This window comes from Pongo abelii, chromosome 10 (genome assembly GCF_028885655.2).
Source record: "Pongo abelii isolate AG06213 chromosome 10, NHGRI_mPonAbe1-v2.0_pri, whole genome shotgun sequence".
NCBI lineage: Eukaryota > Metazoa > Chordata > Mammalia > Primates > Hominidae > Pongo > Pongo abelii.
Window position 1 is genome coordinate 9,085,572 of NC_071995.2, and position 144,179 is coordinate 9,229,750.

A 144,179-nucleotide genomic window follows, 5' to 3' on the forward strand; every position below is an offset into this window, starting at 1 on the left:
AACCAATATGTGGGCCCTATGTAAATCAGACACTGCCTCCTCAAGCCTGCCTATAAAATCTGCTGCTGTCCACCACTCTTCCTTTTTTGGACGCCCGTCTCTTACAAGAGAGAGAGCTGCTCTCCTTTCTCCTTTCTTCTGCCTATTGAACTTTCCGCTTCTTAACACACCTACATGTGTTCGTGTCCTTAATCCTCTTGGTGGGAGAGGATGAACCCGGGTATTTACCCCAGACAACGATGCTGCTTCAGTGGCTTTAGTGGTCATGCACTAAAACTCAAAAGGTTCTGATACTGAAAAGAAAAATGGGGTAGAATATATACTGCAGGATAGTTAGCAGTTTCTAGCATTCTTGCCTTGATCTATATGTCACCTGAGCTACAATCCCAATTTTTTGTTCCCTTTTAGAGCAAATCCCTACAAACATATTGTCTATATCCACTGTCTTTCATTCTTTATTTTCCTGATAAAATAACTAGAAATTAATTGAATACTTCTAAAAGATGTTCTGGTATCAAATAGAATAAAGAATAATAAAATATATAAAGACTTGATAAATCTATGGAACTATGATAATGCTTTAATCTGAGTATTCTCATCTATAAGCTTGAAATAAATCATTCGGAGTGTATATAAAACAAAAATTTTCATTCAGCTTTTATATAATTAAAAAACAAAGTTTAATTCAAATAAGTTTCACTGTGGCTGTTCACAAATAGAATAAATCTATGGTAATTTTAAGTTTAATTTTAAAATATAAAAAATGTTAATATATTTAAAAAATATGGAAAAGTATATGATATCTGTGCCTTCCTACACTGACCCAATTTCTACTCCTTCCTTCTACTCCAAACCATCAGTAACTTCTTGCGCAATTTAAGAGTTTCTTTCTAGATGTGAATTAATACAATATATATGTATATGTGTGTATATATATTTATTTTTATTTTTCAATACAAAGGCCAGCATATGATATACATTATTAGACACCTTTTATTTTTAGTTAACTATATATGGGAGAATTTTTAGCCCATAGTTTTCCCATTCTATTTTTGTTTCCTTTTTTTACAGTTGCATATTATTTTATTGCTTTGATAACCCATAATTTAGCTAGTCCCTGACCAACTATAACAAACAATCCTAAAATGAACAATTTTGTTCATATGGCATTTCATTTGTATGCAAGAATGTCTATGGAAAAATTTCACATAAGTGGAATTTCTGAATTAATGAGTATATGCAATTTTTTGAATTTTGATTGACATTGACATATTACTCTCCATAGAAGCTGTACACATTTAGCTTCCTCAGAACTAGCGATGTATGAATGCTGAGTTTACCAATAGCATTGCCTTCAAGATATCACCAGATTTTTGGATTTCTGACAATCAACTATGTGAAAAATAATGTCAGGATTTGACCTTAATTTGTGTATCTCTTGACAAATAAAGGTGAGCATGGTTTCATAACTTAAGGGCCTTTTATATGTTCCCTTCTCTGACTCTATGAGCTGCTTGTTCACATCTTACTAAATTTCTAGATTCTCTCTCTCTTTTATAGGCATTCCAGTGATGTGATTTGTAAACGCAGGTATTTTGTTTCCAAGTTTGCCATTTGTTTTTGAAATTGTGTGTGGTGGGTTTTTTTGATTGTTTGTTTGTTGTTTTTTTTTACTCCACTAAAGATTTTGTTTTAAATATATTGAATATATCAGTCTTTTTTTTCCCTCAAAGGGCATTTTATTTATTTATTTATTTATTATTATTATACTTTAGGTTTTAGGGTACATGTGTGCAATGTGCAGGTTAGTTACATATGTATACATGTGCCATGCTGGTGTGCTGCACCCACTAACTTGTCATCTAGCATTAGGTATATCTCCCAATGCTATCCCTCCCCCCTCCCCCCACCCCACAACAGTCCCCAGAGTGTGATGTTCCCCTTCCTGTGTCCATGTGTTCTCATTGTTCAATTACCACCTATGAGTGAGAATATGCGGTGTTTGATTTTCTGTTCTTGTGATAGTTTACTGAGAATGATGACTTCCAGTTTCATCCATGTCCCTACAAAGGACGTGAACTCATCATTTTTATGGCTGCATAGTATTCCATGGTGTATATGTGCTACATTTTCTTAATCCAGTCTATCATTATTGGACATTTGGGTTGGTTCCAAGTCTTTGCTATTGTGAATAATGCTGCAATAAACATACGTGTGCATGTGTCTTTATAGCAGCATGATTTATAGTCCTTTGGGTACATACCCAGTAATGGGATGGCTGGGTCAAATGGAATTTCTAGTTCTAGATCCCTGAGGAATCGCCACACTGACTTCCACAAGGGTTGAACTAGTTTACAGTCCCACCAACAGTGTAAAAGTATTCCTATTTCTCCACATCCTCTCCAGCACCTGTTGTTTCCTGACTTTCTAATGATTGCCATTCTAGCTGGTGTGAGATGGTATCTCATTGTGGTTTTGATTTGCATTTCTCTGATGGCCAGTGATGGTGAGCAATTTTTCATGTGTTTTTTGGCTGCATAAATGTCTTCTTTTAAGAAGTGTCTGTTCATGCCCTTCGCCCACTTTTTGATGGGGTTGTTTTTTTTTCTTGTAAATGTGTTTGAGTTCATTGTAGATTCTGGATATTAGCCCTTTGTCAGATGAGTAGGTTGCAAAAATTTTCTCCTATTTTGTAGGTTGCCTGTTCACTCTGATGGTAGTTTCTTTTGCTATGCAGAAGCTCTTTAGTTTAATTAGATCCCATTTGTCAATTTTGGCTTTTGTTGCCATTGCTTTTGGTGTTTTAGACATGAAGTCCTTGCCCATGCCTATGTCCTGAATGGTAATGCTTAGGTTTTCTTCTAGGGTTTTTATGGTTTTAGGTCTAACATTTAAGTCTTTAATCCATCTTGAATTGATTTTTGTATAAGGTGTAAGGAAGGGATCCAGTTTCAGCTTTCTCCATATGGCTAGCCAGTTTTCCCAGCACCATTTATTAAATAGGGAATCCTTTCCCCATTGCTTGTTTTTCTCAGGTTTGTCAAAGATCAGATAGTTGTAGATATGTGGCGTTATTTCTGAGGGCTCTGTTCTGTTCCATTGATCTATATCTCTGTTTTGGTACCAGTACCATGCTGTTTTGGTTGCTGTAGCCTTGTAGTATAGTTTGAAGTCAGGTAGCGTGATGCCTCCAGCTTTGTTCTTTTGGCTTAGGATTGACTTGGTGATGCGGGTTCTTTTTTGGTTCCATATGAACTTTAAAGTAGTTTTTTCCAATTCTGTGAAGAAAGTCATTGGTAGCTTGATGGGGATGGCATTGAATCTGTAAATTACCTTGGGCAGTATGGCCATTTTCACGATATTGATTCTTCCTACCCATGAGCATGGAATGTTCTTCCATTTGTTTGTATCCTCTTTTATTTCATTGAGCAGTGGTTTGTAGTTCTCCTTGAAGAGGTCCTTCACATCCCTTGTAAGTTGGATTCCTAGGTATTTTATTCTCTTTGAAGCAATTGTGAATGGGAGTTCACTCATGATTTGGCTCTCTGTTTGTCTGTTGTTGGTGTATAAGAATGCTTGTGATTTTGTATGTTGATTTTGTATCCTGAGACTTTGCTGAAGTTGCTTACCAGCTTAAGGAGATTTTGGGCTGAGACGATGGGGCTTTCTAGATATACAATCATGTCGTCTGCAAACAGGGACAATTTGACTTCCTCTTTTCCTAATTGAATACCCTTGATTTCCTTCTCCTGCCTAATTGCCCTGGCCAAAACTTCCAACACTGTGTTGAATAGGAGTGGTGAGAGAGGGCATCCGTGTCTTGTGCCAGTTTTCAAAGGGAATGCTTCCAGTTTTTGCCCATTCAGTATGATATTGGCTGTGGGTTTGTCATAGATAGCTCTTATTATTTTGAGATACGTCCCATCAATACCTAATTTATTGAGAGTTTTTAGCATGAAGCGTTGTTGAATTTTGTCAAAGGCCTTTTCTGCATCTATTGAGATAATCATGTGGTTTTTGTCTTTGGTTCTGTTTATATGCTGGATTACATTTATTGATTTGCGTATATTGAACCAGCCTTGCATCCCAGGGATGAAGCCCACTTGATTATGGTGGATAAGCTTTTTGATCTGCTGCTGGATTCGGTTTGCCAGAATTTTATTGAGGATTTTTGCATCAATGTTCATCAAGGATATTGGTCTAAAATTCTCTTTTTTTGTCGTGTCTCTGCCCGGCTTTGGTATCAGGATGATGCTGGCCTCATAAAATGAGTTAGGGAGGATTCCCTCTTTTTCTATTGATTGGAATAGTTTCAGAAGGAATGGTACCAGTTCCTCCTTGTACCTCTGGTAGAATTCGGCTGTGAATCCATCTGGTCCTGGACTCTTTTTGGTTGGTAAGCTATTGATTATTGGCACAAATTCAGCTCCTGTTATTGGTCTATTCAGAGATTCAACTTCTTCCTGGTTTAGTCTTAGGAGGGTGTATGTGTCAAGGAATTTATCCATTTCTTCTAGATTTTCTAGTTTATTTGCGTAGAGGTGTTTGTAGTATTCTCTGATGGTAGTTTGTATTTCTGTGGGATCGGTGGTGATATCCCCTTTATCATTTTTTATTGCATGTATTTGATTCTTCTCTTTTTCTTTATTAATCTTGCTAGTGGTCTATTAATTTTGTTAATCCTTTCAGAAAACCAGCTCCTGGATTCATTAATTTTTTGAAGGGTTTTTTGTGTCTCTATTTCCTTCAGTTCTGCTCTGATTTTAGTTATTTCTTGCCTTCTGCTAGCTTTTGAATGTGTTTGCTCTTGCTCTTCTAGTTCTTTTAATTGTGATGTTAGGGTGTCAATTTTGGATCTTTCCTGCTTTCTCTTGTGGGCATTTAGTGCTATAAATTTCCCTCTACACACTGCTTTGAATGCATCCCAGAGATTCTGGTATGTTGTGTCTTTGTTCTCGTTGGTTTCAAAGAACATCTTTATTTCTGACTTCATTTCGTTATGTACCCAGTAGTCATTCAGGAGCAGGTTGTTCAGTTTCCATGTAGTTGAGTGGTTTTGAGTGAGATTATTAATCATGAGTTCTAGCTTGATTGCACTGTGATCTGAGAGATAGTTTGTTATAATTTCTGTTCTTTTAAATTTACTGAGGAGAGCTTTACTTCCAAGTATGTGGTCAATTTTGGAATAGGTGTGGTGTAGTGCTGAAAAAAATGTATATTCTGTTGATTTGGGGTGGAGAGTTCTGTAGATGTCTATTAGGTCCGCTTGGTGCAGAGCTGAGTTCAATTCCTGGGTATCCTTGTTGACCTTCTGTCTCGTTGATCTGTCTAATGTTGAGAGTGGGGTGTTAAATTCTCCCATTATTAATGTGTGGGAGTCTAAGTCTCTTTGTAGGTCACTCAGGACTTGCTTTATGAATCTGGGTGCTCATGTATTGGATGCATATATATTTAGGATAGTTAGCTCTTCTTGTTGAATTGATCCCTTTACCATTATGTAATGGCCTTCTTTGTCTCTTTTGATCTTTGTTGGTTTAAAGCCTGTTTTATCAGAGACTAGGATTGCAACCCCTGCCTTTTTTTGTTTTCCATTTGCTTGGTAGATCTTCCTCCATCCTTTTATTTTGAGCCTATGTGTGTCTCTGCATGTGAGATGGGTTTCCCGAATACAGCACACTGATGGAGCTTGACTCTTTATCCAATTTGCCAGTCTGTGTCTTTTAATTGGAGCATTTAGTCCATTTACATTTAAAGTTAATATTGTTATGTGTGAATTTGATCCTGTCATTATGACGTTAGCTGATTATTTTGCTCGTTAGTTGATGCAGTCTCTTCCTAGTCTTGATAGTCTTTACATTTTGGTATGATTTTGCAGCGGCTGGTACCGGTTGTGCCTTTCCATGTTTAGCGCTTCCTTCAGGAGCTCTTTTAGGGCAGGCCTGGTGGTGACAAAATCTCTCAGCATTTGCTTGTCTGTAAAGTATTTGATTTCTCCTTCACTTATGAAGCTTAGTTTGGCTGGATATGAAATTCTGGGTTGAAAATTCTTTTAAGAATGTTGAATATTGGCCCCCACTCTCTTCTGGCTTGTAGAGTTTCTGCCGAGAGATCTGCTGTTAGTCTGATGGGCTTCCCTTTGTGGGTAACCTGACCTTTCTCTCTGGCTGCTCTTAACATTTTTTCCTTCATTTCAACTTTGGTGAATCTGACAATTATGTGTCTTGGAGTTGCTCTTCTCGAGGAGTATCTTTGTGGCGTTCTCTGTATTTCCTGAATCTGAATGTTGGCCTGCCTTGCTAGATTGGGGAAGTTCTCCTGGATAATATCCTGTAGAGTGTTTTCCAACTTGGTTCCATTCTCCCCGTCACTTTCAGGTACACCAATCAGACGCAGATTTGGTCTTTTCACATAGTCTCATATTTCTTGGAGGCTTTGCTCGTTTCTTTTTACTCTTTTTTCTCTAAACTTCCCTTCTCACTTCATTTCATTCATTTCATCTTCCATTGCTGATACCTTTTCTTCCATTTGATCGCATCGGCTCCTGAGGCTTCTGCATTCTTTACGTAGTTCTTGAGCCTTGGTTTTCAGCTCCATCAGCTCCTTTAAGCACTCCTCTGTATTGGTTATTCTAGTTATACATTCTTCTAAATTTTTTTCAAAGTTTTCAACTTCTTTGCCTTTGGTTTGAATATCCTCCCGTAGCTCGGAGTAAGTTGATCGTCTGAAGCCTTCTCTCAGCTCGTCAAAGTCATTCTCCGTCCAGCTTTGTTCCATTGCTGGTGAGGAACTGCGTTCCTTTGGAGGAGGAGAGGTACTCTGCTTTTTAGAGTTTCCAGTTTTTCTGCTCTGTTTTTTCCCCATCTTTGTGGTTTTATCTACTTTTGGTCTTTGATGATGGTGATGTACAGATGGGTTTTTGGTGTGGATGTCCTTTCTGTTTGTTAGTTTTCCTTCTAACAGACAGGACCCTCAGCTGCAGGTCTGTTGGAGTACCCGGCCGTGTGAGGTGTCAGTCTGCCCCTGCTGGGGGGTGCCTCCCAGTTAGGCTGCTCGGGGGTCGGGGTCAGGGACCCACTTGAGGAGGCAGTCTGCCCGTTCTCAGATCTCCAGCTGCGTGCTGGGAGAACCACTGCTCTCTTCAAAGCTGTCAGACAGGGACATTTAAGTCTGCAGAGGTTACTGCTCTCTTTTTGTTTGTCTGTGCCTTGCCCCCAGAGGTGGAGCCTACAGAGGCAGGCAGGCCTCCTTGAGCTGTGGTGGGCTCCACCCAGTTCAAGCTTCCCGGCTGCTTTGTTTACCTAAGCAAGCCTGGGCAATGGCGGGCGCCCCTCCCCCAGCCTCACTGCTACCTTGCAGTTTGATCTCAGACTGCTGTGCTAGCAGTCAGCGAGACTCCATGGGCGTAGGACCCTCTGAGCCAGGTACAGGATATTAATCTCCTGGTGCGCCATTTTTTAAGCCCGTCAGAAAAGCACAGTATTTAGGTGGGAGTGACCCGATTTTCCAGGTGCCGTCTGTCACCTCTTTCTTTGACTAGGAAAGGGAACTCCCTGACCTCTTGCGCTTCCCGAGTGAGGCAATGATTCGCCCTTCTTTGGCTTGCGCACGGTGCGCACACCCACTGACCTGCGCCCACTGTCTGGCACTCCCTAGTGAGATGAACCCGGTACCTCAGATGGAAATGCAGAAATCACCTGTCTTCTGCATCGCTCACGCTGGGAGCTGTAGACTGGAGCTGTTCCTATTTGGCCATCTTGGCTCCTCCCCCCATATCAGTCTTTTATTTGATGCCTTCTGGATTTTGAATTTTGGTTCAAAAGGTCTTCCCCACTCCAAATTTATAAATCTCTCATGTTTTCTACTTTTATAGCTTCCTTTTTAACATTTAAGTACTTGGTAAATTTTGAATTTTTCTGTAGGGCATGAGGAATGTATCACACTTTATTGTTATATAGATGAATACCTATCTGTACCAACATATTCTTTTCTTTTCGCTTTTTTTGAAGGTCCATACCCTACTAATTGTTTTGGGATGTTAATTTTATCATATACAAAATTATCATATTTATTTACAAGTGTTGTTGGCAGGACAACAGATGTGACCTCCGGATAAGATAAGGTCAAAATTTTGATTGCAACATCCTGCATTAAGATTCAGAACTGTGTAAGGTATGTTTAGCAGGTTTTCTCAGGTAAAAAAAAAAAAGACTTCTAAGAAATTTAAGGGTATGTCTTTTAGACCATATTTGCTAGACAACAGAAATCCTAATAATCCTATTCACAGAAGCCTAACACATGGTCTAAGCTAGAGAAGGGTCTTTGTTGGAGAGATTTGTGGGTGTTGCTTTTGTCTTAGGGAATAAATCTCACTGAGGTTCATAGGAAACTCATGAACTTTTAAGAGAATTGTATTAGTAGAAACATTGCCAGATTGGACTTCAAATTACAGAGACAATTCAAAATGAAAAGAGATTTTAGAGCCCTCAAACTTTATAGACAGGCAAAAGGCCGAGAACCCTTCTCAACTAACACATGTCCATTCTTGTGGAAAAGAAAGCATTGATTAGCATGTACAATAAACCCAGAGCAGCAGAGAACTACTCTGAGGAAGCAGGACTGAGCCCTGGTGAGAGAACTGGTGACTTGTGCCTGGCTATATTTCAGAATGGCTATGGACCAGTAACTGATATGTGCCTCCTGTTCTCTACCCTTTTAAACAGGAATATTTGTTACAGTTATCCTATGACTCCTCCCAGCTGTGTGGTGGCAGATGACTTGTGTTTTTATTCTACAGGTCTTCAGATTGAGAGAAAGTGTGCATCAGAAACTGCACTCAAGGAAGACGAGCTCCAGGGACCTCATCTGTACTTGGACATAATTTAGATGATAAGATCCTAGATTTCAAGCTTGAGAATGGTGCAGTATTGTAATGAGACATCAAATATTAGAAGATATTATGCATGAGCGTATTTTGCACACAGGAGAGCTGCAAATCACTGGGTCCCCAGAGGGAGATTATTGTATCTAGTTGCTAAAGATTGTTCCCCAATGAACCATGCCTCCTAGTATTCATGCCCTTGTGTAGTCTCCTCCCCTTCAATTTGGGCTTGCCCTGTGAATTGCACTAGATAAAAGGTATATGATTGAAGTGATAATGTATGACTTTCAAAGTTAGGCTAAGGGGTATTTTAATTTCTTCCTTGGTCCCCTGCAATGCCTGTACTTCAGACACACCCTCTTGGAATCCTGTCACCATTTTGTGAGAATCTGAATCACAAGGAGAGGCCACTTGTAGGCACCTTTGTTGACATCCCCAGGTGTTGGCTAGCATTGACTGCATGCTGTATGAGGAGCTGTCTTGGACACAGTCAAGTCGAATCTTCAAAGGATTGCAGCCCTAGTCAACATCTAACTGCAACTGTGTGAGAGACCCATGGCAAGCACTTCCCTGGTAGGATTAACCCAGTCAGTCCACAGAACCAAGAAAGGGAAAGATTAAATTTTTGTCTTAAACTATTAACTTGTAGATCGATAAAGGGAGCACATAATTCCATAGACACACATACTCACATACACACTTGGCTTATAGCATAGACTGGCTAGCTCTCCACCAAATCTCTTTTCCTCTTCTCCTGGCTATACATGTAGAGCATGTAATCATTTGACTGTGTTATGGCTAATGGAATATGAGTAAGTATGATATACATCACATCCAGGTTTGGCACATTAAATCCTCCCAAGGGCTTCTTCACACTCTTTCTTTCACTGCCTGCTGGATGAACATGTTTTGGAAGTGACACATTGAAGGTAACAAAGCCTCCATCTGCTTAGGTTACTGTGATGAGTCACTGAGTTTTTGCAGTTTATTGTTATTGCAGCTAAGATAAGATTAAATATGTTGATACACAGTTCAATACACAATTGAAAATAAATTGTCAATATTTTTGGATTGTACCTTTGTGTTCATAAGTGAGATTGATATTATTTTTATTTTCTGTGCTTCTGGTGATAATAAACTCTTAAAACTCTTATTTGTATATGTAATGTTTTTTTATTCACCAAATAGCATATTTCAGATAGGAATTATTACTTTCTTGAAAGCTTGGTAAAGCTTTGTAAAACATTTTTGTGACAGGATCTTTTGCAAATGAAAGAATGCTTATTACTACTGATTCAATTTCTTTATGGTCATTAGTTGACTTAATTTTTCAATATATTTTCAAGTTGATGTGGATCATTTCTATAATTTTTATATTTCTAGAATATCCTTTTCATCTAAGTTTTCAAATTATCTATTAATCTTTATTTTAGTTTTTATTTATTTAATCTTCATTGTTTATTAAACTTTTAGGATATTAACTTTTTGTTTCTTGAGTCTCATTTCTTGACTTCCATTTTTTTGGTTTCTGTTCTTCATAATTTCTTCTTAAACTTTTTTTATATTTAAAAAATTCATTTTCTAGCTTTTTTTAAGCTCATGTCATCTATTTTTATTTTTTTCTTGATGTTCAATACATGTAGTTTAGTTTTAGAAAACAAAATTTTAAGTTTTACTTTAAACAACTTTTTTCTTTTTTTTTTTTCCTTTTTAGAGGCAGGGTCTTGCTCTGTCACCCAGGCTAAAGGGAAGCGGTGTAATTGTAGCTCACTATAACCCCAAGTTCCTGGGCTCAAGCTGTCTTCCCACCTCAGCTTCCTGCGTAGCTGGGATTATGGGCGTGAGCCACCACCTCTGACCCAACCCAGGTACTTTGACATTTATTGTTTTAAGTAGTTTTCAGTCTAAATAGTTTTGTGACTTTCATTATTATTTACTTTTAATTTTAAAGTTTCTATGACAAAGAGTTTCAAACAAAACAAAATTAGACAAGACAATATAATGAATCCAGACATACTCACAATACTATAATACTAAAATATACCCACAATGTGCATCCCCAATATCCATTAACCCATGTACAATTTTGCCCTTCCCACATCCCATCCATATTGCCATCTACATTCCACCACTATACCTCTCCTACTATCATTTGGAAGCAAAATCCTTAAGTATTTGAGTATACGTTTCTAGAAGATAAGGATTTTTTTTCAAACAAAAGCACAATATTATTGTTGTATGTAAACATTTAGTAAAAATGTTTCATATCATAAGTATTCAAATATTTAGCTGCCAGAAATTTCTAATTGCTGATTAAATGTCATAATTTTTTTTATGTTGTTTGAATCAAGATCTAATTTAGGTTCATACTTTGTGGTTGATTAATATCTTTTAAATCTCTTTTTAACTTATAAGTTCTTTCTCTTTCTGAGATAATGTATTTATGGGAGAATTTGCAATGTTTTCCTTCATGTACAAATTTTGCAGATTACATCCCCATTATATAATTTAACATGTTCCTTTGAACTCTGTGTTTTCTGAAAATTAATAGATAAATCTAGGCTTAAGCAGAATTAGCTTTGATTTTTTTTGGCATTTTTTTAACCTCACAGGTAGTATTTTATTCACTTATCAAGATCCCCCGAGTGTCTATTTCACTTTTTGTAATGTTAGAAACTGTTGGTGTGCAAGGCTTAAATCCATTATTTCATTATGAGCTGCAAAATGGTGATCTTGGAGTTCAGCTTCTATGTGGGATATAAAAAGCTGCAATAAAATGTGGCTTTCACTGTAACAAGGAGAAATAAAATGGGATAATATTACAAAACTATAACCTTTCTTGTACTCATCAGTGATCTGAGGTTGCAAGGTAACCAAGTAGAATGGACTGATTATGAAAATGTTCTATAGGATTTAACCATAAATAAAAATTGATCAAGCTTTGCCATTAACATTTGTGTATTTTATGGTATATAAATTATGTCTTAATAAAAGAATTCCATAGCAAATCTTTTTATGTGTAACTAGTTTATATAATAAAATATATATACATTTTTAATAAGAATACAATAAGTGACCTAGAAATAAACTAAATAAGAAATATGTATATATATCCTATATAGAAAAAAACTTTAAAATACTGAAACACACATAAGGAGACTTGAAAAATGACAATTAAAAATAAATAAATACAACCTGTTCTTGGATAACAGAACTCAACCTCAAAAAGCTGACAATGCTCCCTATGTGAATGCACACATTTGATGAGATTCCAACTTTAAAAAAAAAAAGAGTTGATTCTAAAGTTCATATGAGAAAATAAACAAAAGCATAGTTGAGAAAAAAATTAGAAAAATAAGAGCAATGATGAGGAACTACCCCATGAGATAGTAAAACATATCATAAAGTTATGACAATTAAAATAATGTGATATATGAATACACAGAGACAGCAAGGAAACAGACTAGAAATTCATTAAATAACCCCACAAAATGTGTGGGAATTTAGTATAGGATAAAGGCATCCTTTCAAATTACTGCGCTATGGGTGAACTATTTAATAAAAGCTTGTGAGATTAAGTTGTATTTATGTTTCACTCTTGTGTGGAATTGTATGCTTTTTCTTAATTATCTACTGTTGTCCCTGTAAGACAATTATGTATTTCTGCACATTGTCATGTGGCTTGTGTGCCTGCCTGTGAGAAAAGTCACAGCACCCCACCATGAACCTTATTATTAAAGCATTAAAGCCAGGCTTGGTCATATGACTTGCTTTAGCCAATAGAATGTAAGTAAAATTGACATACAGCTCACTGGAGCAGAAGCATTGAGTCATTGCTTGATTCTGTTATTTCTCTTTTCCCTCTTCCAGGAGAGTGGCACATTCACATAAATAGTACTTTGAGCTAGAGTTGAAACCGACTCAATAATCCCATAGACTGTTCTTTTGGATAAACATAGAAATTGACTTTCTGGTCTTAAAACTTGAAACTTATATTTGTTTTATCTGACTTCCTTCCTCAGGAAAGGACCTTTAGGCCTCTCAAAAGAAAGTATAAAAGAACTGAAACTCACCAGATCACCACATCCAGACAATGAGACATTGGATCCCTCATACATCATAATTGCTTCCTTGCCCCTCCCTAGTTCCCGTTCTCTTACACGTTGTTACATTTGTTCCTTGCTATATAAACCCCTGGTTTTAGTTGGTCAGGAAGATGGATTTGGAACTGAACTCCCATCTCCTCAGCTGCAGGACCCAATTAAAACCTTGTTCCTTGTCAATACTTGTCTCAGTGATTGGCTTTCTGTGCAGCAAGCAGCAGGACCTAGACTGGACCCCTGGTATTTCAGTAATAGAATCTGTTGTTATTTTCATTTCTCAATGAGAAAGTCGAAGCAGTGAGGTTAAACAACTGCCCTACAAAGGACATGAACTCAAAAGAAAACATTAATGCGGCCAACAAACATAAGAAAAAAAGCTCAACATCACTGATCATTAGAGAAATGCAAATCAAAACGACAATGAGATACCATCTCATGCCAGTCAGAATGGTGATTATTAAAAAGTCGAGAAACAAGAGATGCTGGTGAAGTTGCAGAGAAAAAGGATTGCTTGTCCTCTGTTGGTGGGAGTGTAAATTAGTTCAACCATTGTGGAAGACAGTGTGTGGCAGTTTCTCAAAGACCTAGAGGCAGAAATACCATTTGACCCAGCAATCCCATTACTGGGTATATACACAAAAGGATATAAATCATTCTACTATAAAGATATAAACATACATGCACATGTATGTTCATTGCAGCACTATTCACAATAGCAAAGGCATGGGATGAACCCAAATGCCCATCAATGATAGACTGTGTAAAGAAAACGTGGTACATATACACCATGGGATATTACGCAGCAATAAAAAGGAATGAAATCATGTCCTTTGCAGGGACATGGATGGAATTGGAAGCCATTATCCTCAGCAGACTAATGCAGGAACAGACAACCAAAAGTCGCGTGTTCTCCCTTATAAGTGGGAGCTGAACAATGAGAACACATGGACATATGATGGGGAACAACACACATTGCCACCTGTAAGGGAGAGTTTGGGGAAGGAGAGCATCAGGAAGAATAGCAAATGGATGCTAGGCTTAATACCTAGGTGGTGGGTTGACCTGTGCAGCAAACCATTATGGCACATGTTTACCTATGTAACAAACCTGCATATTCTGCACATGTACCCCAGAATTTAAAATAAAAGTTGAAGAAAAAAAAAGAAAGAAACCCTCACCGGGGGAAGGGATAGTGGAAAATAAATAAACAAATAAATAACTGCCCTAGTGACTTAATTGGTGAGGCAGGGATGGAATCAAGATTCAAACCTAGGCAGTTTGGCTCTAGTGTCTAGAATTTAACCACTGTACAATACTGCCTCTTTCCAACATATTCTCCATTTACTCCAATCATTTTTGCCTCCTGTCAAATCAATTTTTGATGCTTTTGCTTAGGATATTCCTTCTCAAGAAATATTTATGCCTAATTATTAATCAGTACTACATACTTTTGCCTATAGCTCCTAAGTAAAAGCTTCATAGACCAAAGAACATTTTTTTCTAATGTCTCTTAGAACTTAAGTTATTTAAAATTATCCTTGATTTGACGTTATATCCACATTTGGAATACAAGCAAATATGTTATACAACTGTATTCTTTATATTATTTGAAACAATATAACTCATGATGTGAACATGTTATTAATGTCTGATGAATGAATGATGCAACAAGTGATATTTTGACCAGAAATACATATTTATTCAGCAAATCTTTTTAGTGTCTATTTTATAGAGACAAGTAACTCCATTCCTTCTAAGTAAATGTATAGGACAGATAATCCACCAAAATATACAGCCTGTATGGTCCTCAAACATTTCCATGCTCTGTATCTATGGAGAAAAGAAAAACGTAAGGAGGTTGTAGGGTTTCCTGAGGAGCATTCAGTTGAGTGTGGGCAGCAGAGTGAGCTTATGCAGGGTCAACAAACTTTGTCTGTGAAAGGCCAGATGGCAATTATTTTAGGTTTATATGCCATGCGGTCTGTTATGACTAATCAGCACACAAAGGCAGCCATAGACAATGTTAATAATAAGTGTGGCTATGTGCCAATAAAGCTTCATTTACAAAATTAAGTGTAAGGCTAGATTTGGTTTTAGGCATGTGATTAGTTGACCATTGTGTTGAAGGAAGTCCAATTAGCTGTAAAGTGAAATGTTGCTTTTAGAGATAGCTGTCCTACCAATAAACAAAGCTTATTGACTTTTCTGGGAGTGAATATCTGAAATTGGAGAGTCCACTACAGAATAGGCATGCTACGCCACAGTTTTGTCTTGGTGTGAGGACATGCCATGTGGATTGTCTCAGATGTAGGAAAAGCCTTGTAGAGAATTTAAAATGCAGGGGCGCTTGGAGAGTGGGTTAATGCCATCTAGTACTGGTCATAAGCTGTGAACTCTTACCTGTGCTGCAGGGGGCGATATACTCAGCAACCACAGACTCATCTGAAAGATACATTGGGTGAAGGAAGAAAGGAAAGATCTATGAACTAGGGACCATGGTAAATCTGTCTAGTCACTTTACTACTGGAGAAAAGCACGCCCTATCAGAACTGTCAAAACTTCATGTAAATAGACCAGAATTAGACAGGATCATTAACATATTTATATTCTCTTTCCCTAAGACTGGAGATGGGGATTGAAGCCTGTTCAGATGACAGCTGTTCAAATTTTAAATTCTTGGGAAGATGATCATAATTGCATTAACCTGTAGTTCTCTCTTCAATGACCTCTCTGCTTCTATTCACTTTGTTCAGCTTGCTCCCTTAATTCCTTTTCTAAGATTATTGTTCCAGCTTGAAACACTCCTCCTACTTCTATAGACCCCCAAAATTCCATTCATCCTCCAGGATCCAAATCAGATCTTTCTTCCTGTTTGTTCTTCCTGAGCACCAGCCTTCTGTGCTGTTTTTTGCCTCTCAAACTTATTGCTTAGCTCACTAACACTCATTTGTCACTAATAGTCTTTCCTGTTATGTAATATTTTTATCTGTATTATGTTATCTATGTCTCTAAACTACTTGAAAGCAGTGACTATATATTATCATTCTTTTTAATTCTTAAGTTTCTGACTCAAGAAACACTAACTGATAAATTTGTTCAGTAAGTTGTTTTTTTTGTTTTGTGTTGTTTTTTCTTTATTTTGAGACGGAGTCTCGCACTGTCACCTGGACTGGAGTGCAATGGCGCGATCTCGGCTCACTGCAAACTCTGTCTCTCAGGCTTACACGATTCTCCTGCCTCAGCCTCCAAAGTAGCTGGGATTACAGGCACACACCCCACCACACCCGGCTAATTTTTTGTATTTTTAGTAGAGATGGGGTTTTGCTATGTTGGCCAGACTGTAGTAAGTCGTTTTTACAGTGTACATCTTGGAGGAAAGAAACAAAAGATTATTGTTGACTAAGTGGGCTAAGAACAGGATCAACTGTCACAACAGGATCCATTTCTTGGCTCTGGTTAAGATTGTTTCATTTTTCTTTCACTCACCTGTCTCATAGTAATCATAGACTTTAACAATTGCTGGCTTCAAGTCTCTTACTGGGATGTCTTGCAGAACCGTGAAGGAAAAACTTATCGTCTGATTTGTCACCTGAAAGGAAAAGTGGGAGTAATCAAGAACCTAGAAAGCCTCCTTCTTTCTCCCATGAGCAAAACATATTCTTATTGTTCTTTGACTCTTTTTCACCAGTGTCTTTAGGTGAGCAGACATTTGTGGATGTCGAGACGGGTTTTAGAATGCATCCTTGGGAACTCTATTTACAGTCAACAAACTTTCACAGATTTTCTTCTAAACAACTGAGCCAACCCTATTCTTTTGTAGTCCCTTGTTATGAGATTAACTCTCTGGGCCCATGTGAATGTGTTCTAAGCTGGAGAAACATGGTTTCATACAATCTGTAATTAAAACAATGAAGTATTCTTTCTGTTTGGATACATAAAACATTTTCTTTGTTTTATGGTCATATTTGAAAATTTTCATAAAATCCACATTTTGTTTTATGGTGACATTTTAGAATGTTAACATTATCATTAGGCAACCACTGGGGTCATATTTATTCATTTTGTGGAGGTGGTCTTTAAAATAACAGGAATGCATGATAACCTTTAGTCCTATTGATTTATCACTTCAAATTTAATATTTATTCACATTGTCAGGGAGTGGGGCCTTTAAAACAACAGGAATACACAGTACACCTTCTTTTCTATTGATTTTATGCTTTAAATTTCATGGATATATTCATATTCCAATTTTAACATAATTAAAAATAGAACAGAACACTACATGGAGTTCAAAGGTTTCCCCTCTTATTCTTCTTGGAATAGATAAAACTTTCTGGAAGGGCATTACTAATGATTGTTTTCCTCATATTACTGACTATTTACTATTCTAGTAAAGAGACTCTCTTAGAAAGATGACCCATATGTAGTCTCAGCCAGGATGTCAGAGCCCTCACCTGTTCCACATAAATGAGGACATGGTTGTTGCTCACTTCTGTCCGGCTCACGGAGCTAGATCTTTCAAGCTGGAGAGAATTAGAAAACTTTAGTTAAAGTTAGAGAACAGATGTGAGAATGCTGTGAGATCTAGAGCAGATTGTAATAAAGGACAAATGGTCATTCTCTGAAGAGAAGAAAGCTAATTGTTTTCAGGTCAGGAGTTCCACAATTCTTCAATATCCAAGTAACACATTAGAGCCTCTGGCATCTTTCATAATTTTAGTTCACGTTGATTTTTTCCCTTCCCAAATTTTTAGTGCATATCAGTCAGTTTGGGATTTAAACCATATCCTATCTTTTTTGAGTGGTTTTATTGTTTTGTGCTCATGTGCTTTAAATTCCTAACTAAACTATGAGTGGCCTAAGGATAGGTACTCCTTGTGCATTTCTCTGGTATCACATATGTCCCTTAGCTTACGGCCAAGTAAATAGTTCATTTACTTCCTGGGTTTGGGAAAAATATTTTTTTTGAGGCAGGATGATGTTAACATGGTTTTGATATTGGTATGGTCTTAGTTTGGGGATACAGAACATACTTTTGTATGAAGTCTATTAGGATTAAAATACACCTACCATTTTTACTGTTGGTTTCAGGGGAATAAAACCAGATACCATCTTTACATCAACAATCACCATATTGGAAGCAGGACGGTTTCCTGTGTAACTGTAGTGTCAAAGAAAAAAGAAGTTAGGGTTTTATACGTGAAAGAAAGCCAAATTTCTGCTTTCAAAAACCACTTTAAGCCTGTCTGTCTTCAAGAAGTTGTCCCCAACAATATTCTACAAAGGTCTGTGTTCCCTGGATATGTGCAACATTGACATTGGACACATGAATATACATCAGATCTACCACTTGCTAAAATTACAGATGTTTAAGCATCACCCCAAAACTATCAAATCAAAATCTTTGGTGGTGAATCTTGCTAATTGGCATTTTTAACATATCTATGGTTTTTGCACACCTCATCTATACAGTTCGTTTGTTATTTGGTATATATTACTTTTATATTTTTAGTAGAGAAAGGATCACATCATAATGATAAAAGGCTAAATTCATTTATAGATATATCAATTCTAAATTATATTAATCTAATAACATAGCTTCCAAATGGACTATTAATTTCTGTTAATTCCAAGTTGCTTTTGGGCCAAAGATAGGTGATTAGGTCAGAACGTCTTACCTGATGGTCAGGGAGATCTGGAAGCTGGTGTGGGCTTTGTGTCCATCACAAGTTTGGGGCGCAGTCTGCACTTTTAAAGCAAATGGGGAGTCCTCTTTCTCTGGAAGAATATTGTATTTCATGGATGTCTGTGAAACAGCAAAGACACTATCAGTTTCTCTCTTTTTCTGGGACCCCTCACTTCCTCATTACTTAACGTCTCCAGAGGTGCCCTTTACTTTCCCAGGAAGGAAGGAACAGAGTTTCCATTTCAACTGGCAAGTTTAAAGTTGACTCTCACCCATATAACCTTGGAGCCTCACCTGAAGATACACACATCTTTCCCCCGTTACTGTTATGACATATTCTCCAGGGACCTCTGGCAATGAGACCTGCTGCAGTAACAGGCGGTTGTTGTTGTCTACTTGGAAATTTGTAGAAAAGGTCTGTGAATCCTGAACGGTGACCTGTGCAGTTTTCTCAGTTCTGGTGAAAATGGCTGCTCCATACCTGGACAGGGCATGGAGAGCCACCACTGTGTCCTGGAAGAGATGAGTGGACAACCGCCCCAGAGAGTAAATTTTTGGCATCTGGGATTTTCTCCCAAAGTCTGTGTTAGCCTGCCATGAGGGAAGCTGGCTTTTTACCCCTAAAGTAGATCTTCACTAATTGCCTTTCCTTTTTCTCTGCCTTTCAGGCATTATCAAAATCATTCTGTAGTTTCTCCAAATGAAATAAAAGGCTAATAATGTTTATTAATTTCACAGTTTATTTTCATCAACAGTCCTTTTGGATATGTCCTTCAAAGAATAGGTCTAAAACTAAGAAGTTAAGACAAAAATAGTGACCATTTTTAAGTAGATGATTGACCAGTTAGATGGAAGAGTGATAAAAATTTACTGTACATGAAAATGGTATGAGACAAGTTGCACTTTCTTGAGTTTCTTTTTACCTTCCTCTAGCTTGTTTTTATTTCCCCCACCTAATCTCTCTGAAAAACAAAAGTTTCACTATGGAGATCCTAACTGTTGAAAGAAGACATGTAGGAGGAAAAAGCCAGACACTCTGGGTGTTTAACACAATCATTTATACTCTCGATAAAATACTTTTAGAATTATGCTAGAAAAATAAATTTTCAAGAGCTTCAGCTTAAAAAAGATCAACTTAAAGAGAAAGTAAGAAGAGCACTCTCAGGGAAAGTAGAAAGGAGTGAAGAGGCTGAGTTCCTTGGAGTAGTTGAAATGGAACTTCTCATTCCGAAAAGATCAAAGTGGATTCTACTTAGTCACTGTACTTTTAATCACACATTTTTGGCGGGACACATCTTAGAGGATTTCTTGTTAGATTCTGAAGATGTCTGGAACGTTGATTCCCAACTGGAGGAAATTTTTTCTTGTTTCAATTGGACGTGGGGTGCTACTGGCATCTAATGGGGAGAGGCCAGGGATGCTATTGAACATTTTATAAGGCTGAGGATAGCTCGTTTTACAATGATGATGTGGCTCCAAATGTCAATAGTGTTGATGCTGAAAAACTCTGGTCTAGAATGTGTCCAATGACAATAGCATGGCTTTAGAGGGTAAAGATGCTCGTTGTAAGTCTCCATGTTGCTAATATATTAACATAGGGCTTAGTGAAAAGTGTTATGGGGGATGTCTTAAGTCTTTCCTTTAAATTTTCATGGTCCTCAAATATTCCTAAATACTTCTTCAATGATTTAATAATTGCCTTCTCTTTTCCATTAACTGTTCTACTTTTAAGCCTCCCAATTACCAAGTGAACCTGGAGAGAAGACTCTTTGGGAACCACTGACCTGGGTGGAGGAGAAACCGCCCTGAGAGTTCTGCTGCTTCATGATCCACTTCACAATGTTGGTTGCAGAGGTCATGTCCCCTGAGGTGGGGACTGGCTGGGCCGTGAGATAAGCGAGGAGCACATAGGATGTCATCTCCACCTCAGCAGAGGGAGCCTGGGGTTGGTAAAAATGCCCCACTGGTGCCTTGGGTTTCTGAGGGCGCTCCCAATGGACGAGGTTGTCTTAAGGGTGAGAAAAAGGAGATAATTGTAACTCGTAAATAAGTAATTATAACTGGTAGATAAGAGAATGCACATTCATAATACATGGAGCTGAAAATAATACAGGAGAAGCAAGGTCTTCTTTGTCATAAACTCCTAAAACTCACAACTCACACGTCTATGCTGAACTTGATTTAGTCCTGTGGGATGAAGGTAGGGTAGGTTGATGGAAGAAGAAGCATAGAGCATACTCACCAATCTCTCCATTGTTATTTTAGTTGGACTGATGAAAGAGAAAAGTGGTAGAGAGAGTTCTTTTACCGTTTGTGATATTTCCTGAGAATTGCAGTATAGACTAGAATATAAAACCTTTCTACTTTCCCTGAGAGTGCTCTTCTTACTTTCTCTTTAAGTTGATCTTTTTTAAGCTGAAGCTCTTGAAAATTTATTTTTCTAGCATAATTCTAAAAGGCAAATAGAGATAAAAATACTTTGAAAATGTTATTGCATTTTCTTTCTTTTTGTTGTACCTCTTTTCTTTCTTTTTTTTCTCCCCAACCGAATCAGTCCCTTTTTGTTCTTTTGGTAACCTCTTCCAGAGTTAACTACTTCCACTGTAGGTGATGAAATGTATAAGGCTCCACTTCAAATGTTGGCACTGCTATAAGCATGTTCTTTCCCGTTAATTCAACTCAGAATTAAAACTTTTGATTCCTGTTTCTTTCTTTCTTTTTTTTTTTTTTGTACTCCAGCCTCAGAAATAGTTTCCACTGCAGAAGTTATGTCATGGCAGTCGTATTCTTTCTAGTAGCGGTCTACAACCAGACTCTAGTTTCTCCAAGAACACTACAAGACAGATTGAGTTTAAATACGTACTAAACTAAACGACACTCTTTCAAATGAGTTTGAATGCATTTTATTTTTAGACAACCTTTACGACATTTTTCCTTAAAAACAATGCCTCTGCTCCAAATAAATCATGGTCAAAATAAATGAAGATCTCAAGATGGTATCAGTTTCACCTGTCTAAGTCCTGGTGTTGTGTGGATGACAAGCAGAAGCTAGTTATGATGACAGGTGATACATCCAAAGTAACTGCCAAATTTTTTTAACATTTTTCCATTTCTAAACCATGGAAAATCATCTATGGAGTCACACCATCCTCATGGTAGTCCAGCAGAGGCACCATGCCATATGGGTTCATGTTTTCACTAATAAAGAACAGGTAGTTTTTATTGCTTCTTGACCTTTTGGCTAAGATCAAGTGAAGAACTGGTAGTTTTTGAGATTAGCAAGAGTGTGCTTGATTTGTTCTGCAGCTCCTGTTATAAAAGGTTTTACTGTTTCTGGTCTCCATTCTTTAAGTTTGTCTTTGATTTTATGTCAGCTTTGATGTGCTTCTTGTAGGCTTCTTTTGTGAAGTTGGTTCCTGCAAGTGATTGTTCATGACAATATCAACACCAATGATTACTCTGCTTCCAGTACCTTCACCTTAGGTAACTTCAGTGAAGGCATTTCCACCAATAAGCGAGTCATCAATGTCACCCTTCGTCCTACTGACCATCTTCCCCTCCACCTCCAGGCACAGTCCTTCCTCCATCTCTGGATCTTGTAAATGTCAGAGAATATCTCAGCATGGCTGATGAGATCCTGGTAGATAATTATGATGGTAGCTGAAAGGAGACTACAGCAGCACTAGCTTAGCAGGAGCCCAGAGCGTGAAGTGAGCATGGTGCAGCCAGGATGGCATTGGGTGGGCATTTGGGGGGTATGGAAGAGCTGTTATACCTCTTTTCATTCAAGTACGTAGGCAGAAATCATGAGAAAATGAATTTATTTGTCTATTATATTGGTTTTAGCAAGTAGAAATAAAATTGCATAATTTACCTGCAGCATTATATCTATTATGTTCTATTCTGTATAACATATGCAATTCGAGAGAAGATAGTTTTATAAGAGGTGCTCTGATCTCACAATGTATGACTTGGCTAAGGAATTACAAATGAAGCTTGTGGATTTCAGCAGGAATATATTTCTCTTCTTTTTGTAGAATCAGTATAAATGGAAATGGAAATTTGGTACCATTTGCTGTTTGCTCTCACCTTTTTTTTGCACAGTTTTTAAAAAAACTTTTATTATTTATTTATTTATTTTTTAAATTTTATTTTATTTTAAGTTCTGGGGTACATGTGCAGGATGTGTAGGTTTGTTACATAGGTGTGCCATGGTGGTTTGCTGCATCTATCAACCCATCACCTGGTTATTAGGTCCCGCTTGCATTAGCTATTTATCCTGATGCTCTTCCTCTCTGCACCTCCCAGACAGGCCCCAATGTGTGCTGTTCCCCTCCCTGTGTCTATGTGTTCTCATTGTTCAGCTCCCACTTATAAGTGCTCTTACCTTCTTTCACAGCTTCCTTATCAAGTGAGTTCAGTATTTCTCTATTCTGATTTTGCTTTCCCAGTAGGGAAAAAGCATAGGCCAGCAATGCCTTGGTGTAGACGTGGCTCCCATGGGCCCCCTCCTTTGCTACATTCCAGGCTGACTCCAGGCAGAACAGGGCACTGCGAACAACAGGGTGCTGTAAAGGCAAAATGTGGTTGTGTCAAACTAGGGTGAATAGAGGGCAGAGCAAGCCGAGAGCTGGATATTGACAGTCAGATGTTATTAATGAATTTCAGACAGATAGGCAGACAGCTAGATATTCATCAAATTTAAATAGAAAAATATTTCGATCTCTTCACTTTATAGTTCAATCTTAAAGAATAAGACTAGAGAACCTGTTTTTAGGATTGGTTTTGATACATAGTCTAAGGGCATTACTGGGCAAGTGTAAATCCCTCTTAATACATCAACCAAAGAGCTTATCAGTCTGAGAAATCCCTCATCATTGAACCAAAAGAGACTTGAGACTCAGCCCTTAGCAGGGTGGCATTCCAGACAGCAGGTCTACAGTTTTCATGGTAGGGAATGGGATTGAGCTGGTACCTACAGTGACTGGGAGAGGAATTTCCAGAAGGGCAATAGTAACATAGGCGGAGAGGGTCACTTCATCTTCTACACCTCCCTGTGAATACAACATTGATTTGATTAATTCCAATGCCAAGTGTTAGTATATTCTCTTCTGTTGTTTGATGGAAATGCTCCTCAGTATCTGTTTCCATTCAAAGTATACCATTTCCTTCTCTCTCTCTCTCTCTCTCTACAGGGTCTTGCTCTATAGCTCAGGCTGGAGTGCAGTAGCACTATCACACATGGCAGCCTCAAGCTCCTAGGCTCAAGCAATTCTCCTGCCTCAGCTTCTCGAGTAGCTGCAACTACAGGCACAGGCCACCATGCCTGGTTAATTTTGTAAAATGTTTTTTGTAGAGACTGGGTCTTGCTATGTTGCCCAGGCTAGTCTTAAACTCCTGGGCTCAAGTGATCCACCTGCCTTGGCCTCCTAAAGTGCTGAAAATTCTACGTGTGATCCACTGCATCCGGCCCAATTTCTTCCTTCTCTGTAGAAGGTTTAATACTCTTTCCCTGATGCCATCCCACATCATCCAGGACTTCATCTTTGCAATTTCCTTGTGCCTCCTTCTTCCCCTCACCCCTGGGGGATGTTATGTTGATGTGTGTCATAGGCTCAGAAGTTCGTGGAACAGTTCACCTTTATCGCATTGTTGAGCAGTGACCCAGAGCTCCTGAAACAGCCATTCTCCTTCTGCATCTGGGAGAGCCACGTAAGAGATTGGGTAATGTGTGCTTCATCAATGAAGATGTAGGATCGAGCCTGGGCAAAAGTCTTCAGTACAAAAGCTGTGAGCCTAGGGGGAGGAAAAATGCGGTGCTGAGGCTCTTTTCATTGAGCATTTTACTGCTCTGTTTTGTACACACAGGCTCCCCCATCACAGTGTGCCCCCAAGAAAGTCAATCAGCTAGTACTGAGAGTTTGGAGACTTTTTCTTTTTAGCTTGGACATTTCTTTTTTTTTCTTTTTTTTTTTTTTTGCTGCCACATGTTGTTCAATTCATTACCAACTTGTGCTTGCTTCCTAAAGCATTTCTATGCCACTTTAGGGATTCAGGTTCCTTCTAGTTTTCTTGGTTGGTTAACTAAGGCATTTGCTTTTACACTGTGGGCTTTATGCATTTATTTCCTTTCCTAGATTTCTTAGCTTACTTTTTGTAGTTTTAACTCTAATCAGCTAACTTCTAATGTTCTGCTTCAGTAAATATTTCCTCCATCATCCTGCCCTTCCACTTTTTTTCCCCTGTGTTTGCCTGTGTGGTAAAACTACAAAGAGAGAGAGAAAGGATATTATCTAGTAGAAGGTAGTAAGGTATGCTCTGCCAGTAATGGTTGTGGTTTTTTCTAGCATTTTTCTAACACCTTTTAGGGCTGAGCAACAATTTAAAGGGGAAGTTACAAACTTATAATGTTCCCTTAGCAACATGAGAAGGAAGAGGGTCTGGGTATATTGGATTAAAAAAATCAACCTAAAAGTGTTCTCAATTTTGCCACTTATTAGATGTTTGCTCCTGACACATTTATTTATCCACACTGAATATCAGTTTTCTCCTCTGTAAAATGAAGCTAATAACTCTCACTTCCCAGGATAGCTATAAGAATTAAATAAGGTAACAATTTGGTTTAGAAATGGTTTCTCCACCAAAACGCATGTTAAAACTTAATCCCCAATGTGGTAGTATTGAGAGGTGGAGCCTTTAAGAGGTGATTGGCTCATGAGGGTTCTGCTCTCATGAATGGATGAATCTGTTCCTAGATTAAAGGGCTATCATGAGAGTTGGACTGGTGGCTTCATAAGAAGAGGAGGAGATGCTAGCCCAGTCTCTACAAAGTAAAACAAAGAAAATAAAAGAAGAGAAGGAGAGACCTGAGTGAGCACATTCAATCCTCTAGTCATGTGATGCCCTGCATCACCGTGGGACTCCTCAGAGTCCACACCAGCAAGAAGACTCTCAACTAGATGCGGCCCCTAGACTTTGGACTTATCAGCCTTCATAGCTGTAAGAAATAAATTTATTTTCTTTATAAATTACCTAGTTTCAGGTATTCTGTTATAAGCAACAGAAAATGGACTAAGACAGGTAATCTATGTGCACGTTCTGAACTCATAGTTGAAACTCAGAATAGATTTTCTTTCTTACCAAGTGTTGCCCTCGTTCCTGCCATATTGTTCCCCAAAGGTGCTGTAGGAGCCATCTTGGTGTTTGTAGTTCAGCTGTCTCTGGTAACCTGAAATGGAAGGCTTCAGACAGTTCATGAAGCATTAAAGAAAGGCAGGCCATCCATATGTTTAGGCTGATGCATCCAGAGCCATGGACACTTTATGACCTCCTGTGATCTGCCATAGTTTTGTGAATGTTACGGATATATCAAAACACAACATCCTATTAGAGTGTGGGAAGATTATTGTTTTCATAAAAATTATCATCATGGGTTAATATTTGATGATATAACTGAAGCTTAATTGGGAAAAGTTTCATTAGAGTAACAGAGTAAATTTTTCTCTGTCTCACTTACCAGTGATGAGATAGCCAACGGCCTTGGCCTTGATCTCCTGCGTCAGCTGCTGGGTTTCATTCAGATAGTTCAAGACATAGATGTTAGGAGCAAATAGGACCATGTTCTGTTCTCCACAGCCATATGGCATCTGGAGGAGATTTTGTATATTTTGCATAGCAGAACCTAATATGTCACCTGGGGAATGTGAAAGATTAGATGTCAGAATAATTTCAGTTCATAAATAGCCAACATTATTAACAAAAATGGCTTTTATATTCAGAGTCTATCATTTAGGTAAGAGAAAAGTTATATACACAGAGTGTGACTTCCAGGATCCTAATAAGAATAGCTGCTATCGCCTGTAATCCCAGCACTTTGGGAGGCCAAGGCGGGCGGATCACGAGGTCAGGAGATCGAGACCATCCTGGTGAACACGGTGAAACCCCATCTCTACTAAAAATACAAAAAAATTAGCCGGGCGTGGTGGCGGGCGCCTGTAGTCCCAGCTACTCAGGAGGCTGAGGCAGGAGAATGGCGTGAACCCAGGAGGCGGGCTTGCAGTGAGCCGAGATCACGTTACTGTACTCCAGCCTGGGTGACAGAGCAAGACTCTGTCTCGAAAAAAAAAAAAAAAAAAAAAAGAATAGCAGCTATCAAGAACTTGATAATTCAAATACAAATACGTAGATAAGATGTACAGTGGCAACTTTTTTGGCCCAGGTTTACTAAATGGAAGGTGACTCACCCAGAACTGAGAAAGAAGCTCTGGCAGATTCTTTGACCACATTTGATGGGAGCTTCAAGGACAACTGCTCAGACCCATCAGCACCTTTAGAAACAGACAGCCCATGTTAAAGGAGGACACGTATGATTACAATATAATTTAGTGATTATAATGTAGTGAGAGCTTCAGAGCCACACTCCCTGGATATGGTACTGGTCCTGGTTTGTGACCTTGGGTAAATTGTGATGATTTGAGGAAAAAACACATGTAAAACATTCGGAACAGTATCTGCAACATATTCAATTTCAATGAATGTGAGCAATTGTTATTATTGCGGTTATTTTATTATTAGAGTTAGCAGTAATATTATTATATCTCCTTGTGGAACTCTGGGTGCAAGGAATAAGAATTTGACTTAATGATGAGACTACCTTTGATAGTCTAATTGCTTTTGGCACTGTGTGACTTCCAGAGTCCTTCCTCTTCTCATTTAACTATATTTTTGCATTGCTGTGCTCAGTAGCTTTCTAAAAGAAGCCTAAGACTTAGTGGGGGAACAATCGCTCTCCACTTTTGTAGCAATATTAAGACTTATACCCATAATAATACAAGTTATTTTTCTGCCTCCCTTACTCTATATAATATTTGAATGGATTCCCATGTTTATAAATAGATAACATGAATATACCTTAAATTAGTCCTTCTCAAATGACAAATACAGTGTTGTATACACTGTGGACATAGAACTAATAATGTGGCAGTGCTGTATAAAACTACAACTACTTCTTAATGATATGATGAAGTTAAATGTAAATTATTTTCTGACACGGAAAACACACATTTTTAGTGAGATGGGTAGAAAATGCTATATGTTTTGTCAGCAGCTGTTTTAGAGACTATCTCTTGGGATTCAAACTTATCATGACCCTGCTGTCTTTAGTTTTTGTTGTTGTTGTTGTTGTTTGTTTTTTTGAGACAGAGTCTCACTCTGTTGCCCAGGTTGGAGTGCAGTGGTGTGATCTCGGCTCACTGCAACCTCCCCCTGCCTGGCTCAAGCGATTCTCGTGCCTCAGCCCCCCATGTAGCTGGGACTACAGGCGCCCGCCACCAGGCCTGGCTAATTTTTGTTTTTTTCATAGAGACAGGGTTTCACCATGTTGGCCAGGCTGTTCTCAAACCTCTGACCTCAAGTCATCCTCCCGCCTCAGCCTCCCAAAGTGCTGGGATTACAGATGTGAGCCACCACACCCGGCCAACCCTGCTCTCTTTCTACCTCGTCCTGGGACACTCTAAGTTTCTGCAGCTGGGCTTGTCAGTGAGCAGCCACTGGGCTATCCAGGTAAAAGAGCTACGTATGAACCAAGAAAGCCCAGGTATTAGTCCTGTCTGTACCACCTGAGTCATATTAACTTGCTCTCTTGGGCTCAATGTCTTCATCTGTAAAACATACATAAAGAAATATTTAGTATTATGCTGCCTTTCATGGAACACTCTGAAAACTGGGAGATAATATGAATGTGCATTGTAACTTGAGGTTTATACCCCTTTGTGGCTTTGATCTCACTATGATTATGAGGATGGACTCTTACCTGAGGCACAGGTCATGGAACTGAAAGTCTTTTCTTGCTCAATACCTTCAGCCTTGGATGAAAAGAAAGAAAAGGAGAAAAGATAGAAACATCCCAGTGACAAGAGAACAACCATGGATTCCTTTCTTCGATGGGTAGGGTTTACATGAATGATGTTTACCATCCTACTCTTTTTTTTCCAACTTTTATTTTAAGTTCAAGGGGACATGTGCAGGTTGTGCAGGTTTGTTACATAGGTAAATGTGTGCCATGGTGGTTTGCTGCACAGATCATCCCATCACCTAGATATTAAGCCCAGCATCCACTAGCTATTCTTCCTGATGCTCTCCCTTCTCTCACTCCCACCCTCAGACAGGTCCCATATATGTTGCTCCCCTCCATGTGTCTATATGTTTGCATCATTCAGCTCCCACTTATAAGTGAGAACATAACATCCTACTTGTTCTTGAATTATTACAAATCCATAAAACATTGAAGAACCAGGGAGGGTGGTAGAGAGGAAATGGGAAGAGATAATAAGGGCAGTAAATCAAAGCTAATGGGTACGAGAGATATGTGAATCCTAGGAGATAGGTGGAGATCAAGAAATTGCGCTCAATGTAATCCCAGCACTTTGAGAGGCTGAGGAGGGAGGATCACAAGGTCAGGAGATCGAGACCATCCTGGCTAACATGGTGAAACCCCATCTCTACTAAAAATAAAAATAAAAAAATAAAAAAAATTAGCCAGCACCTGTAGTCCCAGCTACTCTGGAGGCTGAGGCAGGAGAATGGCATGAACCCAGGAGGCAGAGCTTGCAGTGAGCCGAGATCATGCCACTGCACTTCAGCCTGGGCAGCAGAGCAAAACTCCAACTCAAAAAAAAAAAGGAAATTGCACTCAAATAATTTGTGAAAAAAAATTTACAATAGCTGGCAATGTTGTCTGCTGCAATGCTTTTAGGATAGGAAATTCCATTAGTCTTACAGGATGTATTCTGTGAGCATGATATTAACGGTTCTTTGTTGTCTCAAGAGTGACCACCTGGTGTTGCATTCTTACAGTTGTTAGGGACTCGCAAAAATATGTTACCTCCACCAACAGGGTTTTGATGACTGTGTCTTTTCTTTTAATCTCAGGGACCTCAGCAACCTCATTTCCACAGAGTTCTAGGGACTCCATTGCCACTGCACTCACTGAGAAGTTCACATTCCCTGAAACAAGCAATATTGAAAACATGAGTATCCACTTTGATAGTCCAATCACCTTTAAGGGCTACACCTTAAACTTATAATTGACCAGAATAGAAAATAAGGCTAAAAAAAAAAAACCCACAAGGTTAATGTACACTAAGTAGCCAATGTCCAAGACAGTGATTCTGGGGACTAGCTTGGGTGAGAACAGTGGGAGGAGGTCATTGTGGATAGAAATAGGAGAAAAAACTAACTTTATAGAATTATATCTATGGCAAAGAAAACAGAGAATATGATGAAAAAAGTACTCAGACAGCCACCATCCTTGTTGATTGATAGGCCCTTTTGGGTACTGTCACTCACCCAGAGTTTTAGGAGTCACTGTCCAAGACAAGGTTTGCCTCTCATTTCCACAGATACAATAGGATTCTTCTCCCTTTGTATTTTGGGAAGCTAGGAAGGCTGGAGAGGCTTTCAGCTGCACACTGACCTATCACCCCATGTGAGGCAGAGACAGAAATGATCAGAATATGGAACGACATGAACACATAGAACTGGGGCCAAGTGTGAGATGCTGCAGTAAATTGGGATTTGTAAGAAAAATGTACGTCACATAGATTCATCCATGCTTTAAGAAGCATGGAAATGGCAATGATACAAATCAAGATTGGTTGTGTATTAGGAGGATTTGGCATTTTCCTTAGGGTAGCTTGTGGACGTGCAGGCTTGGCAGTGGCGGAGGAAAGGAAAAAGTAGTGATTGTATATTGCCCCAGGGAGTACTATCTGCTGCTATGTAGATTTTCTCACTGTTTCTTCCTTCCTTTCTTCTCCTATTTCTTACAACATATATTACATGTCTAATCCATACAAGACATAAAACACTGGGAATTGTAGATGAGAGGCTCCCGATCTTGAGGATATTGTGTCACAAGAAAGATGATCTATATACAACCACTATTACATAATTTACAAAGAGATAAGTGCTATAAGATAAATTAAAATTCTATATTTTGGAGATTTCAAGATGAGGGGTTAGAGAATGACTCTCGTGGAACTGAGAAAGCTGAGTTGTGTATCAGCTTCAAAAATGTTCCTGGCATATAACCTAACTTGCAACAAAGAATTCTGCAAGTGCTAAGAAATAGAGAAGCAAGGTGTGGCTTAGAGAGCCATGCTTTAAGCATCCATAGCACATATATCATTGTATTATCTTTCTGATCATGTCCTGCTTTGCATAGCACTAATTATTCACAGTGCCAACACACACTCCCTTGAATTATCCTTAGTCTCAGGAACAGAATCAGTAGCTGACTGATCAAAGGAATCTTTTGTTCTACCCACCTTTCCTGTTCACCCTCATTTTCCTTACCCGGATGCATTTGGGAAGGTAGTTTAGGACCGTGGCCTTGAGTGTGAAGACCTCTCCACGAATCACAGAGTAAGGCATTGTGAGCTCCACAAAGAAGGGCTGGAAGGCTCGGAGAGAGGCAGTGGAAGAGATACCAAGTCCAGCATCTTCGGACAGGCAGAAGGCCCCTGCTTTCCACTCGGTGATGGTGTCAGGGACTGTTACTCCCACCTCAGCCACACCTGATGAGCTGGGGAGGAGGGTAAGTGAAGAACAGAAATAATGAATGTAAGCCAGCTTTTCTCAAGTGAGAATTAATATGCATAAAGCTAATGTCAAGAACTGAATCCACTTAAGGGTATATGGGTGTGTGCATTCATGTGAACACTAGATTATGTCCTGGGATCTGAGTTGGGAAAATGAAAGCCACTAAATGGTACCTCTCCCCCTTATCAACAAATGATCATATCCCACATGTCTGTACTTTGAATAAAAATATTTGAATTGCGATTCATTTTGGTCCTTAACTTCCCTTGCTATTGTATAATCCCATAAATAAGCATTTTTAAGAATCATGACCAACAATTAGACCACTGGATTAATGTAGCCTGATTTGTTTACGTGCCTACTCCAGCCCTGATATTTACAGAAGGCTCCCTGAATGACATTAAACAGTACATATAGAACTGAATATTTATAGTTCTCATGTCTACTATTTGACAGTATCAGAAATAATTATTTTAGAATTGCTCAGCACTGAGATAATTGTATTAATAAGCCTATGCAATTGCAGCATTTTACTTAGGTCTATCCTAAAAAGTAAGAGGTTAAGATAATTATTCAGAACTTTTCAGGAAGATTATCTTAGAATTGAAAATTTTGGAGGAACCACATTCCCTCCCCTCCAGCAAATAGAGGAAAGTAAAGTTACTTACTTCACTGCCACCAACTCCCAGATCCAAGTCTCAGGAAAATAGCTTCGCACCGTTTCAGGGACTGGCCCTGAACTTTGTTCATTATTTAAGGGTATCATATTATATGCGCTTAATTGAGGAACATATGGTCTCTCTACTACTCTTAGACCTGCTAAAGTAAGAGAAAATTGTCTAGTTAGGGAAAAACATTCATTAATTTCATGGTGCACATGTGAGACGTCAGAGAACAAAATTTTCAGTTTTCCTGCTCAGACTGTCCTAAAAGTCTTGTAGAAGTTGTAGAACTTGGGAAATACTTTGTGATCCCTCATTCCCTGAAAAGAGAGGAGTCTTTGTCAAAGGTGGAAATTCTATGTATCCTAGACATAGCATAATTTGATGTGAATGGAAGCTGGAAAAACAAGATCACTTGGAGACAGTTTTATGGGTTTTGCGGCAAAGGACCAATTTTGAAATTGAGACAGTATTGCTTCATTCTTAGAGAAACTGAGCAGGAATTGTAAAATGCTCTTTAGACATTGTGAGTGGTTGCTATACTGAAAATGAAATTACCAGTGGAGTGAACAGAATTTAATGATTTACATTAAATTACTTTTACATAAATTAAATTTACATTAAATTTACATTAAATTACTGTATGGAAGTTTGCAAAACTGTTGTTCTCTGGGGAATAAGATTAGAGCATTAGATTTTATTCCACTTATTTTTTGACATCTGAAATAAACAATTCAGATGTCAAAAACAGATATTTCCATTTGGAATGACTGTATGGTTTAGACAAAGAAATCATTTACCAACGTGAGAGGGTGGAGAGCTAGACATGAAAGCAATTTTGTCCATGTTGTGCCTGAAATCATGCTTACTAATTGAATTTGATTTAAGATCTCCCTCCATGTATCCCATCTGATATTTCAGAAATACCTTGTGAAAGAATACTTATAAGGAAAAATATATTTCTAGCAATCTCACCCTAATAGTTTTCTCCACTGAAGAAAGCATCAGTAGTAATTTCTTTAGTGAATGTCATACACCTTCTTGCCCCATGTCCTTCCAAGTGGTAACGATTTCTATCTCTGACTCTGACTTCTCACTGATGTTCTGTCTTCTCTGTCTTCACTCTTATCTTAAATATTGAAATATCTAAAAGGATGATGCACCTAAATGAACTGTTTTCCATTTTCTACTGGATATGTCAAGGGCCCTCCAACTCTTCCAGTTATTGCAGTTAACAAACCATGGCATTATGTGTTATTTCAACTCCATTTGGTGGACCATGGCTATATCCTTCCTACTCTTACTGTCAACTTGACTTTCCATGTATCCTTTCATAGTCTCTGCATCAAAGTTTTATTCTTCTGCATGCCACAACTAATCATCTCTATAGTAAATGCCTTTAAATCAGTTTCCCAGGACAAAAATCTTTTTTTTTTTCTTGCTTCTTTTCCCCATTTGACTTCATGAAAATGTGTTGAACTCTGGACTAAGCCACTTATACTCTGTTTTGTTGATGATCCCAAAATACTTTCAATGAAATGTTCTGTTCATGGCTTAAAAAGGGCTGCTTAACCCAGCTTTGTAATACTTTTTTTTTGACCTTTAATACCTTCAAGCAAACAACAACAAAAACAAAAAAGCCCTGAAAATTTTCTTTTAATTTAGAATCTAATGTGATTGAGACACATATAAGATCATGTCACTCCTCTTCTGAAAAGCTTCTGATTTCACTCATAGTATAAAAGTCAAGTCCTTACTATGACCTACAAGCCCCACACAATGTGGCCTCAAGTATTGCTCTGATCTCTGTCTCCAACTGCTCACACTTTATTCATTCTGTTCCAATCACACTGGTTCCCTTTCGCTGCTTAGAGTATTTCAGGCATACTCTCACATCAAAGCCTTTGAGAGATAGACTAGTGAGGAGGTTATGAACATGAGATTTGGAATCAAACCCCCTGACTTGAATCTACCGCATGCAACATCTTATTGGCTATGAGATCTTAGTGGCTGAGTTATTTAACCTTTCGGGCCCTCAGTTTTTCCATATGAAAAATGATGTTAAAAATACCTACCTTATAAGGCTACTGCAAGAATCAAGGAAATCTATCTAAACTCATCTATCTATACCTATCCATCGATCTATCAATCATCTATCTCCCTATTATCTATCTCCTGGAGCATAGAAAGCACTGCATAAGTATTTTCTATTATTGATATTGTTTCCTATGACTATAATACTCTTCTTCCAGAGAGTCATATGGCTTGTTGTCTTCCTTCACGTTTTTGCTCAAATTTCACTCTCTTGTTAAGATCTTTACGGACCCCCACCCATTTAAATCTGCAACTTCCTTCAGTCTCAACATCCCTTCCCTACTTGATTTTTTCCATATAGTATTTATGACCTTATAGTGAGCCATATAATTTACTTGCTTATTTTGTTTATATTCTCTCTGTGTCTATTAGAACATAACCTTCACATAGTTGAATAGTTTTGTTCATAATGTTTGTTATATAATCAGAAACTATGTCAGTAAATATTGAACACATGAGTTTAAATTTGTAACTTCTTAATTTTTATAGTTTCAGGTACTAGCCATGTCTATCATTGTCTAGCATAATTTTAGTTCCTTGTTTAGTTTAATTATTATCTTTCACTCTTCTTCTCTTTTAGGCGCTACCAACGCTATTGAATTTATCTTCTTCATATGTACTGTTCTATAGCATCAAACACTTTCAGGGTGCATGATGGCTTCCCAAATAGTCATGGAAATGGCTTCATTTGCTGAAGTTATTATCAAGAAATTTCACAAGATATTTCAGTTTTCTTAGCTCTTTTATTTCCTCATATACCTGATTCATTTATAGCTAATCATTTCAATCCCTGTTGTGTATTCACCACACGTTTTAGAAGCTCTTTTTTTCCTGAGTGTTATTATATGCCCCCAATTCCATTTTTAATAAATTCAAGAACATTTCCTTCCCCCAAAACCTCCATGGTTTAAACTTGAAGTTTGTTCTATGTAAATCTCATGGCTATTTTCCTTTCCCTTATTCTCTATTCTCATTATTTATATAACATCTTAGTTACATGACAAAATCATATTTACCATTTTTGAGAAATTGTTTGAAATTTGTGCTATCATTGAAGGTATACTTAGAGATAAACAGTCCATGGCCCTTTAAAAGGTGTCATTTTCTTAATAATAAAGCTCATTTAAAGATGGATATTAATCTTAAATGCCAAGGAACATAGAAAATGCTATTTAAACAATCAAAGTTCTTAATTTGTGTTGGCACATTATATTTAGTTATCTTATTGGGCATTTTGCAAGGTCTTGAAGAGCCATTAGTCAAATTCCTTCAATTTATTAATGAAGGATTTGAGGCTTAGAGAGGAGATATGACACACCCACTTCATACATAGGACTTCTGGTTTGCAATCCGAGCATATAAATATTTGTTAGCAGATGGATGTCAGGAATATTTTGGAGAAAAAGGGAGTTGGATTCATGAGAGAGGGATGACAAATGGCTGGGTAGTGTTCAAGTGTAAGCAGACCTGGTGATGGGACAGATGTTTTAATAAGTTCAAGGGTGTTGAAAAAGGCTGCTCTATTTGAATAGTGGTTTTGGCCATGGACTATGAGATATTTCTGTGATGTTCACGTTGTTTCTTGTCACCAGTGAAGCCCTTTGTCCTTCTTTATGTTTTTTAAAATACAGCATCCCTATGAACGTCTTTCCTGTTTCCATAATCAGAAATATTCTTTCTTTCCATTGTCAGCATTTTCCCTCTCTTATGGTACATCAGAATCTTGTATTTTATCTGATTGATTTTGTACCCTGAAGTATCTGATGTGTCTAAAAAAAATCTCTGATCAGTTCTAGCTATCACCAGCTAAGTCACCTCAGCAAGAAACAATTAATTTGAATCTTGGTTTCTTTGTGTGTATAAAGTGGAAATAGGGCTACTTTATCTCATTTTAGCATTTTGGGCATAGTAATATCGTTGGACATGAAATAAAATTAAAAGCAAATTGCTATTTTACCTCCATAGTATCCTTGACCTATTGCTCCTGCAGACGTGGAGGGGATGACTGAACACGACTTTGTTTTTCGGATTTTTGAGCTAGTGAACACCTTCAATCCCATCCCCTGGAAAAAAATAATTATTCAATCTACTTGTAAGCTTGATTAGAATATATAAAACATATTATCCTTAGAGACTGCCCTATGTAATTCCAGTAGCCTTATATTAACTCTATGGCGAAACACTTGACAGTAAATATAGAGTAGTACAATTACCAAACTTATGGATTATTAAGATTTTATTCTTTATTCATTATTTTTTAGTTTGCAAAAAAAAACCCTAAATATAACTACAAAGTATCCAGATGAATAGGCAGAGGTTAGATCTAGCCCTGACTCACAAACTGAGCTTTTATGTGATCCTGACAAGAGACTTTAACCTTTTTATTGGCTTCATTTTTCTCTGCTGAAAAATGGAGAGGCAAGTCTACATAATTACTAAGATTATGAATAGATACAGAGTTTTATTAACATTCAAAAAATCACAAGCCAGCATGTTAATAAGTAGTGAGAATTTTACCTTGAGGAAGCTATAAATATCTGCTTCATCATTACTTGATAAGGGAACATAGAAGACTCCATCACGAATGAAGAAATGATGGGGACAGTGTTCTTGTTCTTCCTCCTGCTGGGCCACATTGTCAGGAAAATTGGTGAGATCCTTCACAGTTAGCAGATTATATACCTGTAGCAGTGGGGAGATCAAAGGCAGAACTGTTGCTTACTTTTCTTTTGAAATAGAATGAACTGAGAGAAATAAAATAATTATCACCAATCTTTTCTTGAGTACGTTCATGTAGTTGGTACCTTACAGGTAGTTGAAGATTTTCCGTATATTTAACAGTGTTGTTTTGTTATAAAGAAATAAAACCTACTTGGGAAAATGCTTCCAAAGATTAACAAAATCTTAAGCTATGAAGGATTAATTAAAACTTCATTGTAGAGTCTAGAGGTAAAAATAGACCAAATATAGAAAGAAGACCTAACTTGCATCTGTGTTTAATTAATACATAATGCCCTGAGGAATTTAGCTACATATTATTATTGCCACCTGTTAAACATCTATGTCTACTCAGGCTTATTCTCAGACAGAAAATCGTATAGATGGCCCATTAGAAGCAGCTGTGGTCTGCAGCACTTACGGAGTGAAATGAAAAAGCTTATTAAATTCAGCACCTTCAACTGAAATACCCAGGTTCTCACATTGGGACTGACTAGGCAAGCAACTTGAGCCACAGAGAACAATGAAAAGCAGCAGGGGTGGAGGTGGGGGAGGGCAACGGAAGGAACCCCCACCCCCAGCCAAGGGAAGCGGTGAGTGATTGTGCGACCTCGCCTGGGAAATCACACTTCTCCCAAGGATCTCTGCAACCCATGGATCAGGAGATACCCTTGTGAGCCCACGCCACCAGGGCCTTGGGTCTCATACACAGAGCTATGTGGAGTCTTGGCAGAGCAGCTGCTCAGGCACACAGAAACCCTGGAGTTTTACGTAATCCAGCCCTGGGATCCCTGGAAAGGCAGGAAATCTGTTTGTATATATCCCTAGGAAGGGGGCTGAATTCAGAGAGCCGAAGAGTATCATCCTGTGGACCCCACTTCCACAGCACCTCACAGGTTAAGACTCACTGTCTTGGAATCTCAGCCAGCCAACGGCAGTGGGTTGGAGTCCACCTGAGATGGACCTGAGTTCCTGGGGGGAGAGGTGGCTGCCATCTCTGTGGTTCTGAGGACTCAGCCACTCCAGCCTGCAGGCTTGGGGAATACAGATGGTCTGGATGAGGAAGGGTCCCCCACGATGCAGCACAGCTGCCTTGCCAGATTGTGATCAGACTGCTTCTTTAAGTGGGACCCTGATCCATTCCTCCTCATCGAGTGGGACCTTTCTGTGGGGGCTTCACGTACTCCAGCCAGGTTTCTAAAGACAGAGCTTTGATCTCTCCCTGGGACCGAGCTCCTCGGGGGCAGGGGTGTCTGCCATCTCTGCAGTTTGGTTGAATCTGCCACTCCAACCTGCTGGCTTTGGAGAATACAGGTGATCCAGATGAGGAAGGATCCCACCCAATGCAGCCCACCTGCTCTACCAAAAAGCAGCCAGTCTGCTTCTTTGAGAAGGTCCCTGATCCCATTCCTCCTGACTGGGCGAGACCTCCCAATGAGGGTCTCCAGCCACCTCCAACAGTTACATGTGGGCTGGCAACAGGTTAGTACCCCCACAGGATGGAGCTTCTAGAGGAAGGCACAGGCTGCCATCTTTGCTGTTTCGTGGCCTTTGCTGGTGATACCTCCAGGTATGGGAGAAACCAAAGCAACTGGGGTCTGGAGTGGACCCCCAGCAAACCTCAGCAGCCCTATGATAGAGTGGCTTGACTGTTAAAAGAAAAACAAACAAACAAACGGAAAACAACAGCATCAACAAAAAAGACCCAACACAAATCTAATTCAAAGGGCAGCAGCCTCAAGGATTAAAGGTAGATAAGCTCACAAAGATGAGAAAGAATTAATTCAAAAACAATGAAAACTTAAAATGCCAGAGTGTCTCTTCTTTTCCAGATGACTGTGACACCTCACCAGCAAGGGCACGGAACCGAGCTGAGGCTAAGAATTGACAGAAGTAGATGTCAGAAAGTGGATAATAATAAACTTTGCTGAGCTGTAACCCAGTGAAAAGAAGCTAAGAATCATGATAAAACAACACAGGAGCTGGTAGCCAGAATAGCCAGTTTAGAGAGGAACATAACTGACCTGATGGAGCTGAAAACCACATAACAAGAACTTCACAATGCAATCACAAGTATCAATAGCAGGATAGACCAAGAGGACGAAAGAATCTCAGAGCCTGAAGATTATCTATCTGAAATAAGACAGGCAGACTAGAATAGAGAAGAAAGAAGGAAAAGAAATGAACAAAACCTCTGAGAAATATGGGATTACGTAAAAAGACCAAACCTATGACTGATTGGGATCCTTGAAAGAGACAGGGAGAATGGAACCAAGTTGGAAAACATACTTCAGGATATCATCCAGGAGAACTTTCCCAACCTAGCAAGACAGGCCAACATTCAAATTCAGGAAATGCAGAGAAGGCCAGTAAGATACTCCACAAGAAGATCAACCCAAAGACACAAAATTGTCAGATTCTCCAATGTCAGAATGAAAGAAACCATGTTAAGGGCAGCTAGAGAGAAAGGCCAGGTCACCTACAAGAGGAAACATATCATACTAACAGTGGATCTCTCCGCCAAAACCACGGAAGCCAGAAGAAATTGGGGGCCAATATTCAACATTCTAAAAGAAAATAATTTCCAACCCAGAATTTTATACCTGGCCAAACTAAGCTTCATAAGCAAAGGAGAAATAAGATTCTTTTCAAACAAGTGAATGGTTAGGAAATTTATCAACACAAGGCCTGCCTTGCAAGAGCTCCTGAAGAAAGCACTACTTTTGGAAAAGAAAGACCATTACCAGCCACTACAAAAACACACTGAAGTACACAGGCCAGAACACTATGAAGCAATCACATAAACAAATCTGCAAAAAAGCATAATGATGACAGGATCTAATTCACACATAAAAATACTAACCTTAAATGTAAATGGGCTAAATGCCCCAGTTAAAAGACACAGAATGGCAAGCTGAATAAAGAGCCAAGACCCATCATCAGTATGCTTTTCTTCAAGAGACTCATCTCATATGCAAGGACAGACACAGGCTCAAAATAAAGGGATGGAGGAAAATTTACCAAGCAAATGGAAAACAGAAAAAAGCAATCCTAGTTTCTGACAAAACAGACTTTAAACCAACGAAGATCAAATAAACAAAGAAGGGTAGTATATAATAGTAAAGGATTCAATTCAACCAGAAGAGCTAACTATCTTAAATATATATGCACCCAATACAGAAGCACCCAGATTCATAAAGCAAGTTCTTATATACCTACAAAGAGACTTAGACTCCCACACAATAATAGCGAGAGACTTTAACACACCACTGACAATATTAGACGGATGATTAAGACAGAAAATTAACAAAGATATTTAGGACCTGAACTCAACTCTGGATCAAGTGGACTGATAGATATCTACAGAACTCTCCATCAAAATTCAACAGAATATACATTCTTCTCATTGCCACATGGCATTTATTCTAAAATTGATCACATAATTGGAAGTAAAACACTCCTCAGCAAATGCACAAGAACTGAAATCATAACAGTCTTTCAGATGACAGTGCAATCAACTTAGATCGCAAGATTAAGAAATTCACTCAAAACCACACAGCTATATGGAAATTGAATAAACTGCTCCTGAATGACCCTTGGGTAAACAATGAAATTAAGGCAGAAATCAAGAAGTTATTTGAAACTAATGAGAACAAAGAGACAATGTACTGCAATCTCTGGGATGCAGCTAAAACAGTGTTAAGTGGGAAATTTATAGCACTAAGTGCCTGCATCCAAAAGCTAGAAAGATATCAAATCAACAACCTAACATCTCAACTAAAAGGACTGTAGACCCAAGAGCATACAAACCCCAAAGCTAGCAGAAGACAAGAAATAGCAAAGATCAGAGCTGAGCTGAAGGAGATAGAGACGTGAAAAATCCTCTTAAAAAAACAATGAATCCAGGAGCTGGTTTTTTGAAAAAAAGTTAATAAAATAGATAGACTGCTAGCTAGACTAATAAAGAAGAAAAAAAGAAAAGAATCAAGTAGACACAATCAGAAATGATAGGGGACTATCACCACTGACCTCACAGAAATGGAAACAACCATCAGCAAATACTATAAACACCTCTGTCTACATAAGCTAGAAAATCTAGAAGAAATGGATAAATTACAGGACACATACACCCTCCCAAGACTGAACCAGGAAGAAATTGAATATTTGAATAAACCAATAACGAGTTCTGAAATTGAGGCAGTAATAAATAATCTACCAACCAAAAAAGCCCAGGACCAGATGGATTCATAGCTGAATTCTACCATAGGTACCAAGAAGAGCTGGTACCATTTCTACTAAAACTATTCCAAAAATTGAAAAGGAGGGACTCCTTCCTAACTCCTTCTATGAAGCCACTGTCATCTTGATACCAAAACCTGGCAGAGTCACAACAAAAAAAGAAAGCTTCAGGCCAATATCCCTGATGAACATTGATGCAAAAATCCTCAACAAAATACTTGCAAACCAAATCCAGCAGCACATCAAAAAGCTTATCCACCACAACCAAGTAGGCTTCATCCCTGGGATGCAAGCTTGGCTCAACATACACAAATCAATAAATGCGATTCATTACATAAAAGAACTAAAGACAAAAACCACATGATTATCTCAATAGGTGCAGAAAAGGCCTTTGATAAAATTCAACATCCCTTTATGTTAAAAACTCTCAATAAACTAGGTATTGAAGGAACATACCTCATAAGAGCCATATATGACAAACACACAGCCAATATCATACTGAATGGGAAAAAGCTGGGAGCGTTCCCCTTGAAAACTGGCACAAGACAGGGAAGCCCTCTCTCACCACTCCCATTCAACATAGTATTGGAATTTCTGGCCAGGGCAATCAGGCAAGAGAAATAAATAAATTGTATTCGAATAGGAAGAGAAAAAGTCAAATTATCTTTATTTGATTTTACATCTAGAAAACCCCATTATCTCAGTCCAAAAGATTCTTAAGCTGATAAGCAACTTCAGCAAAATCTCAGGATACAAAATCAGTGTGCAAAAATCACAAGCATTTCTATACACCAACAACAGGCAAGCAGAGATCCAAATCATGAATGAACTCCCATTCACAATTGCTACAGAAAGAATAAAATACCTAGGAATAGAGCTAACAAGGGAAGTGAAGGACCTCTTCAAGGAGAACTACAAACCACTGCTCAAGGATATCATACAGGACACAAATAAATGGAGAAACATTCCATCCTCATGCATAAGAAGAATCAATGTAATGACGATGGCCATACTGCCCAAAGTATTTTATAGATTCAATGCTATTCCCATTAAACTACCATTGACATTCTCCAGAGAATTAGAAAAATCTATTTTAAAATTCATATGGAACCAAAAAAGAGCCTGAATTGCCAAGACAATTCTAAGCAAGAAGAACAAAGCTGGAGGTATCATGTTACCTGACTTCAAACTTTACTACAAGGTTACAGTAATCAAAACAGCATGGTACTGGTACAAGAACAGACACAGACCAACGGTACAGAATAGAGAACTCAGAGATAAAACCGCAAACCTACAACCATCTGATCTTTGACAAACTTGACAAAAACAAGCAATGAGGAAAGGCCACCCTATTTAATAAATGGTGCTGGGAATGCTGGCTAGCCTTATGCAGAAAATTGAAATGGGACCCCTTCCTTACACCATATACAAAAATTAACTCAAGATGAATTAAATACTTAAATGTGAAACCCAAAACTATAAAGACCCTTGAAGAAAATCTAGGCAATATCATTCAGGAGATAGGTGCAGGCAAAGATTCCATGATGAAAATGCCAAAAGCAACTGCAACAAAAGCAAAAATTGGCAAATGAGATATAATTAAATTAAAGAGCTTCTGCACAGCAAAAGGAACTGTCATTAGAGTGAACAGACAACTTAAAGAATGGGAGAAAATTTTCCCAATCTATCCACCTGAGAAAGGCCTAATATCCAGAGTCTACAAGGAACTTAAACAAATTTACAAGAAATAAAAACCCATTAAAAAGTGGGCAAAGGACATGAACAGACAATTCTCAAAAGAAAACATACATGCAGGCAACAAACATATGAAAAAAAGCTCAACATCGCTAATCATTAGAGAAATGCAAATCAAAATCACAATGAGATACCATCTCACACCAGTCAGAATGGCTGCTATTAAAAAGTCAAAAAACAACAGATGCTGGTGAGGTTGCAGAGAAAAAGGAATGCTTTTTTACTGTTGGTGGGAGTGTAAATTAGTTCAACCACTGTGGAAGAAAGTGTAGTGATTCCTCAAAGACCCAGAGGCAAAAATATCATTTGACTCAGCAATTCCATTACTGGGTGTATAGCCATAGGAATATACATTATTCTGTTGTAAAGATACATGCATGCATATATTCACTGCAGCACTACTCACGATAGCAAAGACATGGAATCAATCTAAATGCCCATCAATGATAGACTGGACAAAGAAAATGTGGTACATATACACAATGGAATACTACGCAGCCATAAAAAGGATGAGTTCATGTCCTTTGCAGGGACATGAATAGAGCTGAAAGCCATTATCCTCAGCAAGCTAACACAGGAACAGAAAACTAAACACTACATGTTCTCACTTATCAGTGGGAGCTGAATGATGAGAACACATGGGGGAGAACAACACTCACTCTGGCCTATTAGAGGGTAGGGTGTGGGGAGGGAGAGCATCAACAAGAATAACTAATGGATGCTGGGCTTAATATCTAGGTGATGGGTTGATCTATGCAGCAAATCACCATGGCACATGTTTACCTATGTAACAACCCTTCACATCCTGCACTTGTACCCCTGAAGTTAAAATAAAAGTTGAAGAAATAAATAAATAAATAAAACACAGTCCATATTCAAAATAAAAATAAAAGAACCACACAGGCACATAAATGAACTTATGCCATTATATTGGATAGACCACTGTCTATGCAGTGTACTTTTTATGGAAAATGGATGACTCAACAGATTCAAGAACTCACAGGGCAGGGCCAGAGGCCTGAATATTTATCCCTGGACAGATGTAAGATTGAGTCAGAGAACTTCCATTTGCCAGGCTTGATCTCAGAGTAATTATGGACGAGTAACCCCTGAGTACCTCTTGTTTCCCCTTTTTTGAACAGAAGTGTCAACAGTGATTATTCTATGCCAGTTCCACCATTGTATGTTGAGGGTGTGGGGCCAAATAACTTGAGTACGTTTTAGTTCGATGTCTTTGTATCTAGAGGTATTGTACCTGAGGAATCACACCTGAGAGGCATTATCTGTATTTGGACCTGATTTAAATGATATTTAGCCCTTGAGCTGTTCCTATTTTACAATGAGAATCTCAGAGAGAGGATAGGGTATATTTTACATGTGAGAGCTCATGAATTTCTGGGGATCAGAGGTCAGGCTGTGGAGACAGCTTCCAAAATTGCCCACAACAATCTCTGCCTCCTGGTATTCATGCCCTAACATTGTTCATCGCACAATGAATAGGGTTGACTTCTATAGCCAATGGGATATTGTGGAAATGAGGGGACATGTCTTTCAGGCCTAGGTCATAAAAGATATTGCAACTTTAGCACTCTTGGAACGCATTAGCCCTCTTGGATCACATGCTCTGGAGAAAATCAGTTGTCACATTATGGGACACCAGCAGGCCTAGGACCTCTGTGTGGTGAGGAACTGAGGCCTCCTGCCAATAGCTCTCAAGAAACCTGTCTTGGAAGCAGATCTTCCAACCTCTGTCAAGCTGTCAGGTGGCTGCAGCTTTGGCTGCCATGTTAATCACAACCACGACAGGTCACAAGCTAGACCCACCTAGCAAAGCTCCTCTGAATTCCTGACTCACAGAAATTGCATGTGATAATAAATGCTTATTGTTTTAAGCCACTAGGTTTTGAAGAAAATTGTTATGCAGCAGTAGATAGTTAACACAAACACCCTTTCTACTTCTTTATTTACCTTTGTTTTTGAGTAGAATTAAATAGGTACATAAATGAACATGTATTATTTATATTGGGAGAACTAATGATTTTTATTATTATTCAAAGCGACCAAGCTTAAACGTTTCTATAACTTTATCATCTGAAATCTTCAGTTATGTTCATAATTCCTTCTCACTTCCACAACACTCAAAGTTTACCAAACCTTACTGAAGTGACTGTTAAATTTATGTGACTAAACAGAATAAGACAGACATAAACTGTTGAAAGGTAGACTAAATTCCTGTACTACATGCTGAAATTAATAGCTTAGACTAGACTGCCATAAATACAGAGTGTAAAAATATCAGGCATATTTCCAAAGAAAGCACTCAGAGACAAAGTTTTCTTGTTTCAGGTTAATTTCTTGTTGTTTCTTCTAACTAAAATACAGAAATATAGTCATTTTCTCTTGCATAATAACTATTATGCTATGAGGAGATATTTTAACCTATTAATAAAATACAAATCAAGATCAAGAAAAATTTCGATTATAGCAATCCCCCAATCTGCGGTTTTGGTTTCCAAGATTTCCATTATCTGTGGTCAACTGTGATCCAAAAATATTAAATGGAAAATCCAGAAATAAACAATTCATACTTTTTAAATTGCTGCCATTTTGAGCAGCATGGCGAAATCTCACACTTTCCTGCTTCATCTTGCTCGGGATATGAATTCTCTGTTTTTCTGGTGGATCCACACTGTAGCCACTCCCTGCCCCTTAGTCACCTAGAATCCTCAGTTACAAGATTGTCACAGTATCACAGTGCTTGTGTTCAGGTCGCCCCTATTTTACTTCATCATGGCCCCAGTGCACCAGAGTATTGATGCTGGCCATTGGGAGGTGAAAGAGAAGCTGTAAAGTGCTTCCTTTAGGTGAAAAGGTGAAAGTTCTCCACTTAATAAGGAAAGAAAAAATAATGTATGCTGAGGTTCCTAAGATCTACGGTAAGAACGAATCTTCTGTCTATCAAATTGTTAAGAAGGAAAAAGAAAATCATGCTTGTTTTGCTGTCAGATCTCAAACTACAAAAATTATGGCTACAGCATGCGATAAGTGCTTTGTAAAGATGGAAAAGGCATTAAATTTGTGGGTGGAAGACAGGAACAGAAATGTGTTCCAGCTGATGGTCATTGGGTTCAGTGCTATCTGCAGTTTCAGACACCCACTGAAGGTCTTGGGACACACCCCTGCAGATCAGGGAGCACTAGTGGATATGCTCCAACCTGAAGAATGTTAATTTTGATAATTAAAAATAGGACAGGGTTCTCGGATATAGTCATCTCACAGTTTAAAATTTTAATAGACATGAAATAGAAACTAGAATAAACAAAAGAAACTTTCATATTACTAATTTACCAACCAACATTGAAAGGTAATAATACCTCCCAAACAGATAAGTTGATTGACCCTTTTAAATGGTGATTCATGAGGGAGTTAAAGCTATAAAATTTCTCATAACTTTTTATCAATGATCAAATCATAACATTACTTTTTCTGGCATTATGTTAAAAAATTCCAAATGTGAGTAATCTAGTTTTAAATAGGTTAGACAAGTAGTTTCTGAACTTTTCCCTTCCTTCTGATAATTATTCTTCAAAAATCCCATATTAGATATTATTTTCTCCAAATGGCAATTATTAACCAATGTTCACCTTTTATTTTGCTGATCCACCTATATCCTTTTTTTATTGCCTCTCTCTAAGGACAAGGACTGTGATATGTTTCCTTCTGTTTCCCCAGCTTTTACAATAGATCCAGCATGTAGTAAGCTTGAAATAATAATAATAAAATAAATAAATCATCACGACATGCCAAATGTCACCCCCATTAATTAATATAACTATAGTAAAAAGCAGATAATTAAAATTTTAGTCTGTGAATCAACATGGCTAACAAAGGTGTAGTAGGTCATTTTTTAAAAGTAGAAAATAATTTGTAAATCACTTATTACCACTTTCACAGATCCCAACAACTCTACAGACATAAATAGTTAGATCTGTTAAAAGGTACATGACTTCCCTTATGTCTGCAGGTATTAATTTTGTAACAAGCTTACCTACTCCAGTGACCAAAAGTGATTCTATTTAGACAGGATCCAAATTATCTAATACTTTGGCAACACATTAATTTACTCATTTTTTTAAACATGACTATCACATAGGTGGGGAATCTTAACAAAATATAGCTTTCATTAAGATCACTGTAAGACATTAATAACTGAGGTTAAGATTTGATTCTTTACAGAAATAGAAGCTGTGTCATAGAAGGAATCAAACTTGCAGGCAGATTCAGAATTGCAGAATCACATCTCAGCTTATGCCACTTATCTTGAACAAATCTCTCAACTATACTGAATCCACTTTTCTAATCTTAAAACGGGACTATTATTCTCCGGAATGTTGGGCAGATTAAGTGAGAAAACCTACATGAGACGGCTTGAGAAACTATCAAGTACTCCGCAAGTGGTAAGTATTTTTACTGTTACATTCTACTCCCAATAGAGGCTTCTTGATCTGAGCCTCTGGAATGGCCCTTCCTGGTCCCCAAGGCCGCTGGAAACTCACTGAGGACGCGGAGAGCTCAGCCTCAGGCTTCATGAGCAGCACACTTTGGTCCACAGCACGAAGGGCACAGAGGGACTGCGGAGCAGCTGCTACTTGCAGGTGGGCATGTGAGGCTGGGGGACTTTGTGCTGGGCTGAAGCTCAAATCCACCTGTGGGAAATGAAGGAAACATCAACCAGCGTTTTCTCTACTTCTGTGATCTTGCAGTCACCTGCATTTCCTAAGTCACCCTTATATTCAGTTCATACGACTATGTTGGTAATGTCAGTCAGAAACCTATTTTTACAACTTTCCTTCACTTTAAAAATAGAAAATAATTTGTAAATCACTTATTACCACTTTCACAGATCCCAACAACTCTAGAGACATAAATAGTTAGATCTGTTAAAAGGTACATGACTTCCCTTATGTTTGCAAGTATTAATTTTATAAAAAGCTTACCTACTCCAGTGACCAAAAGTGATTCTATTTAGACAGGATCCAAATGATCTAATACTTTGGCAACACATTAATTTACTCACTCTTTTAAACATGACTATTACATAAGTGGGGAATCTTAACAAAATATAGCTTCTCGGTAGCTTAGTCTTGTCCTAAGGAGATAACTGAGGCAGAATAAGGATAGATACCTTGTTTGATTTTTAGATGGCCATTTTTATTTCTGACACATGATAAGGTAATTCTAGGTGTTTGCACTTATTCTTCAGGTTTTGGGAACTTTTGAGTCTTAGCATTTTACATACTCACACAATTGAATCAGCAGAGAAGAGCATCATGAACACAAAATTGATTGTATTTTATTTGGTAGCAGCTTTGTGTAATTGAAAAAGTGCTGTACTAGATCCCTAGAAATTTGGGTCTGCCATAAACTTGTTGGGAACTGTTGGGCAACTCATTTTACTTTTCTGGACTCAGTTTTCTCTGGGGTAAAATAGATGGCACCTACAGTATCATTTATTTGTGTTCTTTTAATTTTATGTTAAATCACTCACCTTGTTGGCTAGACAGTTTTCAATCTCAAATTTGTCAGAGTCTCCAACAACTTCTCCATCTGGTAAAATGGCAAAGATGAACATTCGTGCAATGGGGGCGATGTCTGACTCCACAGGGAAGGATAAGACAAAACTGCCGTTCACTGGAACATGGAGAGAGTGGGACAAAATGGTCATAAGTCAGGACACTATTGCTTGGTCTTAGCCAGTTTAAAACTGCATCCATTCATTCAATGGCTTAGTCTCTCTATGTGCCATTAGTTATTTGGTGAAATTAGTAGGCCAATGTCTCCCTTCAGAACTTTAATTATGGCATAAGTTAACAAAGTTCCTTTCACTCACATCTTTTTTATTTGATATTCCACTTAACTGTTGCCTAAATCAATTAAATATCAGTAGCTCCAAATTTTCTGCATATGTACGTGACAACTATTTTGTTTACATTTCAGACTAGAGGTGATTCTCAATTTAAATATAGAGCTATAATTTGTAAGATATAATGAGTTTATTTTGTCATATATGACTTTTAAAAAGCTCTGTGTGTAAAAAAAAAAAGTTCATACTAATTGAGCTTCCTAAAAGAATACTTGATTCTTGGAGTTTTCATTGCAGTGTTAAACTCTTATAAGTACATTAGTATATTTCTACTGGAAGCATTAAATGGTACCAGATAACACTTCAGAAAATACATTACATTTTAAAGCAGGGTGAAGGGCCACCAGGTAGTTACAAAAGGGCAACAACAAAAGTTCCATTTTCTGAATGGTCCACTGGGGACTTGAGTAGATGGCCCACATTTAGTTGAATAATGGTAATTATAAAACCACGAGAGACTTAATGACTGAAAAGTTTCTGAGATGTCTGTACATAAAGGACAGATACTCTCTGGTATTATTTCCATGTCTTCCTTTTCTCTACATCCCTCCTGTCCCAGATTCCCAGCTATATGGCTTTAAATTCCTGTGTTTCCAAGTTCTCTCCCAGTAACATATTCTTGGCGCAGTTAGACAATACATAGGATAACAGAGTCTCTCGACATTGTTGAAAATCAAAATAATGTAGGACAAGGACAATTGTAGAAGAACTATAATTGATTTTATTTTTTCTTAACCATATGAATTAAAAATTAAGTCTAATATCCTTAGGAATATTTTACAAAGTATAATATCAGGATGAACAAGGCTACCTATCTAATACACAACATGAAGACTGTGGTTAATAAAATGGTACTATATTTTAGATTTTTGCCAAATGAGTGCATTTTAGCTGTTCTTGCCATACACACACAAATGAGTAAGTAGGTGAGATGATGGCCATGTTACTTTGCATCACTATAGTAGTCATTTTATTATCTATATGTGTCCCATAACGTTATGTTGTACACCTTAAATAAATGTAATTTTTTTTTGAGACAGGGTCTTGCTCTGTTGCCCAGGCTGAAATGCAGTGGTGCAATCATAGCTCACTGCAGCCTCGAATTTCTGGGCTCAAGTGATTGTACTGCCTCAGCCTCCCCAGTAGCTGGGACTATAGGTGCACAACACCACGTTTGGCTAATTTTTTATATATTTTTGTAGAGATAGGGTCTTGCTATGTAGCCCAGGCTGGTCCCAAACTCCTGGGTTCAAGCAATCCTCCCAAAATGCTGCAATTACAGGCAGCAGCCACTGTGCCCGGCCAAAATTTACTTTTTTAAAATGATTATATTAAAGCCTGAGATTGGTGGCGCTCAATTAAAAATTGTTATAACTCTACGTAGAATATGGAATTTTTCCAACTTCGTGCAAATTTGACTTTAGCTTAACATTACTTATTTTGTATCACTATGTGTTTATACTGCAAAGCTCTTAAGTTTGGGAAGAAAGGAAGTTTAAAATATCCTTAAGGCAGTGTTATGCCATTCATATTTCTGTTCAGTTGGACAGATCAAGTTTTAGCTCAGACCTCAAAAAGGAAATAAGCTCCCCTTCTAAAAGGAAGGAAGCCCTTTTATCACTGTGTCTTGAGTTCAACAAGGAAGGTGGGGTAGATTGAAATGTCATAAAACCAGAAAAAAAATTATGGTGACTTTATGTAAAGAATAGTGGTAGGAAATTAAAGCTTTTAATAATAAAATTTGCCAGCACATGTGTGTGTGTGCACCCTGCCTTGCCACTGCTGGCAGCGTGAGTGTCCTCCATCACCCCTACTCCTACCACACAGCCACTGACATCAGAGCATTCGCAGGCACTAAGCTCGTCAACCCCACCCCTGCCAGCACCCTGCCCCTGCAATGGAGCTGCCAGTGCAAAACTAGGCACAAAACACACAAACCCACTCCTAGCCATGTACAGACACTGCCACCAGTGTGAATGCACACAGAAGGTTCATATAGTCCTGCACCCACCAGTGCCCCACCCCCATGCTAACACCACTGTCAGTGCAAATGCATGCACAGTTGCTAGTGGGGATCCCCCAATCCCCTGAGTCATACTGCCATGATCACTGCTATGAATGCCTGCACAAAGGCCAGCAATCTGGGACCTGCTAGCACCCTGCCACAGCTGATGAGCATGTACCCCACTACCCTGCCACTGCCATGCTGCTGGTACATGTGAATGAGGAGGGATCCCACTGCAACCATACTGCAAAGTGCTTTGGCTGACATCACCCATGGGAGTGTTGTGACCAGTGGTCTGGGAGCACCTTGGTCCCTTCAGTGCAGCATGTTCTTAATCTCAATGAGCCAGAGAACAAAGTTGGAGCCAGATACCAGTTCCCCAGAGTTACAGCATGCAATCCAGTAGCCCTGAACTGAGCCTTGCCCCTCCCTGCCTCCACTGCCCCCGAATCTTCTGGTAACAAAGTCAGTTGACTGAACTCACCTTATACCACAATCAAACCTCCAAGGTCATCGAATAGGATAAAAGGAAAAAATCAAAACAACAGCAATTTCTAAGAGTGAAGGAACATCAGCCCACAAAGATGAGAAAGAACAAGCACAAGAACTCTGACAACTCAAAAAGCCAGAGCATCTTCTTTCCTCCAAACAATCACATCAGTTCTCCAGCAAGGGTTCTTAACTGGGCTGAGATGGCTGAAATGACAGAAATATAATTCAGACTATGGATAGGAATGAAGGTCATTGAAATTCAGGAGAATGTTGAAACCTAATCTAAGGAAGCTAAGAATCACAATAAAATGATGCAGGAGCTGACAGACAAAATAGCCAGTATAGAAAAGAACATAACCAACCTGACAGAGCTGAACAACAGTCTACAAGAATTTCATAATGCAATCACAAGTATTAACAGCAGAACAGACCAAGTTGAGGAAAGAATCTCAGAGCCACAAAATTGACTTTCTGCAATACAACAGTCAGACAAGAATAAAGAAAGAAGAATGAAAAGGAATAAACAAAACCTCTGAGAAATCTGGGATTATGTATGTAAAAAGACTAAATCTACAACTCCTTGATGTCCCTGAAAGAGATGAGCATAATGAAAGCAACTTGGAAAACATATTTTAGGATATCATCCATGAGAACTTCTGCTCCTAGATAGAGAGGCCAAATTCATATTCAGGAAATGAAGAGAACCCCAAAATATACTTCACAAGAAAGTCATCCCTAAGACACACAATCATCAGATTCACCAAGGTTGAAATGAATGAAAAAAAATGTTAAAGGCAGCTAGAGAGAAAGGACAAATCACCTACAAAGGGAAGCCCATCAGACTAATGGTGGGCCTCTTAGCAGACACCCTACAAGCCATAAGAGATTGGGGGCCTATGTTCAACATTCTTTTCTTTTGTTTTGTTTTCTTTTCTTTTTTTTTTCTTGACAGAGTCTCAGTCTGTCACCAGGCTGGAGTGCAGTGGTGCGATCTCGGCTCACTGCAACCCCCACCTCCCAGGTTCAAACAGTTCTCCTGCCTCAGCCTCCCGAGTAGCTGGGACTACAGGCGTGCACCACCACACCTGGCTAATTTTTATATTTTTAGTAGAGATGGGGTTTCACCATGTTGGCCAGGATGGTCTCGATCTCCTGACTTCATGATCTGACCACCTTGGCCCCCCAAAGTGCTGGGATTACAGGTATGAGCCACTGCACCTGGCCAACATTCTTAAAGAAAATAAATTCCAACCAAGAATTTAATATCTAGCCAAACTAAACTTCGTAAGTGAAGGAGCAATAAGATGCTTCTCAGACAAGGAAATGCTGAGGGAATTTGTTACCACCAGATCCATCTTACAAGAGCTCCAGAAAGAAGCACTGAATATAAAAAGGAAAGAATATTACCAGCCACTACAAAACCACACTGAAGTACACAGACCAGTGACACTATAGAGCAGCTACACAAACAAGTTGACAAACAGCTAACAACATGATGACAGATTCAAATTCACACATCTCAATATTAACCTCTAATGTAAACAGACTAAATGCCCTAATTAAGAGGCACAGAGTGGCAAGCCAGATGAAGAAGCAAGACTCAGTGGTATGCCGTCTTTAAGAGACCCGTCTCACATGCAATGACACCCATAGGCTCAAGATAAAGGAAAGGAGAAAAATCTGTCAAGCAAATGGAAAATAGAAAAAAGCAGGGGTTGTCAAATGCCCATCAATGATAGACTGGATAAAGAAAATGTGGCACATATACACCATGGAATACTATGCAGCCATAAAAAAGGATGAGTTCATGTCCTTTCCAGAGACATGGATGAAGCTGGAAACTGTCATTCTCAGCAAACTAACACAAGAACAGAAAGCCAAAAACCACATGTTCTCACTCGTAAGTGGGAGTTGAAAAATGAGAACACATGGACACAGGGAGGGGAACATCACACACTGGGGCCTGTCAGGGGGTCGGGGGCTGGGGGAGGGATAGCATTAGGAGAAATACCTAATGTAGATGACAGGCTGATGGGTGCAGCAAACCACCATGGCATGTGTATACCTATGTAACAAACCTGCATGTTCTGCCCATGTACCCCAGAACTTAAAGTATAATTTAAAAAAAAAAAGAGAAAAGCAGGGGTTGCAATACTAATTTCAGACAAAACAGACTTTAAACCAAGAAAGTTCAAAAAAAAAAAAAAGACAAAGAAGGGAATTGCATAATGGTAAAGGGTTTAATTCAACAAGAAAACCTAACTGAACAAAATCTATATGCACCCAACACAGGAGCACCCAGATTCATAAAACAAGTGCTTAGAGACCTTCAAAGAGACTTAGACTCCCACACAATAATATTGAGAAACTTCAACACTCCACAGACAGTATTAGACAGATCATCAAGGCAGAAAATTAACAAAGACATTTAGGATCTGAACTCAGCACTGGACCCAAATGGATCTGATAGACATCTACAAAACTATCGACCACAAAACAACAACACATACATTCTTCTCAACTACACATGGCACTACTCTAAAACCGATCACACAATCAGACATAAAACTATCCTCAGCAAATTTAAAAAAATGAAATCATACACTCCACACTCTCGGAATGCCATATGATTAACATAGAATTCAATAAGAAGAAAATCACTCAAAACCATACAATTACATAGAAATTAAATAACCTGCTCCTGCATGACTTTTGGGTAAATAATGAAATTTTGGCAAAAATCAGGAAGTTCTTTGAAACTAGTAAGAACAAAGATACAACATACCAGAATTTCTGGGACACAGCTAAGGCAGTGTTAAGAGAGAAACTTACAGCTCTAAACATCCACATCAAAAAGTTAGAAAGATCTCAACTTAACAGCCTCACATCACAACTAAAAGAACTAGTGGGTCAGCTGTGCTGTGCCTTCCATGCTACACCCTAATCACTACTTGTTCTTCGGAACCTGAAAGTTATAGCAACGGAAGCTTCAAGACGGAAAAAATGGCAGCCAGCCTCTCCCTCTGTGAGCTCCATCCCAGGAAAATGTAAAGTTGCTACCAGCCTGAAAACCCTGATGGGGGGTGGGGTGGTGGTGGCTGCAGTCCCAGGTTGTGGGGTTGCCCCCATGAGGAGAAGTGGGACTCACATAAAAAATAGTCTGGCCAAACATCCTTGATGAACATTGATGCAAAAATCCTCAACAAAATATTTGCAAACCAATATTCCTGATGAACATCGATGCGAAAATCCTCAATAAAATACTGGCAAACTGAATCCAGCAGCACATCAAAAAGCTTAGCCACCGTGATCAAGTAGACTTCATCCCTGGGATGCAAGGTTGGTTCAACATAGGCATATCGATAAATGTGATTCATCATATAAACAGAACCAATGACAAAAATATGATTATCTCATCAGATGTAGAAAAGGATTTTAGTAAAATTCAACACCTCTTCATGTTAAAAACTCCCTATAAACTAGATATTGAAAGAACATACCTCAAAATAATAAGAGCCATCTATGACAAACCCACAGCCAACATCATACTGAATGGGCAAAAGCTGGAAGCATTCTCCTTAAAAACTGGCACAAGACAAGGATGCCCCCTCTCTCACCACTCCTATTCAACACAGTATTGGAAGTCCTTGCCAGAACAATCAGGCAAGACAAAGAAATAAAGGCATCAGAATAGGAAGAGAGGAAGTCAAACTATCCCTGTTTGCAGATGACATGATTTTATATCTAGAAAACCCCACAGTGTTGGCCCCAAAGCTCCTTAAGCTGAAAAATGATGTTAGCAAAATTTCAGGACACAAAATCAATGTACAAAAATTACTAGCATTCCTATACACCAACAACAGTCAAGCCAAAAGCCAAATCAGGAATGCAATCCCATTCACAATTGTCACAGAAAGAATAAAATACCTAGAAATACAGCTAACCAGGGAGGTGAAAGATCTCTACAATGAGAATTACAAAACACTGCTCAAAGAAATCAGAGATGACACAAACAAATGGAAAAATATTCCATGCTCATAGATAGGAAGAATCAGTATGAAAACGGTCATATTGCCCAAAGATCTCTACAATGAGAATCACAAAGCACTGCTCAAAGAAATCAGAGATGACACACATGGAAAAAATATTCCATGCTCATAGATAGGAAGAATCAATATCATGAAAATGGTCATATTGCCCAAGGCAATTCATAGATTTAATGTTTTTCCTATAAAACTACCAATGACATCCTTCACAGACCTAGATAAAACTATTTAAAAATGTATATGGAACTAAAAAAAGAGCCCAAATAGCCAAGGCAATCCTAAGCAAAAAGAACAAAGGAGGAGGCATCACACTACCCAGCTTCAAACTATACTACAGGGCTACAGTTACCAAAACAGCATAGTACTGGTACAAAAACAGACACACAAATCAATGGGACAGAATACAGAGACCAGAAATAATGCTGCACACCACAACCATCTGATCTTCAACAAAGCCGACAAACACAAGGAAAGGAGAAAGGACTCCCTATTCAATAAATGGTGCTGAGATAACTGGCTAGCCATAGGCAGAAGATTGAAACTGGATCCCCTCCTTACACAATGTACAAAAATCAACTCAAGATTGGTTAAAGACTTAAATGTAAAACCAAAAAGTATACAAATTCTGGAAGACAACCTAGGCAATACCATTCTGGACACAGGAACTGCAAAGATTTCATGAAGAAGACACTAGAAACAATCTCAACAAATGCAAACATTGACAAATGGGATCTAATTAACCTAAAGAGCTTCTGCACAGCAAAAGAAACTATCAATAGAGTAAACAGACAACTTAGAGAATGAGAGAAAACTTTTGCAAACTATGTATCCAATAAAGGTCTAATATCTAGCATCTATATAGAATTTAAACAAATTTACAAGGAAAAAACAAACCACCACATTAAAAAGTGGGCAAAGGACAGGAATAAACACTTTTCAAAAGAAGATATACATGTGGCCAACAAGCAAATGAAAAAAAGCTCAATACTACTGAATATTAGAGAAATGCAAATCAAAACCACAATGAGATTATCATCTCACATCAGTCAGAATGGCTATTATTAAGAGTCAAAAAAGTAACAGATGTTGGCAAGGTTGCGGAGAAAAGGGAATGCTTATACACTGTTGGTGGGAATGTAAATTAGTTCAGCCATTGTGGAAAGCAGTGTAGCGATTCCTCAAAGAGCTAAAAACAGAACTATCATTTGACCCAAGAATCCCAGTACTGGGTATATATCCAAAGGAATATAAATCGTTCTGTCGTAAAGACACATGCACACGTATGTTCATTGCAACCCTATTCACAATAGCGTAGACATGGAATCAACCTAAATGCCCATCAGTGGAAGACTGGATAAAGAAAATGTGGTACATATACACCATGGAACTATGCAGACATAAAAAAGAACGCTATCATGTCCTTTGCAGGAGCATAGATGGAACTAGAAGCTATTATTCTTAGCAAAATAATGCAGGAACAGAAAACCAAATATTCCATGTGCTCAGTTATAAGTGGGAGCTAAATGATGAGAACGTAATGGATACAAAGAGGGCAACACACGGTGGGGTCTATCTGAGGGTGGAGGGCGGGAGGAGGGAGAGCAGAAGACATTGAGGCCTATTGGAGGGTGGAGGGTAGGTGGAGAAAGAGGATCAGAAAAAATAACTATTGGGTAGTAGGCTTAGAACCTGGGTAACGAAATAATCTGTACAACAAACCCCGTGACACGAGTTTTTCTACATAACAAACCTGAACATGAACCCCTCAAATCTAAAATAAAAGTTTTAAACATAATAATAAAGAATAAAATTTGAGAAGGTTTCATTATTTAAAATCTCAATTCTGAAAATTAAATAGGCAAATAGTTTAGGTAATAATAATTCGGACAGTATGAAGAATAGTGTGAAAAGAGAACAATATGAGGAAGCTCAACTTGGACAATTTGAAAAGTTTTAAAAAGTTGAATTTAGACAAATTGTGAATAAAATTTGTTCTTTTATCACAGAGGTGTAAGTGCTTTTGATAATTCTTTGGTGAAGAGTAAATTGGTAATTAATAACTATTAAAATATGTGGTTAAAATTGTTTTATGATGAAACAATTGTGATTTAATTAGCTATATAGAGAAATTTTTTCCAATTGTTGACTCAGCTACTTTCAATAAAATTTTGTGGCATCTTCACAAAGTAAATGATTAAATAACTATTCCTCATTTTACTATATAGAGATTTTTATACAGACTCTTCCTGTTATGAATAAAATTCAAATTGGAATATTATAAAAGAAAAAATCAAATAAATGTTTTAAAACCTTCGATTATTTCTGTGAATGTGATACATAGACCAGTATTAGAAGAAAATTATTCAACAAAAATTGAAGAAGAACAATGTACACAGTGGGGTCCATTCTCCATATTTAACTACCTCTACACTAGTATTGGGAAAAAACTGATATTCAAAACTGGCAGCAGTTTTTAATGTTTAATTAAAATAATTAATTATTAGAGTACTGATTCATAACGTGTAAATTTTAACTTTCTCAAAATTGTTTCAGTTTTCAAAACTGAAAAATAAAAATTAAAAATTGATATTTAATTTTTCCAGCTTAGCAGGAAGAGAAACTACATAAATAGAAAATATTAGACATGGAGCAAATCCTAATGGTTAGTAAGTTTAGCTTAGGGGTGTGGTGGAAATTGGTAAAATGTTTGCCTTAGTTTAGGTTAATTACAAAAATGTTCACGGGTTCTCTTTTCAGTGGTTTAACCTCTACATTATTTGACTTAGAATAGAAAACGATCTTGGTTCCCTAGGCCTCAATTTATTCTTGAAGTGAATCCAGTTTCGTATATAAAGTACTCACGGCCTGGCACAGGAAAAAAAAATCTATCACCTTGTTCCATCCCACTTCCTATGATAATTACTTTTTTCTTCTCTGCAATGTTAACTTAATCAATGTACACTTTATTGGGGGTGGAGATGAATAGAAGGAAGCTTAGATTTTGAAAAGAGCTTTGTTTTACTGTTAGAAGAAACAAACTGAAGTGAAAAACTAGTGTACCTTAGCAGAGTGACTGATACAGAGTAGACAATCAATCACATTTATCTGTTGACTCTTGGATTTTAAAATGCCAAAGAGTCATAAGACGAGTATTTTCCTGCGTGTCCTCCTTATTGTGAAGGGACGATGGAAGTGATTTCCCATTTGTGAACTGTCACTGAGGGAAGGGTAAGGATGTGTTAGGGGAGTAAGGAGAGATGAATCTGAGGATACTCACTGTTTCCTGACTCCACAGGCAGAGTGTGGGTTCCAGATCTGACGATGCCTCCCTTAGCCATGATCTGAAATGAAAAAACAGTAAAGGAAATTTCTTGAGCTGTACACGGTTCTCAGCCTTCTATTCCCCACACGACCCACTTTCAGTTGTCAAGTCTGTGCCGGAGAGAATCAACCTCAAGAAAACTCATGGAATGAAGGACGCACAACACGAACACAAGGTGGCTGTGTGCAAGTAGTTTATTTTGACATTCCTGAGCCTATTGACCACTTTTGTCCTACTGATAAGCTGCAATTGTATTGCATGGCCTCATTCTTACCAGGTAATGGAAACTGAGCTCCGATAACTCTCCCACGGCCTGTCTATTCAGTATATAGTGTGCCCTGATAGTCTGCGTGTGGCCACAGGGCAGGGTACCAGCCACAGGCTCCAGGTGAATGTAACTCCTGCTTAAGGAGAAAACACGATTTGCAGTGTGCTGAGCGCCATGGTGGTCTTCCGCTACCCATGAATAGTGAAAACACAAGTTGGGACGCACAGTGTAAACCTGAGTAAACAGAAAAACAAAGAAAGAATATTGTCTTGAAATTCTTCACCTTAGCTTCTCACCAAAATGAATAGTTACAACGGTGTCTTCCACTCTAAAATACACTATGGCTCTCCCTCATACTGGTTGACAGCCAAATAAATGAATTTTCAGTCTCCCAACATTCAAATATTAAAAGGAAATCACCCACAAATTTATCTCTTTTGCCCTGATTCTGCTAACTCATTACTACTTTGACATTTTCCTCCTGCCCCTCAGAACTAGAGGAAAAATGACATCCCAATGAGAATGATAAATAAACAAGCGGAAAAGAGATTTTTCAGATATTAGAATTACCTCATAAATTGGCTTAATTAAAATTAGGGTTTGTATTAATATAACATTCTATTACCTTATGAGCTTCAAAATTGTTTATAGTAATCCTTAGTAAATTAGCATTTATGCCTCTTATCATTATTGTGACTTCCAACCTTTAAGACCTATGTGATTTCTGAAACTTTAAGCCTTGCAGATAATGTTTTGCACACAATTCTATTTCCCTTGTGGTAACTGCTCCTTAGCTTTTCTTCAAAGTGCACTTATTTTTTTCTAAATTTATTAGGCGTATTTTGTGGACTCTTCTATTTGCTCTCATAATAAAGTTCCCATTTAAAAAAACCTTTTGCACATAAACACATCATACTGATAATTTACAGATCTGTTAACTCCATGAAAATAGGAACTTTTAAAGTGTAGGGACACTATTTAGTCACCTTTTAAATCCTAGGAAGAATGAGTGTCTATCATATAGAAAACATTAAACATCATTACATATTTTTAAACTGAGTTAACACACGAAACTGAGAAACAGAAATAATTTATATGCTGTTTATCTACACTGAAATCTATAAATTATAGTCTTTTATCACTTCGAGATAACAAGCATGAAAACTTTTTAGCTATAGAAATCTTTTGATCATCATCATTAGACAATGTATATATATTAAGTGTGTGTGTGTGTGATCACTTTATAAAATTTCTAAGTAGACATGGAAAAAATAACATAAAACAAATTACATGAATTACTGAAGCAGCTGATATTTTTCAAGACCCAAATCAGATAAGATTTTTTTTCATAATATATAAAATGTTACAGATAACGATAGTGAAATTATCAGGCACTTCTGTAGTGCCTTCATTGTTTTTCGTGAAATTCTATTATCCTCAAATTTGTAAACTCAAAGTTAGATATCTTCTTATTTTTTACTCTTAAATGCAATCTATGTGTTTCTTCTGAATATATCACTGTTTCTCACATTTCCTTTGTCTTCAGAGGTTTGTCTTTCTATCCTTACCTGGACAAAAAGTCTATTAGCCAAAATATTGGTAGTATTGATTGAAAACTGTGCAAGACCATGTTCATTGGTGGTTGCACTGGAGAGATAATTGGCTTCACCCGCAGAGATGAAGATGAGTTTATTGGGGATGGGCACACCTTTTCCATCCACCAGAAGCACCTAAAGAAGAAAAGTACTTGATAATTGATGTGAATAACACCCAGAGAGGACTGAACTCATGCGAACAAATGCTTTTGCTGCTATAACTAAAACAACAACCTCCCCCTCAAAAAAACCCCACCAAACCTTCATATTTACGACAAAATGTTTCCTTCCATTTGGATCCTCATGTCCTACATAGCTTATCTATGAAACTTTGTAGTATTTCCAGTAAAGTCAAGGAGATTTTTTTTTTTTTTTTTTTTTGAGACAGAGTCTCGCTCTGTCGCCCAGGCTGGAGTGCAGTGGCGCCATCTCAGCTCACTGCAAGCTCTTCCTCCCAGGTTCAAGCGATTCTCCTGCCTCAGCCTCTCAAGTAGGTGGGACTACAGGCACCCGCCACCACGCCCAGCTAATTTTTTGTATTTTTAGTAGAGACGGGGTTTCACCGTGTTAGCCAGGATGGTCTCGATCTCCTGACCTCGTGATCTGCCCGCCTCGGCCTCCCAAAGTGCTGGGATTACAGGCGTGAGCCGCCGTGCCTGGCCAAAGTCAGGGAGATTTTTAATAACTACAACATGCCACTTAATATGCACTTGGAATAAGAATAAAAGAAATGAATTTAAACTGGCTGTTTTTCCCTTTTCGCATAGACGGAGGCTAGAATGCTTGCTTGGCTGTGTTCTGAACTCTACTAGCTAAAAAAGTTACTTAACTTCTCTGCACTTCAGTTTTCCACCTTCATTAAAAGGGGGATAATAGTTGTGCCTCCTTTATATGGTAGTATTGAAGATTAAATAATTATTTAAAAATACATTAGAGGAGTAGGGCGACTATAGTTTTCCAATAATCTGTTGTGATTTAAAAATAGCCAGAAGAGAATAATTTTAATTTTTAGCAGAAAAAGGACAAATATTTAAGGTGATGAATATCTGAATTATGCTGATTGGATCTTCACAAATTATTTGAATGTATTAAATAATCACATGTACTCCCCAAAATTGATACTACGATGTATCAATTTTTAAATAATTTAAAATAATAAAAATACATTAGAAGATATTTGGTGTATGATAATTATTCCATAAATGTTAGTTACTAACGTTATCATTATCTCCTGCAACAAACCAGCTAAGAAAATCCACATGAGAATGTTTTCTTCCCTTCCTTTCCCTTCCCTTCCCTTCCCCTTCCGCTGGCCCTTCCCTTTCCCCTTCCCCTTTTTCCTTCTTTTCCTTTTCCTTCCCCTTTCCTTCTTTTCTTTTCTTTTCTTTCACAACAGGTCTTGCTCTGTTGCCCAGGCTGGAGTGCAGTGGTGCCATTATAACTCACAGCAACATCGAAGTTCTGGGCTCAAGGGATCCTCCCACCTTAGCTTCCCAAGCAGCTGGGACTACAGGTGCCTGCCACCAGCCCACTGCTAATTTTTTTTTTTTTTTTGTAGAGGCAGTCTTACTATGTTGCCAGGGCCGATCTAGAACTCCCGGCCTCAGGCGATCCTCCCCCCTTGGCCTCCTAAAGTTCTGGGATTATAAGCATGAGCCACTATGCCTGGCCAAATGTCTCAATTTACTAATTATAAAACAGGTAAAATTAATTATCAATATGAATAAAATTAATATTTTATTTGTTTTATTATTGTTAGAATATATGTTAAACATATAAAAATATAATAATAATAACCATGAAATGCATGTTATTTTAATACCTATGCCTAAAATTAAAGACTTATTTATTTATGTCAAAAGAGAACAACAGATACAAAAAGAACACTGACAGCCATAAATGTTACAAACTCTGAAAATTCTGATGCTGCCTGACTCATGATAGAAATATCATTTATTCTAAACTGCATAAAGAAGAGGTTTGATATAATAACTAAGTCACATTACATTAAGTATCTTTATTAGCTACATATTAAAATAGTATCTCTGATTCTCATAATAATTTAATATGTGTCTGTTTGTTTCATCAGTGATATTTAGAAAGGGAAGTATTTCTCCTTGGTTTCATGGTTTTGGTCATATTAATTAACTGATAACACTAACCAAGTGTGGGCTGCATCATTGTGTCCTGTGCTTAGGTGCAACTGGACACTTTGCTTACCTGTGCATTACGATATATCCTACCTGTCCAAAAAAGGGGATTCCTTGTCTAAAGTGTGAATCCACTTTCACGAATATGAGTTTGGATACAATGTTTGTGATTTCACTGATCCTGTTTGCAGTGACTTCCAGGTCTGAAAAATATAAAGAGTCAGTACTTTTAGAAGTTACTTTAGTCATAAAACTTCTTTCTTACAAACGACCTTTATTTTGTTATGGAAAGTAAACTAATATTTATTGTTTTCTTTCCCATATTCATTCATTACTCACACCTGTCCCCTCTTCTCTGATCCTGGCTTCCACTCTAACCTTCATTTCAAAGCCCGTATTTTTAATCGCGAGCATTTTGGTGTGTACTTGTTGGGTGACGCAGCCGTTGCTGTTAAGCTGAGAAAAATACCAAAAATAATAAATGTCAAACCGATTAAGATCAATAGTCACTGAATGTACTATTCTGTCTCTAATGACAAGAAAACTTTTTTTTTTTGCATTAAGCGTGTTAATTGACCTTCGAGAACTTAATACTCATATCTGCTTTGTAACCTCCAAAGTTAGTCGTCCAAATGAGAATCTTGTTGACTAAGAACAGAAATTCCTTTTTTGGTGGGGGATATTTTGCGACAAGCTTGTCCTGATGCCCTCTTTCTAGTTAGTAAAATGGAGTCTCACTGCTTGTAAACAGTGATAGTGCTGAGGGAGAATACCGCCTACTAACCTGTTGACTGAATTCCTCACAGACCTCGTGCTTGTCACAATTAAGAACATGAAGTAATTTTCTACACAGGCTCACAGTTGCAAGTCCTGGGACAGGCTTCCCATAGGTGTATCTGGCACATGAGAAATAAATCAGGAATTGAGAATGGCTGTTTGCATTTTCCACTACCACTCCTCCACAGAACTGTCCCTCTTTAGAGTTCCCTACACATCTTTATCATCTGGGTGCCCACCAAGTAGAAACCTGTCTGGAAAATGTCTCCCTCAAAAATACTATCCATTAAAACCTTTGAAACTTGGCTGCACTGTACCACCACATTCTCTTTGGGATTGAATACATATATTTATATAAATATTTTTATATATTTAATATATAATATTATAATTATATTTTAATGTTTAATTAAAATAATTAATTATTGGAGTACTGCTTAATAATATATAATATAATATATAATAATGTAATATATTATACATAATGTTTAAAATAATTATTAATTATTAGAGTACTGATTAATAATATATAATATAATATATAATATATAACATAATATACTATATTATATATTATATAATATAATATATAAATATTAACAATATACAAATATACAATATATTTATATAAATATATTATATATAAATATATTATATATAATATATTTATATATATTTATATAAATATATTATATATTATAATATATATTATATAATATATAATATGTAAATATATAATATATAAATATATAAATATATATTTATATAATATATACAAATATATATAAATATATAATATATACAAATATATAAAAATATATAATATATATTTATACATAATATATATAATATATTATTATATTCTATATATATTTAATCCCAAAGAGAATGTGGTGGTACAGTTCAGTCATATATATATGCAAACATATATATATATATGTTTTTCCTTTGGCCAGGTGCAGTGGCTCATGCCTGCAACCCCAGCACTTTGGGAAGCCAAGAAGAAGGATCGCTTGAGGCCAAAAGTTCCCAACTAGCATGGGTAACATAGCAGGACCCAGTCTGTACAAGATTTTTAAAAAGATTAGCTGGGTATGGTGACACACACCTGCAGTCCTAGCTACTTAAGGAGGTTTAGAAAGGAGATTCACATGAGCCCAGGAGTTTGAGGCTACAGTGAGCTAAGATTGCTCCACTGCACTCCAGCCTGGGTGAGAGACTCTGTCTATTAAAAAAATGTTTCTTCCTTTTAACGTACTTATTTTCTATCATTCTTCTTTATTTTGTTTTAATAATATCGAAGCTTATTCTGTATACCAAGTGAGCAAATGTAGATGACAAATTGAATAAAAATAAGTACATAATAACTAAGCAAATCTAACACAAAATGCACGGACACACACACACGTGCACTTACACACATGCACACAGAAGAGAAGGGAGAGAGAGGGAGAAAAAGAAGCCTGGGAACACCATGAGGCATGTAAATAAAAATAATTTGTGGGGTTATGTGTGTGTGCACATGTTATATTAGTCCTTTCTCTCATTAGATAATGGGTAACAGAATAATACACAATAATTTTGTTTTGGACATTCGTTTTCTTTCCTATTTGCAAATGGCTCTGAAATTACTTCAAATAAAAAGATAGAATCAAAGCAGCTTATTCTGAAACCCTTCTCCAAGATATAGATATCTGCACTACGGCACTATTGAGTTAGACACATGACTCCTTGGCCATTGCTCTGAGGCTGAAATGAGGCAGAAATCTAGACGTCTTGGTGTTTCCGGTATATAATATTTAGGCTGGCATATTCCTTTACCCTGCATGCTCCCTCTGGGATTGTTTGTTTGTAGGCAATCAGTTTTGCTTCTTCAGGTTAAAAGGAACTGCAAGAGGTATCTGTAATCACAGAGGGCAACAGTGGAAAGGAACCTCATAGGTAAGGTTCATGCCCTCTGTCTACTGCTTAAGAGATGGAGGCGCAGAGAAGCAGCAGAATGCCTAGTTAAAACAGTAAGTTCTGATAGGGGAGGCACACTCATCACTGCCAGTTCTGAGTCTAGGACCCTTCATAATCATGACATCAGTCACTGGATCATTTATATTATGTTTAAGTCACTTCTATAAAATCCTAGTCATTGGCTTTTGCCCAGTAATTGTGACCTGTGATCTTTAGGCTTCTCTATCACATTTTTAGTCCATCATATCAGTTCATCCTCTTTCCTCGATGACAGGATTAGCATTTATGGTATACATATGAAGAAAAGGAGAAAGTGAAATTTCCTGGAGTAGAAATTTCTGGGGGAGAGATTATTTCAGGTTATTAAACAATTTGTTCTACCATTGCACTATTTCTGGTTATTGAACAATTGTTCTATCAAAAAGATCAATGTAAAACATTCAATGTATCCTCTTAAAATTGCCCAGAGGAAAGATTAGGCATAATTAATTCAATGTTCCATGAGAAAACAAACAGGCAGATTCTGCAAGCAAGACTTCTAGAGGCCAACTGATGATCTTCAGTGAAATGTCACTAAAAAAAGGAGGTTATAGACTTTTAAACCTCTAAGATATTTATAGATTCCTATGGCTTGCTTTAAAATATTAGAGCTAAAAAACTACTGTAGGGGAGGAAATGGGGCAAAAAGAACCTGGCAAATTTTACAATTTTAAAAATAGGTGATAGGTACATGAAATTGTATTTTACTTCTCTGTTAACTTTTGCACGTGATTGAAAATTTCCATTGTAGAGAGTTTGGAAAAAAAAAAGGTACTTAGGAGTCATAATAACCAAAATCAATGTGTGAACACCCAGCTTTATGAGACCATTTTTAGGACAATTGAAGATACTTGACTGTAAACTTGGAAGTAGTTTTGGAAAATTACTTCTAATTTTGTTAAGTGATCACGGTGTCATCGAAGTGGAAAATGTCTCTGTATTTTAGAGGTACATACTACTGCATGTACAGAAAAATATCACGATCTTTGTGATTTATCCTAAAATGTTAAAGCAAAGTATATGATGAAACAATACGGAAAGATGTTTATTGTTAAATCATAATTGTGTTTCTATTCTTTTATGTATTTGAAAATTTTAATAGTAAGTCATTAAATAAAGAGAAGTCAATGGAGTAATATTACAAAAGTGCTGAGGCAAAGTAAATTTATAATTTTGTACCTACATAATCACTCAAAATTGAGACAAAATATAAAGTTTTAGATAAAAACAATATAACTCACTCTCCACAGACTGTTATGTTCACTTTTTCATCCATAATACTGATTATCTTTGGCACCTGAACTTTGATTTCAAACTTGGGAAGCACTGTTAATAGAGATAATATGAATAAAGAAGGTTGGTAAACATTTATTGGAAATACAAATAATTTCAGTATGTCTATAATTTTTCCCAAAATAATACTCTGAATGTTAGATTTACTTTCCAATGTATCAACTTTAAGATGGTAAGGTTTAACAATTCATGCAGAATCTAACTGACTTCTTGAGCACAGCAGATCTCAGTGACGCTAACAAATGATGGTGGTTTCACTGAAACAAGAAGTTTCATACTTGGCGAAGTGTAGTTTGCTACTGAAAATCAGCAAGCTCTTATGAACTTCTGTGTTCACACAGTCCTAATGGTCTTAGAAGCAGGGAAGTCTGACTCTACTGCAAGTTCAACGTATCTACGGGAAATTCAAAGGATTTAAGTGAGCTCACACTCTAGGAACTAAAATGTTATGCCTTTTTCATCTTCCATAATCCATACCAAATTCCTCCACGGTGAAGGGGTGCTCTATCCTTCCACCTGATTCTGTCTGTACCACCACCTTGTAGGAGCCCTGAATGGGCTCTGATGAGAGGGGAAAGGACAATTGATTGAGGCCACCCTCTAGCTTGAGACTCTGCCATTGTGCAATTCGATTTCTTCTTGGGTTCTGAAGGGAAACAAGAAGCATGGGCAGTAATCATTTAGTTACAATAGTCCTTGAGCATCTCAAATGATTTTGAAGGTGATAATTAGCATTGCCTCTGGAAAGACAAATACAGAAGGAAGAGAAAATACCATCAACCTGACAACTGGGAGTAGGAGGAATTCAGATCTGAAAATTTTTAAAGTAGTTCATCTGTCTGGAATATTATCAGAACCTCCTACTCTCTAAAAGTACTAATTTCCTTATAAGATACTTTTTCTGATACTTACCTCAAGGTATATCAGTGGAATCTATATGATAAAAGGAAAGAAGAGATGTGATTAGAATTCCAGCAAAGGCTACAATTTCAGACTTGTGATCAAGCAACATACTGAAGAAGAATACTATCTGTAGCTAAATTCAACAAGAAACATAACAGAACTGGAAAAATCTCAGGGAAATTATTAAATAGTTCTAGGATGAGCATACACAATATATTCAATAATTATTATCATGTGTTGCCATTTCCCTGAAAATTATTATTGGTGAATGATATTATTGAATCTTTAAGTATTAATATTATTTGGATACTAAAATTCTCCTAGTGAATAATATGACTATACTGCTTAATTTCATAAATTGGGAAATAGATATTAATAGAGTTATGTGTCATTATGATTTAGACCTAACAGAAAGAGAATTCCCAGAACCATTTGGTTGAAAGTAAACCAAGAATATTTCTTCTAATTTCAACATTGTCTATTTTCTACCTATTAAAAACAGCTTTGTTCCTTTGCACTAATATTGAAGATAAGTTGAAAAAAGGGAAATTCAATTAGCATAAAAAAGTCTTTGTGTATAATATATTTCTATACTATATGTATAGAATATATAATAAAATTATAATATGGTCTATTGTATATACCTATATATTCATAAAAGTATAATTCTTTGTTGCTTTTTAATCATAAATTCTTTGAAAGTATAAATATGAATAGTGCCTTTTTTCTTATGCTTCTTTAATATTCTTAATGCAGTGTGTTCAGAGAAACAAATGCAGCTATTGCCAGACTGATTAACTACTGTTATAAGAGAAAGAACTTCCTCATCTCTTGTCCCTCAATTTTTGTTTTGTATAAGACTGCAAATCTGTGCTGAGGCTGGAGCCAAGTTCAAAAACAAGTGTCTTTCATCCTCTCGCTTTTCTTGTACCTTTCTACCTCACTCTGGGTGAGTATTCCCACTCTACCCCCAACCCAAATCACAGATAGTGGATGCTTACCAGTTCATTTCGAGGGCGAAAAGTTTCATCCACGGAGACAACACGGAATCTTACTGGAAAAGTAGTTCTCCGATAAGATTCAGACACGATAAAGCAGGTAATTTGGGTAATAAGACAGGAGGCTACGGGGCTAGGATAATGGAGACTTTGGTGGTTCAGGTGGCCCTTCCTTCTCAGTGTTGCCCCAAACTATGGAATTTCCCTACTTACCTGTCTGTCCTGGTTTATACATGGGTTTGTCTGTCTGGACAAAGACCAGACTTTCGGTGTTCTTTACCAGAACTGTGTTCCTCTTCCTGAAATCTAGTGTAGGCCCTTTTATCCGGATGCTAAGGAATGCCACCTCTGAAGAGGCTGAGATCCTTGGGAGCTAAAAAGCAAAGGATTTTTTACTACTGAGGAACTGTGCAGTCTTCTCCCTCTGCATTCTTCAGTCATTGTTATTTCCTATCTCACCTTCAGCTTCACCAAGGAGAAGGAAGGTGTGACTATTTCTTCAGACATAAGAGTGAAGATATTAACGTGAGATAGAGGAATTGTATCAGTAAGAGTGGCCATCAATAGAACCCAGATCTCCATGGAGTTCACCTAGAGCTCTAGTTATTAAATTAGATGCCTTTTAACTGAGTATACATATTCCGAAGGAATAGAGAGAAACATCTCTGAAAAAATATGGGAGAGCATAGGAGCTGAGTATCCCAAGTTAGGCAATTTTAAAGAGGTACTAGGTGTTTGCTTAGGGTATCCTGCATGTGCAAAAAATTACGTTGCATGCAAAGTTTTTATCATGAAATTTTCATACGATCTATTTCTAGGAAATGTCCAGCCCGATCCTTAAAGAGACAGTTACAATCAAAACCAGAAAACTCCTCTAAGCCATGAAATTTTTGTGGGCAATAGGATTATTATTTAGGAATGAAATTTAGAAGAGTATTTCTTCCTTACTCTGGTAAAAAATGCTTTGTTCCTTTATAGTTGAAAACTCACTATTTTTAGTCCTTTCTGAAGTCCTAACTACATTCTTTTTTTTCTTTTTTGAGACGGAGTCTCGCTCTGTCGCCCCGGCTGGAGTGCAGTGGCGCAATCTCGGCTCACTGCAAGCTCCGCCTCCCGGGTTCGCGCCATTCTCCTGCCTCAGCCTCCCAGGTAGCGGGGACTACGGGTGCCTGCCACCACGCCCGGCTAATTTTTTGTATTTTTAGTAGAGACGGAGTTTCACCTTGTTAGTCAGGATGGTCTCGATCTCCTGACCTCCTGATCTGCCCGCCTCGGCCTCCCAAAGTGCTGGGATTACAGGCGTGAGCCACCGAGCCTGGTCCCTGAAGTCCTAACTACATTCTTAAAGTCATTCCTTCGGATTGCACACCAGAGCTCCATCACCACGACCTATAGAGCTCAATAAAATGTATCAAGCAGGGACAGCCAGCTGGCACCGTAGTACTCACAGTGAAGGAGACACAGTGGAATAAGTCCTTCTCGGCCACCAGGTCAGTGAAGAGGCTCCTGTTTTCCCCGCCAGACTCCAAGGAAGCACTTACAGTCACTGTCTCGTTCAGGTGGCTCAGAAGGACACAGCCCTTCTTAGGGGCCTCAGTGTGGAGCAGGGAGGGGACCAGCACCATATACTGCCTGGGAAAGGAGGAAGTCTAAATTAGAGAAAAACTGATGATAGTAAGCGTTTTCATCCATAAATGTGTTTTCATAACAATATGTATTAATTGGTGCAATCAGTTTTATTCCAAAAGTCAATGGACTGAGTCAATGGAGGTTCTGTCACAGATCAGCACAAAAATTTTATCTTTTACTCGTCGGTCATGTCTCAGCCACACAATCTGGAGCCATACAACACTGGAGGTTGCTTTCCAAGATGTTACAATTTCACAGGCATTCCTTGCTTTAAAGAGCAATCTGAACTCTTTAAACTTTAACTTTGAACTTTAAAAAGAATCTGAATTCTTGAATATATATCCATAAAAGTGCACGCACACAAACACAGACACATATATAATAAATTGGGAGTGATTATTCATTTTAAAAAGGACTTACATTAAAATCTGTCTAGATAAACATCACTTTGGAATGAACACCATGACTAGATTTACAGAAATTCAACTGAAAGAACTTCAGTAAGCATATATCATTACACAAAATAACACGTGTATATATTGCAAAATCATTTTCTTAATATCAGCAACACTGAAAAAAAGTATTTGCTGTTTCTCTTAGGCTCCTCAGATACAGCTCAGTCAAAGTCAATATTTAATCAACGAGTTTGAAAATTTTGTCAATTATTTACATGCACAACTCCCCACTACACACAAACTACACAAACACACACTGTATTTTATTATCATTTCCCTTTATGCTCAATTTCTTGAGGCAATTAATATTAATAATTTAATATTAGTATGTCCATGTTTATAAACATATGTTTGTTTCAGAATCACATGGGTGGATAGGTTATCTTTTTAATTAAAAAAAAAAAAAAACAGGTTCAGGCTGGGAGCAGTGGCTTATACCTAATTCCCAGCACTATGGGAGGCTGAGACAGGAGAGTCACTTGAGGCCAGGAGTTTGAGAATAGCCTGGGCAACATTGTGAGGCCCCCCATCTCTACAAAAATAAAAATAAAAAATTTAGCCAGGTTTGGTTGTGTGGTGGCGCATGGCTGTAGTACCAGTTACTCAGGAGGCTGAGGCAAGAAGGATCACTTAAGCCCAGGAGGTTGAGGCTACAGTGAGCTATGATGGCACCAGTGCTTTCAGAGTGACAGAGTGAGACCCTGTCTCAAACTAAAAAACCAAAAAAAACCAAAAAAAAAAAAAACCAAAGTTTATATGAGTACTAAAAGTACATAGTATTTTGAAAAGTCTTTTCTTTTTTATTTAAATTGTTGAATGTTTTCAGCCTTTCAGAGGCACAGGCAATTTTTTGTGTAAGCCTCACATTCTTGCCTTAGCTTTATTGATGAGTGTCTTTGTCTCTAATGCCCTCCACTCCATATTTTCCTGTCACTTTCCAGAAGCCTCCAACTCAATAAAATCTCTCCACACTCTGAACTCCCACGGGCTGAAAGAGAATGTGTTTTTGTTGTTGCTGTTTTTGAGTATCTGCCACATGACAGGAATTGTTAAGCTGTCTCTGTATTAAGCCGTTTAATCTTCCCAGCAATGCTGTAAGGTACATGCATGATACTCTCCATGTTCATGGAAGCTAAAACAGGAGATCCTCATCAGTCCCCAAAACTTGAATCCATAACAGATGGATGAAATCCCTGCCCCCATGCCAAATCAGTAAATCATGACTAAAATGTAACTCTTCAAAGCTTTAATGATTCAATGATTCATGATTCAATATCTGCAGGGTTAGGCCATTTATAGAGTAAATTTGCAAGTAAAAACTATTATTTTCTTATATTATTTTACTACCCTTACTTTCCATTGCCAACATAAACTCTTAGTTTTTAAATTGTTTTCTGGACAGGCAATTTGACACGAGAAACCCAATATTGTTACTTTACAAAATTAATAGGTGTGAGACTAGGAGGAGAGAATCCAAGGATAATTGAGTTGTGGAATCTGGAACTCAAATTTGGTCCCCTCATCCTCCACGTACTCTGCTCCAGCACACCAGTCTTGCTACATGTGTTTTAAAGTGTTCCTGGGAAAAACTATATGCCGTGAATTTCTAGGGCCACTCTTAAATCATCCAAGTTTCAGATGACTTTACTGTGTGAGTGGTAAGGTTTTGTTCTCTAGCAGAGAAGCTGAGGGCAGTTAAGTAACTCGCCGATAGTCATTCAACTAGTCTCTTATGTCTAATCTTTTACTGGTATCTGGATACTTCTGATCTCCTGATCACTGCTCTTTTAACAGCATAATAAATAATAAAAATGTATCATTTTTTACCTCGCCATCAAAAAATTTTTCCTTTAGTTCTTTGATCTTAATAAGAAGGTATATATATATTTATAATTTATTTACTATTTTTATTCTTATAAATTATAAGCCTAAAAGATATCACGATTAAAAATTAATTCCACATATATTTGATATTCTAAAGCACTATTTTATATGAGTTCAGTTAATATTTTTTAAATAGATATTGAAATTGGAACAAATCCAGGTTGACAAACTTACCCAAGATTTCATTGGTAATAAGCTGCTAAAATGTTTTAATATATTACTCAATCATGAATGTTTGCCTTTTAAATATTTGCCTTTTTAGCAGGGACTAAATGTAGCAAATATTAAAGTGATAACTTTTAATTTTCTCTTTTTCATTTTATTCCCCTGAAACCTTCATCTTTCTGAAGCTTACTGCCCCAAGGCAGGGGAGAATGGCTATTGGTTCTCTTTTGCAATCTCTCTCATTTATCACATCAAGGGTTAATTCTGGAGGGATGAAGTTAAGTTTTCTCCTTACAAAGGGAGAAAACACCCCTTCTGCTTGTGATAACTAGGGCGTGAGGCTTGTTGTTCTTTGTTCAGTGGCAGACACAATGTAAAAGGATGGCTTCAATGGCAGCATGGTCCTATGTAGTGTAGGACTGCATCCAGAACCACAAATTGCTTAATGTTTCTGACGCAATACACGCTACTCGCTTTATCCATTCAGTCTGCTCTCAGAAAGCAAAATAGCCTCCACATGTTCCCAAAAGCTTTCTGGATGGAGAGCAGCTGGAAGTAGTAGTGCCCACAGCTGTAGAAGAGGTAGAGGCATAGTAGGGGAGAAATGTACTCCTACCGGTTGCCAGGAAATTGTTCAAGGATAAAGCCTGAAGAAAGCAGGAGACTTACTGGATTGGACTCCTTATTTCTGCTTTCTGCGCTTTGGCCTGAAGAAGGCTAATTGTGTTAGACGAATAAGGGTAACACACAGAGCAGAGGGACCCATTATCCCTTTCCCCATTTGGGACTCTGTATCAGTCTGGAATACAGGAGATACGATAGGCCTCTAGAAGTGCAGTGAGGCTATGCAAGAGAGAGGTAGAAGTTTAACCTCTGCAGGACACCTCGGTGCCTATGTGCTGTTATTGGACCCAAGAGTTCTCACCATTCTCTGGAAGAAATATAAAGGCAGCTGGGTTAAGGCCAGGAATCTTAAATAGCCTGGACTGCAAAGGGGCAAGTGACCCTGCATCACAGGCTGTGTTGAAACAATAGCCATAGTATTTGAGTCAGGATGCAAAGATAGGAGTTCTATGGGATATGAAACAGCTGAAGTGAGACAGTCAGTTGCAGAGGACTATTGGGTCCTGACCACACAAGAGAAACCAGATGGCTAAACTTCAACAGTGCATGCCAGCAAGTAAGAAGAAGTCAGACTGACAGTAGCCAAGAAGGACGGAGAACTTTGAGACCAAGGACTCTGACACTTTTCTCTATTAGGAGTTAATGGAGACCACAATCCTCTAGACACTATAGAGGAGAGGAACTGGGGAGAGGTGGAAAAGAAGTCTTAAAATTATTGAATTGTACCAACTTACAACTAGATAGGGTTAAAATTATTTCCCCCGCTTTGGTCCCCCACTGGGGGCTGTTGGTGAAGACTTGATACGTGATTGAAAAATAAAGGAGCTATACTTTCTGTATATATATATATATAGAGAGAGAGAGAGAGAGAGAGAGAGAGCCTACAATACATGTTAAGTTGCACTTCACTATACATTTTGAGTATCTTTATATTCAGTGCCTTCCATCCAAAAGAACAGTTCTGTGAAGGTGGGATCTAGTGTTTTATTTAATCATGCTTCCTAGTGACTACTCATATTTATGACTCTGATTGGCCCAGTGTAGAAAAAATGATTTCAAGAATAGAGGATAAATGAAAGATAAACAAGGGTTTAACTGGAATAATTTCTTATATTTGGAAGGTATTGTAATGAGTGGAAATGTGGCATTTACAAAGGACGGCAAAGTGAAGACACAAGGGAGAGACTGAAACACACTCTGGAGGAAAGGGTCTTGAGTGAGACTTACGGTTCTGCAGAGCTTGAGTCACTGGCAGAAAGCAGGATAAGAAGTAGCATGAGACATAAATGAAGAAGTCTGTCTTTCCCCATTGTGAGGCATAAATCTCAGGGTTGTGTCCAACTCTCTGCCCTCAGCCTCGCCCCGGAGACCAGCTGAGTTTACCAGGCTTTATGCGGCCACTATCTGCAAACAAGCCCCACCCCAAGACCTCTGAATAGAGTTCAGAATTGAGCACACATTCCCTAAAAGGGTCATTACTCTCAGTGGTTGCCTCATTTTTCTCAAGGCTAAATTCTGATAGGTACTGAGGCATGTCTGGAGGATAAAATTCGTACTCCATTTAGAATGAACTTTGACAGCAAACCTCCTGATGAGGAACCTTCAACCTACCTTTCTCCAACTCTTTCAAAATCCTTACAAGCAGGTGACAAAGGATGCTGACAAAGAATGTCATGGGACATGTTACCATGATAGTAACTCATGCATTGCCGATTCATTTCTGGGACTGAGTGAGTTATAACCATAGACTTTAGGGTTTTTGGGTTTTTTTTTTTTTTTAGCAGTTGATTGAGTACATGGTCCTGGAAGAAAGTGACACAAAATAAGGATTTCAAGAGTAGAGGATAAATGAAAGATAAAAGAGATAAAAGATCAAAGACATTTTAGAAAGGAGTTATCAAAGATCACCCTTGCCTATTTCACAGCATTGACCTGATCAGATGCTTAATTGCTCCTATCTGACCTTGCTACTGTCTGAGCACTCTAACATTTGAGTCCCTTAAACCATGTCATTGACTTTATCTGAGATTTTTTTTTTTTTTGAGCCATACTGTGTGCTAAGTGCTATTCTGGTGATTAAAATACAATATTGAACAGGATATTCAGTATCCATGCTCTCATAGAACTTGTGGTACAATGATGATCACAGATAAACCACCAGCAGATTTAATGCCATCCTTAGACTGCAGACATTGGTGTCTGTTTACATACTGCATTGCTTGAAACTTTATCAACTTTCTTTCTCTTTCTCCATATTTCAGCCTAATCATCCCTTCTTTGGAGAGCTAATTCCTGGCCACACTGCTTAAAGTGGATTCCTTCCTATTAGTTTTTATTTCACATCTCTGTTTCTTTTGTCACATTATCATAGAATGAAATAATTTATTTTAAATTATGAAATGTTTTATATATATATATACTCACAAATATAGAGAGCAAGATAAAAAAGCACTCGTACTTTACATGCACCCAACTTTAATAAAATTAAACACTTGCCAAGTTTGTTTAAGATCATTTCTTCTTAAGAAATGAAGGATGGCAATGGTAGTGCTCTTTTCAAATTTGTCTAGCAGCTTTTCCAGTTTTTACCAGATCCACCAACCCAAAAAAAGAAATAAAGCAAGACAAATATGGTTGGAGTTTCCTTTGTAATTCTCTCCAATCTCATTTCCCTCCCAATGTGTGGGATTAGGAAGTTGATATGTATTCTTCAAGATGTGTTTATGTTTTTAATCCATATTTATGTAAATAATATATAGCATAATTTTGTGTTTTGTATTTTATATTTTATATATATAAGTAGTATGCACATATTGTAAAATTTGTAGTCACTATTATGGTTTTAAGACTTATTAGCATTGATAATGAGGATAAAATTTATTAATTTTAATGACCATCTATATGACATTCTATTGTATGAATGTGGCCGAACCTGATACTCTATTCCCCTAGTGCTGAATTTTGGATTCTTCATAGTTTTTCAACATTACAAATAATACTACTACAAATACGGTATGTCTACTTAAGCATATTTGCAAGAGTTTCTCTAGGGTATACAGCAGAGATTGGGTTATAGGCTGCATATGTATGTACATCTTGAAATCTATCAGATATTGCTAAATTGCTCTTCAGAGTGTTACATGGATTTGAATACCCATCTGCAACAGCGGATATTTTCAGTTTATTATATATTTACCATCATTTATTCTGCTAGGCATTTTACTTTTTATCAATCTGATGAGTGAAGCAGTATCTTGCCTTAATTTTCATTATTAATGACTTTACACATCTTTTCATATGTTTATGGACCATTTGAATTATACCTTCAGTTTGATATCTCAACACAATATGTAAAGAGTCTATCAGGAACATCTCCTTGACCCAGTTTCGTGAGCCTTGGACTCTAGATGCTGCAACTGTATTTACTAAAGGCTTTAAAATGTGCTTCTAAATCTCTCAGCCAAATATTCTGGAGCTGTTAAATACCCTAAGGGGAAATTGCCCTTAAACACAGAATTGCCCCTTTGGGTTGCTATGTTGCTTCTGAACTTTGGATTCATAATTCTTCACAGTCTTTGCTTTTCAATACCTCCAGTGAATATATATATAACCAACCATTCCTAGTTTAAGTGGGAAGTTTGGTCTCAATTACCTTGTATACCATTACTGGAAAGGAAAGTCCTAAGTGTGTATTTTTATTTTATATAAAGAGTATTGGAAAAAGACCTTGCCTGTTTCTTATTCTTTTTAGTTATTGCTAGTTTTAAAACATCCTCCCATGTTTATATGTATGTATTTTATTAATTGCATTTTATTACAGTATAGCCCTCTTTGGTGATCATCCAAGAGGTTTAATGTTCCCACTCTCCTAATGATAAAAACAGGATTGTCTCTATTGTAATGCCATGATCAAATAATGCTTTGATAAATATCTTTTTACATATACCCTTTGAGACAGGTAAATCCTCTTGGAAGATGCATACACAGGAGTGAGATTGTTGTATGAGATGCATGTACTTAAGTGACTAAATAGTGACAAATAACTCTCCAGAATGGTTGCATCACACCACAATTCTACCAGTAGTGCATGAGGATTTTCCTATCCCCATATTGCCACCAATACTCTAGCTTTTACATTTTTCTTCCAGTATTCCTTTAAATAAGCTTTCTGCTCATTTCCCTCTTTTCTCCTTCTAGGACTCCCATAATATGTGTATTTGCATGCCTGATGGTATTCCGTAGGTCCCTTATACTTTCTTCACTCTAATTTTTTTTCTTTTTTCACCTTTAATAAAACTATTTACATGACCTGTCTTCAAGTTACTAATTCTTTCTTTTGTGTGACTGTGTTTGCTGTTGAAGCTCTCCATTAAAATGTTCAGTTCTGTTGTTATATAATTTTTGTGTGTTTTTTCTTAATGGTTTCTATTTCTTCATTAAACTTCTCATTTTGTTCATACATTGTTTTTCTAATTTTATTTAGTTGTCTATCTGTGTTTTCTTGCATCTTACTGAGCATCTTTAAGATGATTATTTTGAATTTTGGGGAGAAATTTGTAGATCTCCATTTGGGGTGGAGATTAGTTACTGGAACTTTATTAGTTTCCTTTGGTGGTATTATGATTGCCTGGTTCATCATTATCCGTGTAACTTTGCATTGGTTTCTATGCATCTGAAGGAGCAAACACCTTTTCCCATCTTTATAGACTGGTTTTGCAGGTAAAGATCCTCAGGATCCTCCTGTTGGGTTCCCAGGATTGACAGGATTGCTTCCAGAATTGTGGTCAACTGGAGGTAGAGCCAGGTCACATGGTTTTGCTGGGTCAACAGTGAGGTCTGTGGTTGGCAGGCCTGTTACCTGGGGCTGTAGTAGGCTTAGATTCTGTCTGTTCCCTGGGTAAATTGGACTGCCTCCTAGACCTTGGTCAGTAGGTCTGGCACTGGGATGAGGGTCTACTTCAGAGTCCACAGATTGTGGGCTAATTACCAGATATGTGGATGAATGTGGCTTCCTCTGGGTCCTTAGGAGGGCTCCTACTGGGTCACTGGGTAGGTTCCTAGGCAAACAGTGCTGGTCCAGATTGCAGCTGAGAGAAAAGGGAACCAAGTAACAGGGCTGCATTAGGGCCTACAACTGAGACCCAGGTCTTCAGGCCTGCCTCTGGGTTCATGAATGGGCACGTGTCCCAGTGGGTCCCTGAGTGGGCAGGCTTGCTCTCAAATCACAGATGAGAGGGCCTGGAGCCAGTTTACAGTGCTGTTTTAAGATCCACAGTGGGACCAAGGTCAGCCTACCAGGGCACTTATGAGCATTTCTCCCATTAGGTCCCTGTGAGGGCAAGACTGCTCTTAGACTGCATCATAGAGGAGCTGGCACCAGATTTCAGGGCCATTTTAGGATTCATTGTATAAGAAAGTAGCCAATGATCTTTTCTAGTTTTTTTATGTTAAATAGTTATTTTCTTTCATTAAATGTTATAACTAATATGGATAGTCAAGGCCGTGGTAGAAACAGTAGTGACAAAAAAAGTAACTGTCTATGCAAGATAATAGGACAAATGTTTTCCAAATGAGGAAAAGAGAGTAGTTTTGTCTTAAAATATCTGATTTTTCCAGAATGTGAAATGGAACAGTGAAAGAGAAAATCTGAATGAATGTACAATAAAGTTTGCAGGAAAGGAAATTATTTCCTTCATTTATAACATTGAATCTGAAAAAAAAAACAGTAAATTTTCTCCATAGTTGGCTATTTTTTACAATTTTTAAATGGACACAAATTCCCATTACATAACATTTATTACATTACAGTGTACAATTCAGTGGCTGCTAGTATGCTCATGGTGTTATGTAATTATCACCACTATGAAATTATGGAACACTCCCATCACCCCCAAAAGAAACCACATACATGTTAGTAGTCACCTCCTATTTTCAACAAGTAGAAATACTAATTCGTGCATTCTCTGCAACCACTAATCTTTATATTTTTATGAATTTACCTATTTGGACGTTTCATATTAATACAATCATAATATATGTGGCTTATGTTGTGTGGCTTCTTTCACAAAGCATGATGTTTTCAAAGTTCTTCCATGTTGTAGCATATATATAGTACTTCATTCCTTTACATGAGTGAACAATATTGAACAATATTCCAAGGTATGGACGCACCACATTTTGTTTATCCATTCCTCAGTTGATAGACATTTGAGTTATTCTCATTTATTAGCTATTGTGAATAATTCTGCTATAAATATTTGTATACAAGTATTTGCATGAGCATATGATTTCTTTTTTTGGGGAATATATACAGGAGTGAATCTGTGGGTCATATGGTAGCTCAGTGTTTAACTTTTTGCAGAACTGCCAGACTATTTTTCACAGTGGCTGAAACATTTTAAATTCCCACCAGCAGTATATGAACATTCCATTTTCTCCACATTTTTGGCAACATTTGTTATTCAGTCTATATTTAATTTTTAGAATGATAGCCATAGTGGATATAAAGAGGTATCTCTTTATGGTTTTAACTTGTATTTTCCTAGTGAATAATGATTTTGAGCATATTCTCATGTGCTTACTGACCATTTATGTATCATCTTTAGAGGAACGTCTGTTCAATTCCTTTGCCCATCTTTTAATTCAATTGTTTATCTTTTTATTGTTGAATTGTAAGAGTTCTTTACATATTTTGGATCTTTGATCTTTATCAGATATATAATTTGCAAATATTTACTCCTGTTCTGTGAGTTGTCTCTTCACACTTGATAGTGTCCTGAGACACATAAAAGTTTTTAGTTTTAATAAAATACAATTTAAAACATTTTTTGGTTCATTGTGCTTCTGATGTCATATTTAATAAATTATTGCCTAATCCAAGGTCCCAAGGATTTATACCTATGTCTCCTCCTAGGAGTTTTATTATTTTAGCTCTTACATTTGGGTTTGTAATCGATTTGAGTTAATCTTTTGTATATAATGTGAGTTAGGGGTCCAACTCCAATCTTTCTTTTGCATATGGGTATTTGGTTTTTTCACCATTTATGTTAAAAATATTATCCTTTCCCCATTAAATGCTCTTGGCACCCTTTTCAAAAATAAACTGACCAAAAATGTGTGGATATATTTATGGACTCTCAATGTTCTTCCATTGATCTATATATCTATCCTTATGCTAGTACCATGCTGTCTTGAGATTGCTAGAGCTTGTGTCGTTAAGTTTCAGAATTAGAAAGTAGAAATGCTCTTAGTTTTTTTTCCCTTCACCATTGTTGTGACTAATATGAATCTTTATAATATCCAAATGAATCTTAGAATCAGTCTGTCCTTTCTGTATAAAAGATGGTTGTAATTTTGATGGAATTGTATTGAATCTGTACATCAATTTGGGGACTATCTTTGTTATCTTAATCCGATTAAGTCTTCCAACTCGTGAGCATGGAGGTATTTTAGAGTTCCTTACTCTGCCTTTTGTGCTAATGTCACCTTTTGCTCAATTTTAATTGGCTTATTAATTTAAAGGTTTATAAAAGATTTACTGCCAAATATATTTATACAGAAATAATTTGACTTTCTTTTTGTTAAATGACATATTGGTTTTAGAGTGCTTAACAAAGTTATGAGATTATTACTTATTTTTTGTTGCAATGCGCCCAGGTAGCAGTTATTTGATGTCTCACTAGAATATTTTTCTCTGCTTTGTGTTGACTTTACAGTCATGTTACCTTTTCTAATGCTAATTTTAAAATATTTGCTTGTCGTTTTGGTTATATAAGTGTAACTGAGTATTACTTCTTGGGCGTATAACACTATTTAATGAAGTAACCAGTGGCAACTCTTGCTTTTGCCTTCCAAAAATAGAATCCTAAAAAAAAATTTTTAAGTCAGTTTTAAAATCAGGTATTTGATTTTTTCCAACTGAGTTGTAGGGGTTCCTTATATATTTTGAAAGTTAACCCATTTAACCCATTATCAGATATATAATTTGAATTTTTTTCCTCTCATTCCATAGGTTTCCTATTCATTTTGTTAGTATTCCAATAGAAAATTTTGCCCTCCTCCATTCTTACATTATTGGTTATACTAATAAATTAATCTCATTATGAAGCAGATTATTGCTTCTTTATGCTTGCTGAAGGCGTCTGGAAAGAACCCTATTAGACACTGTGAACTTTGATATTTCAAAGAATGGACCCTTGAATTCAATCCTCTGAGGTGTTGTTCTTTTGTCAACTTTCAGATTGTACCAGTGGCTTGAAGCAGGATTTCCAAGACTCTTTTTAGTTCAGAAGCAAACATACTTCCTTAAAAAAGAATGCTTGACACAAGATCAAACAAAAGAAGAATTACTAGGACTGAAAAAAAACTGAGAAAAAAATTAAATTGTGATTACTTTTTTGGAATATGGTAGGCATTATTTTAATTATGTTTTTAATAAATATGAAAAAAGTCCTTTCTCTTTCTTTTTATACAATATGTAACTCTTAATTTAGTAGATTTTACATCTGTGGATTGAATTTAAACATTTTTAAATGATATCTGATTTTTGTGGACTCCATTAGAATTCAGAAAAAAAGGATACTTTTACTGAGTCTCCTTACTTTTCATGGCCTATAGTTATTTACATTATTTAATAAAAATCTGTTTTCCTTTTAACCTGTATATAATTGGATACACTGATACAATTATATTAAAGTACACCTGGTGTGTTAATATTTGAAAATACTCATTTAATCAGGCATGAGAAGCCCACTACGAGAGGACTTCAAAAAGTCCTATGTATCCTAAATATATATGTACCCAATACAGGAGCACCCAAATACATAAATCAAGCTTTTATAGACCTATGAAGAGACATAGATTCCTACACAATAATAGAAGTAGACTTCAACAGGGCATTGACAGTATTAGATCACTGAGGCAGAAAACTAACAGAGATATTCAGGACCTGAACTCGACGCTTGACCAAATGGACTTAACAGACATCTACAGAACTCCCTACCCCAAAACAACAGAATATATATTCTTCTCATTGCCACATGGCAAACACTCTGAAACTGTCCACAAAATTTTCCACATGGTTGGATAAAAGAATCTTCAGCAAATTCAGAGAAACCAAAATCATACCAAACACAGTCTCAGACCACAGTGCAATAAAAATAGAAATCAATACTAAGAAGATCCCTTAAATCCATACAATTACATGGAAAGTAAATAACATGCTCCTGAATGGCTTTTGGGTAAACAATGAAATTAAAGCAGAAATCAAGAAATTCTTTGAGAACAAAGATAGAAAATACCAGAATGTCTGAGACACATCTAAGCAGTGTTAAGAGGGAAGTTTATAATGCTAAACATGCACATCAAAAAGTTACAAGATCTCAAAGTAACAACCTAACATCATATCTAGAGGAACTAGAGACGTAAAAGTAAACCAACCCCAAAGCTAGCAGGAGAAATGAAATAACCAAAATCAGAATTTAACTGAAGGAAGTTAAGATGCAAAAAAAACAAACAAAAAACAAAAGATCAATGAATTGAGGAGTGGATTTTTGAAAGAATAGATAAGGTTGATAGAACACTAGATAGACTAATAAAGAAAAAAAGAGAGAAGATCCAAATAAGCACAATCAGAAATGAAAATGAGAATTTACCACCAACTCCACAGAAGTGCAAAAGAACCTCAGATACTACTAAGAACACCTCTGTGCAAACAAACTAGGAAACCTATAAGAAATGTATAAATCCCTGAAAACATTCAACCTCCCAAGACTGAACCAAGAAGAGACTGAATCCCTGAACAGAGCTATAATGAGTTCCAATATTGAATCAGTAATCAAATGCCTACAAACCAGAAAAAGCCCAGGACCAAATTCACAGCCGAATTCTACCAGATACATAAAGAAGAGATGGTACCATTCCTATTGAAATCACTTCCAAAAGTTGAGGAGGAAGGACTCCTCCCTAAATCATTCTATGAGGCTAGCATTATCTTGATACCAAAACCTGACAGAGACAGAACAAAAAAAGAAAACTTTAGGGCAATATATTCAACGTACATAGTTGCAAAAATCCTCAACAAAATATTAGCAAACCGAATCCAGCAGCACATCAAAAAGCTAATTCATTGTCAGATGTATAGATTGTGAAGATTTTCTCCCACTCTGTGGGTTGTCTGTTTACTCGGCTGACTGTTCCTTTTGCCATGTAAAAGTTCTTTAGTTTAATTAAGTCCCACCTATTTATCTTTGTTTTTATTGCATTTGCTTTTGAGTTCTTGGTCATGAAATCCTTGCCTAAGGCAAAGTCTAGAAGGGTTTTTCTGATGTTATCTTCCAGAATTTTTATGGTTTCAGGACTTAGATTTAAGTCCTTGATCCACCTTGAGTTGATTTTTGCATAAGGTGAGAGATGGGGATCCAGTTTCATTCTCGTACATAAGGCTTCCCAATTATCCCAGCACCATTTGTTAAATAAAATGTCCTTTCCCCATTTTATGTTTTTGTTTGCTTTGTCAAAGATCAGTTGGCTGTAAATAGTTGGGTTTATTTCTGGGTTCCCTATTCTGTTCTATTAGTCTATGTGCCTATTTTTATAGCAGTACCATGCTGTTTTGGTGACTATGGCCTCATAGTTTAGTTTGAAATCAAGTAATGTGATGCCTCCACAGTTGTTTTTGTTTGTTTGTTTGTTTTTATTTGTTTGTTTTTGTTTAGTCTTTCTTTGGCTATGCGGGATCCTTTTATGTTCCATATGAATTTTAGGATTTTTTTCTAGTTCTGTGAAGAATGATGACGATATTTTGATAACAACACAATTCGCAATTGCAAAAATATGGAACCAGCCCAAATGCCCATCAATCAATGAGTGGATAAAGAAATTGTGGTAATATATATGATAGAATGCTACTTAGCCATAAAAAGGAATGTATTAATGGCATTCACAGCAACCTGGATGGGACTGGAGACTATTATTCTAACTGAAGTAACTCAGGAATGGAAAACGAAACATTATATGTTCTCACGCATAAGTGAGAGCTAAGCTATGAGCATGCAAAGGCATAAAAATGATACAGTGGACTTTGGGGACTTGTGAGGAAAGGGTGGGAAATGGGTGAGGCATAAAAGACTACAAACTGGGTTCGGTGTATTCTGGTTGTGAGGCTGGAAAATAGGGTCTGGAGGCAGGGAACATAAGGCTGATTCACACTTCAGCTATAACAGGAAATATCCTCTCTATAAGGCGTAGGCCAAGTAAATGACTTTGTAACTTTACTTCATCTTCTTCATTTACATAGGGCGTACCCCAAGTAGAGTGTATTTAAACTCCCAAAAGTTCTGTAATGGAGGCTTTGAGTCCCTATGCTCAGTCCCGCTCTTACACCATGGAATGTACTTTCATTTTCAATAAACCCTTCATTCCTTCCTTGCTTTGTTAGTGAGTTTTGTCCAATTCTTTGTTCAAGACACCAAGAACCTTGGATACTCTCTACCATTAACGTTTGTGTGATGGGTGCACCAAAATCTCACAAATCACCACTAAATAACTTACTCATGTAACCGAATACCACCTGTTCACCAAAATCCTATGGAAATACAAAATAAAAAATAAATAAACCCATGCCAAAAAAAAAGCTAATCCACCATTATCAAGTGGGCTTTATTCTTGGTTCAACATGCATGAATCAATAAATGTTATTCACCACATAAACAGAATGCCGAACTAAAAAACCACGTGATCACCTCAATAGACACAGAAAAGGCTTTCAGTAAAAATCAAAATTCTTTCATGTTAAAAACCCACAAAATCTAGGCATTGAATGAACATACTTCAAAATAGTAAAAACCATGTATAAAAAACACACAGCCAACATCATACTGAATGGGCAAAAGCTGGAAGCATTCCTCTTGAAAACTGGGATGAGACAAAGATGCCTTCTCTTTTTTTTTTCCATTTTTTTCTTTTTAATTTTTTTATTATTATTTTTTATTTTATTTATTTTATTATTATTATACTTTAAGTTTTAGGGTACATGTGCACAATGTGCAGGTTAGTTACATATGTATACATGTGCCATGCTGGTGTGCTGCACCCATTAACTCGTCATTTAGCATTAGATATATCTCCTAAAGCTATCCCTCCCCCCTCCCCCCACCCCACAACAGTCCCCAGAGTGTGATGTTCCCCTTCCTGTGTCCATGTGTTCTCATTGTTCAATTCCCACCTATGAATGTACCACTCCTATTCAACATAGTACTGGAATTCTTAGCCAGCACAATCAGGCAAGAGAAAGAAATAAAAGGCATCCAAATAGGAAGAGAGGAAGTTAAACTCTCCCTGTTTGTGAATGATATAATTCTATATCTAGGAAACCTCATCATCTCTGCCGAAAAGCTCCTTGATCTGATAAACAACTGATACCCAAGGCAATCCTAAGCAAAAAGAACATAGCGGGAGACATCATAGTCCCCAATTTCAAACGATACTACAAGGCTACAGTAACCAAAACAGCATGGTCCTGGTACAAAAACAGACTTACAGACCAATGGAACAAAATGGAGAGCCCAGAAATAATGCCACACACTTACAACCATCTAATCTCTGACAAAGTTGACAAAAGCAAGCAAGGGGGAAAGGACTCTATTCAATTAATGGTGCTGGAATAACTGGCTAGCCATAAGCAGAAGATTGAACCTGGACCTCTTGCTTACACCATATGCAAAAATCAACTCAAGATGGATTAAAGACCTAAATGTAAAACCTAAAACTATAAAATCCTGGAAGATAACCTAGAAAATACCTTTCTGGACATAGGCCCTTGTAAAGATTTCATGATGGAGATGTTAAAAGCAATTGCAACAAAATCAAAAATTGACAAGTGGGACCTAATTAGACTAAGGAGCATCTACACAGCAAAAGAAACTATCAACAGAGGAAACAGTCAACCTACAAAATAGGAGAAAATATTTGCAAACTATGCATCTGACAAAGGTCTAATATCCAGCATCTCTAAGGAACTTGCTTAAGAAATTAACAAGCAAGAAACAAAGAACACCATAAGAATGTGGGCAAAGGACAGGAACAGACACTTCTCAAAAGAAAACATTCGCGTGGCCAATAAGCTTATGAAAAAATATTCAACATCACTAATCGTTAGAGAAATGCAAATCAAAACCACATTGAGATACCATCTCACACCAGTCAGAATGGCTATTAGATGGTGGCAATGTTGTAGAGAAAAAGGAATGCTTATACACTGCTGGTGGAAATGTAATTTAGTTCACCTATTGCGGAGAGCAATTTGGTGATTTCTCAAAGATCTTAAAATGGAATTACCATCTGACCCAGAAATCCCATTATTAGGTATATACCTAAAGAAATATAAATCATTTTACCATAAAGGCACATACATGCAGTTCATTGCAGCACTATTCACAATAGCTAAGCCATGGAATCCATCTAAATGCCCACCAATGGTAGACTGGATAAAGAAAACATGCAACATACACACTATGGAATACTACACAGCCATAAGAAAGAATGAGATCATGTCCTTTGCAGCAAAATTGATGGAGTTGGAGACCATCATCCTAAGCAAACTAACACAGGAACAGAAAACCAAATACTGTATGTTCTCACTTATTAGTGGTAGCTAAACATTGAGTACACGTGGACATAAGGAAGGAAACAACAGACACCAGGGCCTACTTGCACGTGGAGAATGGAAGAGTGAGGATTGAAAAACTACCTATTGGGTACTATGCTTTTTACGTGGGTGATAAAATAATTATACACCAAGCCCCCATGACACACAATTTATCTGTATAACAAACCTGCACATGTACCCTTGAACCTAAAATACAAGTTAAAAAAGAACAATTTTTGGTAAGGGGAGACTCTGAAAAAAAGTATCAGAAACTCAAAAATAAGGTAAAATGATGGTAGTACATTCTTTCAATACTATTTTGGGGTAAGGGTCACTTAAGTATTATCTAGGGGAATATCCTTAGTTCATCTCATTATTTATCATAAAGATTCCAAACGTACTAAAGTTACTTTTTGACTTTTATCAAGTACCGGTATAAATCATTTCTGGCCAATGGAACAGAAACCTAAGATTTTTACCATATTGTAACATTAACCAGTTTTATACATAACATGTCATTCTTATCCTAACAGATTTTTTGTTTGTTTGTTTAATTGTATGCAAATATCTTAGTTTTTTAATATGCTCTTTGAATTGGTAATAACATCCTACTGGTTATTTCTTTGACATGTGCGTTGTTTTGGATATTTGCCTAAGAATCATGGTTTTACCCTTTTCAAATTATGTTTTTACAAAAAATTTGTCAAAATAGACAGTTACCATAGTTGGCCAGGTGTGGTGGCTCACACCTGTAATCCTAGCACTTTGGGAGGCCAAGGTGGGCGGATTGCCTGAGGTGAGGAGTTCAAGACCAGCCTGGCCAACATTGTGAAACCTCGTCTCTACTGAAAATATAAAACTAGCCGGGGGTGGTGATATGTGCCTGTAATCCAGTTATTTGGGGTGCTGAGGCAGGAGAATCTCTTGAACCCGGGAGGCAGAGGTTGCAGTGAGCTGAGATCCTACCGTTGCACTCCAGCCTGGGCAACAAGGGCAAAACTATGTCTCAAAAAAAAAAGAAAGAAAGAAAGTTACCACAGTTAATAATACTTACCTATGAGCCTCAATATGAATTATAAAATATTTTATAGAAAAGTACTCTTTATACGATTTGACAAAGGCATTCTCTTTTATTTTCAATAGTTTACTTTTTTATGCCTGCTACAAAGAAGCAATTTAAGTTTTCATTCAGCTGCTCTGTGATGTGGAAAGAGTATTTTTGGGCCAAGTGTTATTCAAGTGTACTGATGATGAAAGTCTTTTGCTAATATATTAACAGACTTTGAATAATCAGAGATCATTTACTGGAAATGGCAAGTTTCATCTTGTCTGATTAAGTACACATTAAATCTTGGCACAGATTTTCTTAGGCAAAACTTTGCTCAACAATAACTTGAATCCACATAGAACCCTTGCCTTTAGTACCTTGAATATTCTTTGTTATCTCATTAATTCCCATTCCTAAATTTTACAAGATTTCTGAGACTATTAAGTAAAATGCATAAAGATATTTCTCATATTATTGTTGTTTAAGTGACTCCTTTATGTTTTAAAAATTCCTAAGAAAGGTATTTAACAATACTTCTACTTTGCATTAAATAATAATCAAACATCCCCTTGCGGGTGTGCCAGGCAGATTAAAATGAATAAATCAACACTTCACCCAAACATTCATGTATAGATTTGCTTTTTTTTTTTTTTTTTTGAGATGGAGTCTCGATCTGTCACCCAGGCTGGAGTGCAGTGGCACGATCTCAGCTCACTGCAAGCTCCGCCTCCCGGGTTCACGCCATTCTCCTGCCTCAGCCCCCAAGTAGCTGGGACTACAGGCACCCGCCACCACGCCTGGCTAATTTTTTTTGTATTTTTAGTAGAGATGGGGTTTCACTGTGTTAGGCAGGATGGTCTCGATCTCCTGTCCTTGCGATCTGCCCGCCTTGGCCTCCCAAAGTGCTGGGACTACAGGTGTGAGCCACCGAACCTGGTCAGAGTTGCTTTTTTATTATAAAGCATCTTTTAATTTTCCTTATTACCACAGAAATAAACAAGAAAATTCTTCCTGGAGAACTTTAAGAACACAAAGAGATGTGTCTTTTCTGAGATAAGCTCTAAGCATGACAGAGGGTTAGAAATGGATAGCTGAACCCCACATCTCAGATTTTATTATTTATTATTTGTTTTTATTTTTTTTAATAGAGATGAGGTCTCACTATGTTGCCCTGGTTGGACTCCAACTCCTGGGCTTGAACAATCCTCCACCCTCAGCCTCTTGAGTAGCTGGAACTATAAGTGTAAGACCACGGCACTGGGCCAGATTTTAATATTTGTTTGCTTATTTTAAATTATACAAGATATTTTCTTTCTTTCTTTCTTTTTTTTTTTTTTTGAGATGGGGTCTCGCTTTGTTGCCAGGCTGGAATGCAGTGGTGCAATCTCGGCTCACTGCAACCTCCGCCTCCCGGGTTCAAGTGATTCTCCTGCCTCAGCCTCCTGAGTAGCTGGGACTACAGGCGCACACCACCATGCCCAGCTAATTTTTGTATTTTTAGTAGAGATGAGGTTTCACCATATTGGTCAGGATGGTCTCGATCTCTTGACCTCATGGTCCACCTGCCTTGACCTCCCAAAGTGCTGGGATTACAGGCGTAAACCACCACGCCCAGCCAAGACATTTTCATTGTTAAATTAAACTCTGCGGAAATATGTAAAACATGTATTCTTCCTCCACCCAACCATCTGGATCTGCTTAAAAGACAATTAAAAATTTGCTAAGTAAACTTGGCCAATGAAGGAAAAGATACTATTTTAATTGGAGATCATAGTAGTTTTCTAGGACTGCCATAACAAAATACTGCAAAGTGGGCAGCTTAACACAACATACATTTATTCTCTGTTGGTTCTGGAGGCTCGCAGTCCAAAATCAAGGTATTGCTAGGGTCATTATTCCACAGAACACTCTAGGGGAGAATCTGCCCCATGCCTTTCTCTTAGCTTCTGGTGTTGTGAGCAATCCTTGGTGTTACTGTGTTTGCCCCCATTATTACACAGAGTTTTCCTTGCGGTCTGTCTGCATCACCTTTCCTCTGTACACGTATCATTTCTTCTTGCAGGACACCAGTCCTATTGGATTAAGGACCCACACTACTCCAGTATGACTTTATCTTAACTTACATCTTAATTACGTCTGCACGGACCCTATTTCCAAATAAAGTATCTTTTTTGGGGGGCACAAATCAAACTACAACAAAGATCATTTGTATTTACCTTTCTGATAATTGCTAACAGTTCCTTTTGCAAGATAGAGGCCATTATTTCCCATGTAGAACTCACTGAATGTATAAAATGTACTTTTAAACAAGTTTTGCTCAAAGTCCCAATAAATAACCATTTTTTTCCTTCCCATTTATTTGACTTTGGGAAAATATCAAAATCTTCTTCCTTAAAGTGTTTGTGAAACATTAAGCAACTCAAGCCAGGTTTGAGTCAAAATGATTTTTCTAGCTCATGTTTCCTACTGGTGTGTGCTGACACCTTAGTGTTACTCCATTTCTCCTCTAATTCTCTACCTACAGGAATAGGCTCACTCAGGCACTGACACACTTAATCACTCCTTTGTTTTAATGAGTGCCTACAACCTTCCCAGTACTGTGTTGGGTGAACAGGCTGCACAGACATGATTAAGATACAGGTTTGGCTTTCAAAGAGGTATGACTATATTGATGAGAGGAAAATAAATCATTTTTTTTCTTTTTTAAAATTATTACACTTTAAGTTCTAGGGTACATGTGCACAATGTGCAGGATTGTTACATATATATACATGTGCCGTGTTGGTGTGCTGCACCCATCAACTCGTCATTTACATTAGTTATTTCTCCTAATGCTATCCTTCCCCCATCCCTCCACCCCGCGACAGGCCCCAGTGTGTGATGTTCCCCATCCAAGTGTTCTCCTTGTTCAATTCCCACCTATGAGTGAGAACATGTGGTGTTTGGTTTTCTGTCCTTGTAGATAGTTTGCTAAGAATGATGGTTTCCAGCTTCATCCATGTTGCTACAAAGGACATGAACTCATCATTTTTTATGGCTGAATAGTATTTCATGGTGTATATGTGCCACATTTTCTTAATCCAGTCTATCATTGATGAACATTTGGGTTGGTTCCAAGTCTTTGCTATTGTGAATAGTGCTACAATAAACATACATGTGCATGAGTCTTTCTAGCAGCATGATGTATAATCCTTTGGGTATACATCCAGTAATGGGATTGCTGAGTCAAATGGTATTACTAGTTCTAGATCCTTGAGGAATCGCCACACAGTCTTCACAGTGGTTGAACTACTTTACAGTCCCACCAACAGTGTAAAAGCATTCCTATTTCTCCACATCCTCTCCAACATCTGTTGTTTCCTGACTTTTTAACGATTGCCATTCTAACTGGTGTGAGATGGTATCTCATTGTGGTTTTGATTTGCATTTCTCTGATGGCCAGTGATGATGAGCATTTTTTTCAAGTGTCTGTTGGCTGCATAAATGTCTTCTTTTGAAAAATGTCTGTTCATATCCTTTGCCCTCTTTTTGATGGGGTCGTTTGATTTTTTCTTGTAAATTTGTTTGAGATCATTGTAGATTCTGGATATTAGCCCTTTGTCAGATGAGTAGATTGCAAAAATTTTCTCCCATTCTGTAGGTTGCCTGTTCACTCTGACGGTAGCTTCTTTTGCTGTGCAGAAGCTCTTTGGTTTAATTAGATCCCATTTGTCTATTTTGACTTTTGTTGCCATTGCTTTTGGTGTTATAGTCATGAAGTCCTTGCCCATGCCTATGTCCTGAATGGTATTGCCTAGGTTTTCTTCTAGGGTTTTTATGGTTTTAGGTCTAACATTTAAGTCTTTAAACCATTTTGAATTAATTTTTGTATAAGGTGTAAGGAAAGGATCCAGTTTCAGCTTTGTACATATGGCTAGCCAGTTTTCCCAGCACCATTTATTAAATAGGGAATCCTTTCCCCATTTCTTGTTTTTGTCAGGTTTGTCAAAGATCAGATGGTTGTAGATGTGTGGTATTTCTGAGGGCTCTGTTCTGTTCCATTGGTCTATACCTCTGTTTTGGTACCAGTACCATGCTGTTTTGGTTACTGTAGCCTTGTAGTATAGTTTGAAGTCAGGTAGTGTGATGCCTCCAGCTTTGTTCTTTTGGCTTAGGATTGACTTGGCAATGCGGGCTCCTTTTTGGTTCCATATGAACTTTAAAGTAGTTTTTTCCAATTCTGTGAAGAAAGTCATTGGTAGCTTGATGGGGATGGCATTGAATCTATAAACCACCTTGGGCAGTATGGCCATTTTCACGATATTGATTCTTCCTATCCATGAGCATGGCATGTTCTTCCATTTGTTTGTGTCCTCTTTTATTTCATTGAGCAGTGGTTTGTAGTTCTCCTTGAAGAGGTCCTTCACATCCCTTGTAAGTTGGATTCCTAAGTATTTTATTCTCTTTGTAGCAATTTTCAATGGGAGTTCACTCATGATTTGGCTCTCTGTTTATCTGTTATCGGTGTATAAGAATGCTTGTGATTTTTGCACATTGATTTTCTATCCTGAGATTTTGCTGAAGTTGCTTATCATCTTAAGGAGATTTTGTGCTGAGATGATGGGGTTTTCTAAATATACAATCATGTCATCTGCAAACAGGGACAATTTGACTTCCTTTTTTCCTAATTGAATGCACTTTATTTCCTTCTCTTGCCTGATTGCCCTGGCCAGAACTTCCAACACTATGTTGAATAGGAGTGGTGAGAGAGGGCATCCCTGTCTTATGCCAGTTTTCAAAGGGAATGCTTCCAGTTTTTGTCCATTCAGTATGAAACTGGCTGTGGGTTTGTCATAGATAGCTCTTATTATTTTGAGATATGTTCCATCAATACCTAGTTTATTGAGAGTTTTTAGCATGAAGCGTTGTTGAATTTTGTCTAGGGCCTTTTCTGCATCTATTGAGATAATCATGTGATTTTTGTCATTGGTTCTGTTTATGTGATGGATTGCGTTTATTGATTTGCATATGTTGAACCAGGCTTGCATCCCAGGGATGAAGCTAACTTGATCTTGGTGGATAAGCTTTTTGATGTGCTGCTGAATTTGGTTTGCCAGTATTTTATTGAGGATTTTTGCATACAATGTTCCTCTGGGATATTGGTCTAAAATTCTCTTTTTTTGTTGTATCTCTGCCAGGCTTTGGTATCAGGATGATGCTGGCCTCATAAAATGAGTTACAGAGGATTCCTTCTTTTTCTATTGATGGGAATACTTTCAGAAGGAATGGTACGTTCTCCTCTTTGTACCTCTGGCAGAATTCAGCTGTGAATCCATCTGGTCCTGTACTGTTTTTGGTTGGTAGGCTATTAATTATTGCCTCAATTTCAGAGACTGTTATTGGTCTATTCAGAGATTCAACTTCTTCCTGGTTTAGTCTTTGGAGGGTGTATGTGTCCAGGAATTTATCCATTTCTTCTAGATTTTCTAGTTTATTTGCATAGAGGTGTTTATAGTATTATCTGATGGTAATTTGTATTTCTGTGGGATCGGTGGTGATATCCCCTTTATCATTTTTTATTTCGTCTCTTTGGTTTTTCTCTCTTTTCTTCTTTATTAGTCTTGCTAGCGGTCTATCAATTTTGTTGATCTTTCCAAAAAACCAGCTCCTGGATTCATTGATTTTTTGAAGGGTTTGTTGTGTCTTTATCTCTTTCAGTTTTGCTCTGATCTTTGTTATTTGTTGCCTTCTGCTAGCTTTTGAATTTGTTTGCTCTTGCTTTTGTAGTTCTTTTAATTGTGATGTTAGGGTGTCAATTTTAGATCTTTCCTGCTTTCTCTTGTGGGCATATAGTGCTATAAATTTCCCTCTACACACTGTTTTAAATGTGCCCCAGAGATTCTGGTATGTTGTGTCTTTGGTCTCGTTGGTTTCAAAGAACATCTTTATTTCTGTCTTCATTTTGTTATTTTCCCAGTAGTCATTCAGGAGCAGGTTGTTCAGTTTCCATGTAGTTGAGCAGTTTTGAGTGAGTTTCTTAATCATGAGATCTAATTTGATTGCACTGTGGTCTGAGAGATAGTTTGTTATGATTTCTGTTCTTTTACATTTGCTGAGGAGTGCTTTATTTCCAACTATGTGGTCAATTTTGGAATAAGTGTGATGTGATGCTGAGAAGAATGTATATTCTGTTGATTTGAGGTGGGAGTTCTGTAGATGTCTATTAGGTCTGCTTGGTGCAGAGCTGAGTTCAAATTCTTGATATCCTTGTTAACCTTCTGTCTTGTTGATCTGTCTAATATTGACAGTGGGGTGTTAAAGTTCCCATTATTATTGTGTGAGAGTCTAAGTCTCTTTTTAGGTCTCTCAGGACTTGCTTTATGAATCTGGGTGCTCCTGTATTGGGTGCATATATATTTAGGGTAGTTAGCTCTTCTTGTTGAATTGATCCCTTTACCATTATGTAATGGCCTTCTTTGTCTCTTTTGATCTTTGTTGGTTTAAAGTCTGTTTTATCAGAGACTAGGATTGCAACCCCTGCCTTTTTTTGTTTTCCATTTGCTTGGTAGATCTTCCTCCATGCCTTTATTTTGAGCCTATGTGTGTCTGTGCACGTGAGATGGGTCTCCTGAATACAGCACACTGATGGGTCTTGAGTCTTTATCCAATTTGCCAGTCTGTGTCTTTTAATTGGGGCATTTACCCCATTTATATTTAAGGTTAATATTGTTATGTGTGAATTTGATCCTGTCATTATGATGTTAGCTGTTTTTTTTTTTTTTTTGTCCGTTGGTTGATGCAGTTTCTTCCTAGCATCGATGGACTTTACAATTTGGCATGTTTTTGCAGTGGCTGGTACTGGTTGTTCCTTTCCATGTTTAGTGCTTCCTTCAGGAGCTCTTGTAAGGCAGGCCTGGTGGTGACAAAATCTCTCAGCATTTGCTTGTCTGTAAAGCATTTTATTTCTCCTTCACTTTTGAAGCTTAGTTTGGCTGGTTATGAAATTGTGGGTTGAAAATTCTTTTCTTTAAGAATGTTGAATATTGGTCCCCACTGTCTTCTGGCTTTTAGGGTTTCTGCTGAGAGATCCACTGTTAGTTTGATGGGCTTCCCTTTGTGGGTAACTCAACCTTTTTCTCTGGCTGACCTTAGCATTTTTGCCTTCATTTTAACTTTGGTGAATCTGACAATTATGTGTCTTGGCGTTGCTCTTCTTCAGGAGTATCTTTGTGGTGTTCTCTGTATTTCCTGTATTTGAATGTTGGCCTGCCTTGCTAGATTGGGTAAGTTCTCCTGGATAATATCCTTAGTGTTTTCCAACTTGGTTCCATTCTCCCCATCACCTTCAGGTATACCAATCAAACGTAGATTTGGTCTTTTCACATAGTCCCATATTTCTTGGAGGCTTTATTCATTTCTTTTTACTCTTTCTTCTCTAAACTTCTCTTCTCGCTTCATTTCATTCATTTGATCTTCAGTCACTGATACCCTTTCTTCCACTTGATCGAATCTGCTACTGAAGCTTGTGCATGCATCACGTAGTTCTTGTGCCATGGTTTTCAGCTCCATCAGGTCATTTAACATCTTCTCTACACTGTTTACTCTAGTTAGCCATTTATCTAATCTTTTTTCAAGGTTCTTAGCTCCCTTGCAATGGGCTCAAACATCCTCCTTTAGCTTGGAGAAGTTTGTTACTACCAACTTTCTGAAGCCCACTTCTGTCAACTCATCAAAGTCACTCTCCATCCAGTTTTGTTCTGTTGCTGGAGAGGAGCTGCGATCATTTGGAGGAGAAGGGGAGCTCTGGTTTTTGGAATTTTCAGCTTTTCTCCTCTGGTTTCTCCCCATCTTTGTGGTTTTATCTACCTTTGCTCTTTGATGATGGTGACCTACAGATGGAGTTTTTGTGTGGATGTCCTTTTTGTTGATGTTGATGCTATTCCTTTCTGTTTGTTAGTTTTCCTTCTAACAGTCAGGTTCCTGAGCTGCAGGTCTATTGCAGTTTGTTGGAGGTCCACTCCAGACCCTGTTTGCCTGGGTATCATCAGCAGAGGCTGCAGAACAGCAAATATTGCTGCCTGATCCTTCCTCTGGAAGCTTCGTCTCAGAGGGGCACCTGGCTGTTTGAGGTGTCAGTCGGCCCTTACTGGGAGGGTCTCCAAGTCAGGCTACTCGGGAGTCAGGGACCGACTTGAAGGGGCAGTGTGTCCATTCTCAGAGCTCAAACACCATGCTGGGAGAACCACTGCTCTCTTCAGAGCTGTCAGACAGGGATGTTTAAGTCTGCAGAAGTTTCTGCTGCCTTTTGTTCAGCTATGCCCTGCCCCCAGAGGTGGAGTCTACAGAGGCAGGCAGGCCTCCTTGAGCTGAGGTGGGCTCCACCCAGTTTGAGCTTCCTGGTCGCGACTGCTTTGTTTACCTACTCAAGCCTCAGCAATGACAGATGCCCCTCCCCCAGCCAGGCTTGCTGCCTCACCATTCAATCTCAGACTAGCAGTGAGCAAGGCTCTGTGGGTGTGGGACCCACTGAGCCAGGCATGGGATATAATCTCCTGGTATGCTGTTTGCTAAGACCTTTGGAAAAGTGCAGTATTTAGGTGGCAGTGTCCCGATTTTCCCGGTACAGTCTGTCACAGCTTCCTTTGGCTAGGAAAGGGAAATCCCTGACCTGTTGTGCTTCCTGGGTGAGGCGATGCCCTGCCCTGCTTCAGCTCACTCTCCGTGGGCTGCACCCACTGTCCAACCAGTCCCAGTGAGATGAACCAGGTACCTCAGTTGGAAATGCAGAAATCACCCATCTTCTGATGACTATCTATAATGCAAATAGCAACTATTATCTTGCTTAAAATCGTTCAATGACATCCATCAACAAATGAGAAATACTGTTCTAGTTTTTCACTATCTTGTGAAAATCGTTTGCCTCCATGTATACGTTGTTTTATTTTTCAACTTATCCTACTACATATGTCTATGAAGCTAATCTTTAACTTTGTACTTCAGTCCAAATTTAGAAATTTAGTCAGAATTAGAATTTGCTTCATGTGAATTGAATAAATATAAAATGAGTCTGAATAGGGAAGATTAAATGCAAAAAATTGACACTTGTGCTTAAAACCTTTTCTATATTCATAACCTTAAAACCTTTTATATATTTATATATTCAATGCAATTCCAAACAATACCTAGTTGACTATGGGGATAATGAACTTAAAAGATTCTAGAGTTTTGACTTGAACAGATAATGATCTTAGTAATTGTATTAGTCCATTCTTGCATTGCTATAAAGAAATACCTGAGATTGGGTGATTTACAAAGAAAAGAGGTTTAATTGGCTCAGTTCCACAGGCTGTACAAGAAGCATGATGCTGGCCTCTGCTAGGCTTCTGGGGAGGCCTCCAGAAACTTACAATCATGGCAGAAGGCTAACAGGGAGCAAGGCTTCTAACGTGGTAGGAGCATGAGCAAGGTGTGGGGGAGGTGCTACACACTGTTAGATGACCAGAACTTGCTAGAACTCTATCATGAGAACACAACCAAGGGGATGGTGCTAAACCATTAATGAGGGATTCACCCCCATGATCTAATCACCCCCCACCAGACCCCGCTTCCAATTCTGGGGATTACAATTCAACATGAGATTTGGTGAGGACACAAATCAGTGATGCAAAGAAAAAGTGAAAACGGATAAATGAAAAGACATCAGCCATAGTAGTTATTAAAACATTTTATTAAGCTACAGCAATTCAAATATTGTAATCCTTATGAAAGAATAGACCAGGTACTCAATGGACTAGAATAGACCATTCAGAAACAAGCCTTAGTATACATGATAATTTGTGATAAAGGAGGCATGTTTTATTAGCAGGGAAAGAGTGAATTGGTCAATCAATATTAATAGGACTATTAGAAAGCTACATGAAAAAAAGTTAATTTGGATACTTTCTTGCTCACCACCCAATAAACAAGAAAATAATTTGAGATGGAATTAAATGTAAAAATCTGAAGCAGGACTTTTTCTTCCACACATGCAGGATTTCCTCACCACAAAAACTCTAATGCTACTCACTTACAGTCACACCCATCCCACTCCCCTACTCTCTGTAACCCCTAGTAACCACGAATTTTGTCATTTAAGGAATGTTGTATAAAAGAAATCATACAGATTGTGACCTTTTGAGACTGGCTTTTTTCCCACACAGCCTAATGCTTTTGAGATCCACTTAAGTCGCTGTGTATGTCAATCGTTTGTTCCTCTTCGTTGTCCAGCAGAACTATGTTGTATGGTTGCCAAACCATTCATCTACTGATGAACTTTTTGTTGTTTCCAATGTTTGGAAAAACTGTTTTCTTTTTCCTTTTTGTGGTTCAATTGACATTTTTAAAAATTTTGCTTTAATTCATCTATAGTGTTTTCAAGTGTACCTCTTTGTATAGCTTTTCTGTGATTTAACAAATGCTAGAGAGAATGGATTCATATTCAGAAAAGGGAACATGATATTGATAAAGAACAAAAGAAAAGATAGAGTTATAAATGCCATAAATTTATTCAACTTACAATTTTTTTGAATTTCCAATGATCTTCCCTTCTTTCTCTCACTGTCCTCTCTATTGATGAGTCTGTTCTTCATTTCTGGAGAAGTTCACCCGATGAGGTCCGTAAGTTGCTGTTTGCAAGCACTTCTTTGTTCAGATTCTAAGTAGTAAAAGAAAAGGGAGAAATATTAGGGAAATTCTGTGACCTGCTTAAGAATAATTCTTTATATTTCAGTTATAAATATTTGAACTTAGTAACTTTTAATTATTTTTAATGATAAGGATGTTCTCCATGTTTTCATATTTTAAAATGGAGAAGCAAGATTTCATTGCAAATTGTATGTCAAAGATGAACCCTGTCAATCAGCCTAAAGGAAGGTCTTATAGACTACACCTTTCATGCTGTGCTATATGGATAATTACAGTGACAAGATTTTTGACTTTAGTGTACACTTAGAAATATCCTAGAAAGGCGATAGGTGATGAATATATCATCACTGGGTATAGAATGGAAACTACATATTAGATAATTTAGTTTTTACATATGGCAAATTCTTGGATTCATCTTCAAACAAGTCACCCCAGACACCAGTAATTGTATTTAACTTGCATTTTTTTTCTGAGAAATTTTATAACACATTTGATATAGTTCAATTTATATATGGTGCATCAGGGGTTTTTAGGATATGGAAAGGGTACAGTCATCTCAAGAAGCAGCCTTATGCAGAGAACTGAGATGCTTATTTATTTTGAAGTTGGGATTAGACTTTACTGTTTAACTGAGATGCTTATTTATTTTCTTTCAATTGGCATTAGATTGAATCATTTATACTTTACCAGCACTGCAAGGGGCATTGTATTCTTCAAAGGTGAATTCATCTGAAACACAGAAATTATTGGAGAGAAAGAGTGAAGACATTCAGGCATAAGCACCTAAGATGTGAATTGAAAATAAACTATGTAAGCTAAGAAAGAAAGTAGACAGCATCGCTACAGAACCAATAAAAATGACTTCTCTATTAAGCTGTTTGGGATCGGTGGGAGGAAACTAAGAGAAAATCTGGCTTGGGAACAGAATTGAGCGGCCGGGTACACAGGTGGCGTGCCTAAGAATAGTTACAGTAGTTACAGGACTCCGTAGATAGTGCCTTTTCACAGCTGTGTTTTTCTCATTGGAATTGCACCTTGCTCTCTGAAACTTTCCTTAATCAAAGACGAACAGTTTTAGCACTACCATCATGCCACAATGGTGGTAATTTTCTAGCTCAAGGCCATGAGCAAATCAAAGTATTTCCTGATTATTACAAAGTTTCCCAAATTTTGTGAGACTATCCGAAGCACAAGTCAAAAACAGATCAAATTTTTCATGTCACACATCAGCATTGAGATGTGTTTTTTCCATTATTGTACTCTTCTTATCTCTTTGGAATAATTCAGCCCAGGACAAACAACTTTATAGGAAAATTTAGATAGAATGGACCCTCTTATTGCCTTATGGTCAATTGATAAGAATGACTCTAAGACTTGTTTAGTGGGGGGACATGAGAGGTTAATACACAAGAACATGATTATCCAGTGCACACAAACTCACTTTTTCCCCCAGTGAAACACTGTGGAGTTTTGCTTTAGTTAAGGCAATCCTTTACTAGGTTAGTAGTTTTTTGTTTGTTTGTTTGTTTGTTTGTTTGTTTTTCATTTCAAAGCTCAGCATGTCTGAATCTTACCTGTCTCATAATAATCATAGGCTTTTACTGTGGCTGATTTTAAATTCTTTATTTGAATGTCTTGTTCCACAAAGAAGGAAAAATGCAGGGTTTGATGGGTTAGCTTGAGAGACAGGAAAAACAATTGGAATCAAAGATTAGTTAATATCTTATGAAGAGTGGCCAGTAACTAGTTAATCAAAGATTAGTTAATCTTTGATTAACTAGTTACTGGCCACTCTTCATAAGATATTATCAAACCCTGTAGTTATGCTATATATCTGTACCAGAACCTACGAAAAGAAAGGGGAATGCGGTGACCTGAATAACATACTCAACGACAGAAGAAGGACAAAAGAGACAATTTTATAGACAGCCAAATGTAATAAATCAAGCCTGTTGACAGTCCAGGCTTCATTTCTTTTTTCTTTTTCTTTTCTTTTTCTTTTTCTTCTTTTTTTTGGGACTGAGTCTCGCTCTGTCACCCAGGCTGGAGTGCAGTGGCACAATCTCGGCTCACTGCAACCTCTGCCTCCCAGGTTCAAGCGATTCTCCTGCCTCAGCCTCTCAAGTAGCTGGGATTACAGCCACCTGCCACCGCGCCCAGTTAATTTTTGTATTTTTAGTAAAGATGGGGTTTCACCATCTTGGCCAGGCTGGTCTCGAACTCCTGACCTCATGATCCACCTGCCTTAGCCTCCCAAAATGCTGGGATTACAGGTGGGAGCCACTGTGCCCTGCCGGCTTCATTTCTTTTTATAGAACCTCTAGTTGTTATTCCAGATCTAGCAGAGTCACAGAAAGTCTTATCTTTTCAAAGTGGATTAGGACATGGTTGGTGCTCACTTCAGTCCTCTGAATCTGAGGCTGTTTCTGGAGCTGTTGATCAAGAGGATAAGCCAGAAATATGGAATAAGAAAATTTCATACTTGCAGTAGTTTTCAGGTATTTATGATATAAACAGCTTCTCAGGAGCATCCAAACTACTAATTTTGATTTCTTCGAGAATAATAATGAAAATAACAATAGCAATATTTATTGAACTCTTATTCTCTATATATGCTATAAGTGTATGTGAAGATACATATATGTGATATATATATGCATGCACACACCCATATATCCTTTTCTCTTTTTATATATAGCTGGAAAATAATTCAATACCATTCCACATAACTAGGTGTCTTGGGGCCTGTTGGAACATTACTTATCATGTTTCTGACTTATACCCTATACTTGACACCATATAACCATGATACACACTATTAAAATGATAGAGACACCCTCTAGAGAAACAATTTTGAGGGAGCACACCTCTTGAAAAGTGCATCAATAAAGTCAAATTGACAATGATAAATGCCAGCATTTACCATGACTTTGCTATTTGTAAGGGATCTAGGGATTACCTTTTTAACTGATGCTCTCATAGGTATGCAGCCTGATACCATCTTCACATCAACAATGACCATGTTGGAACTGGGTCGGTCCCCAGTAGAACTATAAAATCAAAGCATAGGAATAAGGAATTCAAACAAAATTTCTTGGAATTCATTCAAGACAAACTCTCTTTACCTTCTATTTCTAACACTAAGTTACTAGGTCTACTGTATCTGTTTCTGTTATGGTTGTTTGGAAAACCCATCATTTTAAGCTCACATTCTTCAGATATTGTAATACCATATTCTCAATGTTAAGGCTTTTTCAGAAAATTTTCTTGTTAATAAACACTGCAAGAATTCCATATTCATTATGTGTGGCTTTGGATAGTGGAGTTTCTCCACATAAGAAAATCAATTTCTCCATATTCTATTAGGTTGGTGCAAAAGGTCTGGTCATGATCTAGGACTTACCCAATGTTGATGTGAATCTGGAATGTTCTGTGAGCATCCACTCCATCACAATTTGTGGGGAGAGTATTAACCTGCAGAGCAAAGGGTGTTTTCCCTTCTTTCTTGGGAAGGATGTTGTACCTCAGGCATGTCTAAAACAAATGGAAAAAGAATCCTTAATTTTTACACTCAAATTGTCTCATAGTCTGTTCCAGGTGATTCATACCTTCCCTTGGCATACACTTCTTTTTCTTATTTTGAAATTCAAATATAACTCTTGAGACTTTCTCTCCCATTTGCAGCATCTCCTAAACTCCTTGAACAAAGAACTTGAGCACAAATGCAGTGAGCCTGTCCAGCAAAACAGAGACACAGACATGAGGACCACCTCACTTTTATAGCTCACTTTGTGCACTGCCTCCAGTCATTGCTCTTCACAATTCAGTGGAGGAGATTACTGGGAGGAATTGATGGGGAAATAGTATATAAGAGCTAAATATACTCTAGTCCAACAAACATCTCAATATCTTTTATTATCTCTCAACTTTATTGGTTTCTCTGAGTTGATGCTTTTTAAATTTTTTGTTGTGAAATATTTGTTGGAGACTCCAAGCCTCCCCACCATGAAAACTGCATTTCCAGAACGACTTGTCCTGATTTTACTTCATCGGGGTCTCCTTCTGTCCTCTCCCTCCTCTCCTTCTTTAATGCACAGTGTGGGAGCTTCTTCCTCTGTCATTTTATAGAATGACATTTTCTGCTTTGTATTTCCATTTAGAAGATCCTTATTTCACCATTTTCAGCTGTGTTATCACGGCAGGTAAGCTTTCAGAGATGAAACAGTGAGATTACCCAACAGGAATGATACATACAGCATATGCATTATTTAAAGACTAACAATTTTCCACAGAAAAAACTCCAGATATTAGAGAGTAGCTGTTTCTAGAATCCTGAAATGTCATGGATCTACAGAGAGCATAGGGAAAAAATAATCTTACCAAGTGTTTTCCTGACAGCTACCATAATTGTCCCCAAAGGTGCTGTAGGAACCATCTCTGTGCTTATAATTCAATTGCCTTTGGTACCCTGAAGAGGAAGTGTTCATAGATTTATTGAAATGGCAAAGACATTGGAGGATTATTGAGCTTTTTTCTCAGTGCTGTTAGGAATCATAGGGTAACTAATATTTAGTTAAAATTTCCCCCAACCCCCAATCACAGGCTTGATGATACTATTGAATTTTCTACTTGTATATTGGGACATTTTATTGAAAATCATGACAATGACTATCAAGTCTTAATGAAACAGATGTTGATTTTAGTTCACCAAAAAATATTTAAGAGATTATGGCTCTTCCTTTTGAGGTAATCTCTCACCACTGACGAGGCAGCTAGTGGCTTTGGCCTTGATCTTCTCTGTCAGCTGTCGTGTCTCATTTAGATAGTTTAGAACATAAATGTTAGGGACAAAAAGGACCATATTCTTCTCTCCACAACCATAGCGCATCTGAAGAAGGTTCTGAAAGTTTTGCACTACAGAGCCTAGTATATCTCCTGTGGAATAAAAGTTGTAAGGAAATCAGATATGGTTTGTATTTGGCTAGGAAAATAGATTATTAGCTAACTGAGAGGCCAAATGACCTATAGAGGAAAGGACAAGAAGACCAAAAAAGGTGAAAAAACAAGAAATAGAGAGGAAAACAAAAGGTGAGAAAATAAAGTAGACGGTTTAAGGATGGAGAAAGCAGGGAAGAAACTGAATGGTAGGTGATCTATCTTTTCTTGTGGGCCACATGTCTGGTAAAACTCAACCACAACCATTTTCAAATTGACTAGGAAGCATTACCACCTAGTAAATTGCTTGAAGATGAGGGCACTGAGAGGTGACCCTTTCTTTTTAGAATATATCAAGGCATAATATGTAACACAACATCTATTCAAGCCCCTTTCCAACTGTAACACAGTGTAACCCTTAGTGCTTTCTCTCAATCCAATGCCTGTTGCCAGAGACTTCATTAATCATGGACGGTGAGGCCCATGCACTAGAATTATACAGCTAGACAGCTGCTTCCCTTGGGCTGAAAGACTCACCTAAGACTGAATATGTTGCCCTTGGAGATCCTTCCACCACATTTGACGGAACATTCAGTGACACATTTTCAGGTACTCCAGTATCTAATGAAAGAAGAAAAACATACATATAAAGGAGGGGAAAGTGAGAAAAATGTTCTATTTTTGTTATGAATCATGCTTCTCTACATCATCTAGATCCAACGTTTTATTTTCCTTCGTCATTATATAACTTTTTTTTTTTTTTTTTTTTTTTTTTTTTTGTGTGTGTGTGTGTGACAGAGTCTCCCTCTGTCACCCAGGCTGCAGACAGTGGCATGATCTCACTGCAACCTCTGCTTTCCGGGTTTGAACAATTCTTGTGCCTCAGCCACCTAAGTATCTGAGATTACAGGCATGCACCACCACGCCTGGCTAATTTCTGTATTTTTTGTAGAGACAGAGTTGGCCAGGCTGGTCTTGAACTTCTGATCTCAAGCGATTTGCCTGTCTCCATCTCCCAAACTGCTGAGATTACAGGTGTGAGTCACCATGCCTGGCTCAGTTATTATATAATTTCTTCGATACAATCCAAGTTTCCCTTAAAGCCATGATTCATCTCTCAGTGAAGTTCATATTCATCATATACATTTGTGCTAAATTTCTATGGCTTTTCCTATAGGCATATACTTATGGTATGCTTATTTCCTTCTCTTCATGATTTATATTAATTCCTGCTACTGTTAGTGCTTTTCAAGAATTACATTCATTCCATTCATTTGTATTCAGTTACACTATGTACCAGGTTCTAAGTGCAATGATACCAAAACTTTCAAAACAAATTTCCTGGCCTCCTGGAGATTTCATTTTTAGGGGAAGAGTAAGATAAAAAAGCAAGAGTATATTTAGTATACTAGATGTTGATAAGTGCTATAGAGAAAATTAAAGCAGGGTAAGTGTTTCTATGGTGAGCTAGTAAAATAAGGCATGTCAGGAAGTGGGGAGGGGGTTCCTTGTGGAAAAGCTCATTGATAAAAAGTCCTATGTGAGCAGAGACTTTAAGTAAGTCAAGGAGCCAGATTTATCCAAACCTGGGGGAAGATACTTCCAGGAAAAAGGAACAAAAAGTAAAAGGACTCCAGAGACTGAAGCATGCTGGGTGTATTCCAATAGGAAGAAAGAGGTCAGTGTGGCCGGCACGGGGTAAGCGAAGGAGAGATTAGGAAGATGTGAAGTCATGGGGTAGTAAGGGTTTCTAAGTGGCATTAAAAACTTACGCTTTAACTTTGGGGGGATATGGGAGATTCCTGAAGGGGTTAGAGAAGAGGAGGGACACGATCTGACACATGTTTTAAAGGATCCCTCTCGCTGAAGGGGAACAAGAAGAGATGATCAGGAGACCAGTTAGAAAGCTATTGAGAGCCTGCAAGAGAAAGGACTAGAATAGTAGAGATGGAGAGAAGTGGGTAGATTCTGGATACAATTTGAAGGCGGAATCGACTAGATTTGTGCATGGATTGGGTAGGGAGTATAAGGGAAAGAATGTAGTAAAGAACTCCAAAGTGTTTCTCCCTAGCAAAAAGAAGAATGGATTTTTCATCATCTGAGATGAAGGAAATTGAGGGAGGAGCAGGTTTGTGAGGATGAGCAGATACTCAGTCTTAAACTTGCTGATTTTGATATGCCTATGAGACCTACAAGCCTGTAAGTGGACAGTGGGCAGTTGAATACATGAGTCTGAGTTCAGGAAAAAGGTGTGGATCAAAGTTGTAAATTTTTGGACACAAGTACATAGTTGTTATTAAAGCCATTAACTAGATGATTTTATCAAGGGATCCTCATATAGAGAAGAGAGATCTGCAGACTGAGCATTATCGTCGAGATGATTATAGGTGGTACAGAGTTGGATTTTTAATGATAATTTAAATAAACATAAAATAGTGTTAGCTTTTCCCCTTCTCTTTCAATACAGTGGTAATTTTTATATTGCTATATTAATGATATTAGTAAAATATTGGTTTTCTATACAAGTTAGTGACCTGGAGTTCCTCTTAAAATAACTTGTTTAAGTAAAAACATGAGTGCATTTAAACTGTTAATTGAATAGTAAATCATACTAATGTCACACAGATATTTCAATATTTTGAACATGCTTTAGGAAGACACTTGAGAAACACAGATGTATCAGAAAGAATCCTGTCCTGAGGTCAACAGCCTTAGTCCTTATTATTAGGCAAGAGCTTTTAAGCTTTTAAGCAAGTCTTTTATTTCTCTATGCCCATGTCTTTATTCTGAAGATATAATAATAATAATTTATCCTAAAAAGTACTTTCTATTTATTTCCCTAAGAAAGTTGAGGCTCATTCCAAGTGATTTTCATCAGGACAATGTTTTTCATCAAATGTCCTTAGATTTGGAGGAGGGTAAGAGTTGTGTTTTTTTTTTTTTAATCTCTCTCTCAGAGAAAAGCATGCCCCCAAAAGACATTCCACAACTATATACTCTGGCAAGTCACTTAACATGAAATTTTTCTCTATTTATTACACTTAACTGATGCACAGAGCAGCATGTTGAAAGTTTCCTCCTTTGCTATTCCTTCAGGCTTTATATTGACAAAAAAAAAAAAAGTAAAGCGATACTGAATGTATAAAAGAAAAATTAAACACTTGAAAGCAAAGGAGAAAATGGTGGTGAAAAATTGGATTGTAGATCTATCCACATTCTTGGGAATTAAATGTCACTGTGAGATGCATATTAGATAATACTGTATGAAATAATAAGGGCTCTGAGACTCACAGAGAGTAGACTTACGTACCTCAACTAGTAAGGGCTTGACTACAGTGTCCTTCTGCGCAAGTGGTGGGATGTCAGTCAACTCATTGTCACACACTTCCTGAGAATGCACGGCTTCTGCAGTGGCTGTGAAATTCACCTTTCCTGGGGAATAAAGTTCTTAAGAGTTAAACGGTGATTCTATATTGAACAGTTTCTTCTTTTCCAGTTTCCCCAGCGTATCCAGTGGTTGTCTTCCTCTTGATTAGTATTAAAGGAGGAGAAAAAGTGTGTGTTGGGATCAGTGCAGAAAACAAATCATCCAAGCACACTAAGTGGAATTTGCTAATAGCATTACTACTCACCCAGTGACTTCGGAGTCACAACCCAGGACACGGTTTTCCGTCCATTTCTACAGACACAGTGAGATTCTTCATTCTTCTCTGTTGGAACAGCCAGGAAAGCGGAAGAGACCTCCAGCTGCACAATGACCTGTCCCCCACACCAAAACCACAAGTTTATGAAGGGATGCAGAACAAGATGAATACTGCAGAAGATGCTCTGTGCATCAGGTAAATGGACTGAGGGACAATGTCCATGAGTCCAGAGGCGCTGAGAAGCTGTGCAAACATGGTCAGCTGTATCAGACACTTTAGGTGCTTGAAACAAGAAAATTGAAAAACTGACAGGAATTAGGATAAGTGTTTAGGATTTAGCCTTGTGCCAACAGAAGAAAGAGGTGTTTAGTGAAAAACATGAAACAATCAGGTGGACATAATGTCTGAATTTAGGAATACACAGATATAGGAGCCTGAATGAATATAACCTTACCACCTTGGGCCTGTCAGGTACCTTTGCTCTTAGTACCAGGTCTGTTCCAAAATTAGGATATATCATATGCAGTTCTGATCTCCTGGGTTACCTAGGAGACCTCGTAATGAGTGGTGACTATGTTCTATTCTCATTCACTTCCAGAGAAGTGCCCTTACCCGAATGCAGATGGACAAGTAGTTAAACACAGTGGCTTTGAGTGTGAAGGCTTCTCCTCGCACCACAGAATAAGGAAGGGTGAGCTCTAGGAAGAAAGGCTGGAAGGCTTGAAGAGACACGATAGGAGAGAGGCCAAACCCTATGGTTCCAGACAAGCAGAATGCGCTGGCCTTCCACTCTGTGATGGTGTGAGGGACCTGCCCCACCAGGTCACTTACAGCTGATGAGCTAGTGAAGGAGCAGAGAAGAGGAGTGTGAGCAAATCTCTTTTTTTTAAACACAAAGCATGGCTGATCCTAGAACATGATAACTCAGTAACCTAGTGTGGTAAACGCTGAACTTGATCTAAGGGTTGGTGCTCCTGGTGAGGTCTTAAAGTTTTTTTTGTCCCACCTCCCTTAGTTCCTCCTTCCCTCCCTCCCTTTATTTCTTCCTTTTTTCTTTCATTATTTCCTTCCTTTTATTCTTTCTTTCAGTCTCCCTCCCCTCCCCTTCTCTTTCCTTTATTTAAGAGGGCTGGTAGCATCCTACTTTCTATTATTTTAGTTATGGATGGACGAAATTAGAAAAAAAAATTAGCATTGTTTAATTATGAGATAAATGAACTATAAACCTAAATATTTACCAGAAAAGAGCAGAACAGAACTAAAAGGATCAGGAATCCAGGATAACGTCAGTCATACAGCAGGATTCAAACCCTCTCCTAAACTAAATTCCAGGCAACACACAACTTACTCAACTACCACCAAATCCCAGATCCAGGTCTCAGAGAAGTACTTCCGGACTATCTCTTTCACTTGCAATATCTGAGGTTCTTCTTCGATCGTTGGGTACATTATTTCTACGGCTCCTGGGGGTACACCTCACAGACCTGGTCCTGGAAGACAACACACAGGCCTCAGTGTGAACCTCATTTTTATCATCAATTTCTTATTGCTGCCTTATTTCTCAAGTGGAATAAGGTCATATGCTCAGGGAATGTTTATTATTGGAACAATTTAAGCTACCAGCTTGTTATTTTGTTCACTTTCCTATAAAAAAGCTAATCCTATTTTTTCTTCAAATAGAATCTAGAGCTAAATATATTTTTCTTTATAAATAAAAACAAATGACCTGTACATGTACCTCCTGAATCTAAAATAAAAGTTGATTAAAAAAAAACAAATGTAGCTCTCTCTAAGATGGATTACTCAACTGGTGAAGGGAAGGATAAAGAGTAATTTAATACACCAAATATTGCTTTTACACTGAAATTGTGTTCACATGTCTTCTGTTTGCAGTGAGAATCAAACAAGAGGAATGGATATTAGCTAAGCAAGATGATTCCAGGAATGATTGTTTGTTTGTTTGTTTGTTTGTTTTGACATTGAATTAATATGGAGACACAAACAATAAGCAACAAGATTCAGTAAAGTATGTGGTATAGACAATGGGGAGTCAGAAATGAAAAGACGGTCAACTTTAGTTAGGCTGGAAAAGACTTTACCAAAGTGGAACCTAAAATGATCATTCATGGATGGGTGGCGGAGGAGAATGGGGAGGCATTCCCAGGAAAGGACTGTGCAAATATATATACAAAGGTGGAAGGGTGTTTCACAGGGATAATAAAAATTTACCCTCTAGAGTAGAATGGCTATTTTCAGGGTGTGTTTCCCATAATTAGGTAAACAGAAGGTATAATATATAATAAAACATCATGAAGGCTAGGACAAATAAATAAGGTCTGTTAAGTCGGGAGTTAGTTAGCTTGATAAAAAAGAAATTGATACTCCAGAAATCAGAAGATATACATATATATGATATATATCATCTTTATATATTGTTAATATTATCTTAAATATCTTTATTATGATATTATTCTATAATATATCTTCTGATATCTGGGGCATCACTTTTTAAAGATAATTATATACGTGTGTAATTATAAATACATATATGATATATATAAGATAATAGAGTTAGATGTGCTCTTTCAAAACCTTAAATGCAATAATTTTATGAATTCTGGAAGTAGTGACTATGTTTGAGAAATAAGTGACAAGAGAAAAGCAGTGTTTAAGGGTATGCAGGACAGATAGGGGTAAAGAAAAGCTGGAGGCAAGGAAGGTGAATTAGAATGGTTTTTTAGTAATCTAGTTATGAAATAATGACAGACAGATTAAAGTGCTGTAACTGAAAATGAGAAGGAAGAAAAGGATAAGCGACAAATACCAAAAGAAAAATTTGCATAGAATATTACAGAACATTTGGGGTCAAAGTGTAATGATGTACTCTGAGTTTTCAGATTTTCTGAATCATACGTTTGTTTCCATTGATCTGTTTTCTCTTAGGTTGGAAAGAAAATACACACTTGGTGAAATGAAAGTCAATTAATCATGCTTTTCAGTTTCTTTTTTTTAAACAAACATACCATTAAAGGAATCATGATTTTATTTTTTTTCATTTTATGGTCACAATACCTCAGTGAGTTTGGTGTTGTCATTCTGACTTCAGATTTAAAGAAATTGAGCCTCTAAAAGGTTAAGTGAGTCTGCAAATTTCCAGAGTCACATAGTCATAGCAGATAGGAGTGTGATGAAAAATTGTCCCTTTGTTCTTAAAATAGTGTTCTTTTTCACTATACAGGATTTTTTTTTTTCTGGTGAGGAAATATCCTTAATGGCTCCTTTGTTTTCAACTAGAACATTACTCCTTGCCTTCCCAGGCAGTGAATCTGCTGTATTAAAATGTGTTTATTATTATTATTATTTTTTTTAACACTTTTTACGCCCTCCTCATTTTTTATTAAAAAGTAAATTTGGTAGACATTCAAGCATGCAGAGAAAAATTTCTCTAGGCCTGATGGCAGTAGAAAAGAATTTTGAGTTAGGCCTTTTGCAACATTTCCTCATTTCCAGGTATACTTGAAACACACAAAGAGACTATGCAGAGGTAGTATATCTGCCAAAAGTTGCATTACTCTCTTTTGCTCAATATTACATAAATCACTTCTATTTCCATAAGAAGATGTGACAGAGACAATTAATATCCACATGAGCCTTCCCATTTCTCAGCCTCCTTTGCATTCAGGGCAGGAACATGGGCGGAAGTGATGCATACCATTCCCACTCCTGGCTTTAAGAGTCACGTGCAACCTCCTTCCCCATGGGTATGACCCTGAAAGCCACGCTGGCGATGGCAGAGTCACCAGAGGAAAGCAGACTGGTTCTCTCTGACTCACTGTTTGGCACGGGGCTGTTCTGGAGAGTGTCTGAACTCACAAGTAGATTTTGTGTGAGCAAAAACCAAACTATTACATGCTTAGCCACTGAGATGTGGGAGTTTGTTACTGCCATTGAATCTAATTCTGACTAATTCAGGTATTGAATCCATCATGGATAAGGAAGATCTAAAATGGCAAGACTATTAAAAGCAAAAACAAAAAGGTAGTTGATTTTGATGTCAAAGAGAAAATAATAATTGCTTAAAAATCCTCTATTTGAGGAAAAAATATTATTTGGGGCTAACTTACCAAGAAGTTGCTGCAGTCTCAAGATCCAATACTTAGAAAAACAGCTTTTCATCTTAAACCAACCCAATAAAGCACGATTTTTCTTCTATTCTGTCAGACAAATAAATCACACCCTTACCTCCTATTATGCTGATACGCAATCCTTGTGGTAGACACAAAGTTGGCTTATGGATTTTTGAGTTGGTAAAAATATCTAATCCTATGGACTGAAAAAAATTAGTTGTTAAAGCATAGTGGCAATCCAATCTTGAGACTGTAAGTAATTTCTTGAATTTGTGTTGTACTTTCACTATTATGTTACATATAGCTCATATGCTCATCATGAAAATTACACATAATGAGGAGAGTTATTTATAAATATGAAAACAGAGTCATAGAAGGTCAAGTTCATTAAGCTATTGAGTGAATAGGAGTGGGAATTCAAACCCGTTTCTGATTCTTATTTCTAAATATTGTCTGGTATACTCTAATGCTCCTTAACTTTTTTTTGCATCCATAAAACTGAGTATTTTAGACTTAGATATTTTCTTCTCTTCTTTTTCCCCATGAAACAAATATCTGTGTCTGTGTGTGCATATAGACAGCTCTCCTTATGGCTTTATTACAGAGAGCTTTTTTTTTGCTTGTTTCTTGTCATTTTAAATTGAAGGTTTGCATATCGGAGGTTGTTCTTTACAATCTTAGTAAACTGTTTTGTTTATGTTTTACCAGAAGATATGGCTTTTCCTGAATATCTATGCTTGACTCATTCCTGTGCTCCTTTCCTCTTTTTTCTCAGTTTCTTTCAGTCGTCTCAGATGTTTGCATCTAAAACCCACATTCAGATGCCCACAGTTGTCTACAGTCCACCTGTTTTCCATCATCCCCCTTCTTCAATGTTAGTCACAGATAAATATTATTTGCTATTTTATCTCAGAGTATTTGGGAAATGGTGGGACTCTTGAACACAGTTGTCAGTGAGGGTTGTGTACGCAACAGAAAGAAATAAACCAGAAATAAATGTTTAGAGATTAAACAGCTGGTTAATAAACCAAGAAGTATTCTTTTCATCCTTCTACCATCTGATTTATGATTCCAGAAGGCCCAGAAGAGAGATTTAAATTGCTTTCAGCTAGCTGTAGACCTCTATCAGATGAACGACATATTTTCCTGAAGGTATGATGAAAGTTTTTAGTGCTTTTTGATAGTGATAAGATTTAATTTCACGACCTGGATAATTCTGCTCAGTTATAGTTAATACTAAAGAATTACATTTCTAAGATATCTTAACATTTCTAATATAAGTTTTGTTAATCTTTTCTTAATAAAAGACAACTTTAAGTTTTCCTGGAATTTTACTGCCCTGTGAGAACTAAAGTTTTGCACTTTATGTATTCAATCCTGTATTCATTCAACAAGTGTATTTTGTTTGTTTTGTTTTGTTTTGTTGTTTTTTTTTTTTTGAGGTGGAGTCTCACTCTATCGCCCATGCTGGAGTGCAGTGGCGTGATCTTGGCTAACTGCAAGCTCCGCCTCCGGGGTTCATGCCATTCTCCTGCCTCAGCCTCCCGAGTAGCTGGGACTACAGGCGCCCACCACCACGCCCGGCTAATTTTTTTTTTTTTTTTTTTTTTTTTTTTTCTTTTTTTTTTATCTTTTTATTATTATTATTATTATTATTATTATACTTTAGGTTTTATGGTACATGTGCGCAATGTGCAGGTAAGTTACATATGTATACATGTGCCATGCTAGTGCGCTGCACCCACCAACTCGTCATCTAGCATTAGGTATATCTCTCAATGCTATCCCTCCCCCCTCCCCCCACCCCACAACAGTCCCCGAAGTGTGATGTTCCCCTTCCTGTGTCCATGTGTTCTCATTGTTCAATTCCCACCTATGAGTGAGAATATGCGGTGTTTGGTTTTTTGTTCTTGCGATAGTTTACTGAGAATGATGATTTCCAATTTCATCCATGTCCCTACAAAGGACATGAACTCATCCTTTTTTATGGCTGCATAGTATTCCATGGTGTATATGTGCCACATTTTCTTAATCCAGTCTATCATTGTTGGACATTTGGGTTGGTTCCAAGTCTTTGCTATTGTGAATAATGCGGCAATAAACATACGTGTGCATGTGTCTTTATAGCAGCATGATTTATAGTCCTTTGGGTATATACCCAGTAATGGGATGGCTGGGTCGAATGGAATTTCTAGTTCTAGATCCCTGAGGAATCTAGTAGAGACGGGGTTTCACCGTGTTAGCCAGAATGGTCTCGATCTCCTGACCTTGTGATCCGCCCACCTCAGCCTCCCAAAGTGCTAAGATTACAGGCGTGAGCCACCACGCCCAGCCTCATTCAACAAGTGTTTATTGTGCAAATGACTGAGATGATGGCCTCCAACAAGGTGCTCACCTTTCCAAGAGAGTCAGACACATTATGGAAAATATTTTGTTTTGGTTTTCTCACATATTGGAATCCCCAAGAGTCACTGAGAGGGGAATACAATGGTGGTAAGCAGCTTTGGGATCCATTTGGTTAAGGTTTGCAGCCTAAAAGTAAACCACTTTCTATTTAAGGTGGTAGAGAAATTCATGTGTGAACATCTGTGTGTCCACAAAGTTCTCTGTCTCTGAGACTTCAATATTTTTCTGTTAGTTATCATTTTGTTAGAGGGAGGGGAGAAAAGATTCTAGAGCTTAGAAGTCCATTGTTTCTCCATCTAAACAGAGACATAGAAATCAATTTTTATTATGCTTTTAGGAAAAAAAATTACCTTGAAGATACTGTAAATGTCATCCCCCTCCAGGACTTGCTTTGGTGTGGAAGTGATTCCCCTGTGAGTTGTGTCTTTTGTGTTGTTGCACTCTTCATCATATTCATCCGCAGGACCTCCAACTCTAAAGGTAAATGGACTCTTTACTGGTAGCAAGTTATAGACCTGCAACATTGAGAGAACAAAGAAAATATCTTTCTTTTCAACAAATTTTAAAATGTGATAGTGTCCCACAGGCGATTTAAAAGATTATGGTGTTTATTTAACATGTGCATGCTTACATTATGAAAAGCAACACAGAGAATCATGGAGTGATATCAAAGGCCATCTCAGCACCTTTATGCTTGATATCAATACTCTGTTTATTCTTTTCATAGTATTTATAAAAATCTGGAATTATTATATGTTTATATGTTTTTGTTGCTTGCTTGTTTGTTTTTATATCTCACAAGATTATAAATCAAAACTGGTAAAAGACCAAATCTGGATTATCCATCATTAATAATCCTGGTCTCAAAACAATGTCCATCTTATAGTCAAGATGCAATAAATATTTCTTAAATAAATAAGTGAACCATGAAGCCAATAAAATATAGGGCTGTTCTGAAATTGCTTCATTGCAAGAGACATTTTTAAAGACAGGATTGAATGGAAACTCTCTTTTGTCCACACTTAAAACCAGTGAATGAGTGTCTGGATTTTAAGAAAAGCATAAAATTTTTGCATAATTTCTTGAAATTATGTTAGTGGTGGGTTAGGAAGTGGATATAAAAGAAAAGAAATGAGAATCGAATTCCTCCTTTAAAATGTATTGTTTTTATCATCAATTTCTTATAGTTGCCTTATTTCTCAGGTGGAATAGGTTATATGCTCAGGGAATGTTTATTGTTGGAACAATTTAACCTACCAGCTTGTTATTTTGTTCACTTTCCTGTAGAAAGGCTAACCCTATTTTTAACATCTCCTAGTTGTGTTTTCTTCATTCATAATATTAAAGTAATAATAACCATCTCAAATAATAATTATTCATTTACTCACTCATTAAAAATGTGTTGATCATCTATTGTATGTAAGATTCTGTGCTAGGCAAGATGATAGAGTCAAGACCTATCAGTATGCTGTCTTCAAGAGACCCATCTCATGTGCAAAGACACACATAGGCTAAAAATAAAGGAATTGGTGGAAAATTTACCAAGCAAATAGAAAACAGAAAAAAGCAGAGGTCATAATCCTAGTTTCTAATAAAACAAACTTTAAACCAACAAAGATGAAAAAAGACAAAGAAGGGCATTACATAATGGTAAAGGGTTCAATTCAACAAGAAGCGCTAACTACCTAAATATATATACAACCAATACAGGAGCACCCAGATTCATAAAGCAAGTTCTTAGAGAATTACAAAGAGACGTAGATGCCCACACAATAATAGTGGGAGACTTTAACACTCCACTGACAATATTAGATAGATCATCAAGACAGAAAATTAACAAAGATATTCAGGACCTGAACTCAGCTCTGCATCAAGTGGACCTGACAGATATCTACAGAACTCTCTGTCAAAACAAACAAACAAACAAACAAAAAACCCAAAATATATATTCTTCTCATCACTACATAGCACTTACTCTAAAATTGATCACATAAGTGGAAGTAAAACACTCCTCAACAAACGCAAAAGAACTGAAATAATAAGAGTCTCTCAGACCACAGTGCAATCAAATTAGAACTCAAGATTAAAAACTCACTCAAAACAACACAATGACATGCAAATGGAATAACCTGCTCCTGAATGACTCCTGGGTAAATAATGAAATTAAGGTAGAAATCAAGAAGCTCTTTGAAACTAATAAGAACAAACAGACAACATAACAGAATCTCTGGGATGCAGCTGAAGCAGTGTTAAGAGGGAAATTTGTAACACTAAACACCCGCATCAAAAAGCTAGAAAGATCTCAAATCAGCAACCTAACATCACAACTAAAGGAACAAGAGAGCCAAGAGCAAACAAACCCTAAAGCTAGCAGAAGCCAAGAAATAATCAAGATCAGAGAAGAACTGAAGGAGATGGAGACACAAAAACCCTTCAAAAAATAAATGAATCCACAACTGACCCCATAGAAATGCAAACAACCATTAGAGGATACTATAAACTCCTCTATGCACATAAACTAGAAAATCAAGAAGAAATGGATAAGTTCCCGGACTCATACACCCTCCCAAGACTGAACCAGGAAGAAGTTGAGTCTCTGAATAGACCAATAATGATTTCAGAAACTGAGGCATTAATAAATAGCCTACCAACTAAAATTCCAAGACTAGACAAATTTACAGATGAATGTTACCAGAGGTACAAAGAAGAGCTGATACCACTTCTAATGAAACTGCTAAAAGATTGAAAAGGAGGGGCTCCTCCCTAACTCATTTTATAAGGCCAGCATCATCCTGATACCAAAACCTGGCAAAGATACAACAAAAAAAGAAAACTTCAGGCCAACATCCATGATGAACATCGAAGCAAAAATCCTCAATAAAATGCTGGCAAACCGAATCCAGCAGCACATCAAAAAACTTATCCACCACAATTATGTTGACTTCATCCCTGAGATGCAAGTTTGGTTCAATGTATGCAAATCAAGAAATGCAATTCATCACATAAACAGAGCTAAAGACAAACCCACATGATTATCTCAATAGACTCAGAAAAAGCCTAGGATAAAATTCAACATCCCTTTGTGTTAAAAACTTTCAGTGAACTAGGTATTGAAGGAACACACCTCAAAATAATAAGAGCCGTTTATGACAAACCCACAGCCAATATCATACTGAATGGGCAAAAGCTGGAAGCATTCCCCTGGAAAACCTGCACAAGACAAGGATGCCCTCTCTCACCCCTCTTATTCAACACAGTATTGGGAGTTCTGAGTAGGGCAATCAGGCAAACAAAATAAACAAAGGGTATTCAAATAGGAAGAGAGGAAGTCATATTATCTTTGTTGACAGATGACATGATCCTATATCTAGAAAAGCCCATCATCTCAGCCCAAAAGCTTCTTAAGTTGATAAGCAACTTTAGCACAGTCTCAGGATACAAATTCAATGTGCAAAAATCACTAGCATTCCTATACACCAACAACAGACAAACAGAGCCAAATCATGAAAGAACTCCCATTCACAATTGCTACAAAGAGAATAAAATACCTGAGACTACAGCTAACAAGGGAAGTGAAGAACCTCTTCAAGGAAAACTGCAAACCATTGTTCAAGAATTCATAGAGGACACAAACAAATGGAAAAACATCTCATGCTTACGAATAGGAAGAATCAATATTGTGAAACTGGCCATATTGCCCAAAGAAATTTATAGATTCAATGCTATTCCCGTTAAACTACCATTGACAGCTTTCACAGAATTAGAAAGAGCTATTTTAAAAATCATGTGGAACCAAAAGAGAGCCCAAATAGCTAAGACAATCCTAAGCAAAAAGGAACATAGCTGGAGACATCATGCTACTTGACTTCAAACTTTACTACAAGGCTACAGTAACCAAAACAGCATGGTACTGTTGCAAGAACAGACACATAGACCAATGCAACAGAATAGAGAACTCAAAAATAACACTACACATCTACAACCATCTCATCTTCAACAAACCTGACAAAAACAAGCAACAGGGAAAGGATTCCCTATTTAATAAATGATTCTGGGAGTGCTGGCTAGCCATATGCAGAAAATTGAAACATGGACTCCTTTCTTACACCTTATACAAAAATTAACTCAAGATGGATTAAAGACGTAAATTTAAAACCTGAAACTATAAAAACCCTAGAAGAAAATCTAGGCAATACCATTTAGGGCGTAGGCATGGGCAAAGATTTTGTGACAAAATCTCCAAAAGCAGTTGCAACAACAACAAAAAATTGACACATGGGACTTCATTAAATTAAAGAGCTTCTGAACAGAAAAATAAACTATTATCAGAGTGAATAGTCAACCTACAGAATGAGAGAAAATATTTGCAATCTATTCATTTGACAAAGATCAAACATCCAGTGTCTACAAGAAACTTAAACAAATTTACAAGAACAAAACAAACAACCCCCTTAAAAAGTGGGCAAAGGACATGAGCAGACACTTCTTAAAAGAAGCTATTCATGCAGCCAACAAACTTATGAAAAAAAGCTCAATTTTACTGACCATTAGAGAAATGCAAATCAAAACCACAATGAGATACCATCTCACACCAGTCAGAATGGTGGTTATTAAAAAGGCAAGAAACAGCAGATGCTGGCAAGGTCGGGAAGAAAAAGGCACACTTTTACAAAGTTGGTGGGCATGCAAATTAGTTCAACCATTGTGGAAGACAGTGTGGCGATTCCTCAAAGATCTAGAAGAAATACCATTTGATCCAGCAATCTCATTACTGGGTATATACCCAAAGGAATAGAAATCATTCTATTGTAAATGTTCATTGCAGTACTATTCACAATAGCAAAGACATGGAATCAACTTAAATGCCCATCAATGACAGACTGGATAAAGAAAATGAGGTACATATACACCATGGAATGCTATGCAGCCGTAAAAAAAAAGAGATCATGTTCTTTGCAGGGACATGGATGGAGCTGGAAGCCATTATCCTCAGCAAACTAATGCTGGAATGGAAAATCAAACACTGATTGTTCTCACTTATAAGTGGGAGCTGAATGCTGAAAACACATGAACACATGGTGGGGAACAACACACACTGGGGCCTGTTGGAGTGGGGGCAGGGGGAGGGAGAGCATCAGGAAGAATAGCTAAAGGATGCTGGGCTTAATACCTAGGTGATGGGTTGATCTGTGCAGCAAAACCACCATGGCAAATGTTTACCTATGCAACAAACCTGTACATCTGGCACATGTACTCCAGAACTTAAAATAAAAGTAAAAAAAAAAAAAGATTCTGTGCCAGGCATGGCACAGATTGTCTTGGCAAGCAAGATTGCTCCCTCAATGAGAATATAACAGAGAATACAATGAGATAAAATATGTAAAGTACTTTATGCAATTTCTGCTTGTTGTGGAATTACACTATGCCTGTTACTCTGAAGAACTTGTTTTTTGCAAACATTTTTGGAACTTTCAACTTCCAAAAATGATCTTATCACATGAGCATTTCATGATCTCCAAGGTTGGAATGGGACTCACAGATTGAGGTGAGAGCTCAGCTTCAGGCTTCATTAGCAGCACACTCTGGTCTACAGCACGGAGGGCACAAGAGCGGGGGGGCTGTCACCTTCAGGTGGGTGTTTGAGGCTGGCAGGCTCTGAGCTGAGGAGAATCTCAAATTTACCTGTAAAGAGGATATGATTAAAGCAGCCACTTTTATAATTATTACAGTAACCAGCCCTTCTTCTACTCCAGGCTAAGAGTAGCCTTTTCTATACTTCCTTTCTCTTTATTCATCTTAGAGCAGGATTAAGAGATGAACAGCCTAGGAACTACCAATTCAGTGTCTCTGGAACAACCTGGAAATTTGATTCCAGTTAACTCAGGTTTTCCATTCCTTATATAAATGGTGAAACATAAATTGACTTAATCATATAGAAATAAAACGCTGCATAGAATTGAAAACACACGTACAAGAAAGATGCATACCTTGCTATCACTGACCTATCTCTGTGCAGTGTTTGTGTGATGACTGTGTGCAGTTTGCACGGTGATGTGAAAATCACATCCACTCTTGAGACCAGCCAACAGAAGTCTCCTCCAGTTGGCAGTCTCAGACATCTGAAATTCTAAAGCAGTGTGGAACTGTTCATCATGGTTGGGGATTTATTGGTCCATTTAAAAAAAATAAATATCTAATATACAGCCTAAGAGTTCATTGGTTCAGACAATTTAAAAAATGGTGAATAAAGAACAACAGGAAATTGTGCAGAATCTTCCAAAGATTTGATTCTACTTTGGCCAAAAAAATTAATTGGCAAGATAATCTATTAGTTCCTTCTGTTGATATAGACATTTCTTGAGTAGAATCTGAGTTGTACAGTAGTAGCATCAGGTAACTTCCTTGATTCTTGGACTGAAAACTGATTTGTATTGGAATGAAATATCAGTATGTTTAGCTAAATAACATCTGACTTAGGTTGCTAAATTTCACTATGACAATCCAGCTTTGTGGTCTACTGAATTTAATATAGCAGTTTGGAATCACTTATCATAAGACATATATGAAAAAAATCAATAATTATTTATCTTCAAGATGCAATAGTATTCATCTTTCTAATTCAATATACTATGAAAACGTTGCTTATGGAGAATCTCTTTGAAATATATTTGTTTTTATTTTTAGAAAATTTAAGTTCATTAAAATATGTTAGTGACTGTCCATGTCAAAAGAACAGGTAATTTGGGATTATAATAAACTAAAAACACTATTAACAAGAAGTGGACATGTTAGAAAATAGAAAATGTTTTACTGATATGAAAACCAAAACATAACTTTAAGGCATATTTCAAAGGAGTCTGTACCTCATATATTATATTAATTATTATCAATGTTATTCTTAATGAATAATTATATCTGGTTGAGTATAACAAACGATTCCAATTATTACATAATTTTTAATGTATACGCTAAATCTGTTGTGTTTAAGTGAAGAAATAAGTATATGAAGTTTGAATAGAAAACTATTTTTCTCTGTCTCAGCAAAGATTGAAAAAAATTTAAATGTATCATTTTGCAGGGATGCATGTCTGACTTGGGATCTTTCCTCACATCCTCAGTGCACTATTTATTTGCTCATCATCCCGCCAAGATGTCTAACTTTTAGGGTGCTTAATTTGTAATTTTAATAGATCTACTGTTTTTCTAATTTTTGTGGTAGTCAACTTTCTTCTGAATCTTCTTATGAATCTTTGTTCATATTATTTTTTATAGCTGATCTTCAATTCTGATCAATGATGATTTAAAAGGTATTTAACATGAAGTGATTGAATATAATGTCCATGGGCTTTTGCTTCTATGGTGAAGTTTTATACTGTTGCACAGGGACTGTCATATGTTTTGCAAAATCAGAAGTGTTCTTCAGACTGGAGTCCAGGGAGAAAATTAATTTTCTGCCAATTCTGTTTTATAATACTTCTCTCATTTCCAAAGTGTGAAGAGGATACTGACCCACTAGAAAGAGACCCCACTGCTAGAACGAATAAGATGTGCTGAAAGCCGGAGCATAACTTGGCCATTCCAAGATTTAACAACCAACTAACTACCCATCATTAACAGTAAAGGTATTGAAGCATGAAGGAGTCTCTTCTCAGTGGGTATGAAACACACAGAAGCCAAACAGAACAGACACTATGCTTCTTGGACACACCATCCGGGTTTAATAGCACTCTTTACTAAGGTGGAATTAAAGGTTTACATGAGAATCCACTGTGTATTTTTCTTATTTCACTGTATATTTAAAACAAGATAATCTAAATATAGATCTCAGGGCAGAAATGTTCACTTGCTATAAACACATTTTGTTTTGATCTCCACAAAGCCCACGTTAAAAAAAAAATCCTTCCAGGTATATTTGAAAACAGGCATCTGAAGTAGGTGGCTCTTATCTGATTGCTAATGTTATGATTATGCTGCCAGAGTAGTGAAAATCAGATAAACAGCACCAAGTTCTGTTGGAATAAAGCATACTTATATCTTAGTGAGCTTTACATGGCAGCTTTGTATTCCTTAAATAAAAAATATGCCATTTGAACCTATGTTAAATTTTTGTGCCATCATTATTTTTAAAGTGTCTAGGCTGTTTCTCATCTGTTCTGTATTATTAAGCTGAGTTTAAACTCATGACAACTTACTGGTGTCTGTAGTGGTACATGGAAGTGTGCCAGCGTATGATGGGGTAAAATTGGCACAGCCTTGTAAGGCATCATTTTTAATCAAAATATTAGTAACAAAACATTTTAAAATTAAAACTATTAAAGGCTTATAGATGACTTGATTTTGAAATTCATATGAATTTTATAACAAAACAAGAGACTTTTAAAAAATTGTGTTTGTGGTTGCCTGTTTTGGATGTCAGCACTAGACCTCTCAGTATGACATCACGCTCTGCCTTTAGAAGTAGTTGGGAGGAATGTTTTAGGAGCACTGTATGCCTAATTTCCTAATTTCCTTCTTTTCCACACATCACAATGGGAGAAGAATAAAAGGACTATTCTTAAACAAAACAACCCACCTTGCTGGCAAAACAGTTTTCAATCTCAAGCTTGTCAGTGTCTGCAACAATTTCTCCATTAGGTAAAACAGTGTAAACAAGCAGATGAGCACTAGAAGCAGAATCTGATTCCACTTGAAAAGAGAAGGAAAACACCCTTTTCACTGGAGAATTTAAAAAGAAGAACAAGTTCAGAATAATACATTAGCAATAGAATTATTAATTTTATTTTTAAAAAAGGCATTTCCAACTATAGACTTTATTTACATTTGGATTACACTGAAGTGAGAAAAGACTTGCATTTATACCACTGTGCAGGTAGCAGTGTTCAATAAATATATGCTGAGCTAATGACATTTTCCCTTAAAGATATAGATTTAATTGTTCATTTCCTCTGCTTAAGTAGGAAAAAGACGTTTAATGCATGTCTCTATTTCTAAATTGAAAAATATTATTGAGAAAGGAGTCAAGAGAGAAGAAAGAGAACTTCTAGACATGTTTGGTTATAATTCTTGTGTGTGTAAGGGCAATATAAAGGATGCAACACAGTCTTTTCCTTCAGGACATTTATAATACAGCAGGGATACAGATACAAATCACATAAAAAGCCTTGTGAGCCTTTGATTTTTATAATAGAATTCCCTGTGTTCATCTTAGTGGTTGTCCTCTGTGTGAACTGCATAGAGCTTATGTAACATTCCACTTGATTATTTTCATAAATGTTCTAAGTTTGATCTTTGTAGCATAAAATTATTCTTTAAAAATTGTACCCTTCCTGTATCTATAAAAGATTTGAGGGCAGCTTTCATGAAAATACAGAGAAACAGCAGAGTCAAAATAATTTGAAACAGTAAGACAAAAGCCAAATGAACGTGGAATTCTGTAGCAGGGTTAAACATAGGAGTTCATTTTATTAGGAAGCTGCAATAAAATGGTTATTATACTAGAGTACTTAAGTTTTCCATTGAGTTTCTGAAATGTCAAAGACAAAGTCGAAACAATCATTTACATAGCTGTCATTAAATAAAATGAAGTATATTTTTTCTTAAAGAGAGAGACACTTCTTCTTCCCACCCCACCACCTTAGGACCCAATCCATACAGGATTTAAACTCTACTGCAGAAACAAACTTTGAAGATATTGCTTTGTGAGGCAGTAACTTTTTCATATGTTATTAGAGACAACCTTACCTGCTCTAAAAAATCAATACGATGTCCAATAACATAAAATCAAGGATTAAATGGAAATTTAGAGTCAATGTTTCATATTTGAATGAACGTATTCAAATTTTGTGCTTTATTTCAAGCAGAAAGAAAACAATCAGTAAGAGATTATATAGACCTAAGAGATGTTACAGACCGAAGAAGAACCTATGGTGAGCGAGGTTTTAGAGTGTGGGTACTGCATCCTTATCATGACCTTAGAAGCCTCTTTCTGGCTCAAAAAGACTGGGAGAAAGTCTATGAGAAAAAGGTTTTCATCTAGAAGTAGAGTTAAAGGAAATTTATTAAGAGGCTAATCTGGAGCTCAAAAAATTACAAACAAACATTAATATTTTGAAATCAAACAAATTCATGATTAATTAAAAAGGTATCTTAGGCCGGGCGCAGTGGCTCACGCCTGTAATCCCAGCACTTTGGGAGGCCGAGGTGGTGGATCACGAGGTCAGGAGATTGAGACCATCCTGGCTAACATGGTGAAACCCTGTCTCTACTAAAAATACAAAAAAATTAATCCGGCGTGTTGACAGGTGCCTGTAGTCCCATTTACTCAGCAGGCTGAGACAGGAGAATGGCGTGAACCTGGGAGGCGGAGCTTGCAGTGAGCCGACATCGCACCACTGCACTCCAGCCTGGGTGACAGAGTGAGACTCCATCTCGAAAAAAAAAAAAAAGTATTTTAATCAAACTTTACATGACTATTTAAAGGAAAAGTTGTAAATAGTTGAGTTAGATGAAATTTTCAAATTTTATTTGAAAATTTATCTGAGCTCTGTTAATAAAAGTTGCTTCAGTCAATGATAGCTCACAAATATTCAATTTTGTTTCAAAATTTGAAACAAACAAAAAGAAGTCTATTTTTTCCTTATGGGATTCAACTTGGGGACAACAGGTAACAAGTAAATAGGCCAGCTGTACTTATCTTTTGTAAAAAAAATATATTTTTACTTATCTTTTTATGAAGTGTTAAGCATTCTTCCTAGGATAACAGAAATTAATAGATATTTATGGGCCGGGCACGGTGGCTCATGCCTGTAATCCCAGCACTTTGGGAGGCCGAGGCGGGTGGATCACGAGGTCAGGAGATGGAGACCATCCTGGCTAACACGGTGAAACCCCATCTCTACTAACAACACAAAAAATTAGCTGGGCGTGGTGGCGGGCGCCTGTGGTCCCAGGGACTTGGGAGGCAGAGGGAGGAGAATGGCATGGACCTGGGAAGCGGAGCTTGCAGTGAGCCGAGATCACGCCACTGCACTCCAGCTTGGGAGACAGAGCAAGACTCCGTCTCAAAATAAATAAATAAAGATATTTATGATTCAAGGAAATAAAGAAGAAAAGTGTGATCGAAGATAGAGAAATTCTATTAACCCAGTTGACCTCAGTGACATTCAGAGAACACTCTACCTAACAGCAGCAGAATACACATTTGAACATTTACCAAGATAGACCGTATTTTCTGAGCTATAAAATGTCTCCATAAATTTAAAAGAATTAAAGTCATACAATCATAATGTCATCAAATTAGAAATCAGTAACAGAAAGATCTCTAAAATATCTCCCATTTAGAAACTAAATAACACACTTCTGAATAACTCATGGTTCAAAGAAGAAATCAAAAAACAAAGTAGAAAATATTTTGAACTGATTCAAAATGAAAGTATCACATGTAAATACTAAGGGATGCAACTAAAGCATTATTAACAGGAAAATGTGTAACAATAAACACTTGTATTAGAAAAGAAGAAAGGTCTCAATCAATGACCCCAGCATCCTCATGAAGAAAGTATAAAAAGAAGACTAAATTAAAATCAATCTTTAATTGATAAAGATCAGTGGATACCAATGACATAAAAATTTTAAAAAAACAGAGAAAAAAATCAATTAAACCAAAAACTAGTTGTTTGAAATGATCAGTACAATTGAGAAACTTCTAGCCAAACTGGTCAAAAGAAGACATAAATTATAAGTATCTTGAATGAAAGAGGTTCTATCACTATAGAAATTACAGATATTTTAAAACTATAAAGAATATTATGGACTATTTTATGTCAATAAATTAGACAGTTTAGAAAAATAGACAAGATTTTAAATGACATACACAACCAAAAATTAACTAAAGTAGTAGCAAACTCACATTGCACTTCATTGAAGAAAATAAATTTGTATTTAAAATCTTCTCACAAAGAAAATTCTATGTCCAGATCACTGGTAAATTCAACAAAATATTTAAGAAAAAGAAATACCAAATATTAATGAGTTCAGATATTTAGGGAGGAGCTTTTACAGAAAAGTGTTAAAGCTTTTACAGAAAAGTGGTTCCTTCTTCCTGCTTATAACAAAACTGGAGAGGAGAAAAATAAATTGAATGAGGAATTAGTCATCAAAAATGAACTAGGACTTGATAATTCGGAAATTTCTCAGCTTATCTAAATTGCAAAAATCGGTAAAATTAAGACATTCACTGTTAGGAAATTGTGCTCTAGAAAAAAAGCTATGATGTGACTGGACAACCTTTTGCTAAAGATTTGATTTGCAGAAAAATTAAAATGTCAGAGTAATTTAGCCACAAAAAAGGGCTCTTCGAAAAGATTAAGTGCGTGACTCTTAGATACCCTTACCCATCTCAAAAAAGCCAAAATTGGAGATAGAATTATCCATCAAATGTCAGTGAAGAGGCTTTTTGTTTAATGGAATGAATCTCTGTGACACACAGGAGACCTACATGGTTCTTGAAAAGTTTATACTAATAGAAACATTGTCAGCTTCAACTAAAAGGGACAGAGAGAGTATAGAATAAAAGAAGAATGTCAGACCTCTCAAATCATGCAAGCAGGAAACGAGATCTGATAAAACAATTCAGCTGCAAACACATCCTTCATGAAAAAGGGCAAATGATTTCATGAGTGGATCCTTGAGCCCAGACAACAGAGAAATGAATTAAAGAGGATTATTCCCAGGTGTTAAAACTATGCTGTTTTCCCAGCCAGATTTCAGCACTTCTTGGGACTAATGACTCTTTTTGCCCTAGGATGGATTATGTCCAGGACCTCATTAACACCTAATTTAGATGATTGAGATGATGAGATTTGGAACTTTTGAGCTAATGAGACTGTGAGCTTTTAATCTTGTGTTAATGCTGTGATGGATAGAGTGAATGCACTTTGCATGAGGGATGAATGTGAATCTCTGGGGCCAATGGGAAGATTGTGGTAAATAGAATAATGGCCCCTGAAGATACTCAATTTCCAAAACTTCTGCATATGTTACTTCATATGGCAAAAGGGCCGTTGCAGAAATGATTAAATTAAGGATCTTGAGGTGTGAAGTTTATTCTGGATTGTCCAAGTGGGCCCAATGTAATCACAAGGGTCTTTCTAGGAGGAAGACAGGAAGGTGAGAGAGATTTGAAGATGGTATGTGGCTGAATTTGAAGACAGAGAAAGGAACCGCAAGCCAAAGAATGCAAGAGGTCTCTAGAAGCTGGAAAAGGCAAGGAAAGAGTCTCCCCTCAAGCTCCAGCAGGAATGCCATCCTGACACCTTGAGTTTAGCCTAGTGAGACTTCCGACCTCCAAAACTAGAAGATACAAGTGGTGTTTTAAGGCACTAAAATGAAGAACTAGAAGTGTTGTTTTAAGCCCATAAATTTGTGATAATCTGTTGCAGTAGTAATAGGCAATGCATACACAAGCACACAAAGTAAAATTTTTCTGTGGTTATTTTCCATATTTTTTCAGTTATTTTCTGTCTTTTGAAGACATTAAAGACATAAAATGAATATATATTAGTTTAGGAATAAAATTTAAAATGTAGGAATGCTACAAAAGAAGAAAAAATTTTAACTGAGCTAAAGCGAACCCAGTATGTCATCCTATTACATCAGCTTCTTCATCTTTGGATGAAGAGGTTGGTGACTGTTTCTTCTAATGTGAAAATAGCTCCAAATTGCTAAATTGTTCAGAATTTGACAAGATGAGAGAGGAAAGAAAAAGGAAATCTTGAAAATACTTGCTGTTTCCTTGTTCAATGGATAACACGTGGATTCCTGATTGGGAGATTTTTCCTCTTGTTTTGATCTGAAGACAGAGGGAAATATATTCATTATTGTTTAAAAGAATACATTTTAACCTAACTTTAAAACGTTCATGATATATGGGTGAACCATAATCTTTTTTTTTTTTTTTTAAATTCCTACCTAACTAAAATCTTTATTTTTGAAATTCAAGGATTATTTCCAAGTACAATCACATTGAACTCTGGCACTAGGCACTACCATTTAATATAGTAATGGAACACATTCAGAGCTAAGACAAGGAGGGTAAAAGAAATGGAGACACAACCTAAATATTTAAGAGGTAACGGGATTGGAGAGGGAAGGTAAACTAAACACTTGCCTTTAAACATTAGAAGCATTCTTACATATTAACCTCATTCTGGATGGACCCAAAGACCCAAACTTGCACTAATGCTATACAGTCTAGTGGAAGATTGATTTCCAATCATTACAAAAATGACTTCTTGAAAGTCAGAGTTCTGAAAAATTGCAACACCTTCATAATTAGTAAGTTGCCTATCACAGAAAATTTTCTCTAAGTAGTATTTCTACTTTATTGGATTCTTTTAATAGAATAGAATCAGAAAATAATTTTATTATTTGACCTGCCTTATCCTGTATACTACTAAGCATTTTAGAAAGCAAGCCTAAGTGCACAAGTGTGAATGTGTGTGTGTGCATACTATCTATTAAAAAGAAAGTAAGTAAAGCCACTTTCAGAATCCACTGATAATAGTGTCAAGAAACAGAACCAAACATGTGTTCTTAATAATCAAAGTGGTTTGGTAACTCTTCATGGGCCAAAGAGTGGAATTCGAAGATGGAGGTCTATAGTAGCACCCTAGCTAATTTATTTGAAGTTATTGTTTTGATTATGCATCCAAATAGATTTCTGCTATTAAGGTAAATTTAACCTCCACACCATTTTTATTTATTTTTATTTTTTATTTATTTTTTTATTTTTATTATTATTATTATTATTATTATTATACTTTAGGCTCTATGGTACATGTGCGCAATGTGCAGGTAAGTTACATATGTATACATGTGCCGTGCTGGTGCGCTGCACCCACCAACTCGTCATCTAGCATTAGGTATATCTCCCAATGCTATCCCTCCCCCCTCCCCCCACCCCACAACAGTCCCCGTAGTGTGATGTTCCCCTTCCTGTGTCCATGTGTTCTCATTGTTCAATTCCCACCTATGAGTGAGAATATGCGGTGTTTGGTTTTTTGTTCTTGCGATAGTTTACTGAGAATGATGATTTCCAATTTCATCCATGTCCCTACAAAGGACATGAACTCATCATTTTTTATGGATGCATAGTATTCCATGGTGTATATGTGCCACATTTTCTTAATCCAGTCTATCATTGTTGGACATCTGGGTTGGTTCCAAGTCTTTGCTATTGTGAATAATGCTGCAATAAACATACGTGTGCATGTGTCTTTATAGCAGCATGATTTATAGTCCTTTGGGTATATACCCAGTAATGGGATGGCTGGGTCAAATGGAATTTCTAGTTCTAGATCCCTGAGGAATCTCCACACTGACTTCCACAAGGGTTGAACTAGTTTACAGTCCCACCAGCAGTGTAAAAGTGTTCCTATTTCTCCACATCCTCTCCAACACCTGTTGTTTCCTGACTTTTTAACGATTGCCATTCTAACTGATGTGAGATGGTATCTCATTGTGGTTTTGATTTGCATTTCTCTGATGGCCAGTGATGGTGAGCATTTTTTCATGTGTTTTGTGGCTGCATAAATGTCTTCGTTTGAGAAGTGTCTGTTCATGTCCTTCGCCCACTTTTTGATGGGGTTGTTTGTTTTTTTCTTGTAAATTTGTTTGAGTTCATTGTAGATTCTGGATATTAGCCCTTTGTCAGATGAGTAGGTTGCGAAAATTTTCTCCCATTTTGTAGGTTGCCTGTTCACTCTGATGGTAGTTTCCTTTGCTGTGCAGAAGCTCTTTAGTTTAATTAGATCCCATTTGTCAATTTTGGCTTTTATTGCCATTGCTTTTGGTGTTTTAGACATGAAGTCCTTGCCCATGCCTATGTCCTGAATGGGAATGCCTAGGTTTTCTTCTAAGGTTTTTATGGTTTTAGGTCTAACATTTAAGTCTTTAATCCATTTTGAATTGATTTTTGTATAGGGTGTAAGGAAGGGATCCAGTTTCAGCTTTCTCCATATGACTAGCCAGTTTTCCCAGCACCATTTATTAAATAGGGAATCCTTTCCCCATTGCTTGTTTTTCTCAGGTTTGTCAAAGATCAGATAGTTGTAGATATGTGGCATTATTTCTGAGGGCTCTGTTCTGTTCCATTGATCTATATCTCTGTTTTGGTACCAGTACCATGCTGTTTTGGTTACTGTAGCCTTGTAGTATAGTTTGAAGTCAGGTAGTGTGATGCCTCCAGCTTTGTTCTTTTGGCTTAGGATTGACTTGGCGATGCGGGCTCTTTTTTGGTTCCATACGAACTTTAAAGTAGTTTTTTCCAATTCTGTGAAGAAAGTCATTGGTAGCTTGATGGGGATGGCATTGAATCTGTAAATTACCTTGGGAAGGATGGCCATTTTCACGATATTGATTCTTCCTACCCATGAGCATGGAATGTTCTTCCATTTGTTTGTATCCTCTTTTATTTCCTTGAGCAGTGGTTTGTAGTTCTCCTTGAAGAGGTCCTTCACATCCCTTGTAAGTTGGATTCCTAGGTATTTTATTCTCTTTGAAGCAATTGTGAATGGGAGTTCACTCATGATTTGGCTCTCTGTTTGTCTGTTATTGATGTATAAGAATGCTTGTGATTTTTGTACATTGATTTTGCATCCTGAGACTTTGCTGAAGTTGCTTATAAGCTTAAGGAGATTTTGGGCTGAGACAATGGGGTTTTCTAGATATACTATCATGTCATCTGCAAACAGGGACAATTTGACTTCCTCTTTTCCTAATTGAATACCCTTGATTTCCTTCTCTTGCCTAATTGCCCTGGCCAGAACTTCCAACACTATGTTGAATAGAAGTGGTGAGAGAGGGCATCCCTGTCTTGTGCCAGTTTTCAAAGGGAATGCTTCCAGTTTTTGCCCATTCAGTATGATATTGGCTGTGGGTTTGTCATAAATAGCTCTAATTATTTTGAGATACGTCCCATCAATACCTAATTTATTGAGAGTTTTTAGCATGAAGGGTTGTTGAATTTTGTCAAAGGCCTTTTCTGCATCTATTGAGATAATCATGTGGTTTTTGTCTTTGGTTCTGTTTATATGCTGGATTACATTTATTGATTTGCGTATATTGAACCAGCCTTGCATCCCAGGGATGAAGCCCACTTGATCATGGTGGATAAGCTTTTTGATGTGCTGCTGGATTCTGTTTGCCAGTATTTTATTGAGGATTTTTGCATCAATGTTCATCAAGGATATTGGTCTAAAATTCTCTTTTTTTGTTGTGTCTCTGCCAGGCTTTGGTATCAGGATGATGTTGGCCTCATAAAATGAGTTAGGGAGGATTCCCTCTTTTTCTGTTGATTGGAATAATTTCAGAAGGAATGGTACCAGTTCCTCCTTGTACCTCTGGTAGAATTTGGCTGTGAACCCATCTGGTCCTGGACTTTTTTTGGTTGGTAAGCTATTGATTATTGCCACAATTTCAGCTTCTGTTATTGGGCTATTCAGAGATTCAATTTCTTCCTGGTTTAGTCTTGGGAGGGTGTATGTGTTGAGGAATTTATCCATTTCTTCTAGATTTTCTAGTTTATTTGCTTAGAGGTGTTTGTAATATTCTCTGATGGTAGTTTGTATTTCTGTGGGATCGGTGGTGATATCCCCTTTATCATTTTTTATTGCATGTATTTGATTCTTCTCTCTTTTTTTCTTTATTAATCTTGCTAGCGGTCTATCAATTTTGTTGATCCTTTCAAAAAACCAGCTCCTGGATTCATTGATTTTTTGAAGGGTTTTTTGTGTCTCTATTTCCTTCAGTTCTGCTCTGATTTTAGTTATTTCTTGCCCTCTGCTAGCTTTTGAATGTGTTTGCTCTTGCTTTTCTAGTTCTTTTAATTGTGATGTTAGGGTGTCAATTTTGGATCTTTCCTGCTTTCTCTTGTGGGCATTTAGTGCTATAAATTTCCCTCTACACACTGCTTTGAATGCATCCCAGAGATTCTGGTATGTTGTGTCTTTGTTCTCGTTGGTTTCAAAGAACATCTTTATTTCTGCCTTCATTTCCTTATGTACCCAGTAGTCATTCAGGAGCAGGTTGTTCAGTTTCCACATAGTTGAGCAGTTTTGAGTGAGATTCTTAATCCTGAGTTCTAGCTTGATTGCACTGTGATCTGAGAGATAGTTTGTTATAATTTCTGTTCTTTTACATTTATTGAGGAGAGCTTTACTTCCAAGTATACAGTCAATTTTGGAATAGGTGTGGTGTGGTGCTGAAAAAAATGTATATTCTGTTGGTTTGGGGTGGAGAGTTCTGTAGATGTCTATTAGGTCCGCTTGGTGCAGAGCTGAGTTCAATTCCTGGGTATCCTTGTTGACTTTCTGTCTCGTTGATCTGTCTAATGTTGACAGTGGAGTGTTAAAGTCTCCCATTATTAATGTGTGGGAGTCTAAGTCTCTTTGTAGGTCACTGAGGACTTGCTTTATGAATCTGGGTGCTCCTGTATTCGATGCATATATATTTAGGATAGTTAGCTCTTCTTGTTGAATTAATCCCTTTACCATTATGTAATGGCCTTCTTTGTCTCTTTTGATCTTTGTTGGTTTAAAGCCTGTTTTATCAGAGACTAGGATTGCAACCCCTGCCTTTTTTTGTTTTCCATTTGCTTGGTAGATCTTCCTCCATCCTTTTATTCTGAGCCTATGTGTGTCTCTGCACGTGAGATGGGTTTCCTGAATACAGCACACTGATGGGTCTTGAGTCTTTATCCAATTTGCCAGTCTGTGTCTTTTAATTGGAGCATTTAATCCATTTACATTTAAAGTTAATATTGTTATGTGTGAATCTGATCCTGTCATTATGATGTTAGCTGGTTATTTTGCTCATTAGTTGATGCAGTCTCTTCCTAGTCTCGATGGTCTTTACATTTTGGTATGATTTTGCAGTGGCTGGTACCGGTTGTGCCTTTCCATGTTTAGCGCTTCCTTCAGGAGCTCTTTTAGGGCAGGCCTGGTGGTGACAAAATCTCTCAGCATTTGCTTTTCTGTAAAGTATTTTATTTCTCCTTCACTTATGAAGCTTAGTTTGGCAGGATATGAAATTCTGGGTTGAAAATTCTTTTCTTTAAGAATGTTGAATATTGGCCCCCACTCTCTTCTGGCTTGTAGGGTTTCTGCCGAGAGATCCGCTGTTAGTCTGATGGGCTTCCCTTTGATGGTAACCCGACCTTTCTCTCTGGCTGCCCTTAACATTTTTTCCTTCATTTCAACTTTGGTGAATCTGACAATTATGTGTCTTGGAGTTGCTCTTCTCGAGGAGTATCTTTGTGGTGTTCTCTGTATTTCCTGAATCTGAATGTTGGCCTGCCTTGCTAGATTGGGGAAGTTCTCCTGGATAATATCCTGCAGAGTGTTTTCCAACTTGTTTCCATTCTCCCCGTCACTTTCAGGTACACCAATCAGACGTAGATTTGGTCTTTTCACATAGTCCCACATTTCTTGGAGGCTTTGCTCGTTTCTTTTTATTCTTTTTTCTCTAAACTTCCCTTCTCGCTTCATTTCATTCATTTCATCTTCCAGGGCTGATACCCTTTCTTCCATTTGATCGCATCGGCTCCTGAGGCTTCTGCATTCTTCACGTAGTTCTCGAGCCTTGGTTTTCAGCTCCATCAGCTCCTTTAAGCACTTCTCTGTATTGGTTATTCTAGTTATACATTCTTCTAAATTTTTTTCAAAGTTTTCAACTTCTTTGCCTTTGGTTTGAATATCCTCCCGTAGCTCGGAGTAATTTGATCGTCTGAAGCCTTCTTCTCTCAGCTCGTCAAAGTCATTCTCCGTCCAGCTTTGTTCCGTTGCTGGTGAGGAACTGCGTTCCTTTGGAGGAGGAGAGGTGCTCTGCTTTTTAGAGTTTCCAGTTTTTCTGCTCTGTTTTTTCCCCATCTTTGTGGTTTTATCTACTTTTGGTCTTTGCTGATGGTGATGTACAGATGGGTTTTTGGTGTGGATGTCCTTTCTGTTAGTTTTCCTTCTAACAGACAGGACCCTCAGCTGCAGGTCTGTTGGAGTACCTGGCCGGCAGTGTGAGGTGTCAGTCTGCCCCTGCTGGGGGGTGCCTCCCAGTTAGGCTGCTCGGGGGTCAGGGGTCAGGGACCCACTTGAGGAGGCAGTCTGCCCGTTCTCAGATCTCCAGCTGCATGCTGGGAGAACCACTGCTCTCCTCACAGCTGTCAGACAGGGACATTTAAGTCTGCAGAGGTTACTGCTGTCTTTTTGTTTGTCTGTGCCCTGCCCCCAGAGGTGGAGCCTACAGAGGCAGGCAGGCCTCCTTGAGCTGTGGTGGGCTCCACCCAGTTCAAGCTTCCTGGCTGCTTTGTTTACCTAAGCGAGCCTGGGCAATGGCGGGCGCCCCTCCCCCAGCCTCGCTGCCGACTTGCTGCTTGATCTCAGACTGCTGTGCTAGCAATCAGCGAGACTCCGTGGGCGTAGGACCCTCTGAGCCAGGTGCGGGCTATACTCTCCTGGGGCATTTCCTAAGCCCGTCGGAAAAGCACAGTATTCGGGTGGGAGTGGCCCGATTTTCCAGGTGCAGTCTGTCACCCCTGGAAAGGGAACTCCCTGACCCCTTGCGCTTCCCGAGTGAGGCAATGCCTCGCCCCTGCTTAGGCTGGCGCACGGTGCACTCACCCACTGACCTGCGCCCACTGTCTGGCACTCCCTAGTGAGATGAACCCGGTACCTCAGATGGAAATGCAGAAATCACCCGTCTTCTGCGTCGCTCGCGCTGGGAGCTGTAGACCGGAGCTGTTCCTATTCGGCCATCTTGGCTCCTCCTGGGTGAACCATAATCTTATTACCCTAACCTAGAAGTTACTTTGATCACTAAACTTCCTTTTCAATATCTTCATATATGTGTCTTTACATACTTTAAATAAAAATATATAATTTCATAATGTTTTATTATTTTATTTAATATTCACTTCCAATATATGTAAATATGTAAACAGAATTAACGTATTTTTTCAACAAACATTTCAAACATCTACCTTATGCCAAGCAATATATAGTGAAGGCAGATATAAACTATACATAAGTATTCTCTATTATTGCCTCTATTTTTAAAAACTAAATGTATTGAGCATTCTCTATATGCCAGGAACTGAACTAAGTAATTTACTGTTAATTTAATTGTTTAATTTCCACTATAATTCCATGAAGTAGGTATTAATATTATCTCCAGGACTAAAGTAAGATGACTGACATTTCTCTTTCCAGATGAAATTAGGTAAATTATCCAAGGTCATATATCTAGGAAGCAATACATCTAGGAAATTCAAATTTATTGTTAATTTTTCTATTTTTTTATGGAATTAAGAAAATGTTATTTATAGTGAATGCTGTTATACAGAATTCCCTATATTTAACTTTTGCTTCTTAAAATGACTTATTTGAGTAACTGTTAGCCTTGGACATTTTAAATTTGGGGTCATTCGTGGGAATATTGGCCTCAAAAGTATCATTCCAATTTATAGTCTGCCTGTTAATGTACCTTTTCCTTGCAATCGCACCAGTCATGAGCTTTGTAAAATAATTAGAATTGAATATTTTTGCAGAAGATTGTTTATAAGTTTTACTTCCTTTTGAATTAGTTCATGGTTCTTAGCCTTTGCATGTTTATCTACTGAGTTCTAAGAAAAAATTTTCTCTTTGACTAAAAACATTTTATCCTAGGCTCTTTCCTCTCCTGCTCAATAAGTTGCCATTGGAACTCTGCAAGGAAAAATTCTAAAAGTTTCAGTGGTGACTAGAGCATAAATGAGAAATTAAAGCATTGATATTTGTTAGGAAGTAACTTCTCTTCGAGCATAAAAACAACAAAACATATATTATTGTTATCTTGTAAATGGCATTACTTAGACAGGAACGCAGCGATTTTGGAGTCTACACAATCAGAAGGAGCTACAGTGGCTCTTATTCTTACCAAATAGTAGAAGGTTAATTCTTTTTCATCCTTGAGAATCTGTTTATTCAGGATGTAGTGTGCTTGAATCTCCTGGTTTTGTCCACAGGTCAAAGTACCAATAATAGGTTTGAGGTGAATATAACTCTTGCTTGGGGAAAAAAAATGCTTTGCAGTATGAGATGTTTGCGTATGAAATTCATCAAGCCACCAGTTATCAGAACAATTGTTACTCTCTTTGTGTTTGACCTAATGGAAGAATAAATAAGCTGTTTTATATATAATATATATATATGATTGCAAAAATATATAAAAATACTCATATTATATCTATTTATATATATGCATAAAGCAATATAATAGAGCCATGTAAGAAGGCTGCTTTCTTAAATATAGCATAATCTATAAACTGCTTCCCCTCGAGATCATTTAAGCTTATGCTGTACTGATTTAGTGGATGTTATTCATTCACAAACAAGGTCAATTACTTTTTCTTAACACGCTATGGCTGCAAATTGCATAAGAGCATTTGAATGTTCAACACAAAACAAAAATAGTAGCATGCCAAAGAAACCAAACAAGATCTTACTTGTATTAGAATCATAGAAGTATTCAGTTTTTCAAAGGAATATCAAGATGATCTATTCAATGTCTCTTGAACCTAAATCATATTGTCAACAGAGTTTACCTACAAGTAAAAGATTTCTGGCAGACTTTTCTGTTTTTATAATTTAGGTCTCCATATTGCTTAATTTACATTTTACTCTTTTATTTTATTTTATTTTATTTTATTTTTGAGATGGAGACTTGCGCTGTCTCCCAGGCTGGAGTGCAGCGGTGCCATCTCAGCTCACTGCAAGCTCTGCCTCCAGGGTTCATGCCGTTCTCCTGCCTCAGCCTCTGGAGTAGCTGGGACTACAGGCGCCCGCCACAACGCCTGGCTAATTTTTTTGTATTTTTAGTAGAGACGGGGTTTCACCGCGTTAGCCAGGATGGTCTCGATCTCCTGACCTTGTGATCCACCTGCCTCGGCCTCCCAAAGTGCTGGGGTTACAGGCGTGAGCCACCGCGCCCGGCCTACATTTTACTCTTTATCACTTTTTTTTTAATTCCCAGAGTTCACATGCTTCTCAAATATCTTTAAATTATCTCTGGCCACAGTAATCTCTATCTTTTTGGTCCCAGATGCCCCTTTCCACTTACTTTTTCCAGGCATGATTACACTTTTTAGATATGCACCAAACCTGTATTTGACCAAATGTTGAATGACTAAACATAAAATCCTTTTTTGTATGTATGAAGCAAAAATTGTCATCACAGTTTGAACTTCTGGAATAGAAGAATAAATCTCAAGAATTATCAGAATTTTATCATTTTAATTGTTAATTAAAAATTTTAGTTGATACATTTGAAATATTTGACATTATAGGGTAAACACAATACTTTCTCAGCACTGTCAGCTAAGGCTTCTATACTCTTGGGATTTTCAAACATTTTCCTTGTATTCCTTAAAAGAATTTTATTAAATATGTAATATCTTACATATACTTGACATCTAAAATTTTTCACCATTATCAAGATGGTAAGTGTAGTATAATACTGAAGTTTAAAAAATAAAATGTAATACCACTTTTTAAATATATCTGATGAAATGTAGACACTGCAGTGATTTTTTTGCCCACCACCATTCCTGTAAAACACACATGAACACTTTTTTCACCAGTAGGAAATTTCATATCACTCTTGTTTCTTTTTGGTCTTATATTTTCATTCTACTTCCTCAGGTAATTTTATCCTGGGGTTGCATACTTCAGTAGATTTTATTGATCGCCTTATTATATGTTTCTGCAACTAAAGATCATCAAAGATTATTATAAAAAATATTCTTGAGCCTGTAAAGTTCTAATTAGTAATAAATGTTTTCTAGGTTGCATTATCATTAAAATTATTATCAATATACTATTTATAAAATTATATATATCTATGATAATCTTAATAGATACTAAAAATGAGAACATTTTGTTCAAAAATAATTTTTTAGTGAAGTAAATCGTGTATTCCAGCTGGCTCCCTAAGATTGTGTATTCTTGGATGAATATTGCTTATTGCTGGATTAAAACAAGTTTCATCTATTCTCTATTTCTTCTACCCTGCTCTATTTCAATTCTAGAACTTTGCTATTCTGTTTTCTATTGTATGGATGTAAGCACTAAGAAAACCTGTTCACATAAAGAGAGAAATAGAAATAGGGGACGTTCTATTATAACAATGTTATCTAATTATTTAGGCTTCCTTGTTAAAAGCCAAAGGTCACATTATAACCATTAAAAATTACTTTTAATTATCTATCAGCTGATAAACCCTCTGTAATTTTATTGAAAGCAAAGTGCTAAACCAGGTCAATTGCAGCAAGATTTGGAAATCAGTCATTATGATCTTTCTTATTCTCGGTTCCTAGAAAGTATTCAATAAAGGCTTAAAAGGACTTATAAATGGCCACCAATCTTTCTTACTTAAAAACACAACTTTTACCAAATATACTCAGAAAGTTTGGAAATTTTGCAACATCATTTATTTTAATATACTTTGTCAATATAAAGCCTCATAAAAGGCTTTTATCTGATCAGAACCATAACCTGCACATTTAGCTCATTTCATGTAAAGAAAGTCTCCACCAGTAACCTGATTTGCAAAGCCAGTCCTTATTGTCAAAATAACTGTCAAACTGGACTTATTTCTGACAGGAAAAAATGTTGCATTATTTTTAATTTCAATAAACTCACTAATATATATTCCCGGGATGACTCTCCCACTTTGCAATTCTAAGATGAAGAGTTTTGATGAATATTTGTTACCTAGATGAAGTAAGACAATCCTACTTTGATATTGCTTTTCATGCTTTCTGCTTCATTCTTATGGAACTCTCAGGGGGAATACAACATTGACAAGAGTTGGAAAAGAGAAGAGGGGAATTTTAAATGTGAATTGTAATCATTTCTGTCACCTCTACATTATGTATGAGTACAGAAAATTTCAGAACAGGCCAAAAGAATCCATTTCTAACATCATGTTTTTCTTATACCAGAAATTGCTTTAAGACAGATGGGTATATAATACCTACAATGGGCTTATGATGCCTTGATTAAGAGAGTTCGTGCAAATATCAATATTTTGATTTACCTTTTTGTAAGATACAAGCAAGGTGTTTTTCACTCCAAGACACATCTAAAATACATATTTTAACTGAAAGGGAAAATGTGTATTAAAATCAACTCATAAGTTATGCCTTGATTATATTACAGCATGATGACAGTGATTTTATATCATTACTTACAACAATCGTAGGATTATTGATCATGCACAATTTCAAGGCTCCCAGAAATGACATTGACATAAACTGAGGGCAAAGCTGACTGTAACTAAAAGATTTTAGCCAAATGTCAAAGTCAAAGATAAATGTCATAGCGCCCCAACAAATAGTATGTGTTTATCAAAAGTGATAAACCTGGAGACGTCATCACAATGACAAAAACTTTAATGAAAAAGACAAGACAAAAGCTAAATTATGACTGTAATTATAGCAATAAATATAGGGACTAGAAGAGAAGAGATATATGTGAAAAAAGTAGACTTTGTAATTGCAAATAGTTTTTACATTAATCGTATAACAGATTTTTCAAATGATCCAAAATAAAGCTGCTTTTCAAAGGAACTCTACAAAAGACATTCTTACCTTTGGACACATTTCTAAACCAAATTTATTTTCAAAAAGAAATGTGTTTACAAAGCATTGAGCAACTTTGAGTGGGTTGAGACTGAAAGCATCCTTGCCACTTGAGTATACACTGGGGGAGGCAGAGTTGGAATCATTGGCATATGTGGAATGAAATTAATGCATGTATTAGCACATAAGGGATGTGAATAGCAATACTTTTCATAAACAAAAAAAGCAGGATTATTGGTTGTAAAAGGTATCTACCATGTTAATATGCTGAATAATCCTGCACGTTTTCTCTCCTTGTGAATACTTGGGCTGGCAGAGAACAGGTTGGAAAAATCAGGAGATTACAGACCATGTTTCCATCCTTCAAGTATTTCCTTGCATGGATACTGAGAAGCAGAACAAATGATAAAAAGAATATGATGAATGTGCTTTTTGTCGTATTAGAAAGACTCACACTTAATATGACACTATATTAATATTCAGAGATTCAGACCAGTGGCCTTGTCAACTGAGCTGTAATTCCACCAGCCTGCTTTAGTCAATACTGCAATGGCGCTTCCTTCTATACACATTATTAAAAACTGCCCTAGTGGCAAAATAATCTTCTACCAGCCCAGTCTTGTTTTTTATATTAGAATTAAAATTTGTATTCATTAAAAACATTATTAGGAGAGTGAAAGGAAAAGTCACAGAGAAGAAAAAGATATTTTCTGTATATATAATTGACAAGTGCCTATACCCAGAATATATTGAAGACTTCCAGAAATAAATTAGAAAAAGACCTAGCACCTTACACAAAAGAATATCCAAATAGCTAATAAATATATGAAAAGGTACTTGGTCTCCAGAGAAATGCAAACCAATACCACAATGAAATACTCTACATATCCTCCAAAATGGTTAAAGTTAAGATTCATAATGCCAAGACTTAGTGAGGATGTGGAGCAACCGAATCTCTCACCCAGTTGTGAAAATGAGTCATCATTATCTACTAGAATTCACCATCCACGTGGCCTCTGTCCGAGCAATTTTTACCGCTACATAAATACCCAGGAGAGTGACAGTAAATGTGCAAAAAGTCACGTATAAGAACATTTGCAGTTGCATTATTTGTAATAGCTCTAAATTAAAAACAACACAAATGTCCCACAACAGGATATGTAAATTGTGGCATATTCATACAATTAAAACTATATAGTGTTTTTCAATGAAATAGAATAATGTTAACTGCATCAGTGTCAATGAATCCCACGAATATAGAACTGAGCAAAAGATTCCACACACACACACACGTATACACAAACACATTACAAATCATATAATTCTATTTACAGAAACACTGGTGTGTTCATTCTAAGTCATTTCAGACTTGTCTTCTTTCTTGCTCTTAGTGAATCATCAATGGAAGTTTTGCTCAGGAGAATGAAATGTCCCATACCTGTACATGCAAACCCCGGGATCCCCAGTTGCCACAACCCCAACCTGATGGGTCTTCTACCTTTACCACCTCAGCCATACTAAACTCCTTGCTTTTCTTTGGCAGTTGAGAATCTTTCTACTTGACTTGAAGCCTTCACATCTTTTATTATCTTCTGTTGTATTGTTCTTCTGCAGATGTTCTGATAGCTAACTTCCTTACTGCCTAAACCTTTGCTCATCTATCAGCTTCTCAATGAGGTCTACCCTGATCACAACATTTAAAATTGCAAGGTCTAACCCCAATCTTATGATACTCTTGATCTCCCTTGCTGTGCCTTTTAAAAAATAACACTTGTCATTTTATGACATGTTATATAATGAACTTACTTATATTTCTTGTTTATTGCCTGTCTCTCCTCTCTGGAATATAAGGCAGAGATGTCTTGTTTTTCACTGTTTCTTATTATTCAGAAGTATATCCACTAACAACAAGCATTCAATAATTATTTGTTGAATAAATAAATGAAAAGAATTATGTGCCCATGAGAAACGACACTTGCTTTTTCTCTCTTAAAGGAGAAAAAAAGATCAATGGATAAATTGAATTGTATGCATATATTTAATATAGAATGAAGCAATAATATTTCAAGGAGAATGAGTTAAGAGTAACTTCAGATGACGTGAAGTCAGTCTTTGTACAAGCAATCACATAACAGAGTCAATTATATAGTTTTATCAGCAGATCACAGGGCCTTCTTTCTCTTTTGTTAGTGACATAGATGAATATATATAGATATATATATACACACACACATACATATTCTGTATAATTATTTAAAATATTAATGTAAGAAAGAATGCGGTTCCCATTTACATTCTTCTAGTTTATTATTATTTCTTGAGAAAATATTGCTGGGTTAATTATAAAATGGTGCCTGTGCTGTGTGCTGAAGAGGGCTTTGTGCAGTACTGATGATGCCAAGGCTGCAGTGAGCTAACTTGCATTTTTCTATCAGCTGAGGTTGTGGTGAAAGCTGAGCACAGGAAGATTGTGAATTAGTTGAGCAAGAGGGTTACATGTCCTGGACCAAAAAGAAAGGCAGACACATAGCCTATCTGCTTTTTTCTCTTTGCTTTCCTGTTCTCCTGCCAGCCTGACCCTTTCTCCTCAGTTAGGACTCCATAGTTAGTATTAAAATAAGAATTTTTCTTTTACCAAGGACCTGCCAGCATGGGGCACGTTCACACCAAAACTGTGAAGAAGGTGGCCCAGGTCATCACAGAAAAGTACTACATGCGCCTGGGTAACAATTTCCACACAAATAAGTGTGTGTGTGTGAGGAGACGGCCATTATCCCCAGCAAGAAGCTCTGCAATAACATAGCAGGCTGTGTCAAGCACCTGATGAAGTGGATGCGGAGCGGCCCAGTGAGAGGTATTTCCATTAAGCTGCAGGAGAAGGAGAGAGAAAGGAGAGACAATTATGTTCCCAAGGTCTCAGCCCTGGATCAGGAGATCGTTGAAGTACATCTTGACACTGAGGAAATGCCGAAGCTTTTGGACTTTGGCAGTCTGTCTCACCTGCAGATCACTCAGCCTACAGCTGGGATGAATTTCAAAATGCCTCCGAGGGCTGTTTGATTCTTTCTGCAATGCTGTAATATCTTCGATAAACCTGGGACAAGAACAAAAAATAAAGATTTTGTAAGATCATAAAAGTCTATTTTGAGTCCACGTAGCTTTTACCATAGCCAGTGAATGACCAGAGAATCAAAAGCCAACTAAAGGTCATTGAAAGTGGTAAACACATTTACATTTTCATGATTGATTCTGCAATAAAATGAGAGCACATAATAGCAATAATTCATAGTACTATAGCACTCCTTGGAACCTGCCTTTTTGTAGAAAAAAAATGTGAATTTGAGAGATGTTAATCTGCAATTTACCAAGAAGAGAAAATTCATACATTTTTAAGGAACGACTAAGAGGAACAATAAGGTTATTATTTTGAGAGAACGGTGCCCATTTTGGAAAATCTAAAAGGGATCTTTCAGTTCCCCAGATGATATATAGGAGCTCCAAGGTAAAGGCAAGGATAGGTGTTGGGAGAAAAAGCAATAGACATGGTTGTATGTGCCCCTCCCAACTAGACCCGAGCACGGGACAAGGTGCATTATGGTAAGCACTTCTTTTTGGGGTGTGAAAAATTCAGAAACAGAACCATTAAAATAATAAAACTTTAGTTTAAAATAAAATAAACCTGCCTCAAAATAGAATTACTGACATAGATAGATATGGACTGAATGTAGAATGGTAATGAGTTAAAACATCCTACCAAATGGTAAAAGTATTCTTAGGGATAAAATGTCACATTTTGCTTTTAAATTGAAAGTTCATCTTTTGGGTGTAGAAGAGAAAAGACTTGGGAAGAGTTAGATACGTGGAAAAAGTAATTAGTGGGGTCTCCCTCAAACAGGTGCAGGAATTTGCTGTGGGCCAGAACAGAAATAAATCATATATTGCAGTGGAAATCCAAAAATAAAGAAGCACATATTTTAAATTGCTGTTTTTGATTCAGCATGAATAAAAGCCTATTATAGACAGACAAGTAAATGCAATTTAAGTAAGACTTTTTGAAACGAAATTGCATTGGAGACTATTTCTTACAGGGTCTCTCATTCTTACCAGTAACTTTAATCTTATCAATATATATATTTTTTATTCTGAAGAGTTAGAAAAATATGAAGTATTTCAAAGGAAACACTAAAATTTTCTCAAGATTGCAGAACCATTAAGCCTGTGCTGATTGAATTAACTCCATGTTTTAGGTTGGTGAGGCAAGAGGACTTAGTTGGGTGAAGTAACCTAAGCCCCTCTGATCTCCTTCCAGGGCCCCAGGGCCAGCATCACTTTTATTGTGTCAGCCTGCCCCTCCCTCCCACTCCCAAACCACCTAACTGTTACTTCAGGAGTAAAGAGCAGAGTCAGTGACTGCTGGGATATGCATATTAGAAAAAAAATTGAAAAAGAGATTGATAAATTCTTTTGTTGAGCCTTTATTCCTTGCCAAACATTACTCTAGGCTTTTTTCAGGTCTTGGCTTGGGAGCTGAAAGTAAGGAAGACTTTACAATTCCTCTGTTCTAAGATTAACTGCGGGAGTGATGGGAGGATGGTAGGGGAATTCTTGCAAAGAACGATTTTACCTCTCAGTAATACTATAACAATATATGATTTGATTAAATAAATAAGTTCTTTTTTTTTTTGAGACGGAGTCTCAGGCTGGAGTGCAGTGGCACAATCTCGCCTCACTGCAACTTCCGGCTCCCGGGTTCAAGGGGTTCTCCTGCCTCAGCCTCCTGA

The 144,179-nt window shown here is 37.3% G+C and overlaps 2 protein-coding genes and 2 pseudogenes across 2 annotated transcripts; 1 reads left to right on the plus strand and 3 right to left on the minus strand.

Annotated features, from left to right (window-relative positions):
• Window positions 1-14,656: 14,656 nt before the first annotated feature.
• LOC100444401 (PZP alpha-2-macroglobulin like) lies at window positions 14,657-74,628 on the minus strand. The gene is made up of 36 exons (XM_002822875.2): window positions 74,493-74,628; window positions 69,957-70,140; window positions 68,722-68,881; window positions 68,512-68,564; window positions 67,520-67,540; window positions 67,085-67,253; window positions 66,556-66,640; window positions 63,321-63,432; window positions 62,878-62,992; window positions 62,630-62,739; window positions 60,360-60,521; window positions 58,798-59,025; window positions 58,479-58,542; window positions 48,284-48,426; window positions 47,292-47,441; window positions 36,541-36,705; window positions 35,981-36,086; window positions 31,936-32,086; window positions 31,022-31,250; window positions 30,014-30,140; window positions 29,550-29,671; window positions 28,479-28,530; window positions 26,911-26,994; window positions 26,184-26,360; window positions 25,808-25,895; window positions 24,307-24,463; window positions 23,647-23,721; window positions 23,055-23,235; window positions 20,452-20,675; window positions 18,962-19,180; window positions 18,660-18,787; window positions 18,052-18,142; window positions 17,436-17,504; window positions 16,468-16,570; window positions 15,382-15,423; window positions 14,657-14,811 (listed from the first exon to the last, which is right to left on the minus strand). Exons 1-36 carry the CDS (start codon window positions 74,573-74,575, stop codon window positions 14,789-14,791), a joined length of 4,452 nt encoding a protein of 1,483 aa, XP_002822921.2. The 5' UTR covers window positions 74,576-74,628; the 3' UTR covers window positions 14,657-14,788.
• Window positions 21,763-22,313, minus strand: LOC103891968 (translationally-controlled tumor protein-like; annotated as a pseudogene).
• A 23,949-nt stretch (window positions 74,629-98,577) lies between the features above and the next one.
• Window positions 98,578-140,914, minus strand: LOC129049294 (pregnancy zone protein-like). Its single transcript, XM_054527795.1, is given in 24 exon segments — window positions 98,578-98,630; window positions 99,308-99,349; window positions 100,195-100,297; window positions 100,972-101,052; window positions 101,580-101,670; window positions 102,024-102,154; window positions 102,797-102,827; window positions 103,001-103,088; window positions 103,379-103,555; window positions 104,093-104,167; window positions 106,595-106,652; window positions 106,866-106,987; window positions 107,188-107,314; window positions 107,812-108,040; window positions 108,548-108,662; window positions 111,142-111,200; window positions 111,387-111,529; window positions 114,083-114,247; window positions 119,270-119,339; window positions 119,341-119,414; window positions 122,305-122,447; window positions 127,518-127,581; window positions 135,696-135,923; window positions 140,837-140,914. Coding segments are annotated over 24 exon segments (2,547 nt in total).
• A 1,134-nt stretch (window positions 140,915-142,048) lies between these two features.
• LOC129049048 (small ribosomal subunit protein eS17-like) lies at window positions 142,049-142,458 on the plus strand (annotated as a pseudogene).
• The last annotated feature ends 1,721 nt before the right edge of the window (window positions 142,459-144,179 follow it).

Bases quoted from the DNA above. Each gene is read 5' to 3' on its own strand.
- LOC100444401 (XM_002822875.2), bottom strand. From the start codon at position 74,575: ATGGGGAAAGACAGACTTCTTCATTTATGTCTCATGCTACTTCTTATC. The intron at 36,706-47,291 runs GTGAGTTTCCAG...CCACTGCTACAG, and splicing joins CTGAGCTCTCCGCGTCCTCA to GTATATAATCTGCTAACTGT. The intron at 26,361-26,910 runs GTGAGTCACCTT...CACATTCCCCAG, and splicing joins AGCTTCTTTCTCAGTTCTGG to GTGACATATTAGGTTCTGCT.